Source organism: Schistocerca cancellata, chromosome 3 (assembly GCF_023864275.1).
Source record: "Schistocerca cancellata isolate TAMUIC-IGC-003103 chromosome 3, iqSchCanc2.1, whole genome shotgun sequence".
Lineage (NCBI taxonomy): Eukaryota > Metazoa > Arthropoda > Insecta > Orthoptera > Acrididae > Schistocerca > Schistocerca cancellata.
The window spans coordinates 799737791-799881969 of NC_064628.1; the positions used below are offsets into that span (position 1 = coordinate 799737791).

At 44.8% G+C, this 144179-nt stretch overlaps 1 pseudogene; it reads left to right on the top strand.

The window, feature by feature from the left end:
- The first annotated feature begins 83106 nt into the window (after positions 1-83106).
- On the top strand, positions 83107-83224 carry LOC126177787 (5S ribosomal RNA; annotated as a pseudogene).
- The last annotated feature ends 60955 nt before the right edge of the window (positions 83225-144179 follow it).

Consider the following 144179-nt stretch of genomic DNA (forward strand, 5'->3'; position numbering starts at 1 on the left):
TGGCTTCCGTTTTTCTGCCGAGAAGACGGTCTGTATTAACTTCTGGCGCTACAAAGAGTTTCTTCCACCGTCCTTACGACTCGGTCCCGTTGCTCTCCCATTCGTGGAGACAACAAAATTTTTAGGTCTTACATTTGACAGGAAACTTAGCTGGTCTCCACATGTGTCATATTAGGCTGCCCGTTGTACCCGTTCTCTAAATGTCCTCCGTGTTCTCAGTGGTATGTCGTGGGGAGCGGATCGAACCGTCCTACTTCGCCTATATCGGTCGATCGCCCGCTCCAAGCTGGATTATGGGAGCTTCGTACACTCCTCTGCACGCCCGTCCATCATACGCCGCCTCAACTCCATACAACATCGGGGTTTACGTCTTGCGATCGAACCGTTTTATACTAGTCCCGTCGAGAGTCTTCATGCTGAAGCCGGTGAATTGCCACTCACCTACCGGCGCGATATACTGCTTTGTCGGTATTCCTGTCGGCTACTGTCAATGCTCGACCACCCGCCTTATCGTTCCTTTTTTGACGACTCTCTCGACCGTCAATACGGGTTGTATGTCCCTGCCCTGCTACCCCCTGGAGTTCGCTTTCGTCGCCTCCTTCAACACTTTGATTTTTCACTCCCTGCAACCTTTAGAGTGGACGAGAGCCACACGCCACCTTGGCTCCAGGCTCAGGTTCGCGTTCACCTTGACCTCAGCTCGCTCCCAAAGGAGGTTACCCCCGGTTCGGTATACCACTCCCGTTTTGTCGAACTTTGTTCGAAGTTCATTAATATGACCTTCATTTATACAGATGGCTCTAAGACCAATGACGGGGTCGGGTGTTCTTTTATTGTCGGAGCACAAAGTTTCAAGTACCGGCTCCATGGCCATTGTTCGGTCTTCACAGCAGAGGTCTTTGCCCTCTACCAGGCCGTTCTTTACATCTGCCACCACCGACATTCTGCTTATGTCATCTGCTCCGATTCCCTGAGCGCCATCCAGAGCCTCAGTGATCCGTATCCGGTAATCCCTTTCGTGCACCGGATCCAACGCTCTCTTCAGCAGCTGGTGGACGACGGTTCTCCGGTTAGCTTTATGTGGGTTCCTGGCCATGTCGGTATCCCTGGGAACGAAGCTGCAGATGCCGCGGCCAAGGCTGCGGTTCTACAGCCTCGGACAGTTTCTTGTTGTGTCCCTTCATCATATTGTAGCAGGGTCATTTGTCGGCGCATTTTATCGCTGTGGCATGACGATTGGGCTGCACTTACGGACAACAAGCTTCCGGCCTTGAAACCTCTTCCCGCGGCTTGGACGTCCTCCTCACGCCCTTCTCGGCGGGAGGAGGTCGTTTTGGCCCGGTTACGAATTGGACACTGCCGGTTCCGCCATCGCCATCTGCTGACGGCTGCGCCGGCGCCGTTCTGCCCATGTGGGCAATTGCTGACGGTCCGCCACATTTTAACTTCCTGTCCGGATTTTACTACACTGCGTCTTGATCTTGGCCTGCCATGTACTCTGGATGCCATTTTAGCGGATGACCCAGGAGCAGCTGATCGCGTTCTTCGTTTTATCAACTTGACAAACCTGTCTAAGGACATTTGATTATGCTGTTTTTTTTAACCCTCTGCCTGTCTGTCTTTTATAGTATTATCCCTTTTAGTTGCTGTTTTAACCTTGTGCCTCGCGGTGCATTCCTAACTTAGTCTGGGCGTTAATGACCATTGTAGTTGTGCACCCTAAAACCACAAAAAAACAACACACACACACACACACACACACACACACACACACACACACACACACACACGCGCGCGCGCGCACACAGAACTCCGCCGCTGTCGGGATAGATACATTCCCATTATGCAGGAACAAGGGATGATAATTATAGTCGCAATCAACGTCCAATTTATAGTACATGTCGTATGTGTTGTAACATGTCGGTCATCTTCATTAATAATGTTAATATGAAATCTCCTTGTATTAAAGATAGTTAGGACGTGGTATTTACAGTGACACACGTGAGTATTAATAAAAGTAAATACGCAGGCATATAATTAATGGATGTCTCGTGAAACTTCGCAGATATCTAATGTTCTCTATCTCGCCCTCATCACCACCGTTTTAGCGAAGTCCATGAGTTAAAATGCCAAGAAATTTCGCACTTAGGCCATAAAAATGTTCATGAAATTTTCATTCAAAATATTTAATGACAAAGGAATAACAGTGCCACCAATTCTCTTACTTCGTTTACACCCTCATATGAAGAAAACTGCGCATGTGAAGAATATGGAACCACTCAATAAGGAGACGAAACGGTAACACAAATAAGCAAGTGATGTGGACCGGAATTAATAGCAGTGTAAGAAACACGTAATACTCTTACGAATCTTTTCTTAAATCGACCTGAATTCGCACGGTGGTCTGTACGTACAAGGCAATAATTGATTGGCAATCTGATTGCTTGATGTCAAGATTTTCGATTATACATATGCAGCTTAATCCATCGTACTGTTCCGGTAGGGTTTTAATAAGTATATGACGATGCAGTATGTACCAGCCGCCAAACGATATTTGGTTACTTGTGAAGTACTGATAGGGATGTAGATTAGAGAGCTTATCAATTTAGTCCTAACAGATGAGATGCTTAACTGAATTCTTTTCATTTATAGGGTTGTCATCTTTAAGGCGACGTTAGTACGTCAGCTGCTCCCTTAAGAGCTGCTTTTGAGTCAGCGTTTGTACACGGCTCCACTTAGCAATTTGGTCTTTTATACTGCCTGTAATTTCTTCTTTAGTGTCATTATTGCAAAATTATAACCATGAATAAAGTTTTTTTGAAAAGCACGTTTGACGCCAATCGAAAGCCATTCAGGGTTCGTAGATGTGTATGATGATAACTCTTCTTCAATTTTTACCGTGAAGAAATGTGGTACCGGTTATAACGATGCTCTGGAAGTGTCAAAGTTGATCCTCTTGGAGGACGTCCGAAAAGGGCAAGACCAAAAAAATGCGCGATATGAGCCTGGATGATTGACGTACGAAGGTGCGCGAAATTACCAATGTTGTAGCAATTTCAAAAGAACCTTCGTCTGTTTTGCATAAAGAACTGCACACGAGAAAGCCTTCTGAAAGTAAGATGCCGTGCCTGCTGACAGCAGAATAGAAACGAATTAGCATATCAGTTTCTGAACAGTGTGTGCCACGTGTTTGTAGATGGTGGTTTTATGCATCACTGTACGACGATAGAGGAAATATGGACTCAATTTTATGCTCAATGGACTGGCAATGGCAAGGAAAGCGTTTCTGAAGAAGAAAATTTTTTTAACATCGAGTATAGATTTAAGTGTCAGGAAGTAGTTTCTGAAAGTATTTGTATGGAGTGTAGCCATGTATGGAAGTGAAACGTGGACGATAAATAGTTTAGACAAGAAGAGAACAGAAGCTTTCGAAATGTGGTGCTGCAGAAGAATGCTGAAGATTAGATGGGTAGATCACATAACTAATGAGGAGGTATTGAACAGAATTGGTGAGAAGAGGAGCTTGTGGCACGACTAGAAGAAGGGATCGGTTGGCAGGACATGTTCTGAGACATCGAGGGATCACCAGTTTAGTATTGGAGGGCAGCGTGGAGGGTAAAAATAGTAGAGGGACACCAAAAGATGAATACACCAAGCAGATTCAGAAGGATGTAGGCTGCAGTAGGTACTGGGAGATGAAGAAGCTTGTACAGGATAGAGTAGCATGGAGAGCTGCGGGCCGGCCGCGGTGGTCTAGCGGTTCTGGCGCTGCAGTCCGGAACCGCGGGACTGCTACGGTCGCAGGTTCGAATCCTGCCTCGGGCGTGGGTGTGTGTGATGTCCTTAGGTTAGTTAGGTTTAAGTAGTTCTAAGTTCTAGGGGACTTATGACCTAAGATGTTGAGTCCCATAGTGCTCAGAGCCATTTGAACCATTTTTTTTTGGAGAGCTGCATCAAACCAGTCTCAGGACTGAAGACCACAACAACAACAACAACAACAACAACAACAACAATTTCGGCGGCTGATCTTAAAGTGCTGCGTGCTGTGTTGTTACAAGTACTCGCTTTCTGGAACCCAACGAGGTAGCGAGTACACGTACCAGCACAGTTCGCAGCACCCCAAGAAACAGCTGGGTCGGTCGTCGAAATATTGAGCACAAAATAAAATCAACAGGTCGACTGAACACTCGAAAACACACCATTACCAATCACGCCGAAGAAAATTGGGGATGAGGCAACAGTGGAAACAATATTATAGTTCCAAATAAAGCGAAGACGATGTCATCTGCTGGAAAAATCACACATCGATGTTCTGGGACACGAAAGGAGTTCTGTTAAGTGACTGTCTTCAAAAGTTATACATGTGGTGTCTGTTCTTTCGTCCGCCCCCCCCCCCCCCCCTCGGAGGTTCGAGTCCTCCCTCGGGCGTGTGTGTGTGTGTGTGTGTGTGTGTGTGTGTGTGTGTGTGTGTGTGTGTGTCGTGTTTAGCGTAAGTTAGTTTAAGTTAGAGTAAGTAGTGTGTAAGCTTAGGGGCAGATGACCTCAGCAGTTTGGTCCCATAAGACCTCACCACAAATTTCCATTTTTTTGTTCTGTCGGAAATTTCTGAAGGAACAGACACGACATATATAAATAATTGCGGCGATGGCGGCCAATGATTCCTTCAGTGCAGACGCACACCAAGCTTGAAGTCTTACGGGAATCGGCAAGACGCCGCGAGCAATGAGCCTAATGACCACGGACACTACTTCAGTAGTGTCTGATACAAGTTGAGAATTTGAGTCTGATGGGAAGCGTGCTAGGGTAGTCCCTGCGCTTCTTGTGACCGCTGTGTCCGGATGACGTAGTGATCAGCGCATCTGGCTAGTAAGGAGGAGACCCTGAAACAAATCCCAATCGGGCACAAATTTTCAACTTGCTGCATTGATATAAATCATTGCCCACTGGGAGCTAATGTCTTTAATTCCATTAACTTCAAAGTGGTTAAACAATGACGGAGGCATATTGTTCTAATGTTCTAATCAATCTGGATGCAAAAATTGAGGAAAAGAAACCTGATTCGAAGAAAAAAAAGTATCATCTTTGATCAAGACGTACTTATCAACGAAGGTGCCTTGGCAAGGGGAAAAATGAAGGATCTGCACTATGAAGTGTTGCAACATCCGCCTTTTTCCAAGATATCGCGCCCACAGACTTCCATCTCTTCCCAGAGCTCAGTTTTTCTTGCTAGCCCACATTTTCCGTCCAACGAAGGAAACATTACTGCTCATTTTCACTATCAGACTGCGAAATTTTCCGACGACTCTCATATCTACGGCGTTCTACCCGTCTTCCAAGTACGGGTGTACTCGAGTCTTATTTCGGGCGTCGCAATTTTGTACAAACTAGTATGCAAGTAATGAGCATCTCGTGCGCGTTTCGTAAGTGTGACGGCCGTTGTGGTGCCCTGGGTTGCTGTAGTTGGTGACGAGGGAGCGTTTTACAATTCCCTCTGGGCAAAACTTGGCTATGCTGGCAGCTGCTGCCTATGGGAGAGAAGCGACGTGGGGCAGGCGGCATAAGGCGTGCGTGCCTGCGGGCTGGCAGTGCCCCGTTAATGTTTAAACCGCTATCGATGTCCGATTCTGGCAGCGGTATCTACTGTTCCAGGCCGGCCGCAGGCTCTGCACGCGGCGGCGAAGTTGGCGCGTAGCTCACCTGCCCGCCGGTTAACGCCCACTGTGTATTTTGCGCCAGCCTACTAGCTGCATCTGCTGGCTGCCGTCCACACAGAAAACGACTAACTGTTGGGATTGTCCCATTGGATTTACCAAGATGCTTAGTCTTCGTCACGCTTAATAGTGAACCTCCAGTTGCTTGATATGCTGCAACACCAGAATTGCGGCTTATGGTCGCCTGTTAGAAAAAATTGTGATCGCAGGCTCTTGGGTGATTTACAAAGGATATACATGGTGTCCCTGTGGAAACTTGAAGATGATTAGCTCACTGGACGAAATACACTGACGGAAGAAAATCGCAACATACACTCCTGGAAATGGAAAAAAGAACACATTGACACCGGTGTGTCAGACCCACCATACTTGCTCCGGACACTGCGAGAGGGCTGTACAAGCAATGATCACACGCACGGCACAGCGGACACACCAGGAACCGCGGTGTTGGCCGTCGAATGGCGCTAGCTGCGCAGCATTTGTGCACCGCCGCCGTCAGTGTCAGCCAGTTTGCCGTGGCATACGGAGCTCCATCGCAGTCTTTAACACTGGTAGCATGCCGCGACAGCGTGGACGTGAACCGTATGTGCAGTTGACGGACTTTGAGCGAGGGCGTATAGTGGGCATGCGGGAGGCCGGGTGGACGTACCGCCGAATTGCTCAACACGTGGGGCGTGAGGTCTCCACAGTACATCGATGTTGTCGCCAGTGGTCGGCGGAAGGTGCACGTGCCCGTCGACCTGGGACCGGACCGCAGCGACGCACGGATGCACGCCAAGACCGTAGGATCCTACGCAGTGCCGTAGGGGACCGCACCGCCACTTCCCAGCAAATTAGGGACACTGTTGCTCCTGGGGTATCGGCGAGGACCATTCGCAACCGTCTCCATGAAGCTGGGCTACGGTCCCGCACACCGTTAGGCCGTCTTCCGCTCACGCCCCAACATCGTGCAGCCCGCCTCCAGTGGTGTCGCGACAGGCGTGAATGGAGGGACGAATGGAGACGTGTCGTCTTCAGCGATGAGAGTCGCTTCTGCCTTGGTGCCAATGATGGTCGTATGCGTGTTTGGCGCCGTGCAGGTGAGCGCCACAATCAGGACTGCATACGACCGAGGCACACAGGGCCAACACCCGGCATCATGGTTTGGGGAGCGATCTCCTACACTGGCCGTACACCACTGGTGATCGTCGAGGGGACACTGAATAGTGCACGGTACATCCAAACCGTCATCGAACCCATCGTTCTACCATTCCTAGACCGGCAAGGGAACTTGCTGTTCCAACAGGACAATGCACGTCCGCATGTATCCCGTGCCACCCAACGTGCTCTAGAAGGTGTAAGTCAACTACCCTGGCCAGCAAGATCTCCGGATCTGTCCCCCATTGAGTATGTTTGGGACTGGATGAAGCGTCGTCTCACGCGGTCTGCACGTCCAGCACGAACGCTAGTCCAACTGAGGCGCCAGGTGGAAATGGCATGGCAAGCCGTTCCACAGGACTACATCCAGCATCTCTACGATCGTCTCCATGGGAGAATAGCAGCCTGCATTGCTGCGAAAGGTGGATATACACTGTACTAGTGCCGACATTGTGCATGCTCTGTTGCCTGTGTCTATGTGCCTGTGGTTCTGTCAGTGTGATCATGTGATGTATCTGACCCCAGGAATGTGTCAATAAAGTTTCCCCTTCCTGGGACAATGAATTCACGGTGTTCTTATTTCAATTTCCAGGAGTGTAAAACAGGAGCTGTGCGACATAAACGAAAATTGGTAGGCGCGAGTCTTTATCTGAAAGATGTCTCTTCATTTTTCGCGCGAGTCGCATGAAAGTGGCGCTAGTAGCGCCGCTAAGAGGATGCAGATCAGGGTTGCTTTAAATAACACCTTAATGGTCGTGAGCGTTAGTTATCGTTGAGAATGGACATGGTGAGTTGATGTTAGTCATGAAAGCCTTTAAGGCAACAGAGACCATTATGAAGTAGTCACTGAGTTTGAGCGACGTCGTGTAATATGGCTGTGGAAAGGCTCTGAGGCTTCTGAGGTTATCAGTCCCCTAGAACTTAGAACTACTTAAACCTAACTAACCTAAGGACATCACACACATCCATGCCCGAGGCAGGATTCGAACCTGCGACCGTAGCGGTCGCCCGGTTCCAGACTGTAGCGCCTAGAACCGCTCGGCCACCCCGGCCGACAGCTATGGAAAGCTAGATGTTCCTTCTGCGTTACTGCAAAACGACGTTGCAGGAATGAAGTCACTGTACATGAATGCTGGTAGCTCTGGGCACGGATATGTACTGTCATAAGAAGACCGGGCTCAAGACGGCCACATGGCACTACCGAGAGGGAAGACTATTGTGTTCGGCGTATGATTCCGGCGCATCGTACAGCATTTGTAGCAGCGATCTGAACAGCAGTTAGCACCACAGTGATAAACGAACTGTTACAAATCGGTTACTTCAAGGACAGCTCCGAGCCAGACGCTCTGTAGAGTGCATTCCACCGACCCCATACCACCGCAATTGGCGACTTCAATGGTATCAAGCGAGAGTGTGTTGGAATGCAGGGTGAAGGTCTGTTGTAATTTCTGATGAAAGCTGGCTCTACCTCGGTGCCAGTGATGTCCGTGTGATAGCTAGGAAGAGGCCAGTTAGGGGCGTGCAACCAAATTGTCTGCTTGCTGCATACACTAGACCAACTCCTGGAGTTATGGCGTAGGATACGACTTGCTATGACAGAAAAGAGCTCTTTCGTGGTTATCCCATACACCATCGGTGCAAATTTCTACGTCAATCTTGTGATTCGACTTTTTGTGCCGCAATTCGCGAAAGCATTCCAGGGGGTGTTTTCCAACAGGATAACGCTCATCCACATAGTGCTGTTGTAACCCAAATGCTCTACAGAATGCTGACATGTTGTCTTGCACTACTCGATCACCAGACCTGTCTGCAATCGAGACAGCATGAGATATCATCGGATGACAACTCTAGCGTCAAACACAACCAGCATTACCCTTCACTGTATTCATCGACCAAGTGCAACAGAAATGGAACTCCATCCACAAACTGACATCTGCCACCTGTAGAAGACAATACATGCACAGTTGCATGCTTGCATTCGACTTTCTGGCGGTTACACCGATTATTATTACACCAGCATTTCACATTCGCAATGGTTTATCTCGTGCTAAGGTTTATCTCGTGCTAACATTAACCTGTGATCTGCAATGTAAATCACTTACATATGTTACCTAGACAAATGTATTCCTGAAATTTCATTACTCTAAATTAATTATTTTTTGGTGTCCGTCTATATACTAGTCAGTAAAATAGTCACCATTGCTTTGAAGCAATGTTGATAGTTTAGAACTGGTATAAGGCCGTCAAGTGATCCCACATTGCTGACGTCAGTAATGCCAATGAAGTGGTGAGTGTGTGTCAGCCGGATGAGTGGAATCAGCGCAGCATGGACTGATCGACGTGGAGGCGTGACAGAATGGCAGAAAGAAGGTATCGTGATTGAACGTGTCCACGAGCACATCGGGAATGAAGTATGTAACATTAACAGGGGTACACTACGAAACTAAATATGAATCGCAATGTGACGAAATTTTGGTCCCAATCAAAACTCTCTTACCACAACAGACAACATAGTTTCCACTAGAAGAGTACCATAGGATTGCTTTCTTTGGCGATATTTCTGTTGAATAGGCAAATGCCTGGTTTCAGGCAACATAACCCCGGCAACAATTGTGGTGAGTACTTTGAAGGTCAGTAAAACTTTGAAACACATATCTATTGTGTACGAGCTGTAAATAAATAGTTGCCACTATTAAACTTCCAACCTTCGTACATCGAAGCTTTTGGATATCACCACACAAAGAAATCCAACGGGTTCAAGTCCGAGGGGTATGCTACGTCTTCCCGAACAACCACGTGAAAGCGTACCAGTGCACCATCATGCATGTACCACATAGGCATCTGTCACCATAAGGAGCATCATCCAAAACGTAGTCTTAGACATTAAGTGTTTTGTAACATTGGCATTATTATACTTGTACATAGGTCGTATCGAGAGAACAATTAGTTTCAGGATCTATGTTTATAAGGATTACTGGCCTGTTTCATTGTCCTCTATTCCAAATTTTCCTCAGATACCCTGTATATGCTCTTCGTATGGTGTCCTCCAATGAGACCATGCAAGATATGGAGGCATCATTTGCTAATTCTGTTTGTGATACATTTGTAACATCACATCCAAGTTCTGATAGCGCCTCGTCTGTGATTAGTACTTGTAATGATTCATTGTCACCAACTTGACAACGGGACAAAATACAGTTAAACATATAAAACACGTGCGCATCTAAATATGGTCCATATTGTGTAATCGTTATTAATACTCATAAGCGGGACTGTTTCCTTCACAGCTGCCTGTCGAATTTGGGATATTCCACTGATGCATTGACTTAGATATTCGTGCTCTCTGGGCTTCGTTGGGCCATCTGACCATATTTTATGCCATTAATACAAAATCTCCCTCAAGTATCGAATATTTGTGCCTCTTTTGTTCCCGTTAAAGTCATATTAGTTCTTCCACATCTACATATAGACTTATTGAGCTACTGTATTCCATTCGAGTGTGGTGTAAAAAGTTGGGGCAGAGGGGAGGAGTCGTCTATACGTACATGCTCTCATCTCTTTGTTATTCTCTTAGTCCCTGTATCAGTCAGGGTTTACACTGTTTGAACTTTAATAACTGAGAAGATATTAATGATAACCTGATCCAGTTGTGATGATATGGTGTTCTCACGACTAGTGTGTGCAGCCATTCATTTGTTTTTGTTTTGTTACCAGTAACTACACGTAAATAACAACTGCATACTTGCCCTTGGAGGAGAGCAAGTGGATTTTAAAATGTAATTGTAAAAGTGAAAACGTGAAAGAGGTGCAGAGACGATGGCAGGCAGAGTTTGATACTTCACCACCGTCATGTGTAACAATAACGAAATTAAGCGACAGACTTGAGGGGGAATGAAGTGTGCGTGATCTGAAGAAGGTACGTTGTGGCAGAAATAAACCAGTAGCGGAGGAAACCAGGATGTACGCAGTGTTATAAGCTTTCATAAGATACCCAAAGATGTCCACAAGGCAAGCTATGCTTGAATCAAGTGTTCGCCGCATTTTGAAGCAAGTAAAGTGGAAACCATACATTCCCACGTTGCTTCACGCGATGTATATCGACGATCCGGATAGGCGCCTGGAATTTTGTGAATAGATTTACTATAATGAACAACTGACTGGTATCATTGTCCGGTGTGATCAATCGCCATAACTGCGTGTGCGCCTATGAATCCATTCCAATGACAACCATAATACGTGTTTGTCGATCTGTTCCAGAGAGTTGCAGACGCTGTATTGCCACTGATAGAGGACATACTGAACATCTTCAACAGTAAAACATCATCACTAATGTCTTGACCGTCTGTGTGACTTAAAAATTCATAGTTTTTGTTATCAGCAATGAACACGCGCTGACTTATCAAGAGGATCATTTTGTATTGCTTATGGTCATTAAACACTTCTGTTGCTCTTACTAACTCAAACGTAACGACACAAGCGAAGTACTCGGGACATAGCACACGGAAGCTGCGCGTGCGCAGAAATGTTGCAGCAACCGACTGGTGCACCGAAATTACGCTTTTCTTTGTGATGAGCAGTTTGCTTGTTAACTGACAAGCGCTTCTTTCGCATCAGTCTCACAAATATTTTTCGGATCAGTTTCATTTTTACTGCCCTGTATATCTACATATGAAGGGCTTATTTCAATAGTGGTACAAGTCCATTTTTGTTCATTCTGAGATACAAAGTTAACTTTATGACTCTGTATCTCAGAATGAACAAAAATGGGCTTGTACCACTATTGAAATAAGCCTTTCATACGTACTTGGAGTTATCGATTGCTCTTTCATCTACTGTGGATTTATAGTTCTATGATGTCTGTTATTGTCTTGCTACAAGAAAGGCAGTCATTCTCTGCGGATGTGCCTTGTCTAAGAGAACGGTGTCGTTACAAAATGAACGAGTGGTTCCTGCTTCACGCATTAATTGACCCAGTCAATGCCGCGGCAACATTTTTTCAGACTGTACCTTGGCTGTTGACACATTGTGTTCCCCCATCAGAGTGTATTTTTACTGCTACATCGCCCCGACAAGACAATTTCTATCCTTTAGACAGAGCAGGAAATTAGAAATGGGAGCCTTTGTCGACCTATCCACATACAAATGAGAGAGCACCGTGAAGATTGAGCAAATTTTTACTACAGCACCTCGGTCAACACTGGCGCAGCGTTGATCTGCTAGACTGGAAGCACTGTTGTATTCGCTGAAAATTTACGTTCGTGTCCGTGAGTTCCTGGCACGTTTTACCGATGCGCCACTGTACTATAGCGTGTCAATATACTCTCATCCACTGTTGCGGCCAGAATTCATGTCCCACAACAGCGACCTGCTGTCCCCACGAAGGTTATTAGCAGTCGTTCTATATTTCACTCACTGTGTGCTCTGACTATTGCACCACGCGAATAGTTCAGGAACTGCCCTGCTTCGGAAATACCACCAGCCTTGGTTCAAATACTGCTAATCGCTGCTTTTTTTTTAACGTTGGAAAATAGCGCGCTATATATGATGACAGCGACGGAGCTTACGTGAGCCGATAGGCTATCGTACATCTTGCATACGCAAAGCGCTGGCTCACGAACCGTGGGGTTACTTTACGCGCTACGCTTTGCCGGCGTCAATGTTGCGTTATCGACGTCAGTTTGGTGCGAAGCAAGCAGAATTACAGTAAATACAGATACAGAGCCGTTTTCAACTACGCAAGTTATTTTGAAAAACGGCCAGCATCTGAAATGAGAAAAGCTGTGGGCTGCGCTCTGTATCGTAAGCGTGTATGATTGACGTCATCAGGTGCTTATAGTTACAGGTCGGCGTTGTTCGCCTTAACGTAGAAGCAATCTCGAAATTTTTCTTCCTGTGATGCAGATATGTAAAGCTCAACGTCCCATCGACATCAGTGTCATCAAATACAGAGCGTAAGCCAATCTAGCCACCGATAGGGGAGGAAATTGAGCATGATTTGGTTCAAGGAACAATTTGAACATTTATCTGACGTATTTCGGGAAGACCACGAGAAGCTAAAACAAATCTCCAGCTACAAGCAGTGTATACACTCTCCGTCCAAAAAATTCCGAGATTGATTTTATTACAGACTTATACGTGTAAGCGACATCAGCGCAGTAACAACAATGGCGGCCTAAACTACAAATTGTAAACACAAATGTGAATTTGTCCTGTCAGCTGTGAGCAGGCAGTGTTAAATCGTGGATGTGTGGCTGTAGTGTGTCACATTTTTTTGTGTCAGAAACTGCAGTGAAGCACAAACTCTAAATAAAGTGTTCAAGAGATCCTTCGGAATGTTTTGAAGAAGAGAAAAATGTTTGTGAAGTTCGTTTTGCACACCTTTACTTCCGAACAAAAACAAAGACGCGTGGGCGCATGCCGCAACTTGATTGGAACGCAAAACGCGGGCAGTTCTTTTCTAGAAAAACATCATCGCGGATGACGAGATTTGGTATTATCAATACGAACCTGCCGCAAAACGATAAAGCGCAAACATTCACATGTAGTTTAAACGCTTTAATGCCTGGAGAAGTGGTCTGGAATTGGTAGCACTAACGTCTTGTATGTCATTTCCTTTACAGATACACTGTACCTCCATAGAAACTTTGCAGCAACTCTTCTATTCGCTTTCCCTATTAAAGTTTTTACCATGTTTTTATGAAGTCGCTTTCTTCTCTGTGTGTCTGTTCAGTACAAATTTTTCAATCGATTTTAAACTAGTTTCCCGATGAGCTAGAGATTTGAAATTTTAAACATAGTTCAGAACTGGATGACAGTACAATATTAGTTCTCTTTCTTGTGAGTCTGTTCAGTAGGGTCGGGGTGAAAAGGTGTGGTAACGCCTGGCATCTCGGCTGCTCTGCAGAACTGGCATGTTGTGCATGTAGTATCAGAATGTATTCCAGGCTATATGCGAGCAGACAGGCATGGCTGAATGGAAAGAGGGGGGGAGTGGAGATGTATATCTCGTTTTTGTCTGTCTGCTTGGTACAAATTTTGTAACTGATTTTAAATTGACTTCCCAACGAGATAGAGATTGCAAATTTTAAACATAGCTCAGAACTGGATGGCAGTACAATATTAACTCGCTTCCTTGTCTGGTGTGTGGGGAATGGTACGTTGTTTACCTCTGCCATTTCCCTCTCTCTCTATACCAGTCGCGAATGGTTCGAGGGAAGAACGATTGCCGGTAAGTCTCAAAGTGAGCTCCAATCTCTCTAATTTTGGCGTTCACAGTCTTTTACGAGATATACGTAGGAGGAAGCAATATATTATTTGAATCAGGCGGAGAGAAACTGAAATGAACCTGTCTCTGTTGTAACCTCATTATAATGTTTGAAATCGGTTGAAGAATTTCACACACAGAAGACTAAAAACCACAAATTAATTGCTTGAATAAAAATGAATTTTTAATATACTACCTTTTAAAATCGCAATAAAAAGAATAAAATAATTTCTAGTAACCCAATACAAATTCCTGACCTCAGACAGACTGTCCAGAAAATTTGTGATTGTGAATTTTTATTAGCTGGGAAGAGACTTGCAAAATATATAACGAAGAACGTATGGCATAACTGATGCATCAGTAGCTCAACTCCTAACTGTATTCTATTGCATGCGACCCACACGTTTTAAATCTTACAGGTATTTGTGTAACTATTAAAAATTCACAATTACAAATTTTCAGGGCTCTCTGTCTGGAGTTAGGAGTCAGAATGAGGCTAGGAGAAATTATTTTACACATTTTAGTCCGATTTAAAAAAGTATAATACTAAAAATTCATTTCATTTAAATAATTATTCTATGTGATCGTCTCATTTCGTATCGCTTCGTACAATCAAATATTTAAAATATGACTTGCTTCTAATGTTAATTTTGCAGTAGGATACTATTGATTCCTTAATTTTTGTTGAGGGCATTATCTTGCATTTGTTAACAAAGGAACCTGTCTATCAATACATCAAAACTAAAATTTTTTCAAAGTCTATTTACATTTTCTCACCACTGACCAACGACGTTACTTTTTCATAAATAACAGCTTCGACAGCGAGCAGTATGATAGCGCTGCTGACCCTATCTGATCAATTGATTGAGAAGTCAGATGTGGTCCTTTTACATTTCCTTAGGGGACACCCAATGTTGCTTTCATTTCTGTTGAAAGATTGCCGTCTGATATTACGTACTGGGCTGTATTAGTCAGGAAATACCTGCGTGTGGTCGTATCCCGGTCATTTGTCAACGACGTGGTACAGTGACGAATGCCTTTCGGAAATGCAGAGAGAGGGAGTCTACCTGTTTGCCAGCATCTGCTGTTTGGAAGATATCGGATGTAAGCATGTTGTGTTTTCGTGCCGAGCGGGATTAGCCAAGCGGTCGCCGGCACGGTAGCTCAGTGTGTTCGGTCAGAGAGCTGGTTGTCCTCTGTAATAAAAAAAAAAACTGAGTGAAAGGATCAACAAACGAATATGAACGGATGTCATGTTACGTCCGCAACGACAAAACACAACGATCAACAACGAACAAAATGCACAAAAAAAGCGGTCTAAGGCGCTGCAGTCATGGACTGTGCCGCTGGTCCCGGCGGAGGTTCGAGTCCTCCCTCGGTCATGGGTGTGTGTTTGTTCTTAGGATAATTTAGGTTAAGTAGTGTGTAAGCTTAGGGACTGATGACCTTAGCAGTTAAGTCCCATAAGATTTCACACACATTTGAACATTTTTGTGTTTTCGTTCGAATCTTTGTTCCAGCACCCGAGTGGATTCCTTGAGAGGACAGAGAGCGTCTGTGACGTTTGAAAATTATACCGAGATGTTGTCACATTAAAATTTTTAAGTGCTTTGCTTACAAAATGCAAGGTACCGTGGTAGAGTTATTCAGTTTTGATCCTCCACTTTCATCCGTAGCATTTCGAACCTGCTAGATGTGAATGGCGCAGGCTTACATCGATTTGGTGCGCAAGGGCTGTGGATGCGGTCCAACGAGAACTGTTCACCTTAAACGAAAATTATGGAGTATAAACACGTATTTAAGTGTTGTATCTCCTTCGCGATCCCTCTCTATTACGAAAGACCATTTCCACTGAACCGGTTATTGTAGCGCGTTAATCACGTTGACGACTGTGATATTCCGCGATATTTCTACGAGATTTGTGCCGCGAGAACGGCGCAGAATGGACTGTAAATACCTTGGCAGAACGCCCATTTGACGACGTAATAAACATGCCGTTTACGGCGCGGCAAGCGGAATATGTCAACCACTCGGCCGTAGAATATCGGGTGTGAACGAAGTTCAGCTTCTTTTCGGATGGAAGTGCCTGTGTAGATCACAGCTTCACCAGTTAACGATCCCTCTCTTTGTACTCTCGACGAAAGTGTCGTTCCCTTTACACCGCTATAAATGACGGAATGGTCTCGCCCCGTTAGTCAAAAATTGCGGTATCTCAGTGCCATCTTGGTTACCTCGGCTGTTGAAGTCGTAATCCCTATGCGGCTCTAGTCATCGCGTGTGTAGCAATTCTACTTTGTCCGCACAGCCGATAACGTGTTTACAGAGCATCTGTTCAACAGATAACGGCTCTTCAAAGAAACAGCCTCCGACTCTAATTAATATTACTCTTTTCATATCGTCACAGTTTAAATAAGAAACTGATCCCTCCACTTCACGAGAATGAACTGTAAATTGTGTTTGCGACGTCAAGTCTAAAACGAACTACTTCAGCCTAACGTACAATTCTACACAAATCGTCACGCCTGAGCACTAATACATGGCATTTCTAAATATCCGTCTCGTACTTAGATTTATTCTAATTGGGACCCACTAAGTGTCAGGTTGAATGGGAAGTCTTGTCTGAAAAAAATCACACCACCTCAGCATGATGCGGAGAATGGAAGTACTTGCCACACGCAAACGTAAGTAAAAACGAATACAGGCGCGAAAACATCGCGACAAACTAAATCACATTCTAGAAGATAGGTTAACTTCCAGCAAAAAACTTTCTCATCAACATCGTTTGGTTGCAGATGACAAGCTACCTGTAGTAAGTAACACACAAGTGAACCAGAAAATTCATGCACACCAAATGTAAAGGTATTTACAAAAAGAAACAATCTATTGTTCGAACTAAAGATGCACATAATTTTATAATCATTCAACAAAAATGTTCACATTACAGAATAAATAAAAACGAAAACCCACTGACGATGGCACGGTAGTGCCGAAACATGTTTGGGCACTGAGAAAAAACGATGCTTTACATAACTGACGGAAATCACATCCAACAATTTTAACTGCAAACACGCCAACACAAGGAGCTGCAAATCAAAGTGATGAAAACATAAGCTATTATTTCCGGAAATTTATCTGGTCCACTTTTGAACAATTAACTGTGTAATCGATTCGGACCTGAAGCTCGTGCATTCATCATAGTTTCGTTCTCTCCATAAGATGGATCTGAGATAAACAATTCATCGACATTTTCTTACAAAGCATTCACTAAACAGATTTCCATAATACTTCCTCCTTTCTTCCAGTGGAATTAAGGTGATTGGAATCCTTTCTATCATGTTACATCGCAAAGATTTCAGAGGTCTACATGCTTCACTGCTTCGACCACATCCAGTATATTGATCAGTGTGTCTACATGTATTATCCGATACTTCATTCTTAGCATTCCTGACTGCTTCCTTCATTTATGTTCTATATTTTACTTAGTAATTTCTATTTTTTCTCTCTTTGACTTTAACCATCTGTTGTACGTTCTTTTCTGTTTCTCTCGTTCCACCATCCATTTCTGTATTGAATTCCCAGGTTGCCTTGCTATACTCTTAAATCTTCCTCAGCTGCAACCATCACACATTTGACGGTAGGCCTATCTCTGTATGTGTTATTCCCAAAAGAATATGTTGTATTAATCAGTTTCAAATACAATATAAGCCTATACACCCACAGGAATACTGTTGATTTATTCGCCAAACTTTTAAGGTCATACTTCACTTCTAATGTCTCTTTATCATCGCATTCTGCATGCTCCATAAAAGATTTTGCTATTGGGAAAAAAAGGAATTCTGTCTACTTACAGTGTAGTGAATTATGGATTTTCCTTGGACCGTAGCCTGTGTCCATGTACATTTATGTGTTCTTTATGCTTACAATAATCATTTTGAATCCTTAGAGAACACTGCAGACGTGTGTCTATAAGTCGTTCATCCATTCGCATCCTTTTATCCGTATGGTCCCACAACTGCATCCATTAATCTGGATAAAAAACGATCTTTAAAATCGCCTAAAATAATTACCTCTTTCCTGCTGTTGATACTGTCCAACGTTGGGCTTAATTCCTCATCATGCTCATCCTTGTCGTTAAACGTATTACCAGTTGATGGTGTATACACTGCAATTACAACCACTACATTTCCTTTTACTTTAATCTTTGCTTTTATTAGACGCTCACCTATTGCATCCCAGTCCTTAATGTTTTGAACAAAATGTTTCTTGATAAGTATTTAAACCGTAGCCTATGCTCGCTCATCTTTACGACTCCACTGTTTAAGTTGATATAACCGTTCAGTATGACGTGATGGACTTTATTATTCAAATAGTCCTCGAGCTGATCTCATTTTTGCTAAAATTCTGCGTAATCGTGTCTCCAGTAGCAGCCAGTGTGATGCAGTGTTGCCAATAAGGAACCTATCCTTGAATACCAGCAAAGAATTGTAACTGCAAATTGGAAACGCAGAAAGTGCGAAATGTCAGAATGTGAGAAACCATCATAAAAGCGTGACAGATTCACATTACAAATAATTTTATTCGAAGGAATGCTAAGTGTGACAGTTATACGTCATTTGTAACGCCTGACCGAAAAATTGTTGCAAAAGTGTAATAAGTTTAGAATAAAAGAACATCAAAATGAATGTTTAGGTAAGAATCTAAGTGTCATGCTTCACTTCCAAGGAATCACTGAATGTGCACATCACCACCTCACACATTTCTAAGCAGTAACAAAGACTACAGCACTGACATCGCTGCCACAAGGAAGAATAAAATTTCTCTACTTAACTCGGAAAACTCGACCATGGCTAACAGGTCCTTTTCTTCAGTGCTTAATTTGTTGATCAATGGGAGGCGAGGAATATTTCTCCGGCTGGGAAGATCATGCAGTTTGAACCACAGTATTACACGATATTTTGTTTTATTTCATTATGCTGTATAATACGCAGTTAAGTTCTAAAGATTTCAGCTTACATCACTTTCTAGTACACCGAAATGCCAGAAAAACAGCTATAGGCATGCGTATTCAAATACGGAGATATGTAAACAGGCAGAATATGGTACGGGGGTCGGCAACGTTTATATAAAACAAGTGTCTGGCGCAGTTGTTACATCGGTTACAACTGCTACAGTGGAAGAGACTCATGATTTAAGTAAGTTTGAACGTGGTGTTATACTCGGCGCTCGAACGATGGGACGCAGAACCTCCGAGGTAGCGATGAAGTGGGGATTTTCCTTTCCGAGCATTTCTCGAGTGTACCGTGAATATCAGGAATCCGGTCAAACATCAAATCTCCGACATCGATGCATCCGGAAAGAGATCGTGGAAGAATGGCACCAACGAAAACTGAAGAGAATCATTCAACGTGACAATATGTGCAATCCCTCCGCAGATTGCTGCAGATTTCAATGCAGGGCCATCAACAAGTATCAGCGTGTGAACGACTCAACGAAACATCATCGATATGGGCTCTCTGAGCGGAAGGCCCACTCGTGTACCCTTGATGATTGTACGACACAAAGCTTTACGCCTCGCCTGGGCCCGTCAACACCGACATTAGTCTGTTGATGACTGGAAACGTGTTGCCTGGTCGACGAGTCTCGTTTCAGATTGTATAGAGCGGGTATGGAGGCAACTTCGTGAGTCTATAGACCCTGCATGTCAGAAGGGGACTGTTGAAGCTCGTGGACGCTCGGTAGTGGTGTGGGGCGTGTGCAGTTGGACTGATATGGGACCCCTGATACGTCTAGATACGACTCTGACAGGTGACACGTACGTAAGAATCCTGTCTGATCAGTTGCATACATTCATGCGAATTGTGCATTCCAACGGACTTGGGCAATTCCAGCTGGACAGTGCGACTCCCCACATGTCCAGAATTGCTAGAGAGTGGCTCCAGGAATACTCTTCTGAGTTCAAACACTTTGCTGGCCACCAAACTCCCCAGACTTGAACATAATTGAGCATATCTGGGATGCCTTGAAATGTGCTGTTCAGAAGACAACTCCACCCCCTCGTACTCTTACGGATTTATGAAGAGCCCTGCAGGATTTACGGTATCAGTTCCCTCCGGCACGACTTCAGACGTTAGTCGAGTACATGCCGCGTCGTGTTGCGGTACTTCCGCGTGTTCGCGTGGGCCCTACATGATAATAGGCAGGTTACCAGTTTCTTTTGCTCTTCAGTGTAGGCCGTGAGGTTCTAGACGCTACAGTCTGGAGCCGAGCGACCGCCACGGTAGCAGGTTCGAATCCTGCCTCGGGCATGGATGTGTGTGTCGTCCTTAGGTTAGTTAGGTTTAATTAGTTCTAAGTTCTAGGCGACTGATGACCTCAGAAGTTAAGTCGCATAGTGCTCAGAGCCATTTGAACCATTTTTCTTCAGTGTAGTTCTCTCTGAGCAAACAGTTATTCCTTTGTTTGTTACATGCGAGTTTCCTTGAATTCTTCTACATCTACCTACATTTATGCTCCGCAAGCCACCCAGCAGCGTGTGGCGGAGGGCACTTTACGCGCCACTGTCATTACCTCCCTTTCCTGTTCCAGTCGCGTATGGTCCGCAGGAAGAACGACTGCCGGAAAGCCTCCGTGCGCGCTCGAATCTCTCTAATTTTACATTCGTGATCTCCTTGGGAGGTATAAGTAGGGGGAAGCAATATATTCGATACTTGAAGTCAGCATTCCTCTTTATGTTTTTTAATTTGCCATTCCTGTCCATCATACAGCACTGTACATGAAAGATTTACTTAGAAGATTACTGAAATGATGTAAAATGTACTATTCCTTTTTATTTGTTGGAAAGCGAGCATGAAACAGGTGTCAACATGTTTACTACCGTGGTCAAATACGCTCGTCACATTCAGCATTCCTCACGTCACGAACAAAGGAACTTGCACACACTGCTAAATCTAGTGGAGGTATTTTGAACTACAAGGACACTCCTTCGTATTTCAAACCTTTCTCAAGTTATTAGTCACGGCACCTTCCGCAGTTATTAGGAAAAAGAAACGAAAATATTCAATTTTGGCACTTCAGCGTTTTCAAGTCTTCAATTCTTGCTGTAACTGTGTGTAGTAAGGCAGTGCTAATGAGTAGTTTTCTGGAGTGTGAGAACTGTGTTGGCGCGGTACCGAGGAGCTAGCCTCCGCCCACGCCTAGACGCCCTGGAGCTGGAAGCGCTCCAGGCCGCAGTGGCGCGGCTGGCCGGACCCGGAAGGCCCGAGAAGCCCTCTGCTGGAAACCTGAGCCACCGTGCAGCCCGGCGCGGCTTCCGCGTGCGGCGGCACCAGCTGCCCTCAGCGCCCGCATCGCACAGTGTAAAGGCCCTCTACTCCTTTCCTTTGTACCCGCTATTGCCCTCTTGGCTCACAAATCTGTGCCGATTAACTTCCCTGCACTCTTTCAGCTGTGCTACTTACCCACGCCTGCACCTACAACTGCACTACGCAGCCCACCGAGCGGTTCTCGTACTCATGTTCTTCGTTAGGATTTTTTGTCGTTGGTATTTCCACCGAGCAAGATGTTAGTACATGGCGCTGTTTATCCAAACGGCACATGTAGCACATGTTACAGATCACGGGGCTATCAATGTCTTCGCACCGCACGTCCAGTTTGTAACCTCCCCACAGAAAAAATAATTATATATCATTCACATTCGGCGTAACCTCCCAATAAAAAATTCCGTAACCTACCAATAGTACTATTGGACTAATCTCTCAATAAAATTGTGGCTCACTTATAACCTTTCAGTAACTGACTGTGAATTTAAACTGGTAAATTTTGGACGTCAGCAGTGCTGCGTCATGGCCCTGAAAGATCATACTAAATAAATTGAAAATTGTTACCTCAATAAAGTCGCCGGATAACGCGTATATATCTGCTCCTATAAGGAATTGTTCTGGCACAGCCAGTGCAATGCTGGCCGATAGATTTGTCATGTATAAAAGAAACAACTGTTTTTTCTTTGCAATAATCGGGATGACCATGGATTGGAGAAACTAGTAAATTCTTTAAATTGAGACGAATGATTGTCAAAAGTTAATTTTTATAAGAAAGATTATTATTAAGAGATTTTTTAAAACATTTACATGGGACTTGATATAACAATAATACATATGCGTGAGGCTGCTTTTACCTTATACTACAGCGCTCAGGCACCGCCATCGCTCCCCACGACCCGCCCAGCCAACTCGATACACACGACCGTTAGCTACTACTACTACTACTACTACTACTACTACTACTACTACACAGTTCCTATTGCTGACAACACTGATTTCTGGTCTGAGATTGTCGTATAGCTTACATATCGCAGGCAGTGCGTGAACAATCCATAGAGTAAATATCTCTGGAGTGAGCATTCACATGCGCAGAACAGATTTTGTGTTGTCAACATACATTGCCGACCTGGTCACGTGTTCTCGGGACGTCGTGTGTTTGTCCGTATAGCGCCCTGTATATTTAGAGTATCACTACATCCCTAGTACCGGGAATAAACCAGCTACGTAACTTTTAAGGGCAAGTGATATTGCATTCTGCTTCTTTGCAATAGGTGTCACAGTTCAGATGGACTCGATTTTTTGTAGTTTCCGCTTTGGTACGGCACTTTATAGTATTACAGAGCCTGACGTACATTTTTGCACTCATAGTCTTGCAAAACGGCTTGACAGTACGCTAGTACTTCTGCAAGTGTCAGAAAAACACCGAATTTGCCACACATTAGCGATTATATCCCTGCTAATTCGTCCTTTTCTTCCTGCTATTTCTACGTGTTTATTTTCTCGTTTTTGCGACCTAAAGCACAATTTTTCTTACTGGTGACACTTTGAAGTATTTATTTAACGCATTTTACGTACTTGCTCCCAGTTTATTAAATAAATAGGAGACTGAGTAATCTATATACATAATCGACAAGTCACTGATAAATGCATGGAGGATAGTACTTGCTGAAACAACTAACCATTTCCTTTCCTGTTCCACTAGCAAATTTACGAGAGGAAGCGAATGTTTGTAAGCTTTTGTACGAGCCGTAATATCTATTATGTAGTCATAAAATCGTAGAAAAATATGTCTACAGAATCAAGCCTTAATTACAATGCGTCTCGAAATTTTTAACATATACAGTGTCTCTTACTAATATGATAACTACACTCCTGGAAATTGAAATAAGAACACCGTGAATTCATTGTCCCAGGAAGGGGAAACTTTATTGACACATTCCTGGGGTCAGATACATCACATGATCACACTAACAGAACCACAGGCACATAGACACAGGCAACAGAGCATGCACAATGTCGGCACTAGTACAGCGTATATCCACCTTTCGCAGCAATGCAGGCTGCTATTCTCCCATGGAGACGATCGTAGAGATGCTGGATGTAGTCCTGTGGAACGGCTTGCCATGCCATTTCCACCTGGCGCCTCAGTTGGACCAGCGTTCGCGCTGGACGTGCAGACCGCGTGAGACGACGCTTCATCCAGTCCCAAACATGCTCAATGGGGGACAGATCCGGAGATCTTGCTGGCCAGGGTAGTTGACTTACATCTTCTAGAGCACGTTGGGTGGCACGGGATACATGCGGACGTGCATTGTCCTGTTGGAACAGCAAGTTCCCTTGCCGGTCTAGGAATGGTAGAACGATGGGTTCGATGACGGTTTGGATGTACCGTGCACTATTCAGTGTCCCCTCGACGATCACCAGTGGTGTACGGCCAGTGTAGGAGATCGCTCCCCACACCATGATGCCGGGTGTTGGCCCTGTGTGCCTCGGTCGTATGCAGTCCTGATTGTGGCGCTCACCTGCACGGCGCCAAACACGCATACGACCATCATTGGCACCAAGGCAGAAGCGACTCTCATCGCTGAAGACGACACGTCTCCATTCGTCCCTCCATTCACGCCTGTCGCGACACCACTGGAGGCAGGCTGCACAATGTTGGGGCGTGAGCGGAAGACGGCCTAACGGTGTGCGGGACCGTAGCCCAGCTTCATGGAGACGGTTGCGAATGGTCCTCGCCGATACCCCAGGAGCAACAGTGTCCCTAATTTGCTGGGAAGTGGCGGTGCGGTCCCCTACGGCACTGCGTAGGATCCTACGGTCTTGGCGTGCATCCGTGCGTCGCTGCGGTCCGGTCCCAGGTCGACGGGCACGTGCACCTTCCGCCGACCACTGGCGACAACATCGATGTACCGTGGAGACCTCACGCCCCACGTGTTGAGCAATTCGGCGGTACGTCCACCCGGCCTCCCGCATGCCCACTATACGCCCTCGCTCAAAGTCCGTCAACTGCACATACGGTTCACGTCCACGCTGTCGCGGCATGCTACCAGTGTTAAAGACTGCGATGGAGCTCCGTATGCCACGGCAAACTGGCTGACACTGACGGCGGCGGTGCACAAATGCTGCGCAGCTAGCGCCATTCGACGGCCAACACCGCGGTTCCTGGTGTGTCCGCTGTGCCGTGCGTGTGATCATTGCTTGTACAGCCCTCTCGCAGTGTCCGGAGCAAGTATGGTGGGTCTGACACACCGGTGTCAATGTGTTCTTTTTCCAATTTCCAGGAGTGTATAATTAGAGCTAAATGGTATGTACCCATGAAAAGTTACTATCCCTCCTTTCACATATTTTTCTTTTCATCCGTGGCAACAACAGTAATTCACCATCGCTATTGCACTATCAACAAACCATGAAACACAACAAAAACTTTTTATATTATAAACTTCAAACGCTGCGGAAAGCACACACGCACAGCGAAGTCCCAAGAACACGTGACAATCCTGGTTTAATGTTGACAACATGCGCAGAACGCAACGCTCACTCCAGAGATATTTACTCTATGGAACAGTCCATCGAAATTACATCTGCTCGAGTGTGCTAGCAACAAATTCCTTAATCATGGACCTCTTACAAGTTTATCTAGGGAAAAGAAAACTGGTAGAGTTTTGAATTGAAAATATACTGAAGTGCTAAAGAAATTGATGTAGACATGCATGTTAAAATACAAAGACATGTAAACAGGCGGAATACGGCGCTGCGGTCGGCAACGCCTATATAGGACAACAAGTGTCTGACTCAGTTGTTAGATCGATTACAGCTGCTACAATGGCAGGTATCACGATTTAAGCGATTTTGAACGTGGTTTTATAGTCGGCGCACGAGCGATGAGACAGCATATTCGAGGTGGCGATGAAGTGGGGATTATCTCGTATGAGCGTGAATATCAGGAAGCCGGTAAAACATCGAATCTCTGACATCGCTGCGGCCGGGAAAAGACCCTGCAAGAACGAGACCAACGCCGACTGAAGAGAATCGTTCAACGTGACAGAAATGCAACTCTTCCGCAAATAGCTGCAGATTTCAATGCTGGGCCATCGACAAGCGTCACCGTGCGAACCATTCATCGAAACATCATCGATATGGGCTTTCGGAGCAGAAATCCCACTTGTGTACCCTAGGTGACTCCATGACACAAACCTTTACGCCTCACCTGGGCCCGTCAACACCGACATTAGACTGTTGATGACTGGAAACATGTTGCCTGGTCGGACGAGTCTCGTTTCAGATTGTATAGAGTGGATGGACGTGTACGGGTTTGGAGACAACCTCATGAATTCATGGACCCTGCATGTCAACAGGGGCTGTTCAAGCTGGTGGAGGCTCTGTAACGGTGTGGGGCGTGTGCGATTGGACTGATATGGGACCCCTGACATGTCTAGATACGACTCTGACAGGTGACACGTACGTAAGCATCCTGTCATTCATGTTCATTGGGCATTCCTACGGACTTGGGCAATTCCAGCAGGATAATGCGGCATCTCACACGTCCAGAATTGCTACAGAATGACTCCAGGAACTCTCTTCTGACTTTAAACACTACGGCTCGCCACCATATTCCCCAGACATGAACGTTATTGAGCATATCAGGGATGCCTATGAACGTGCTGTTCAGAAGAGATCTCCTCCCCCTCGTGCTCTTACGGATTCATGGGGTCAGTTCCCTCCAGCACTGCTTTCGACATTACTCGTGGCCATGACACATCGTGTTGTGGCTCTTCTGCATGCTCGCGGGGGCCCTACACGATATTAGACAGGTATATCAGTTTGGCTCTTCAGTGTAGTAATACTGTGTAGGATTACGAGGACTTCATTCTACAGTTTTTTAAAGCACTGGAAACAGCATACCAATATAGAAAAAAACTATTGTGTTACATGCGATGTGTCGTCGTTCACTGGTAATATTAAGTTCTAATGTTAGGTTTGCAGGGTCAGTTTTCTACTATGCGACAAGGAAAAGGCAACAGGATACGAAAGCACGGATGACGAATATATCTGTCGTCAATTGCAGGTATTAAATTGCCTCTGAGCGGCACAGAAGTTCTGTATACGATTTGAAGATAAGGAATCGAATAATTCTCTCTTGCCGTTGTCTTCGAATTTCTGAATCGTACCCTAATATTTTGTCGTACGACCGAAAACCACAGCTCCAGATTCCAGCGAGCAGTAAAACGTATAATTTGTTCTTTCGATAACATTAATTGCCTCCTCCTCCACCAAATTCTGTACATGCAAATCCAGAGCAACTACGTCTGTGGCTTTCAGCCTCAATAACCATTCATTAGGGTATATTTGAATTGATAAGCCAGTCTGGTAAAACTAGAATCTACTCGAAACCAATTTCATTAACATGAACTTCTAAAACTTGAGATAAAACTCTTACTGAAAAAAACAGGGCAATATGTGATCGTTGCTCTCAGGGACGATGGTCTTCACAAGCTGCGACATAGTCTCGAATACAAACAGTGATCCAGCTACTGTAAAATGTTTTTTATTCCAGTCTTTGATCAGGACTTTATATTGTGATCAAAGACTGAAATAAAAAACATTCGACGATGGTCTTCGGCGCGTTGCGACTTGTGATCAGGTATTCGACAGCGCGATCCGCCTTCAGAGGCATAATACATTCTCCTCGCGATCATTGCTAGCACGAAAAGAGAAAATTGCAATTTCTGAGGTCACGCAAGATAAATAAAAGTAATTTAAAACATTATAAAACTTGAATAAAATTGTCGAAAATATATTAGATCGCCGATTGCGATGAACAAGTATCACAAAAAAATTGTGACACTACATTTTGAACATTTGGAGAATATATTCGACGTATACCTGATTTACTAAAGCACATTTTACGCATTTAAAATTTGTCAAGGGCTTTATTTACATGTTCTGTTTCACTGCAGTCTTCCCTCACAATAGCTACTGAGTGTACTTAATTCAGCGCTGGGACGAGATCTTTTAACTGTTTTATCCTGTTACTCAAGCAAAGATCTCTAACGGGATAATCAGCCGGGATAGCGGGACAAAAAGAATTTCAAATACTAACGAATGTGTAAGTTACTAAATGAGGATTAGAATTTTGTGGCTGACGGATCAGGTTATATGAGTGCCACGGAGAAGTCCCGGTTCGATACTCGGCGCTGACAGTGATATTTCCGTGACTGGAGGACTGAAGTGGGCCTCGTGAAGAAAAACTTAAGTCAAGTGAAGGACAAGTGGCGTTTCCAGTTATAAATCCGACGTTACCAACAAGCCATCCCAACGCAGGCTTCCACGGATGACTTACGCAGATCCCGAATACGTACATGGGTTTAAAAAAAGTGTCATATGTTCCTACAGAAGGTAGTATCGGTTAAAACTAGAAGAAAAGTTTCTATAACGATATGTCCGACAACCAGTTCTTATTGAGATATGGGTGGTATTCGCTGGTGCAAGCTGTCTTACAATTGCGATAGGCTGCGCGATGAATTACCATAGCTGTAGTAAAACGTTATCCTTGCGGAAAGACAGTGACTGTTATTTATGCACGGCAGGGTACCACTCCATTTTCTACTGATCGTGCGACAGTACTTCACTGCAACGTTTCAATGGCGTTAGATTGGCCGTGGAGGTCCTGTAGCACGACCTCTTCACTTAACGGACCTACGGACATGAATCCGTTGGATTTCTGATTCTGAGGACATTTAAAAGCATTAGTGCATGCCCAACACACCGACAATGTTTAGACGTTACAGAAGCGTCCCACCAGTGTGTGTGACACAGTCCGATTTGGGCCACGTGTAGTTGAAAGAGCGTGTGGTTCACTAAGAAGAAAGGGTGAAGGATGTGTCAGGATGGATGGTGTCAACAGCTATGTAACTAAACGCTTGGGAAGGAAAGGGCAGGTCTGCCCAAATCTCAGCAGTTATCAAGTGGCTCTGAGCACTATGGGACTTAACATCTGAGGTCATCAGTCCCCTAGAACTTACAAGCACTTAAAGCTAACTAACCTAAGGATATCACGCACATCCATGCCCGAGGCAGGATTCGAACCTGCAACCGTAGCGGTCGCGCGGCTCCAGACTGAAGCGCCTAGAACCGCTCGGCCACACCGGCCGGCTCGGCAGTTATCAGCTTACAGACATATCACTGGAACTTTTCTACTAGTTTGGACCGATACTTCCTCCTGTAGGAATATATGAAACTTCTTTTTATACGCCCTATACATACAAGATAATACGGTCGCATGCTGTAGCTATAGAACAATGAAGAGGTTGAAGATTGTGGAGAGTGGAGTGGAGTTCAAATGGTTCAAATGGCTCTGAGCACTATGGGACTTAACTTCGGAGGTCATCAGTCCCCTAGAACTTAGAACAACTTAAACCTAACTAACCTAAGGACATCACACACATCCATGCCCGAGGCAGGATTCGAACCTGCGACCGTAGTGGTCGCGCGGCTCCAGACTGTAGCGCCTAGAACCGCTCGGCCACCGCGGCCGGCAGTGGAGTGAACGACGGCATCTAACTAGCGTAATACTTGACTATATTAAAGGAACACCCATTGAGTCTTCCGAAGGCCTAACATGTGAGAGATGTGACATGATTTTTGTAACCTTGAGTCGACGATGTTGGTCTTCTATTCACTTATTATAGCAACATTAGTTGAGGAATGGTTCCAAAGACAAGAGTAGGCATCCAGAAGGCAGCCTCAAACATTATTCTGAAGTACATCTTCCGCGGAAACAAGAAAGAAATAAACGAACAAATGCATCTGACGAAAACTGAAGGTGGAAGGGGGAGGGATGATGGGGATGGGGGGGGGGGGAGAATGGTAAGGAAAGGGAAGGAACTATTGGTATCAGCTGCGTCGGGACTTTATGCAGAATCAGCAGCGACGATTGAGAATGTGTGCCGGACCGGGAATAGAATCCAGAATGCGCTAATCACTGCGCCATCTGGGCACAGTGTTTACTGCAATAGCGCGGACTATCACGGCACGCCGCACGCCTCCCGGCCGACCTACATTCCCACTTAGCGCCTCCTATCCACAGTACCCATCCATGTTCCTCATGTCCGCTACTTTTAGATTCCCACAGGAGGTCTAACATCAGTGCTTAATGAAACTGCCTAGTAAGCGAGAGACCGGCCGGAGTGGCCGAGCGGTTCTAGGCGCTACAGTCTGGAACCGCGCGACCGCTACGGTCGCAGGTTCGAATCCTGCATCGGGCATGGATGTGTGCGATGTACTTAGGTTTAAGTAGTTCTAAGTTATAGGGGACTGATGACCTCAGAAGTTAAGTCCCATAGTGCTCGGAGCCATTTGAATCATTTAGTAAGCGAGATATCCTGAGTTCGGATCCCAGTCTGGCACAGATTTTCACCTACATAAAATTCCGATGCGGCTGACATCAGTAGTTCCTTCACTCCCTTTGCTTCCCCCCCCCCCAATCAATTTGCATAAATGTGTCACAGCTGTAGATTACACGTGCTGTCTGTTCTTTCGGACACGTCCAAAAGGACTACTAGCAGATATTATACCACAAAGTCAGCAGCAAAGATTTTTTTTAGACACTGATATTACATTGAGTTCAACTTGTCACAGAGGGAAATAAAACGCGGAAAGTCATCAGATGAAGGAGAAAAACAGTTGAAAGTCAGTTTTGTACAAGAGATACAGCATCTTTTATAATTTAAACGAATTCTGGTAGAGGCGTGTTTCTATGAGACGCTCTTGTCTGGAGCGTGAAACAAGTATTGACGATCTATGGTGATAAACAGTCCACAGCACATTGGAAGGAAATTGCTATATCGAGCTAAGTGCATTTATGTCCGGTTGTTCAGCTCTCAAGTGAGGGCGTAATACGCTTGGTGCTAAATTGTCATCAAGAATCGCCCTTACAAGGGAGGAAAAAATAGGAACAAAGAGAGAGAAAGACAAACGAGAGAAAATTTACATTTTCGCGCGCTTTTGTTAGAGCCCCGTTAGAGCGACTGGGCTCTAATTATGCATTGCGTACGCAGATACAATAACTTTCTTTGTTCCACTCTTATCTTGGAAGAAAAAGGCAATGTTCGTAATTTTCGAGGAAAAAGGGGGCGAATTAATGAAGCGCTCCTCGGATACTGCCATAACGCAACTTAGGTCTGCAGACTAGTGCGGCATCGCTGTTTTTCCTGGAGGCTGCTGTCCTCGGCCACACCCAAGCCTATCGCCAATTAATTACCAGTTCACAAATAAACAAAGGATAGGCTGAGGCAAAGGGGGCAGCCGTATTGATTACGCCTTTCATGGGCACCTTTGTCTCGTGAGCTCTTTGTATGCACTACTCTCAACCTGTAACGAACGTTACTGTGCGAGTGGTGTGTGCGCACGTCTCTGCGACATTAACCTCTTTGGCATGAATCGAGAGCGTTGTTCGTGTTCGCATTAAAGACGACGATACCGTATCAGAGCCGTTTGTGCTGAAAATACGCGACTTAGACTAGCCATAAGACGTGGTATTGTTGTTTGGTTTTCTGTCGTCTGAGAGACCTGTTTCTCATATTATATTAATAACAAAAAGATAATCTACAACTACATGGATACTCTGCAAATCACATTTAAGTGCCTGGCTCATCGAACCACCTTCACAATTTTCTATTATTCCAATCTCGTATAGCGCACGGAAAGAACGAACACCTATATCTTTCCGTACGATCTCTAATTTCCCTTATTTTATCTTGGTGATCGTTCCTCCCTATGTAGGTCGGTGTTAACAAAATATTTTCGCATTCGGAGGAGAAAGTTGGTGATTGGAATTTCGTGAGAAGATTCCGTCGCAACAAAAAGCAACTTTCTTTTAATAATTTCCAGCCCAAATCCTGTATCATTTCTGTGGCACTCTCTTCCATATTTCTCGATAATACGAAACGTGCTGCCTTTCTTTGAACTTTTTCAATGTACTCCGTCAGTCCTATCTGATAAGGATAGCACACCGCGCAGCGGTATTCTAAAAGAGGACGGACAAGCGTAGTGTAGGCAGTCTCCGTAGTACACCTGTTAAATTTTCTAAGTGTACTGCCAATAAAACGCTGTCTTTGGTTAGCCTTATTTGTGTTCCTTCCAATTTACACTGTTCGTAATTGTAATACCTAGGTATTTAGTTGAACTTACGGCTTTTAGATTAGATTGATTTATCGTGTAACCGAAGTTCAGCGCGTTCCTTTTAGCATTCATGTGGATGACCTCACACTTTTCGTTATTTAAGGTCAGATGCCACTTTTCGCACCATTCCGATATTTCTTCTAAATCGTTTTGCAGTTTGTTTTGATCTTCTGATGACTTCATTAGTCAATAAACGACGGCGTCAGCAGCAAACAACCGAATACGGCTGCTCAGATTGTCTCCCAAATCGTTTGTATAGATAAGGAACAGCAAAGGGCCTATAACACTACCTTGGGGAACGCCAGAAATCACTTCTGTTTTACTCGATGACTTTCCGTCAATTACAACGAACTGTGACCTCTCTGACAGGAAATCGCAGAGCGTGTCACATAGCTGAGACGATATTCCATAAGCACGCAATTTCACTACGAGCCGCTTGTGTGGCACAGTGTCAAAAGCCTTCCGGAAATCCAGAAATCTTAAAGAGAATGACTATCCAGATGAAAAAAAAAGGAGATGATAACATTCAATCTGTTGATAGCGTTCTGTCTATAACATTTTAGTGCTGTTATTCCTTACAGCGAGATCTATCATATAATCCAAATTCCAGGGTGATTGTAGAAGTGCTAGAAACGTAAATGAAACTTGGACTTTGTTATTCAGGATTCACCAATAATGGAATTTAACAAAAAGGTTATCTGCATCATTTAGTTGTTAATGTGCTGTTTCAGAGTTGCAGTTGATACAATTTGCAAAAAAAAAATGGCTCTGAGCACTATGGAACTTAACATCTGAGGTCATCAGTCCCCTAGAACTTAGAACTACTTAAACCTAACTAACCTAAGGACATCACACACACCCATGCCCGAGGCAGGATTCGAACCTGCGACCGTAGCAGTCCCGCGGTTCCGGACTGCAGCGCCAGAACCGCTAGACCACCGCGGCCGGCTCAAATTAATTTGTAAGTACAGTATAGTCACATGTTGAACAAATATAACGATATTTTTATTATTAAATATAGAAACGTGACACACAAAAATCAGGATAGCACAGGCAGAGAGGTTATTCCTGGCCAAAGGAAGACCACTAGTACCAAATTTCGGCCTTAGTTTGAAGATAACATTTCTGAGAATGTAAATTTTTATATGGAGTGAATCGTGCACTGTGTGAAAACCGGTAAAAAAGAAAATGGAGGCGTTTCATTTGTGGTTCAATACAAGGATGTAGATAATTCGGTGGATCGATAAGGAATGAGAAGATTCTCTGCAGAATCAACGAGCAAAGGAACATCAGGAAATCATTAACAAGGAGAAGGGACGGGATAATAAGACGTGGATTGACATCAGGGAATAACTTCCATGGTACTAGACGTAGCTGTAGAGAGTAAAAACTGCAGAGGAAAGCAGGAGTTGGAATATATCCAACAAATTATTGAGAACATTGGGTGTGAGTTCTGCTTTCAGATGAAGAGGTTGGCACAGGAGAGAAAGTCGTGACAGGCCGCATCTGAGCAGTCGGAAGTCTGATTAAACACACACACACACACACACACACACACACACACACACACACACACACACACACACACACACACACACAAGCGCGCTCAGGTGCACATACACACAGCCACCTTGGTTGTTGGAGTAATGGGCTCTCTGGAGCGGAGATGCTGTCACACACACACACACACACACACACACACACACACACACACACACACACACTGTTGACATGGCGTGACTACTTCTAATTCAATGACGGAAGTCAAATAACTACAGTGGCGTGTAGACTGGAAACGCAGTGGACCTCGCACAACAAACAAAATTACGGCGCACGACGAAGGATCTCACAGGAGAGCGTGCCACTTGAAATTGAAGGCTGTATAATTCTCTCTGAAGGTGAGCTGTAACAAAGGCTGAAACGAGTAATCCAAATAAGCTTAGAAAGTAATCCAGAGGAAGCCTGTCTTTCTTCATTATAATATACCATTCCTGTCTACGCCCATCTGCTTTTCCACGGCTATTGTTGATGTCCGAGCCAGTTTAGGGTTCTCGTCGAACAGGGGTTTTGTCCAGCCTGGAGATGAAGGATTGGTCTATCCGTAATTCTTTAAATTTGTTCTGACTGGGCCCTAGTATGCAGGTTTAAGGACCAGAGACATTCTTACTGGGAGGGAGCAGAACTTTGCACAAAAAGGTGCTATTAGTTGGAGCAGGAAACAACCAATAGCCGCTCCTGAGATTGACCGGCTGAATGGCTTAAAGGCCTGAACAGTTTCTGGGATCAGATTGGGCTCCCGTCGGGGAAGCCAATCGTCAGGCATCTTGGTTGTTGGAGTAATGGGCCCTCTGGAACGGAGATGCTGATCTTTGTGTTCGAACATTTAGTAATCCAGCTAAGCATCTCTTCTACTGACCACTGACAAAAAAAAGCTTAGTTAGTGTCAGGCTATGACACAAAAGGTACGGTACCTTACAAAAGTCAGATGTAGATGCTGATAATGGAGTACTTAGATAAGTACATTACTGGCCATTAAAATTACTACACCAGGAAGAAATGCAGATGATAAACGGGTATTCATTGGACAAATATATTATACTAGAACTGACATGTGATTACATTTTCACGCTATTTGGGGGCACAGATCGTGAGAAATCAGTACCCAGAACAACCGCCTCTGGCCGTAATAACGGCCTCGATACGCCTGGGCGTTGAGTCAAACAGAGCTTGGATGGCGTGTACAGGTACAGCTGCCAATGCAGCTTCAACACGATGCCACAGTTCATAAAGAGTTGTGACTGGCGTATTGTGACGAGCCAGTTGCTCGGCCATCATTGACCAGACGTTTTCAATTGGCGAGAGATCTGGAGAATGTGCTGGCCAGGGCAGCAGTCGAACATTTTCTGTATCCAGAAAGGCCCGTACAGGACCTGCAACATGCGGTCCTGCATTATGCTGCTGAAATGTAGGGTTTCGCAGGGATCGAATGAAGGGTGGAGCCACGGGTCGTAACACATGTGAAATGTAACGTCTACTGTTCAAAGTGCCGTCAATACGAACAAGAGGTGACCGAGACGTGTAACCAATGGCACCACATACCATCAAGGCGGGTGATACGCCAGTATGGCGATGACGAATACACGCTTCCAGTGTGCGTTGACCGCGATGTCCCGAAACACGGATGCGACCATCATGATGCTGTAAACAGTACCTGGACTCATCCGAAAAAATGACGTTTTGCCATTCGTGCACCCAGGTTCGTCGTTGAGTACACCGTCGCAGGCGCTCCTGTCTGTGATGCAGCGTCAAGGGTAACCGCAGCCATGGTCTCCGAGCTGATAGTCCATGCTGCTGCAAACGTCGTCGAACTGCTCGTGCAGATGGTTGTTTTGCAAACGTCCCCATCTGTTGACTCAGGGATCGAGACGTGGCTGCACGATGCGTTACAGCCATGCGGATAAGATGCCTGTCATCTCGACTGTTAGTGATACGAGGCCGTTGGGATCCAGCACGGCGTTCCGTATTACCCTCCTGAACCCACCGATTCCATATTCTGCCAACAGTCATTGGATCTCGACCAACGCGAGCGGCAATGTCGTGACACGATAAACCGCAATCGTGATAGGCTACAATCCGACCTTTATCAAAGTCGGAAACGTGATGGTACGCTATTCTCCTCCTTACACGAGGCATCACAACAACGTTTCACCAGGCAACGCTGGTCAATTGCTGTTTGTGTATGAGAAATCGGTTGGAAACTTTCCTCATGTCAGCACGTTGTAGGTGTCGCCACCGGCGCCAGCCTTGTGTGAATGCTCTGAAAAGCTAATCATTTGCATATCACAGCATCTGCTTCCTGTCGGTTAAATTTCGCGTCTGTAGCACGTCATCTTCGTGGTGTAGCAATTTTCATGCTCAGTAGTGTATCTGTCGGCGTACGTACACACTCGCACAACATACCACACCGCGTCTGACACTGCTAGCAGCGCGCTGGATCTTAATCATTTCATGTAACAACGCTTACTTGTGAACAACAGCGTGGGGAGTGGCGTTCTGCGAATTGATTTTCCGTGTTACGTGCGAATACTGACGAAGGTAGGCAGGGAGAGCGGTGTGCGGTCGCGGCGCGTGTTCTATCATGCATCGGCTGGCGCCGCACCTGGTGACACGACACATTAATCTCCGGAAATTGAGTCGCGCTCTGGCCTGTCACCGCAGTGACTCCCCCACATCTCGCCCAACGGCGACGTCTGCCTAGCCTCTCCCGCCGCCTGCGCGAGTTTGGACCTCTGTATTCAGCGCGCTGACTCGCTCCGCAAGCAGCCGTTCTACTGGTGCTTTTTTTTTTTTTTTTTTTTTTTTTTTTAATCCGGTGTTTGTCTCCTACAGACTACATCAATAATGCAACTTTACACTGGTCGCTCCGAAGCGCTGTGGTTGTCGTACAACTGGTACAAATCGGTCATGTGACCTTCCACTGCTGACGTAAGCCACGACAGTTAAATGGTGTTTATGTCAATCGGTTGTACAGGGTTATTACAAATGATTGAAGCGATTTCACAGCTCTACAATAACTTTATTATTTGAGATATTTTCACAATGCTTTGCACAAACATACAAAACCTCAAAAAGTTTTTTTAGGCATTCACAAATGTTCGATATGTGCCCCTTTAGTGATTCGGCAGACATCAAACCGATAATCAAGTTCCTCCCACACTCGGCGCAGCATGTCCCCATCAGTGAGTTCGAAAGCATCGTTGATGCGAGCTCGCAGTTCTGGCACGTTTCTTGGTAGAGGAGGTTTAAATACTGAATCTTTCACATAACCCCACAGAAAGAAATCGCATGGGGATAAGTCTGGAGAGCGTGGAGGCCATGACATGAATTGTTGATCATGATCTCCACCACGACCGATCCATCGGTTTTCCAATCTCCTGTTTAAGAAATGCTTCTGCTTTAGCCTTTTCCGTAAGATTTTCCAAACCGTCGGCTGTGGTACGTTTAGCTCCCTGCTTGCTTTATTCGTCGACTTCCGCGGGCTACGCGTGAAACTTGCCCGCACGCATTCAACCGTTTCTTCGCTCACTGCAGGCCGACCCGTTGACTTCCCCTTACAGAGGCATCCAGAAGCTTTAAACTGCGCATACCATCGCCGAATGGAGTTAGCAATTGGTGGATCTTTGTTGAACTTCGTCCTGAAGTGTCGTTGCACTGTTATGACTGACTGATGTGTGGATTTCAAGCACGACATACGCTTTCTCGGCTCCTGTCGCCATTTTGTCTCACTGCGCTCTCGAGCGCTCTGGGTGCAGAAACCTGAAGTGCGGCTTCAGCCGAACAAAACTTTATGAGTTTTTCTACGTATCTGTAGTGTGTCGTGACCATATGTCAATGAATGGAGCTACAGTGAATTTATGAAATCGCTTCAATCATTTGTAATAGCCCTGTATATAGCCTCCGCAGTAAGACATGGTGACGTGATCATCGAGTTTGAACATACCCATGACCACACGGTGAATCAAGTTTCCCGATTCGTTGTTTTATCAACGTGTAGTGTTTAACGTCACAGTGAATAGTATGCCTTTCACTACCATATAACACGCGTTAAGAGACATTATAGAGAACTTAACGTACTGGAACCGGATACGTGTGGTGTCTTGTCAATGACATTCGATCTCGAACCTGACAGAAATTCTTCTAATTTTGCGTAGATCTGTGGTTAAGCTCGCTAGGTCGGACATAGTCATACAGAAGATTAAGATGAATGACATTATTCATCACAAAGTACGCATGACGCGTTTCGCGATTGTTTCCATCTTCAGAAATCTAAAACAGAAATATAAATTTATTAGATTTACAACTAAACAATATTGAAAACACAATCCATTCCTACCTATCTACGTACAAAGCTAGCACAAGGACAAGAGCGTTACCATTTGTGTACGTAACATGAGATGACAGACGACTAAGCGAGTTTCAAATGGTTCAAATGGCTCTGAGCACTATGGGACTTAACATCTGAGGTCATCAGTCCCCTAGAACTTAAACCTAACTAACCCAAGGACATCACCACATCCATGCCCGAGGCAGGAATCGAAACTGCGACCGTAGCGGTCGCGCGGTTCCAGTCTGAAGCGCCTAGAACCGCTCGGCCGCACCGGCCGGCTAAGCGAGTTCCCATGAAACCGGCATAGGAAGACAAAATTGCCATTCTGTGGTGGCAGGATAAACATAGTGGCGCCATCGTACATGCTAATCAGCCAAAACAATATGACCACTCCCCAACGCGACGTTGGATGCCGCCTGGTGGCTTTTCGGACACGTGACGCGGTAATGAAAGTATATAGGCGGAGCAGACACGGACGGGCCAACGGCCTTTCCGCTGTGGTAACACGGGTTCCCGTCAGATCACCGACGTTAAGCGATGTCGGGATGGGCTAGCACTTGGATGGGTGACCATCCGGTCTGCTTAGCGCTGTTGGCAAGCAGGGCGCACTCAGCCCTTGTGAGGCAAACTGAGGAGTTACTTGATTGAGAAGTAGCGGCTCCGGTCTCGGCAACTGACATACGGCGGCCGGGAGAGCGGTTTGCTGACCACATAACCCTCCATATCCGCATCCGGTGACGCCTGTGGGCTGAGAATGACACGGCGGTCGGTCGGTGCCGTTGGGCCTTCATGGCCTGTTCGGGTGGAGGAGAGACACAGACGGGGGTCACCCTGGCGAAGGTTCAACTGCACATGGAGAAATCCATTGAGAAAAGCGACTTTGACAAAGGAGAGATTACGCAGAGCCTGTTAACGAGTACCTCAAAAACGGCGAATCTCGTCGAATGTTCACCTGATGCTGTCGTGAGCAATTACGGAAGGAGCTACAGAGACAGTGAAACTACCACTAGGGCCTAAATGGTTAGATTTCCACGACTCTTCACAGAACGTGGGGTTTGGAGGCTTGGGTGCTCTGTAAAATGGGGTCAATGGTGTTCTATGGCATCTCTGCCGAACGAGCACAATGCTGATGCACGCACGAGTGTTTCGGAGCACACCGTTCATCGTACATTGTTGAACATGGAGTTCCGCAGCAGCGCTACGTGTTCACATGTTGACACAACGATATAAATTACGGTTTCAGTGACCACCGGACCATCGGGACTCGACCGTTGATCAATAGAAAAGTGTCGGCTCTTCGAGTGGACCACATTTTTGCTACACTAGGTCGATGATCGTCTCGACAAACGCAATCATCGTGGGAACAGCGGCTCGAAACGTGGATCCCGCCAAGGACGCAGGCTGGCGGGAGCAGTATAATGCTACGTATGAGAGACACTCACCTGCGCTTGCGTGTGATCTGTGGTAGTAATCGAAGACACGCTAATAGCTGCCAACCACCTGCATCCCTTCATGCTAGATGGTTCAAATGCCTCTGATCACTACGGGACTTAACATCTCAGGTCATCAGTCCCCTAGAACTTAGATCTACTTAAACCTAACTAACCTAAGGACATCACACACATCCATAGCCGAGGCAGGATTCGAACCTGCGACCGTAGCGGTCGCGCGGTTCCAGTCTGAAGTGCCTATAACCGCTCGGCCATTCATGTTAGATGTTTACCCGACTGCAATGTCATCTTTCAGCAGTACAGTTTTCCGTGTCTCGCAGCCAGAACCGTGCTACAATGGTCTGAGGAGCATTATAGCGAAAAAAAAATTGATGTCTCGGTGACCAAATTCGCCTCATGTAAATCCTATGGAACCCTGTGTTGCTATAGAGCACCATCACCGCGATCGCGAATCAGCAGCCCGTTATTTAAGCGAATTAATGACCTGTGCGTAGATATCTTAAGCCACATACCTCCACAAACCTAGGGACGAACTGTCGGATCCTTAATACGCAGTATCAGTGATGTATTTCGTTCCAAAGACGGACAAAACGAACTATTAAGCAAGCGTTCATAATATTTTGGCTCATCAGTGTATACTATGGTAATAAATTACATAAAATGGCACTATTAAAAGTGGAGCGTTGCTGCATCAGTAGGCATGGAAATAATACAATGTAATGAGCTGTTTTCGTAACGTAATACAGGAATCATTTGCCCACGTTCTTGATCTTGTTCCAAGACTTAATGCTCTCATTTTTACTGTTAAAACAATATATGAAGTAAGTGATAGTACTACACAAAATTTAGTGTATTTTGGTTATTTTCATTTGTTTATGACGTATGGTAATATATTTTGGGGCTACTCTTCCCATTCTCAAAGGATATTTTTGGCGCAGAAACGGGTGGTTCATGCAGTAAGTGGTGTAAGTTCGCGAACCTCTTGTTGCCCCTTGTTCGTTAGTCTGGATATTCTGACATTGGCCTCTATATATATAGTTTGTGCTGTCGTTTCTTGTTAACAATATCAGCTTATTCCCAAGAATTTACAGCTTTCACTCAGTTAATACTAGGCAGAAATCCAGTTTGCGTTTGGATCGGTCTTCCTTGACTCTTGCGCAGAAAGGTGTGCAGTATACTGCTACATCCATTTTCACTAAGCTACCATAGGAATTCAAAAATCTTAGCAGTAACCCTCACGCTTTGAAATCGAAACTGCGAAGTCTCCTCATAGGTCAATTCCTGTGTTATATTGTTAACTGCGTTTACATAAACTTATGGCTTGTCGTTTCTTTGGTTCCATAAACATTTTATTTTATCTGTTATTAGTTTCCTATTGTAATTTCATGTACTGACATTTTCCATGACCTTGGAGATATGCTGCTCAGTTTGGTCCTGTGGAACTACACGTGTCAAAAAAATAATAATTAAGCAATGTTATATGTAGATCAGATGATCCAAGTACGTATCTCTATGCGTTCAAAGACATAGATAGGTCATTGACCACTAATCATAAAAAGGGTATAATTTACTGTCAAACCATGTCAAAATAACATTAACAATTTCCTGTGTAATAACGGAATATAAAGGGGAACAAAACCATTACAATGAAACTGACATTTGCAATAGAACAATTGTACGGATGCGATAATAGCAGGACATTAAAATAACAAATGTTAATAGTGAAGGTTTAAAATATTATGCTATAGGTTTAATTCTACTGTCAGTGAACGCCGGTCCGTATCAACCACTTTACGAGCAAACGATGCTAAGGGAGGTAGAGGCAATAAACATTTTGAGTCCTCTGCCTCACAACAGGCCATTCCTCACAGCAGCACAAAACTCTGCACGTCTTAAATGAGCCAAACAACACAGAAACAGGACAGTAAGTATTGGAGGTTTTTGAACGAAGTAATTCCGCTTTAAGCTGTTAAAATATTATTTAATGCGATTGAGATTTTGATGCATGGTCACTGTCAAACATTGTGGGATATCAATAATATAAAGCTGTGACACACTGGAACATAGTTCCCAGCAGTGTAAAAGCAAATGCATGTGGTGGTGTAAATTTATTCACTGTTCCGTGCACTATGCGAGGACATGTTAGAAATTGGCGAAATAAAGGCAGATATGATAAAGAGGTAAGTCAAAATCTTGTGGAGCAGTTGTGGCAGATGGTTCACAGTAGCGGCAAAGATGAAAACATTTCTAACTTCCAGTTTTTCCCAAATTGTTGCGTTCAATCAGAGTTTTTGCGTTTCCTGTCTTCTTCTTTTGGCTTTTTGGTTTCCTCGGAGACTGAAAATCTTAAGCCTATGTTCGAAACGTATCTCTGTTTGCAGTTTCATTATTCAGTATTCGTTCTTCAACTCGTTCTGATTAGTTATGGTTTCATCCGTAACTTTTGTAAAATGTTTCAAAATGATGAATATCACACAGGTTGTCAATATATTTATTATTTACGATCGCAGTTTAGACGAAGTGTCATTTTCAAGCATATATGTACCTATACATCAAATTTCTGTGACGCTCTATAGAAATATTAAAAGCGGACTATGTTAGTTGGATATCATTTCATGGCGGTAGAAAACTATTAACGACGAATGGAAAATCTATGACTATGAGCGACAGTTTTTCGCACGCCGGGACTAGAAACTGCATTTCGTGCTTCTCGCTATCACGCTTCCAGGCGTGGCTAAGATTGTCGTCACTGAAATTTCAGTGACAATGACGGAGTCTGGCCTGTAATCGTGCTCACATACCCTAATGATTTAGGCGATAATCAGGAAATACCGATCTGACACAAATTGTTGTTAGTCACTATCGATTTATTACGAAGCAGATTTGGCTCATCAGAACGGTTTTGCATTAACATAATTTTATTTCACTGCATTATCACTGATTTCATCCACATCGATTCATTCATTTCATTTCTGCGCACCTAATTAATCTCGTTTTTTTTTACTCCTCATTGTTTTAATGTTTCTTTGGTTTACTCTGACTTCATATTCTGTACTCATTAGACTTTTCATTCCATTCAACAGTCCCTGTAATTCTTCGTCTGTTTCAATGAGGACAGCGAATCTCGTCATTGCTGTCCATTCACTCTGAATTTTAATCCCACTCCTGAACACTTTGAACAGCAAGGGAAAAAGACTGCACCGAGCGCTTCTTTTATGGTTTCCCATTCTAATTGTCCTCTCTTGGCTCTTACACGCACGTATATTCTCCGTCTGTTACTATAGGTTAGACCAATTTTTATGATAATTTAAGATACTGTATAGTATAATTCATCGAACGGACCATGATTGGATTAGAGTCACAGCAGTCATCAAATCACACAACGGTAAGGTCGTATGGGACTGGCGGGGATTCACATAGTAGCAAGTGTATCTCGAACAGCTTATTCTTGTAAGAACGTACTGGAGTGTGTATAACGACACACAGTTGACTGAACTAAAGCCGCGACTCAGACTGCGCAGGGATTTCAGAAAGTACACTCCTGGAAATTGAAATAAGAACACCGTGAATTCATTGTCCCAGGAAGGGGAAACTTTATTGACACATTCCTGGGGTCAGATACATCACATGATCACACTGACAGAACCACAGGCACATAGACACAGGCAACAGAGCATGCACAATGTCGGCACTAGTACAGTGTATATCCACCTTTCGCAGCAATGCAGGCTGCTATTCTCCCATGGAGACGATCGTAGAGATGCTGGATGTAGTCCTGTGGAACGGCTTGCCATGCCATTTCCACCTGGCGCCTCAGTTGGACCAGCGTTCGTGCTGGACGTGCAGACCGCGTGAGACGACGCTTCATCCAGTCCCAAACATGCTCAATGGGGGACAGATCCGGAGATCTTGCTGGCCAGGGTAGTTGACTTACACCTTCTAGAGCACGTTGGGTGGCACGGGATACATGTGGACGTGCATTGTCCTGTTGGAACAGCAAGTTCCCATGCCGGTCTAGGAATGGTAGAACGATGGGTTCGATGACGGTTTGGATGTACCGTGCACTATTCAGTGTCCCCTCGACGATCACCAGTGGTGTACGGCCAGTGTAGGAGATCGCTCCCCACACCATGATGCCGGGTGTTGGCCCTGTGTGCCTCGGTCGTATGCAGTCCTGATTGTGGCGCTCACCTGCACGGCGCCAAACACGCATACGACCATCATTGGCACGAAGGCAGAAGCGACTCTCATCGCTGAAGACGACACGTCTCCATTCGTCCCTCCATTCACGCCTGTCGCGACACCACTGGAGGCGGGCTGCACGATGTTGGGGCGTGAGCGGAAGACGGCCTAACGGTGTGCGGGAGCGTAGCCCAGCTTCATGGAGACGGTTGCGAATGGTCCTCGCCGATACCCCAGGAGCAACAGTGTCCCTAATTTGCTGGGAAGTGGCGGTGCGGTCCCCTACGGCACTGCGTAGGATCCTACGGTCTTGGCGTGCATCCGTGCGTCGCTGCGGTCCGGTCCCAGGTCGACGGGCACGTGCACCTTCCGCCGACCACTGGCGACAACATCGATGTACTGTGGAGACCTCACGCCCCACGTGTTGAGCAATTCGGCGGTACGTCCACCCGGCCTCCCGCATGCCCACTATACGCCCTCGCTCAAAGTCCGTCAACTACACATACGGTTCACGTCCACGCTGTCGCGGCATGCTACCAGTGTTAAAGACTGCGATGGAGCTCCGTATGCCACGGCAAACTGGCTGACACTGACGGCGGCGGTGCACAAATGCTGCGCAGCTAGCGCCATTCGACGGCCAACACCGCGGTTCCTGGTGTGTCCGCTGTGCCGTGCGTGTGATCATTGCTTGTACAGCCCTCTCGCAGTGTCCGGAGCAAGTATGGTGGGTCTGACACACCGGTGTCAATGTGTTCCTTTTTCCATTTCCAGGGGTGTATGTTGTACATGTTACCCGACGCTAAGACCACTGGGTGACAAGAGCGATAACAGTACACGTTCTCGGTTTTCTGTAGAGACGGTTATACTGCGGTACGGGTAACAGGTGCATCCCAGTGCTCCAGTGAAACGACGCCGCAACTGGTATCACACTCAGAAGTTGAAGAACGCGGGACGTAACGATTCCTGTAAGCAGACAGTCGAAACTGCACACAGACTCATCACGAAATTCTGGCAGCATTTGGGCCAAATGCAGTTTAGCATCCTGCTTTAGTGGAACGGTGCCAACAATTCGATCAATGCCGCACAGACGATTGCAACGCTGATCGGGAAGGAAGGCAACCGACATCGGCCACAGGCGACAACGTCCAGGCAGTCTTTTCGGCATTCTGAACGAAAGAGATTTTCCAGGAGTGAGGACGTTCACACGGCGGTTTTCGAATGGCTCCTTGACCAAGGAGCGAATTTCTGTTGTCGAGGAACTGAATGTTCTGTGGAATGCTCTGATCGCCATTTACAGAGACTTGATGACTATGTTGAAAAATGGCATCCTGTATATGTGTCACTTTTATGTGTAGTGCAGCGTTCAATAAAAGTACTTGGCCTACCATAGTAATGTAACTTACTTTTTTTAAATCCCCCCAACTAACAAGGGAAGCGTACATCAAACGGGTCACTCATTTGGGTAATCTTTTGCATGATTATAGTTGACAGATTTAAAAAATACTGGGTTAGTGCGATGGACTTCTCAAGCGTGTTTGAGGAATTGAGGTTCAAAGTTTCACGAGGCTGTTAGAAACCATACGAGAGCGTTACCCGTGGACTAGCGGTGTCACCGAAACCGGCAAAGGCGCCAGTTTACGAGTATGGTCGTACTGCGTTCGCGTCGGCGTATGTTTCCTTCAGTCTTTCATTAAACGCTCATATGATAATTCTTCAATCGCCGCTGAAGGTCTTGATAGCGACTTCACCTAATGAAAGAAAAAAGTGAGCGTAGCTCTGCAGTGTACACAACGCACGAGCTCTCTGACAGTAATGACCTGCTGACTAACAGCTCGATCATTTCTGATATTGCAATAAAGCTGTTTGCAACATGAAAGCAGGCAACCCAGGCATGTTCCACGAATAGGGAAAATAGCTGCTTTCTACTGATGCTCCGAAAGCAATACCAATATACTGTACATTCTATGAGTTCACTGCGATATGTGCATGAGTGTATTGATAAATAAAAGTTCATTTGATTCTGATTGCTTATTATACTTCGTTGTACCTATTTATAAATGTAATGCTTTATTTGCGATTATTGTTCTTTTAGAAAAACAAACATTATTCTTCTAGCGAAACAAATTTTTGCCGGATGATTAGCATACAGATATACTTTCAGACTGGAACGCAGTACAGGCAGAATTCTAGTCTTTCGCCTTAGCCGAATGCGCTGACACTACTGGTCGATGCGCGCGTGAAACTTTGCATGTAGATTCATCGACAACATATGAGAAGCGCATGTCACAAGAGCAGAGTTAGCTACATTTGATTATGTACTAAGCAAAATTCGTGACCCTTTGAATGTATCATTCCTTAGTTGATTCTGAACTAAAACTCAAGGGTTCAAGTGCGGACGCTGAGGTCCATGCCTTGCCATACAGGCTCCGGTACGTTCGCAACACTCCTACGTGGTTCGGCACATCGCTGCTGTTCGACATACACTACGTATCACGTGAATACCGGCCAGTTGTCACTGATTTTACCATTGTGTAATTTCGTGGCTGCTGAGACTTCAGCCCAAGTACTATATGATAGGTTATACTATTCAAAGTTTTTGCAATAGTTATACAACAGGTAAAAACTGTAGTTCCTATCCTTAGCGGTTTGGCTGGGAGATGATGAGTATGTCAGTTAGTCGGGACGTTTTCGTTTACATATAGAGATGACCCATCGATGTCGCACTTAGGGGGTTCTCCTTATCCCGGGAGAAACTCGGTCGCCAGAGCCTCGTTAGCGTAGCAGGGGATACCACGTGCCGGAGAGGTTGACATTTGTGTGGGAGAGGCTATTGGTGACGCATCCCACACCTTACCCCCCACAAATTAGAATAGGGACAGTTTAATGGCCGAGCGGTTCCAGGCGTTACAGTCCGGAACCGCGCTGCTGTTACGGTCGCAGGTTCGAATCCTGCCTCGGGCATGGATGTGTGTGATGTCCTTAGGTTAGTTAGGTTTAAGTAGTTCTAAGTCTAGGGGACTGATGAGCTGAAATGTTAAGTCCCATAGTGCTCAGAGCCATTTGAATCATTTTGATAGTTTAGTGAGGTGACTAACTGTTCTGCCAATTTGCAATAAATATTACATTTAAATGGCCAATTAATGATTGGCACTCCAAGGATAAGCCATTTTTAATTAATTATTAGACTTGAACAGATTTTTTATAGGGCACCCAGTCATTCCTCGAGTTACCAAGATGTTACTAGTTTGTATATGAACGTTATGTATGTTTAAAGAGAGGGTTGCAGGTGCAGTATCTCTTGCCCGTTTTGGAAACGAAGTGCAACAAATGAACAGTGTAATGAGACCAGAATATGAACTGAAAGCAAATCAAAGAAAAAAGTTTGACACTACTTAATGCAATTAAATGCAATGACTGGATCGATGGAGATGAAATCATTCAAGATGAACGGAACATGATATGACATCAGTGCAATGCTGAAATTGCATCGTAGTAAAACTATAGTGAGAATCAAACACTTTTGGCAGAATAGGACCCGAAACTGGACTCCCTCGTTATCGCAAGCTGTCGTCTTGATTCTTGTTTTGTTTTGTAAATGTTCAACAACAATTTATTTATCTTGTAAGGTAACGAGTTCGCGGAACGTGCTTTGGGCATATATAACAAGCTGTGCCACCAATCTGACGAGAACAATTTCCAGACATCAGACCAGCACATTGCAAACGAGTTTCTATTGAAAAAGCCGTTAATGGACTGGCGGGCACTTTCTCCTACCAGCTACTCCTCGAAAGGAGGAATCGAAATCTAGAGTCTTAAAACTACAAGTAATTAGCACAGTGAGTGATCTAGTTTAATAAGTAAACCCGAGATACTGGATCTGTCACGGGAAACGCACATTTTTCAAATCAGATGTACTCAGTTTTCTTTAAAAATATTTTTATGCATAGTGTTTACGTTGGGAATTTCATTGTTTCATTTATATTTTGAAGATCACGTTGCTCAGATGTTGGCTATTTACGTTTATGCGTGATTCTGGTAGGTCCTGAAAACTCAGAGCAGCACCAACTGACATCTAGCGCAGAATACGAACGATTTCCTCCGCAACTGTCATTTTCAGATCATCAAGGCAGTATGGCTACTTAACATATACTCGGGACTTGAGACATCCCCAAGGAAAGCAGAAAAATAACTTAAATCAGGGAAGCTAGAGGGTCAGTGAAGATTGTCATATCTGGAGATACTGTGGTCTGGAAACTGATTCCGTAAGATGTCCAATTTATTGAATTATGAACTGTACATGCATTGCACCATATTGTTGAAACCGCGGTCTCCTCGTTGTCTGGCCGCGTCGTCGAAGTTCTGGAAAGGTGGTGGTTTCGAGCATTGTAATACAGCGCTCACGGCACGTGAGTGAATCGACCATTTAGGGCACTTCATCGCAGACACACGTAACCCGCACGCTGCAATCGAGCTTACGCGCTGTGTTGACGGCCAGGCAGCTTCTTTTCCATTTCGAAGCTTGTTGTGTTGAAGTTTCCAATCAATCTCAAAATGGTGTTGCGGTCTTGAACAGATTGGCGGACGGGAATATTTAAATGGCTGCAAAATCAGGTTCTGTCTGTGTCACAGACTCTTTGTTTAGGAACAGTCACCGGAGGGCGAACGTACGTTGCTTCACCTTCGACGATCTCGCGAAAGCTAAACTTCTAACTCTAATGGACAAATCGATGCTAGTCCCCGCGCTCTAAATCTACTCGCTCGGCTGTACTGTCCAACAACAAAGCATTCGGTTTCCGTGCCGGACTCCGATGTTAGCTTTGGTTATGTCAGGTTACGTAAAAACTCCCACTAAATGCAGATGTATGTCTCGAGTTAAAAATAATAAAATATTTTTTTCGACAAGGGGTAGAGGCATTGCAAGTGTTGAGGATTTGGTCATGGCCTGTTGCCTAAGTTCGAAATCGAGCAGTTGAGTGCATACGGACGACAGCCTCTGCTAAAAACGGTGGGACAGGACCATTCTAGGTTAAATCTTCATAGAGAATGTACCTGCTCCAGGAGCTGCTCAAAATTGACTGATTAATATGTTCCATGGAAATGTGGTAGCACACATGGATGAATAATTAGGTTTATATATCAACGCACGTTAGTAGATGTGCGAATTCAGTGTTCGGATTTTAACATGAAGATCAGCTGAGGTTTCTTTGATTCTTTTCTAGATGATGAACTCTACTGGCGGCCGCCTTATTCAATAGTTAATTTGTTTATACACTGCAGGAAAAAATTAGCTCACCTGGAAACATGACCTCTATTTTGATCCGATGACGGCATGTGATAAATGGGGGACTGCAGATGTACTGATAATATCTATGAGTCGTCCGCCAACAGATAGGGTACTGGCATGGCTCCCTGAGCGCCATTTATGTCTACCCTTTAATAATAAATGCTCACAACCAGAAGATTATGTGTGGGGCAAACGTGTGAAGCAAGCAGGCAACAATACCACAGAGACCCACTCATACTTCCTACAGCCAAATGGGCGGAATGGTCCTTTCGGAGAATCGCCACAGTAATTAGACGTTCTGCGTCAGTTGTGCAAGTACGCTTGTATCAGTCGTCACGTGAACATTCCCACACCCCTGGACGTTCATGCTGCACGGACGCCAGCCAGGATTGCCGTATTGTAAGAGCAGCACTGGCTGATCGTACAGCTACCACAGCACAGATAAGAGGGCTTGTGAGCCCAGACGTGTTAACACGAACTGTTGCTAAATGCTTATTAACAATAGGCACGCACATCTCTAGCCCGTCTTCTAGTCATGCCACAGCACCGACTTGCACAGGTCGTCTTGTGCCGCCTGAGGATCGCTTGGAAGATGCACTGGCGCACCATGGTCTTCATCGATGAAAGCCGAGTCTACGTGCACGTAAGTGATGGTTGTTTGCGCGTACGATGTAGAACTTGTGAGCGCTGTCCCGGAGAGAGCATTCGACCAATTCATGCTGGCCCCAACCCAAGCGTTACAGTCTGGGGTGTACTCTCGTTCAACTTAGGTATTTCTGAAGTGGGTGGTAGCCCATGCTCCGTGCTTGCAAAATGTTGGTAGACTCATACTTCTGCCTTTCTTAGAGCAGAAAGATGTGTTGTTCCAACAGGATAATGCTTGTGTTTTTCCAACAGGATAACGCTCGCCTACACACTTCGCGTGAAACTCAATGTGCTCTGCCAGACGTGCGGAAATTTCCTAGGCCAGTATGGTCTTTGGACTTTCCTCCAACCGAGCAAGTGGGATCTGATGGGATAAGAAGTGACTTGTGTAACTTGCCAACCAACAACTCTTACAGAACTACGCCAACAGGTCTAGCAGAGAGTGGCGTAACAGTATTTGCTAGCTGTACGATCGACTGGATGCCAGAGTCAGCAACTCTGTTGCCGCCCGTGGATTCTACACCACGGACTAATATGGGTGTTCCAGTACCTAGTACTTCAGAACGGCTTGTGCTATTTATCTGTAAATGTAACCATTTCATGTACTCCATATGCATTGTTACAGCAGTGAATCTCGAGGGAACTGGAAACCTTTAAAGGGTGTACTAATTTTTTTCTCGCAGTCTATTTATTTTCCGGAGTCACCAGTTGCCTTGTAGTGGGGCCATAATTAATTGGCGCCCTGGATAACGGTGGAGCAGCGTGCTAGAGAAACAAAAGAGCTCACACGTGAATTCCTGTCACAACCACTCAGAAAGTTCGAATAATCTCACATTTGGCATCGCTTGTCAGGATATCCGTGTTGTTGTTGTTGTTGTTGTTGTTGTGGTCTCCATGCTACTCTATCCTGTGCAAGCTTCATCTCCCAGTACCTACTGCAACCTACATCCGTCTGAATCTGCTTAGTGTATTCATATCTTGCTCTCCATCTACGATTTTTACCCTCCATGTTGCCCTCAAATACTAAATTGGTGATACCTTGATGCCTCAGAACATGTCCTACCAACCGATCCCTTCTTCTAGTCAAGTTGTGCCACAAACTCCTCTTCTCCCCAATTCTATTCAATACCTCCTCATTAGTTATATTATCTACGCATCTAATCTTCAGCATTCTTCTGTAGCACCACATTTCGAAAGCTTTTATTCTCTTCTTGTCCAAACTAGTTATCGTCCACGTTTCACTTCCATACATGACTACACTCCATACTAATACTTTCAGAAACGACTTCCTGACATTTAAATCTATACTCGATGTTAACAAATTTTTCTTCTTCAGAAACGCTTTCCTTGCCATTGCCAGTCTACATTTTATATCCTCTCTACTTCGACCATCATCAGTTATTTTGCTCCCCAAATAGCAAAACTCCTTTACTACTTTAAGAGTCTCATTTCCTAATCTAATTTCCTCGGCATCACCCGACTTAATTCGACTACATTCCATTATCCTCATTTTGCTTTTGTTGATGTTCATCTTATATCCTCCTTTCAAGACACTGTCCATTCCGTTCAACTGCTCTTCCAAGTCCTTTGCTGTCTCTGTCAGAATTACAATGTCGTCGGTGAACCTCGAAGTTTTTGTTTCTTTTCCATGGATTTTAATACCTACTCCGAATTTTTCTTTTGTTTCCTTTACTGCTTGCTCAATATACAGATTGAATAACATCCCTTCCCAATCGCTACTTCCCTTTCATGCCCCTCGACTCTTATAACTGCCATCTGGTTTCTGTACAAATTGTAAATAGCCTTTCGCTCCCTGTATTTTACCCCTGCCACCTTAAGAATTAGAAAGTATTCCAGTCAACATTGTCAAAAGCTTTCTCTAAGTCTGCAAATGCTAGAAACGTAGGTTTCCCTTTCCTTAGTCCTTCTTCTGAGATAAGTCGTAGGGTCAGTATTGCTTCACGTATTCCAACATTTCTACGGAATCCAAACTGATCTTCCCCGAGGTCGGCTTCTACCAGTTTTTCCATTCGTCTGTAAAGAATTCGCGTTAGTATTTTGCAGCCGTGGCTTATTAAACTGATAGTTCCGCAATTTTCACATCTGTCAACACCTGCTTTCTTTGGGATTGCAATTATTATATTCTTCTTGAAGTCTGAGGGTATTTCGCCTGTCTCATACATCTTGCTCACCAGATGGTAGAGTTTTGTGAGGACTGGCTCTCCCAAGGCTGTCAGTAGTTCTAATGGAATGTTGTCTACTTCCGGGGCCTTGTTTCGACTCAGGTGTTTCAGTTTTCTGTCAAACTCTTCACGCAGTATCATATTTCCCATTTCATCTTCATCTACATCCTCTTCCATTTCCATATTATTGTTCTCAAGTAAATCGCCCTTGTAAATCTCACGATATGTATACCAGTTACTGTAGGACCCCTGGCGTAAATGCTTCCCCGGTAAGAAGTCCCTCGGCAGCGCATGTATTTAACGAATTCTCGCCGGCTCCGAGAAGACTCGTCATTGGTCTTAGCCGGACGCTGAGCTGCGAACAGCGGCTGCTGGCGACAGTCCAACTCGGGGCGCCCCCTGCAGAGGCGAGAAATAAGCGGGGGCAGCAGCGGCGCCCCTCATCACGGCACACTTTGCGTCAGTTATCGGCTTTAACTGCGACGCGGCGGCCGAGTTACGCGCGTCGCCCAACTTCCGAATGAAGTTAGAGTTGCCTCGAATTAATTACCTGCCCCGTCCGGCGCTGTCGCAGCGGCCAGTAGCGGGTGCGGACCACGACTTCTGGTCTCCCTTCCAGTGGCTGCCCTTCCTAGTGCCGCGGTGCGGGTTTCGAATTCGTGAATAGCATCTTTGAGGTAAAGCAGTGATCAGCCTGAAGGCTGCTCTGAACGCCGCAGTGCTTCACTAGGCTTCGTCCTGCTGGAGGCGATAAGCTCTAGCTTTCCTCCGACCTTTGAAGTGACCTACACAGCCAGTTACAGGGGAGTGGGGTGTACAGTCGACGTGAATTCTGAACCTCGGTGAAACTCTGCATTTTTCACGTAGACAAACATAACCAGATGTGGAAGAAGTGATAAGAGACAGATTAAATTCCTAAGGTTGACTGGTACTCGAACTGCAGTTCTGGATCCTCAATCTGGCACTTAAACACTTTTCTCTCTAAGGCCTTCAACGTTTTGTTAAAACGTAAGATATAATACTCCTCTTCAATGTACCATAACAAATTCGACACCTCTTGGAAATATCGAAAATTGACAAGGTGCGTGCAGGACTCGTGCTCTGAGGATTCCGTACTAACTTAATTATGTATGTTGGAAGTTAGTCCATCCCGGGAATTGTGATTTTTGCCTGTTATGGACATTGATAATGGCCAGGTATCGGTCCTAGGAATTCCAAGGCTTTCGAGGACGTTTTTATGTTAAGTGTGAAGTCGGATAACAAATGATAATTTTTTTTCGTGCGATAAATAAAAATTTAAATGTCGTGTGACTTGGGCCTCCCGTCGGGTAGACCGTTCGCCGGATGCAAGTCTTTCAATTTGACGCCACTTAGGCGATGAGGATGAAATGATGATGATTAGTACAACACAACACCCAGTCCCTGATCGGAGAAAACCTTTGACCCAGCCGGGAATCGAACCCGCGCCCGTAGGATTGACATTCTGTCGCGCTGACCACTCAGCTACCGGGGGCGGACTTTTCGTGCAACATAATTACTGATTAACGATTTTCGGATGTTTTTCTTTAGTTGCACTGTGAAACAATGCTTCTTGCCAAATTTTATGGTCCTAGATCAACGGGAAGTACGCTATAGATTTTAAGCGGGGTAGGACGTCAAACGGGCCGACTTGGAGCAGGAGAGGCACCACAGGACATTTTAATTTCCACTGTCTATACTTTTACAAATAAATTCATAAAACTTTGTCAGCATGACCAGGAAGTATTCAGGATTCACACTCATAGAAGTGGAAGTTCAAAAACATAACAAAATTATTTTTTTTACATGTGAAATTTCATCATTTTTTCCGCTTACTTTTGGCTGCATTTGTTTCTATAGGTACACTTTTCTTCATAAGTAAGAGAGACTGTTCGATGAATTTTGCACAGCATACAAACCATACTTACAGGTGTATGAAAGTCTAGAATCTATTTAATTTATGAAAAAATGAATGAGCTGTTACGTTTTAAACTTTATGTTTAGAAAAAAATCAAATTTTGTAGTTAATTATCTCAATTTTTACCACAGCTTTTAATAGATTTGGAAAATTCTAGACTTTCATACACCTGCAAGTATGGTTTGTATGCTGTGCAAAATTCATCAAAGAATCTCTTTTACTTGTGAAGAAAAATGTACCTATAGCAACAAATACAGCCAATAGTAAGCGGAAAAAACGATAAAATTTCACATGTAAAAAAAATTATTTTGTTATATTTTTGAACTTCCACTGCTATGAGCGTGAATCCTGAATCCTTCCTGGTCATGCTGACAAACGTTTATGAATTTATTTTTAAAAGTATAGACAGTGGAAATTAAAGTGTCTTGTTGTGCCTCTCCTGCTCCAAGTCGACCCGTTTGACATCCTACCCCCATTAATGAGCGAGTTTCCGAGTATCAAAATATGTGACATAAATGGCCGTACCTCTTGACTGCACTGGCTTGGAAGCTTAACGTTTTTGCACCACCAAAGAACCATACAGGGTGCGGCGCTTAAGTCCGGACAAATGAAACTTTTTTTTAAAGGCAAAGTTATTTACGCCAAACACAAACGAAAATGAAAATCCTTTTACAAATAAGTTGTGGTATCTTTCAAGCGTAACATTATGCGATGTAACCCCCTTCAGCCGCAATGACCGCCTCCAGTCTTAACCTGAAGCGATCGTACGCACTCTGAAACAACGCTGTTCATATTTGCGAATGCTGCTTCGATAGCGGTGCGTAGAAATGAGACATTAGGGCGCTTTGTCTTATTGGTAACTTTTTCGACTGCGCTCCAAACATATACCGTAGTCGATCGGGTTCAAATCCGGGCAATTCGTGTGCCAAAACTCCTTTGACCAGAACATGTCAACATTATCTGAGAGTCAGTTTTGGACTGAAAGGCTCGCATGAGCCGGTGCACCGTCCTGTTGAAAGACATATTGTCTCCCTGAGGTCACAGTTGCCATCCGCGGTTTCACGACATTCGTCAAAACTGCATATAAACTTTCTTTTTTTGACAGTTCGTCCCTTTTCAAAGAAATGTGGCTGCATGATATCACCCTCACTGGAAACAACACCTAGGACGTGAAGCCCAGACTTCTCCGAAGCATTATACTTGGTCACAATATCGTAAACAGTTGGTCTCTGGTACCCGAAGAGTCAAGCCATTTCAGTGGGCGAACTCCCAGCACGAAGACTTCCGATAATCGCGGCTCTTTGGTTGTACTCCGCACTTGTCCGCAACATCTCGACCATTTTGAGGTTCTGATTGTTTACTAGATGCCTATGGCTTGCAAGAACGCCATCGCGACCTCCGGCGGACCTATGATATGGCGGGAAACTCAAATTGAAATTTGTCCAGATTTAAGCGCCGCGCCCTGTAAACCTTAGTATGTGACACAAACTTGATGCGTCGATCCGTTCCCGGGAAAAAGGCGTCTCAACTAACGAACAGACGGACAGACAGACAAAGGAACGGCGGAGTGTTCCTGTACGGATTCCGGTATTATCGATTGAGGTATGGAGCCTTAAAAAACACTCATATTCAAAACTTAGACGTGATACGTTTCCTAAACACAAACAGGACTCGCATTCCAAAGCGAATAAAACTTCTCTTCTAGAGCCAACGTCTGTTCTGTATTGTAACACGTAAGATTCCTCTTCTGAAATGAACATAGCTCGTCTTCGAAAATAAACATCGCTCCTTCTCAAAAACAAACAAGGCTCCTCTTCTAGACAAACACTCTTCTTCGTCTAAAACAGAGAAGTCCCCCCTTTAAGGTAAAGCTTCTCTTCTGAAACCAAATCTCCTTAACTTCAACAATCCAAACTTTCCTTTTGTGATAACGAGCTCCTCTTCTAGAACTCCCAAAACTTCCCTTTTATGAAAACGAGGATATTCATTCATAACAAACAATTCTCATCTTCGAGATCTAACGCACTAACAAACTCTTCTTCTAAAATGAACATTATTCCTTCTTCTAAAGCAAATTATTCTTACCTTCTAAAGAAAACAGGTTTCCCCTTTTTCAACGGACCAAGCTTTTCTTCTAAAATAAACGAGGCTTCTCTTCTAAGCATCAAAGGCTCCTTCTCGAAAGCAAACATACCTCCACTTCAATAACAAACAAACCACTGCGCCACCACGTTCCTACTGAGAACAGTGGAATAAAATAATCTGAGAGCCGATATTTAGGCCAACACACAACGGTCTCCTTCGCGGCGTAGAAATTTAAGTTTTGAGTTCCGGAAGAAGATCGTTGGTAATACGTTGAAACTGCAACCAATAATGTTTCTAAAGATCTCATCCTCACTTACGACTCTTACAACTGTTTATTAATAAAATCGTCAATTGCAGTTTCGGCGGTGTAGCCATTTCCAAACAGATTAGAACAAAATTTCGTGATACAGAGTATGTAAATTTTTTTAAAAAAATTGTTTGACAATAGGCTAAGTATTTAACTGAAAAGAATGCGTTCTGAACTAGCGAGAGCGAGACCATGTACATAATTTTTAAAAAAATGTTGTGGAACAATTTCATATTAACATTGAGAAACAAGGTGCATTTTGTTCCACTAGTATTTATTTACCACAAACCAGTTATCGGCTTACTAACCCAACATAAGGTAAAACTAGACACCACAAAACCGCTATTGCAAGCCGTGCTAGGAACGTTATAAATGCACAGAGTTTTTGGTGATAACTCGTGAAGGAAATATCATATCATTAACTTTTAATTGGTGAAAGAGTTACTATTAGACCACTGACTATGAAAAAAAGCCTGGACAATACAGTATAAAAAAACAAGTGGCAAAAAACTTAGCGTTAAAGAGCATTAAATTACAGACGAGGTACGAAAAATAAACTGTAGTATAAGGAAAGCCAGAATATTACAGTAGAGGGAAAATCTACAAGAGGCACAACAAATTTAAAAACAAAGCATTAATTGCAAAAAATCAACAAAACTGAAGATACATCTTATTGCGGCACATCTGAATCTCTCGCATTTCTTTTTTACCTTTGCTTTTTTCCCAAAACATTGATGACCTTCCCGATCAGATTTAGAAATATGTAATTTAACGGTTTCCCGCAATGAGGTTTATAACTGAATGCTTCATGAATGTTGACTAACTTTTAAACTGCACTGCTCTGAAAATTATGAGTTTTGAAGTTCTACACAAGTGCAATTCGTTTTTTGAACAGCAACTCCGCAAGTTAGTTCTTCGTTACTTTAGCATAATATCGACGTTCGATTTAATAAACTTGAAAGGCAATCTCAAATAGAGTAGACAATTTCGAAAATATAGTTTAACGCAAGGAAAATGCAAATTGTTCGAGAGATTTTCGAAGCACTTGGTCGTATCTGCTGGAATGAGCGGGAATGCTCTTCATAAGCTATCGATTTCCGATGAGAAGTCTCTAAGCAGTTGCAGCGAAGTTCCTGCGGTCTTCTAAGTTTTATTAAAGACTGGGAGAAGAGTCCGAAATGGCGACTGTGCGGGAAGTGGTTCTTTTTCAACGGACTCCTTAAGTAGATGCATGCCGACCGAAGCGTTCATTGCTATTCAGTTACATCAGAGAATGCTGCAGTGTAGTTGATCTGTCTGTTTTACGGCAGACGTCTAGTTTGTTGCACACTTAAAGAACCACGCGTGTAACCGCCTATTTAGGAGGGGACCTTAACGTTCCACCAACAGGTAACCAGTTAGAGTCCTGGTGCAGGAAAAAAAATTTTTATCACCAGTATTCTGCCACCAAGTGGAGAAAAGGTGGTTGCGTAAACGCTCTGTCCCTTCAGCGTTATCGTAGTCGTCACCACCACTACCTCGTAGGCATTGTATTCCACATTCTGTGATCACTATCTCGAACTGTAAACAGTTACATGTAAGATATTAGACCATCATTACCATTATCATTATCATCATCATCATCAGCAGCAGCAGCAGCAGCAGCAGCAGCACACCACCACCACCACCACGACAGGCTTTTTAAACATTGCACATGCTGTGCTGATTAATCGTTACACTAAAAGATTACATAGTGTAAGACATTAGACACTGAAGCAACCGAATTTGCATACTACAAAGGCTGTCATGAGGCAGTGATCCACACCAAAGAAGAAAAACTAGGCGTGTAGTTAGCTCTACAACACGTTTTGTACACGCTACTGTCACAAAGCCGCCGCCTACATGTGTGCAGACAGACCAGTAAAAAGCAATTTAAATACAGTGGGACCGTCACTTACCTCGGACACCCGAGGGAAAAGAAAATTACAGAGGCGAATTACAGAAATGCAAATTAAAAGCATCTGCATCAGTGAACCTCGCTAGAGAATAGAGAAGGCAACGGACGCTCTTGGGCGATGTGTAAGATCTGCGGGACTACACACTAATAAAGAGGTCTTTGAAGTACAGCATAATTTATTATTAAACAGTTAATAGGTTTTATTAGGTTTGGTAATACTGCTTCATCGACGTATTATGCAACGCGAACTGTCTTCGTAAAAGGAAGTGTTTTTCCAGATGCTCGTCACTCCACGTGAATTGTGAGAGCCCTTTCAGACGGATCTAGTGATACAATTTATTTTGGCCGATATGGCACTGTTCAACATACACATTATTATAATTTAACATTTAGTCAGTCCATCGCAGAATCTACATTTAATGCTACTGCAGATATCAGCTGCATAACTATCTTGAAAGGGATATATTCTTGGGATACCCGTTGCTGAAGATGTTTATGTAACCGAAACTGGCAACAGTATAAAGTATATATTGTGGGATGCACAGAGCCGGCCGCTGTGGGCGAGCGGTTATAGGCGCTTCAGTCCGGAACCGTGCTGCTGCTGCGGTCGCAGGTTCGAATCCTGCCTCGGGCATGGATGTGTGTGATGTCCTTAGGTTAGTTAGGTTTAAGTACTTCTAAGTTCTAGGGGACTGATGACTTCAGAAGTTAAGTCCCATAATGCTCAGAGCCATTTCAGCCATTCAACCTTGACGTTGGGCTCACGTATTTACTTCAAACTTTGTGCGCTTTTAGTAGTCCATTAGGACACCATAATGTGCAAATAGTAAGGCGTACTATTTAGGCGATTTTGAGAAATTCACAAGAATGTTTTTACACGTTAGTGATGTACCAGTGCATTGCGACTCTGTGTACGAGTCGGTGGTGGTCAGGTGGTTAGCCTTCAAGTTACGTAATCGCTGGATCGTGTCTCGCACACATATTTTGTTAATTTGTTTCATAAATATTACATCTGAAAGGACGTGGTCGAAGTAACAGACACCATATATATAGATATGGCGATGACGGCCAATGCTCCCTTCAGTGCAGATGCATACCACGCTCGAACCCTTGCCGGAATTGGCGAAACGCCGCGAGTAATGAGGATAATAGGCAAGGGGCACTAGGTCAGTAGTATGTGGATAAGTTGAGACTTGGGTCTGACGGGAGGCGTGCTGTGTTAGTCCGTGCTGTTGCGATACCCACTGTGTACGGATGGCGTAATGGTGCCGGCATGGTAGCTCAGAGTGTTCAGTAGATTATATGAATATGGTATCTGTTCTTTCAGACATGTCCGAAAGAACAGATACCATCTTCATATAGTTAAGGCTAACCAGCCATTGACCTCCTTCTGTGCGTATGCACACGCGTTACCCGAACTCTTACGGGACTCGGTAAAATTGTATGCCGCGACTAATTAGTGTAATGGGCAGGGGCACTACGAATGTAGTGTGTGGCCCTTAAGTTTACAATGTGGGTCTTACAGGGAGCGTGCAAGAGAGAAATCCCTGCAGTCGCACTATCCTCTGTTCCCTCGGTGGCTCAGATGGTTCGACCGCTTCAGCGGTACAAGAATCACTTTCCACGGACAAAAACCTGGATGATCCGCCGACCTGGCCAGTGGTGGAAAATAGTACTACGACTCTGGAGCTACCGAACGCGACAGACATTGACGCCGGCAAGATGGCAATTGATTCCCTTATTGTACCGACCGAAGCGTTTGTTCCGGCGGAGCGTGAGTCAGTGCCGTCTTCTGACAATGAAGGTCATGTACGGAAACAGCGATCACCGAAACGCCGAAAGCGCCGTCGTCGGACCGTGTCAGAACACAGCGGTTCGCATTCGGCCGGGGAAGAACAACTGACCACTCAAGAAGCCAGCCGCGAAGCTGAGGCTGTTTCCACTGACTCCAACCTTGCAGAACAGACAGAAAAATATGCAGCTTTCGAACATCAGCCCATTGACAGAAACAGTGATCAGCGGGAAGGTACCAGTGCAGGCAGCGAAGTCGCCCGGTCCCTTACTACCAAACATTCCGAGGCTATGGAACATGAACAGACATCCGCGCCCGCTTCGTGGGCCGAGGACGTCGAGACACAAGATCCCGACCCGCGGCCAGCTGAAGCGCCGCCGGATCGTGCAGCATAAGCAGCACAAGGAGGACCGCGTTTGGCGGGGGGTGACATAACTTCCGGTGTTCGCTTCTCTCCAACTTCAACATGGATAACCTCGCCCAAACAACGCGTTACCAGGCTTACCGCCTGGCGACAATGAATATCAACATGATCAGTTCTCCTGTCAAGATCCAACTTTTGAAAGAAACCATACGAGCCATGGGAGTTGACTTTGCTTTCCTACAAGAAGTGAAAACGACTGCACTCCCGCACTTTTACGGTTACGCCACACATGTGACGCCCGGTAGTCCTGCCGACACCGGAGTGGCAATATTAGTGCGTCAAGGTATTCAAGTTACCGACGTCACGTTTCTTCCCTCCGCGCGAGGAATAGCATTTGCGGCACTCAACACCCGATTCATTAATGTTTACGCGCCGTCGGGTACCACAAGACGTCACGTTCGCGCCAGATTCTACTCCACAGATGTCGCTCCCCTTTTCCTTGGACGATACGACCACAGCGTCTTCGCCGGCGATTTTAATTGCGTACTTCACCCCAAGGACCAAATCCCACATTACATGCCTTGTCCGGAACTGGGTGCGATGATCCAAGAACTTCAGTTGTGCGACACGTGGGAAAAAGTCCACGGTAACCGCTCTGGCCACACTCATCTTACCAGTCATTCGGCCAGCCGACTTGACCGCATATATGTGTCACAAGATCTCACACAAGGTGTGGTGGACGCCGAATTATGGCCTCAAACCTATTCCGATCACAGTGCCTATATCTGCACTATACACCTACGCCCCCAACAAGTCTGGCGCAGCAATGGCTTTTGGAAGCTCAACATAACTCATCTCCAGGACCTGGATTGCCATCGGCAAGTTGCAGCAACGTGGACTGAGTGTGAACGCCACCACCCACGATACACCTCGACCCTGGAGTGGTGGCTCCTCTGTGCCAAACCAGCAATCCGTAGGACACTTATGCGATATGGCAAGGACGTAACTGCGTGGCATCGACAGACCCTCGATTTTTACTACGCGGCGCTCAGGGACCTCGACGCCTTACCCCCTTCCCCGGAGAGACAACATGACCAAAGCAGAATCAAGGCTCACATACTATCATTGACGACGCGTCGACTAGAAGGTGCAGTAGTCCGCTCGCGACGGCACGACCGAACGGTTGCAGAGGAACCCACTATGCACCACGTTGTGGCGGATAAGCGCCGACAACGCCAACATTTAATCACACAACTCAGGACACACGACGGTCGCTTATGTATGACCCAAGCAACCATAGTAAAGGCGGTGGAGGATTATTTTCGTCATCTTTACAAGGAAAGAACCGTCAATGACGAGGCCACTACTGAAGTGTTACAGCAGGTAACAGGTACTATCGACGAGGCTACCGTGAATGCACTAACAGAGGAAATCTCACTCGAAGAAGTCGAAGACGCCGTGGACAAAGGTGCGGCCAATAAATCTCCTGGACCTGATGGATTGCCCATCGAATTCTACCGGACTTTCCGTGACATCATGATGCCTCGCTGGGTTATAATGTTCCGCGAACTTATGTCTCCAGACTGTGTTGTGCCGCCAGCGTTTGTAGAAGGTCTCCTCATACCAGTACACAAGCCAGGTAGAGGGCTATCGATTAACGACTATCGGCCGCTTACAATGCTGAACGCCGATTACAAGATTTTCACCAGGATTATGGCGAGCCGTATTAAGACGACTTTGCCGATGATCCTCGCTCCAGAACAGACGTCGCAGGGGGGAGAAGCCAACATACACATGGCCACCGGTGACTGCAGGGACTTAATAGCGATCGCTTCTGCGTGCCGTCTGAGAGCGGCGATCGTCTCCGTCGATTTCAACCGCGCCTTTGATAGAGTGCACCACAACTTCCTCCTACGAGTGATGGACTGTATGGGATTCCCCCCGGGCCTCATCGACACCCTACGACGTCTTTGGACCGCAGCCAGCTCACACGTCCAGGTCAATGGAAGGACGGTAGGACCAGTACCCATTAAGAGGTCTCTACGACAGGGTTGTCCCATTTCTACCTACCTTTATGCAATCGCACTCGAGCCACTCCTAGGGGGCCTTAACCACCGCCTATCTGGCATCACGCTGCGGGACGTCACCTTTCGCTATAGGACATACGCTGACGACCTGCTACTGCTGGTTCGTTCCAATGACGAAGTTCAAAGCGTACTAACCTGGATTGAGCGATACGGACAGGCCGCAGGCAGTCTTCTGAACATCAACAAGTCGGCGGCGTTGGACATTGGGCGTGGTCTCGGACCGGAAGCCCTCGCTCCCCTCCCATCAGTTTCTGATCTGCGATATTTGGGAATCACGTTCAAGAAAGATTTACGTAAAACAGCTGCAGCAAACTACCGACGGTTATTACAAATCATACGCGCAATGGTGCGACAGAACCTGCTCCGGGACTTGAATCAGCTACAACGTGTTGAATACCTGAACCTCTACGTAGCATCAAAACTCAACCACGTGGCACAGGTCCTCCCACTACCGCTGCAGATAGGTAGGTCGCCGGCTTCAGGCGGCCTTCAGTTACTACGTTTCCGCAGGTCATATCTTTAAAGTACGATACGACACTCTTACCCTCCCAGTGCACAAAGGAGGGCTGGGATTGGTCAACGTCAGGGCGAGAGCAGCTGCCCTGTACATGAGCAACATGAGGAAACGATGGAAAAGTCAATATACCTCTCTCACGGGTCGTTTACTACAGGTTCTGATGCCAGCCTCTAACGTCCCGCCGGTGTCGATTGCGCACGTCGCACCACAGCTCTCCCATGTGTCGACCTTCATTCTTGATTACAGCTATGTCAGCTCGAACCTCTCCGCCACACGTCCACCAAAGGCGAAAGATTTTTATACCAACCTTCTGCGGGCTGTTCACCATAACGTGGTGGAAAACAAGTACCCTACGGTTCACTGGCCAAGAGTGTGGAAAACGATACACCACCACTTTCTGTCATCCTGTCATCCACGGTGCGTTCCAAGTGGTATCAGATCGCCAACAAAAAATATGCCACACGCCAGCGACTTCACACTATTGGACTGGCAGACTCCTCTTATTGCCCAGATTGTCACCTTTTGGATACCGATGAACATCGTTTTACTTGCGCATCATCGTCCGGAGTTTGGCGACTAACACAGAAGATATTGGCTTGTTACCTCCGGGTCACACCTGATATGATTGACCCGCAGACCCTACTCTGTCCTGATGAAACTTACTTTCCGGCTGCAAAATATCATGCGCTTACATGGTTCAAAGGACTTACCGTCGCCTACATCTTTAGCGACGGAGAGAAAGAGCAGCTTGATTACTGGTGGTTCCTACAAAATGCTCACAATGCCCTCGAACGCACACCGAAATACCGTACGCTCTTCGCAAATTATTTACGCAGCGTTTTCGTTAACCCCCCACTCAGCTGGGGAGTGCCAGGCTGTGGTTAATGTGCTGTGCCGCATCGCACTAACGGCTCAACGTTCTGCCTTGTCAGCCATGACCGAAGGAAGAGACAAGCTGCTGCAAGGATACTGTTTTCCTTGAGGCACTAGCGAAGCAGAATGCCTCCGTTGCAGATGCCCTTCAAAGGCGCTATTGGAGATTTCAGATAACGATGGCGAGGCTCCAAGTGGAACCAGTTACATTATTGAAGAACCTTTTAGTTAGAATTACATCAGTGGTTTATATTTTTATTTTTTGATTACTCTTTTATGCCACCTTTGTTGTTGTAACACTTACTTGTAACACTTAGTTACTAGAATTCTCATTTGTACACGCTCCCTAAATGTAATCATATAAAAACAAAAAGTGGCAACGGATAGCCCTAACCTTGATTTCCCATACTTCCCCTGGTCTATAGGCAGCTCTCTGGGGTGGGTTTACTCAGGAGCGAACGCCTGAAGTAGATCAGATTTTTTTGTTATAAGATGACAAGTGGCGGTGGCACTTAGGTTTTTTTATTTTATTTATTTATTTATTTATTTTTTTAGTTCCATTTTCCTAAGGGGCTTTTTAAGGGAACAAAGTGGTCCAAAAAGGGGGTTGCATCTAAAAAAAAATAACAAAAAATATAAAAAAGCGGAAAAAAAGATGGATAGGAAAAAATAAATAAAAAAAGAAAAAAAAACAAAAAAAAGATGGATAGAGCGTCTGCCATGTAAGCAAGAGATCCCGGGTTCGAGTCAATTAAAAAAAAAAAGATGGATAGAGAGTCACCCATGTAAGCAGGAGATCCCGGGTTCGAGTCCCGGTTGGGGCACACATTTTCAACTGTCCCCGTTCATGTATATCAACTCCTGTCGGCAGCTTAAGGTCTTGATTTAATTAGCATTTCATTTGCCCTGTAGAGGGCTGTCTGCCCTCTGTACTACTACTACTACTACTACTACTAATAATAATAATAATAATAATAATAATAATAATAATATACCCAGTGACGAACAATGATGATCAAAATTAAGGAAAAAATAAAAAATCGGACTTTCTTTTTCTCGATTAATAATTATGCTTGTATCATCAGCATACAGTGTCAGTTCAGCATATCATTTCACATAAGAAGGGACGTCATTCACATATATCAAGAACAGGAGGGGACCCATGATCGAACCTTGTGGAACACCTAATGTAATTTCACCCCAGTTAGATGAAGTGAATCACTTGAAGCATATAACGAGACTTTTTGCTTCCTGTTCTGTAGATATGACTTCAACCACTGATATGTTGTTCCATTTATACCACAGAATTGTATTTCTCTAACATTATGTCATGGTTCACACAATCAAATGCTTTGGAATGGTCATAGAATATTCCTACTGGTGACATTTTACTATTTAAAGACACTATTATGTGGACAGTGAAATTGTATATTACTGTCTCAGTGGAAACAGCATTTCTGAAATCCGAACTGTGATTTACTAAGTATTTCATTACTGCTGACATGGCTAACCACTCTCGAGTACATTACCTTCTCAAAGATTTTTGAAAATGCTGTAAGCAAGGATACTGGCCGGCAATTACTGACATCTGTGGTTTCCCCCTTTTTTGAAGAGAGGCCTGACAATGGCATATTTTAACTTGACTGGAAAAATACGCTGAGTCAGTAATGCATTACGTATGTGACTCAAAACATCAGGTGTAATTGCTCCACATTGTTTTAATAACTTGTTAGAGATGCCATCTACTCCAACAGAACATTTATTTTTCAAAGATTCAATGATTTTCCTTATTTCACAAGAGGTTGTTAGATGAAACTTAATCTGATTAAAATTTTTCAAAACTGACTCTTCCATGTACTGCCTGGCTTTTTCTTTTGAACTATTCTCACCAAATTCTTCTCCTACACTTAAGAAGTGATTGTTAAATACACTACTGGCCATTAAAATTGCAACATCAAGAAGAAATGCAGATGATAAACGGGTATTCATTGGACAAATATATTATACTAGGACTGACACGTGATTACATTTTCACGCAGTTTGGCTGCATAGTTCCTGAGAAATCAGTACCCAGAACAACCACCTCTGGCCGTAATAATGGCTTTGATACACCTGCGCATTGAGTCAAACAGAGCTAGGATGGCGTGTACAGGTACAGCTGCCCATGCAGCTTCAACACGATACCACAGTTCACCAAGAGTAGTGACTGGCGTATTGTGACGATCCAGTTGCTCAGCCCTCCACTGACCAGACGTTTTCAGATGGTGAGAGATCTGGAGAATGTGCTGGCCAAGGCAGCAGTCGAACATTTTCTGTATCCAGAAAGGTCCGTAAAGGACCTGCAACATGCTGCCGTGCATTATCCTGCTGAAATGTAGGGTTTCGCAGGGATCGAATGACGGGTAGAGCCACGGGCTGTAACACATCTGAAATGTAACGTCCACTGTTCGAGGTGTCGTCAATGCGAACAAGAGGTGACCGAGGCGTGTAACCAATGGCACCCCATACCATCACGCCGGGTGATACGTCAGTATGGCGATGACGAATACACAGTTCCGATGTCGCCAGACACGGATACTACCATCATGATGCTGTAAACAGAACCTGGATTCATCCGAAGAAATGACGTTTTGCCATTCGTGCACCCAGGTTCGTCGTTGAGTACACCATCGCAGGCGCTCCTGTCTGTGATGCAGCGTCAAGGTTAACCGCAGCCATGGTCTCCGAGCTGATAGCCCATGCTGCTGCAAACGTCGTCGAACTGTTCGTGCAGATGGTTGTTGTCTTGCAAACGTCCCCATCTGTTGACTCGGGGATCGAGACGTGGCTGCACGATCCGTTACAGCCTACAGCCATGCGGATAAGATGCCTGTCATCTCGACTGCTAGTGATACGAGGCCGTTGGGATCCAGCGCGGCGTTCCGTATTACCCTCCTGAACCCACCGATTCCATATTCTACTAACAGTCATTGGATCTCTACCAACGCGAGCAGCAATGTCGCGATACGATAAACCGCAATCGCGATAGGCTACAGTCCGACCTTTATCAAAGTTGGAAACGTGATGGTACGCATTTCTCCTCCTTACTCGAGGCATCAAAACAACGTTTCACCAGGCAACGCCGGTCAACTGCTGTTTGTGTATGAGAAATCGGTTGGAATCTTTCCTCATTTCAGCACGTTGTAGGTGTCGCCACCGGCGCCAACCTTGTGTGAATGCTCTGAAAAGCTAATCATTTGCATATCACAGTATCTTCTTCCTGTCGGTTAAATTTCGTGTCTGTAGTACGTCATCTTCGTGGTGCAGCAATTTTAATGGCCAGTAGTGTACATTGATTACCTGTATTCAAGGACGTACACATACCAAGTAACACAAAAACAACAATTCTTTCTTTTTAATATTGCAGATGCAGAAGTAAAAAAAGCCTGTCATGAACTTTTCTGCCAAAGGAAGTATGTATCTACTACTTTCATAGTAAATTCCGGACAGCATGCTGCAGACATTATACCTGCCTTTATACTGATTTCCACTGCTGTGTTGGTTCCCGCGCAACGCCGGAGACAGCCCTTGCGTCGTACCAACACCGACTCTATAGGAGGCCCTGGCGCTACGTCATCAGTCGTTAGTGACGTCACAACGCCTAGGCATGCCACATGGCGTATGATCGTAGTGTTGGTTGTGCAGTGCCGTTCGTTTGTTGTACTTATTATGTTTTTTCGACTACAGCAGTTATAGTGAGAGTTTTCACCATGGTGTACAAGTGTTGTGTTCCTCGCTGTAACCGGAATTGTCCAAATTGTCCAAATGGACCTAAGGTCCAAGTGGTTTCTTTTCCTAACGACGAAGAACTTCGTCGCAATTGGATTGCTGCCATTCACAGGGATGCATTTTCACCAACCAGATATTCCAAAGCAAGTAAATCCGAAAGTGTAGTTCTTTATTCTTTATTTATACCTTTTGAAGACCTGTACGATATTGTACCCAGGCACCACTACTGTTTTTGTGTCGTCCGTCTTACGTAGTAAACGAATTTTGACCGGTCAGTTCAGCAACTAGTATTCACACTTGAATAGACGAAATCGCGTTTTCTACATTATTTTGTATTTACTCGAAGAAGCGATTTATTTGACCTGCATGTAGGCAAAGACTGCTTTTCAGATTAAAGATCATATAGTTAGCTGTGTTGTGACAAGTCAGGTTTTAGCAAAGATTTCCACTGAAAATAATAGTACGATGTGTAAATTCGAAGTTATGAGCTCTAATACAGTCGAATTACTGTTCAACTTCAGTCATTATTTTCGAAATTATTTTCAGGTATGTGAAGTACTTTTTCCAAAATAGAATCTTCATTTGTAGCTTTATGGTAGTAAGAAAGTCTTTCATCTAAATAAAACTGCAGAATCCAAAACAATACCAAACATTTTGTCCAATAATAGAGATTTACAGGGTGTTACAAAAAGGTACGGCCAAACTTAGAGGAAACATTCCTCACACACAAAGAAAGAAAATATGTTATGTGGACATGTGTCCGGAAACGCTTACTTTCCATGTTAGAGCTCATTTTATTACTTCTCTTCAAATCACATTAATCATGGAATGGAAAAACACAGCAACAGAACGTACCAGCGTGACTTCAAACACTTTGTTACAGGAAATGTTCAAAATGTCCTCCGTTAGCAAGGATACATGCATCCACCCTCCGTCGAATGGAATCCCTGATGCGCTGATGCAGCCCTGGAGAATGGCGTATTGTATCACAGCCGTCCACAATACAAGCACGAAGAGTCTCTACATTTGGTACCGGGGTTGCGTAGACAAGAGCTTTCAAATGCCCCCATAAATGAAAGTTAAGGGGGTTGAGGTCAGGAGAGCGTGGAGGCCATGGAATTGGTCCGCCTCTACCAATCCATCGGTCACCGAATCTGTTGTTGAGAAGCGTACGAACACTTTGAATGAAATGTGCAGGAGCTCCATCGCGCATGAACCACATGTTGTATCGTACTCGTAAAGGCACATGTTCTAGCAGCACAGGTAGAATATCCCGCATGAAATCATGATAACGTGCTCCATTGAGCGTAGGTGGAAGAACATGGGGCCCAATCAAGACACCACCAACAATACCTGCCCAAACTTTCACAGAAAATCTTTGTTGATGACGTGATTGCACAATTGCGTGCGAATTCTCGTCAGCCTACACATGTTGATTGTGAAAATTTACAATTTGATCACGTTGGAATGAAGCCTTATCCGTAAAGAGAACATTTGCACTGAAATGAGGATTGACACATTGTTGGATGAAAAATTCGCAGAAGTGTACCCGTGGAGGCCAATCAGCTGCTGATAGTGCCTGCACACGCTGTACATGGTACGGAAACAACTGGTTCTCCCGTAGCACTCTCCATACAGTGACGTGGTCAACGTTACCTTGTACAGCAGCAACTTCTCTGACGCTGACATTAGGGTTATCGTCAACTGCACGAAGAATTGCCTCGTCCATTGCAGGTGTCCTCATCTTTCTAGGTCTTCCCCAGTCGCGAGTCACAGGCTGGAATGTTCCGTGCTCCCTAAGACGCCGATCAATTGCTTCCTGTCGGGACACCTTCGTTCTGGAAATCTGTCTCGATACAAACGTACCGCGCCACGGCTATTGCCCCGTGCTAATCCATACATCAAATGGGCATCTGCCAACTCCGCATTTGTAAACATTGCACTGACTGCAAAACCACATTCGTGATGAACACTATCCTGTTCATGGTACGTACTGATGTGCTTGATGCTAGTACTGTAGAGCAATGAGTCGCATGTCAACACAAGCACTGAAGTCAACATTACCTTCCTTCAATTGGGCCAACTGGCGGTGTATCGAGGAAGTACAGTACATACTGACGAAACTAAAATGAGCTCTAACATGGAAATTAAGCGTTTCCGGACACATGTCCACATAACATCTTTTCTTCATTTGTGTGTGAGGAATGTTTCCTGAAAGTTTGGCTGTACCTTTTTGTAACACCCTGTGTAATGATAAACACCCCCAGGCGTTTCTGCCTGCAACAGACCTGGCGTTCGCCGTGCCTAGCTGACGTGACGTCACGAACAAGCGCCGAGGCCTTCCTTTGTGTCAGTGTTGGTCGTACCCACCTGTATTGGTGACGGTTAGTCGACGGTGATTGGTTATTATTTAGCAGTTGCTCGCAGCTCGTGGTCTTGCGGTTGCGTTCTCGCTTCCTGCGCACGGGGTCCCGTTTTCGATTCCCGGCGGGGTCAGGTATTTTTTCTGCCTCGTGAGGAGTGGGTGTTGCGTGCCCTCCATCAACATTTCATCATCATTGGCTCGCAAGTCGCCGAAGTGGCGTCAGCTAAAAAGGACTTGCAATACGGCGGCCGAACTTCCCCGTAAGGGGCCTCCCGGCCAACAATGCCATACGATCATTTCATTTCATTTCTTTTTCTTTTTAAAAATCTTTATTCAATAACATCTATAATATTTATACAAATTAACCCACCACCTTAGTGATTAGTGGGTCGTAATGTTAATACAATATTATATGTTATCAGCAGCTATTATTATTATTATTATTATTATTATTACAGTGTTACAATGTTTATTTGTGAGCTACAGACAGTGTGACACCGTACATGTTAATAGGCAGACTACAATTATTAATCTATACGCTACTACTTAGTTGTTAATTTTCCTACCTACTTTTTAATTCCTAACTGCCTGCAGAGTTACAGGTGCGTCAGCCTAGACATAAAACTGCTTCAAGGCCCTGCTCATCGAGCTAATCCCGATGAGCGTGCCCCTGACACTGGGCAGGCCAAAATTGCTTGTCTCTGCAGGTTCCTAATTTAGTATCTACTTCTAATGCTGCTAACTACTGTACTAACCTACGTCAATTCCGGTGCTATCTTAGTCAAGAATAGGTGTACCCCGGTCCCCCTAGTCCTGCACGTGGCGGATTTCAACGAAAAGTCGACCTGTCCACGCACAGGCGGTACAGGATTAGGGTACTAGGACGCGTTCAGTGATTGTCTCTAGTCGCGAAAGTCCCTCAGGTGTGCAGTCAGAACATTTCGTGATACCTGATTTGCCAAGTTGTTCAGAGTTTCAAAAGTCTCTTCGTGTCTTAATAGGTCATATGTGTTGTTGTTTGGAAGTTGTTGCCTTCATGTCGCTGCTACATCATCGAAAAGGGGGCACTCGGAAACCACATGGTCGGGAGTGCCCTCCAAAGCGCCACAGTCACACTCAGGGGTAGCCTTTTTCCTAAACCAACTTAGATATGTCGGGTAGGGCCCATGACCAGTGAGAAAATGTATTAGACCCCGCGTTGGTTCGAAATACCTCATGCGTAACCTTTCTTTGGCAGGAATCCGAAGGTTCTTCTACCAGATTCATCCATTTCCCAAGATTCCTGCCATGTCCTCAACCCTTCTTTGTATTTCTCCCTCGTCCCTAACCTGAGCTCCCAGGATATTCTCTATTTTCATGTTGTTCCCTTTCTTGACCCAATACCATGCTGCTTGTTCTCGTATTTTGATATCTAGAGGATAGAGCCCCATTATTACTAATAGGGCACTTCCTGGGGATGTTCTGTACGCCCCTACCGATCTCAACAGCATGTTTCTTTGTACTCTTCTCACTGTCATGGCAGGCACCACCCTTGTGAGCCTGTGTGCCGAGACTCCCGATCCGTAACCCACTATTGAAGTTAGTATACTATTGTGATACAGCTTGATTAGGTGTGGTGGAAGGTGAAATCTTTTGTGCCCTATGGAGATAAGGTTATTGAGTACTTGTAGTGCTTTTTGGGTTACGGACTCAATGTGCCTTCCGAAGTTCCACCTTGCATCGATGATGACACCCAAGTAGCGAGTCTTGTCGTCTGAGAACTGGTGAGCCCCCAATTCTAACTGTAGGGTTTCTTACTAGCTGTCCTTTCAGCAATAAGTATGTTGATTTAGTTGGTGAAATTGACATCTTAGTATTAGTGCACCATAGCTACAATTTTGACATAGCTCTTTCTATTTTTGGTTCGACGTCTTCGCGGCTCCGGCCGCCGACCAGCAGGAGGAGGTCATCTGCGTAGCATTTCATTTCATTTAGCAGCATTCAGCGTGCGTCCGCGAGCGATGGGAGGGTCTCGAAGGTCAGAGACCCTCTACTCCCGCGTCGCCGAGGTGGCGTGATGCCGATGCGGCGGCCGGGCAGCGGCGCTGCTCGCCGTTGCGCGAGTTAGTGGCAATTACTGACGCCGTAATTGGCGCTGGACGGCGCACGGTTGGCTGCACTTCTGCCGGCCGCACTGCGCCGGCTCGCTCTGGTCCGCTGCGCGTTTTAATAATCGACTGCCACAGCAATTAGCGAAAATTCGGCTTTAATAATTGCGCACTAATATGTCAGCGCTCTAAATTTTTGGCGAGCGCGCCAAACACCGAGATGCTCCGTGGCGCTAGCGTCGTTCAGTTTCCCATGTCCATCGCCAAAAATATCCCCTTATCTCCCCCCCCCCCCCCCTTGGCTGATCCTATCCGCGAGATTCTATTAGAGCGTGAAACACAATTTCTTCGTTTCGGTGTTGGCCTTTAAACTGATTTACAAACTGCAGTGACGCACCGAAGCACGCGCTGTGTCCTGGGGAGGGCTGCTAACATGTCCCGGAGCGCACGTAAAATAAAAAAAAAAAAAAAAAAAAAAAAAAATAAAAATAAAAAAAAAATTGCAGCAGGCAGAGGAGGTGGGTGGGTCGTGACGGCGTATCTGTCATTATCGCGTTCGTGCGCGCTTTTTATTACTATTAACTAATTGTGACAGAATAGGTAGTTGAATTTTGTATTGTCCACTGAACGATAAAGGGCCGAGCGTCGATGCTTGTATTGTGCACCCGAATACACACAATTTCTGCAGCGGCAGGGTGTATAAAACATCTCAGAAATTTTAGGGATTTATTTTTGATGTAAAAATATTAGGAGCGATTTGGGAATTACACTGTTAAATGCAGTGGAGAGAGTAGACAGATGACAAGATCGAAGGCCTCAATGAGGCGGATGACTTGCCCGATCTTGTGATAAAAGAGGAAACAGGAGTTAACAGGGAAGAGATAGCGGATCCAGAATTAAAATCAGAATTTAGAAGGGTATTGCACGGTTTAAGACCGAACAAGGCAGAACGGATAGATAACATCCCATCGGAATTTCAAAAATAAATGGGGGAAGTGGCAACAAAACGACAATTCAACTTGGTGTGTAGAATGTATGAGACTGGCGATATTCCATAGGACTTTCGGGAAAACGTAATCCGCACAATTCCGAAGAGCGCGAGAGTCGACAAGTGCCAGAATTATCGCACATCAGCTTAACAGCTCCTGCATTCAAGTTACTGAGAAAAGTAATACACAGAAGAATGGAAAAGAAAACTGAGGATCTGTTGGATGACGATCAGGTTGGATTTAGAAAAGGTAACGCCACCAGAGGCAGTTCTGATGTTGCGGCCCATAATGGAAGTAAGACTGAAGGAAAATCAAGAGACGTTCATAGGATTCGTCGACCGGAAAAAGCGTTCGACAGTGCCAAATGGTGCAAGATGTTCGAAATTCTGAAAAAATTGGTGTAAACTGTAGGGAAAGAAGAGTAATATACAATACGTACAGGAACCAGGAGGGAACAGTAAGAGGGGAAGACCAAGAAGGAAGTGCTCAGATTAAAAAGGGTATAAGACTGGGATGTAGCCTTCTGTCTCCACTGTTCAATCTATATATTGAAGAAGCAATGACGGAAATAAAACGAAGGTTCAAGAGTAGGTGTAAAATTCAGGGCGAACGTATATCAGTGATAAGATTCGCTGATGACATTGCCATGCTCAGCGAAAGTCAAGAAGAAGTACAGGATCTGTTGAATGGAATGAACAGTTTAATGAGTGCAGAATATGGACTGAGAGTAAATCGAAGGCAGACGAAAGTAATGAGAAGTAGCAGGAATGAGAACAGCGAGAAACTTAACATCTAAATTGGGGATCACGAAGTAGACGAAGCTGAGGATTTCTGCCACCTAGGCAGCAAAAGGACCCATGGTCAGTGGAGCAAGGAGGACATACAAGGCAGACTAGCTCTAGCAAAAAGGGCTTTTCTGGCCAAGAGAAGTCTACCGGTGTCAGACATAGGACGTTATTTGAGGAAGAAATTTTTGAGAATGTACATATGGAGCACAGAATTGTGTGGTAGTCAAACATGGACTGTGGGAAAACGGTAACAGAAGAAAATCGTAGCATTTGAGATGTAACACAGCAATGTTGAAAATTAAGTCGACTGATAAGGTAAGGAATGAGGAAGTTCTGCGCAGAACCGGCGAGGAAAGAAATGAAAACGCTGACAAGGAGGAGGGACAGGTTTATAGGACATCTGTTAAGACGTCAGGGAATAACAGGGAACTGTATAGGTAAAAACTGTGGAGGAAGACGAAGACTGGAATATATCCAACAAATAATTGGGACGCAGATTGCAAGTCCACTCTGAAATGAAAAGGTTGCCATAGGAGAGGAATTCGTGGCGGGCAGCGAGAGAGAGAGAGAGAGAGAGAGAGAGAGAGAGAGAGCGAAATTTTAGAAGTTCGTACGGATATGGGTTCCAAAATCATTCGTTAGGGTAGTATGAAAGGATTTATTATACATGGCACAAAAAGATATATTTACCAAACATATTTGCATTTACAATGATCGCTCGAAGTGGCCACCTCTTGCTTCCATGCATCCTCTCAGTCTGACTTTCTTACTTTGCGGTACATGCGGAACACTCTAGGTGTGTTCCATCGTATTAGGTCGACTTCATCTTGGATATGCTCCTTCAGAGCCACGCTCAACTGTAAACAAGGAAGTGAGTAAAAACGCATATTTAAGGTAAATTACACAATCAGGGGTCAGTGCAAAGAATTCCATTAATACCCCCATGAGGAACGATTTTCAGACACATATTTGTATGAATTTTTTGTAATGTTAATGTCAATAATGAATCGCTAAAGTTTCTGACACACTTTTTTGTACACCCTGTATTGCACAGTGATGTTAATTTCTGTCGAATGTATTAACTGTAGGGGAGAATGTTGTACCTAGACGATAGTTTTCCTACAAACGCAATATGTTTATTGGACCGTTTTTCACTCTAGTGACTGATTTTAGGATCACATGAAGAAATGCGCACTAGAGACAGCCATAAGCAGTTTACAACCATTTTATACAGTTTTTGTTGTTGTTAGACATTAGGTTACGATTTCTGCAGCATTTGTAAACGCTTGACGTACTACACATTTAAGTGCAGTATAAAATTTCAAAGCTATTTGGACTATGTTGTCAGTTCTTCATGTACAGAATTTTATGGTGAATAAAACGTGTATGTTTTTAAAACTGCCTATACAGGTTATAACGGGTATAAATAGCGATATTTTTTTGTGGTACCTTGACCTGTACACAAATCAGTGTGTTGATTGTTTTTTCTCAGTATCGAACAGTCTATTGCACGAACACGTTACAAACTTTAATACCGAATGTTTTCTACACGGTTATAACTGTACTTCTAATTGAACTACGCCTGTCAATATGGAATAACCGTTTTGCGCGCACACGTCCACACTTCAACACCTGACCTGCTGCCCAGGGGAAATCAAGCTTTAATGGCTTGCTCTCAAATGGCTCCGAGCACTATGGGACTTAACATCTATGGTCATCAGTCCCCTAGAACTTAGAACTACTTAAACCTAACTAACCTAAGGACATCACACAACACCCAGTCATCACGAGGCAGAGAAAATCCTAATGGCTTGCCACATGTACTTGGAGGTACTAACCATCCTAAAACATATGATTTGTAATAGTTATAGTTATTAGTCTGCAAATAACATAAATAGTTATGTAATGTTGTTCAGTACACTGTCCTCAGTCACTAACAGAAATATCTGTACTCATACCTGTTGCAGCCGGTGTAACATGTTGACATCTAAGCCGTACTTCGTCCATCGTACACCGTCTTTTACCTTGGAACAGAAGATCGTCTTTTAACAAGAAACATACACTATGTGACCAAAAGTGTCCGGACACCTGGCTGAAAATGAGATACAAGTTCGTGGCGCCCACCACCGGTAATTCTGGAATTCAATATGGTGTTGGCCCACCCTTAGCCTTGATGACGGCTTCCACTCTCTCGTTCAATCAGGTACTGGAAGGTTTCTTTGGGAATGGCAGCCCATTCTGCACGGGGTGCTGCACTGAGAAGAGGTATCGATGTCGGTCGTTGAGGCGTGGAACGAAGTCGGCGTTCCAAAACATCCCAAAGGTGTTCTGCAGCATCCAGGTCAGGACTCGGTGCAGGCCAGTCCATTACAGGGATGTTATTGTCGTGTAACCACTCGGCCACAGGCCGTGCATTATGAACAGATGCTCGATTGTACTGAAAGATGCAACGCCATCCCCGAATTGCTCTTCAACAGTGGGAAGCAAGAAGTTGCTTAAAACATCAATATAGGCCTGTGGTGTGATAGTGCCACGCAAAACTACAAGGACTGCAAGCCCTCCCCATGAAAAACACCATCACACTATAACACCACCGCCTCCGAATATTACTGTTGGCTCTACACACGCTGGCAGATGACGTTCACCGGGCATTCGCCATACCCACTCCCTGCCACCTGATCGGCACATAGTGTACCGTGATTCGTCATTCGACGCAACGTTTCTCCACTGTTCAGTCGGCGAATGTTTGCGCTCCTTACACCAAGCGAGGCGTCGTTTGGCGTTTACCGTTGTGATGTGTGGCTTATGAGCAGCCGCTGAACCATGTAATGCAAGTTTTCTCACCTCCCGCCTAACTGTCATAGTACTTGCAGTGGATCCGGATGCAGTTTGGAATTCCTTTGTGATGGTCTGGACAGATGTCTGCGTATTACACATTACGACCCTCTTCAACTGTCGGCGGTCACTGTCGGTCAACAGACGAGGTCGGCCTCTACACTTTTGTGCTGTACGTATCCCTTCACGTTTCCACTTCACTATCACGGCGGAAACAGTGGACCTAGGGATGTTTAGGAGTGTGGAAATCTCGAGTACAGATGTATGACACAAGTGATACCCAATCACCCGACCACGTTCGAAGTCCGTGAGTTCCGCGGAGCGCCCCATCCTGCTCTCTCATGATGTCTAATGTCCAGAGGGTTGGCAGCCCTGCAGCCAGGCGACTAGCGCGAGTTTTGGTGTTCTCGTGAAGTTAAGTTATTTTAGATTATAAAACATATAGATTAGTACTGATTACGTGGTAAATAAGTGTATTAGTGTGCCGTTTAAGTGTACCATTAAGGGTTTCATTTTTCTTTACGTAATATAGCAGAAAACGCGAAAAGACCGTACAGTCGTATTTTCTGTTTACGTTCTGCTGCAGCAAATGTACAGAATTTCGTTTAGTTGTTCCTTGCTCTCTCTAGCAATTCAACTTAGCGTACCTCTTCATTATTTAACTAGCATTTCCGGAAAGTAGCGTAAAGTGTAACTTGTTGTTTCAGAAACTTTGCACTTTTGTTTTTGTTTACACACAGTTGCGTATAGGCCAAATTTGTGTAACCATATTTTCGTGTTTATCTGTAATTTAACTGACTTATTCTTAATAAACTATTACGTTTATCATGAGTGAAAAGTGCTTGACTTGCCGTAGAATTGTTAGGTCGGGGCTTTGGTGTGATGGGTGCTGTAGTTTTTTCCATGTGGGTGACTGTAGTGGCGTGGGAATAGGGGAAGTAAATGAGACTCATCAGTGGTTTTGTAGGATTTTTAGTAGAGATAGGAAGATACTGGAACAGGAGGGGAAAATTGCCGCCCTTCAGGCTGAGTTAGACAAGGCCAGGGGAGATCTTGACAGGTTAAGGAGGGAGAAGGGTAAAGAGAGGTGGGAAGTGGCAACAGGCAACAGGAGGAACAGGCCTAGAACTTTGTCTGACAGCTTTATGGTGAATGTGGAAAATAGATTTGACCTGTTGCTTCAGTTAGAAGCTGGTGAGCCTCAAGTAGTTGCAGGTGTAGACAGGGCACAACAAACTTTCAGCAGCAAATTGAAAAGTAAGAATGTAGGGAAATCAGTAAAGAGAAAGAAAGTGTTGTTGTTAGGTAGTTCCCATGGAAGAGGTGTTGGCCAACTTTTGCAGGATGAACTAGGATCAGAATACCAGGTCACCAATTTTTTTAAACCTAGTGCTGGTCTGGAGCAGGTGACAGAGGATTTAGGATCACTTTGCAAAGATTTCACTGAGGAAGACACCGTGGTTATAGTGGGTGGGGCAGGTAACAGTATTGACAGAGATCCTGGGTACAGTATAGAGTGTGACCTGGCGAAGATTGCATCAGCATCGAAGCATACTAGTGTTGAGTTTGTATCTGTTCTTGGGCGCCATGACCGACCTCATTTGAACTCTTCTGTCAAGAGAGTTAATTTGGAGCTGGAACGGCTGCTGATGTCGGGTGCAGGGTCACACATTGGTGTGGTTCATGTTGATTCTCTCAGTAGGTGGGATTATACTAGGCATGGCCTTCACCTCAACAGGAAGGGGAAGGGTAAATTGGCTGGGGAAATAGCAGGAAAGTTAAAGGGGGGAGGCACTGTCATGAGTGGTAAAATACCAGTGGTTATAGGATTCAGAAAAGACCCTTTTTTAGGGTAGGGAGGACAGAAAGAAAGCAAATTTTAAGAGAGGTTAGAACTGAGACAAACCTTCAGTTTGAGAAAGAAATCAAAAAACATAATTCCAGCTTATTACATCAGCATAAACAGCCATTGGCTAAGAATTTTCAACTGTCAGCAGATATTTTAACTCCACCCAATTTTAACTCAGTCAATGTGAAATGTCAGCTATCTTTATTGCATCAAAATATTAGAGGACTGAGAAATAAAATTAATGAATTAACTGTCTGCATAGATGAATTAGAGTCTTCAAACCCAGCTGACATAATCTGCCTCTCTGAACATCATGTGACCACTGGTATAGAACTTTTAAGTGTTACAGGGTTTAGTTTAGCATCTCACTTTTGTAGATCAGAAATGGAGAAAGGAGGAGTTGCCACATTCATCAGGAACTGTCATAAATTTAAGAACATAGACATTCATAAATTTTGCCTAGAACAGCATATGGAAGCATGTGCAACAGAATTAGAATTTCACAAAAAATCCTTCATAATATTAAGTGTATATCGAGCACCTGCTGGTAACTTTAATCTGTTTGTAAACCACCTTGAAGCTGTACTGGCCCATTTAACAACCAAAAACAAAGAAATAGTGGTTGCTGGTGATTTCAATGTAGATTTCCTTAAAGACTCTCCCAATAAGAACTTATTTGAGTTAGTAACACTATCATTCAACTTAATTCCCACAGTAAAGTTCCCCACTAGGATAGCCACTTGCTCACAAACAGCCATTGATAATATCTTTATAGAAAAGTCCAATGAACAAAATTACATTACAAAACCAATAGTCAATGGCCTCTCAGACCATGACATGCAGTTCCTTCTGTTAAATGTTAACACTGAACAGGATATAAAATCTGTTAAATCTGAGCTCAAGAGGGTAATCAGTAAGCCAAAAATTGATTATTTTAGGACACTCCTCAGAGACATTCACTGGACTGATGTTTACAGTGCTCATGGCATGAATGAAAAATATAACATTTTTGCTAATAAAGTGCTTACCTTATTCGAACACTGCTTTCCCCCAAAACTTACCAAGGTTAGAGCAAAGTCTACAAAGAAGCCATGGATTACTCGAGGAATAGGGGTATCTTGTAAAACAAAAAGAAAACTGTATCTGTCAATCCGAAACACTTCCAATGTTGATGCTATAGCACATTATAAGAAATACTGCAAAATATTAAAGACTGTAATACCGATGTCAAAGCAAATATATTACAAGGAAAAGATAGTCATATCAGATAACAAAATAAAGACAATATGGGATATAGTGAAGGAGGAGACCGGTAGAACCAGACATGAAGAGGAACAAATAGCATTAAGAGTAAATGATACATTGGTGACAGATGTGTATAGTGTTGCAGAACTTTTTAACAAACATTTTATAACTGTTACTGAAAAGATGGGGTTGTCAGGTTCGGTAGATGCTGCTATGGATTACCTTAGACCAGACATTTCAAGTAACTTCCATAATAAATAAATAAATATGAATTTGACCCTCACTACCCCAACAGAAATAATGTCCATCATAAAATCTTTAAAATCAAAAACATCTAGTGGGTATGATGAATATCAACAAAGTTAATTAAAGAATGTGATTCTGAGCTAAGTAACATATTAAGCTATCTGTGTAACCAGTCGTTTATCAGTGGAATATTTCCTGAATGGCTGAAATATGCTGAAGTTAAGCCACTGTTTAAGAAGGGAGATAAAGAAATAGCATCAAATTTCCGTCCAATTTCACTGTTGCCAGCATTCTCAAAAATTTTCGAAAAAGTAATGTACAGTCGTCTTTATAACCATCTTATCTCAAATAACATACTGTCAAAGTCACAGTTTGGATTTCTAAAAGGTTCTGATATTGAGAAGGCTATCTACACTTACAGTGAAAATGTGCTTAATTCATTAGACAAAAAATTGCAGGCAACTGGTATATTTTGTGATCTGTCAAAGGCATTTGACTGTGTAAATCACAATATCCTTTTAAGTAAACTAGAATATTATAGCGTAACAGGAAATGCTGCAAAATGGTTCAAATCTTATATCTCTGGCAGGAAACAAAGGGTGTTATTAGGAAAGAGACATGTATCAAGCTATCAGGCATCATCCAAGTGGGAACTAATTACATGTGGGGTCCCACAAGGTTCCATTTTGGGGCCCTTACTTTTTCTTGTGTATATCAATGACCTTTAATCAGTAACATTACCAGATGCCAAGTTTATTTTGTTTGCCGATGATACAAACATTGCAATAAATAGCAAATCAAGTGTAGTCTTAGAAAGATCAGCCAATAAAATATTTGTGGACATTAATCACTGGTTCCTAGCCAATTCTTTGTCACTAAACTTTGAAAAAACACACTACATGCAGTTCAGAACTTGTAAGGGGTGTCCCAAGAGTATATGTCTAACATACGATGACAAGAAGATAGAAGAAGTGGACAGTGTTAAATTCTTGGGATTACAGCTTGATAATAAATTCAACTGGGAGGAGCACACCACAGAACTGCTGAAGCGTCTTAACAAATCTCTGTTTGCAATGCGAATTTTGTCAGACATAGGGGATATAAAAATGAAAAAGCTGGCACACTATGCTTACTTTCATTCCATAATGTCATATGGGATTATTTTTTGGGGTAATTCATCAAGCCAAGCTAAAGTTCTCCGGGCACAAAAACGTGCAGTAAGAATTATATGTGGTGTGAACTCAAGAACATCCTGCAGAAGCCTGTTTAGGGAACTAGGGATACTAACTACAGCTTCCCAATATATTTATTCCTTAATGAAATTTGTCATTAAAAATATATCACTTTTTCAAACCAACAGCTCAATTCATGGAATCAATACTAGAAATAAGAATAATCTTCACAAGGATTTAAAGTCACTTAGTCTTGTACAAAAAGGTGTGCATTATTCAGGAACACACATTTTCAATAACTTGCCAGCAGCCATAAAAAGCTTAACAACCAATGAAATTCAGTTTAAGAGAAGCCTAAAGGATTTATTGGTGGCCAACTCCTTCTACTCCATTGATGAATTTCTTAGTAAAACCAACTGATTTGTATATAAGTACAACATTACTTCTGCACAATTTCAGTGCAGTAATGTGTTCACTGAAAATTTGTGTGTGTGTGTGTGTGTGTGTGTGTGTGTGTGTGTGTGTGTGTGTGTGTGTGTAAGAATAATCTAACTTCTGCACCATTTCAGTGCAGTAATGTGTTCATTGTAAATAAGTATTACAGTAGTTGTATTACATGTTTATTACCTTATAAATAAATAAACTTTTTTATTTTACTTTCAGTGCATTAGTATTTGTAAAATGACTCTTAGTGTTCATTAAAAAATGACGATCATTCCGCTTGGGACCTGTGAAATGGTACATTAGCTTATTTGTTTTAGTTGTAAATAGTTATCATGTATTGTTGTTTTTCTGACATGTTCCACATCCTGGAGGACCTCCTCACTACGGATCAATTGGAATGAAAGTAAATCATAGAGGTCGCTGATATGGAGTACCTGGCAGTAGGTGGCAGCACAATGCACCTAATACGAAAAACTTATGTTTTTGGGGGTGTCCGGATACTTTTTATCACATGGTGTATGAACTGAGTTTGTTTAATGTCGTAATGATTTTACATGTCTTAAAAATAGAAAGTGGTTTTAGCTTCCAGTAGCTTCTATTTCAAAATGTATTCAACTTGTAACTGGTTTTTGATACTACATCTGCTTAATTTGATTCAAAATACTGGTTACTGGTATGTAGTGGAGTAATAATGTAACAATCAAACGATTAAATGAAATACTGACAAGATTTTATCGAATGCAGTGCTTTTAAGTTCCAATAAAATATTTGTTCCTTAAGTGCATGACTATGTTGTACCTTAGAACATGTCTTCACATTTCGAAAAACCTTACTTTTCAAATTATTTTTGTGTAATTTCAGAAAAAGATTGTAGAACATTAAACGTGAAGGCCGTCATTTAAAAATGGAATAAGAAAATATGTTAAACTTCCATTACAGGTCTGTCTATAGGCGAAAATTTGAAAGTGTACCGAGGAACAACACTCTGCCCCACTGTAAGCGAACCCTTTACATCGTTACTGGTGGAGTTGGTACCCTAAAACTACTACGGTCAAGGAGCAAATGTACAGACGTGCAGCGTTCATATGTTTCTATGAGTAGTTTTTCGTAGCGATAAAAATGCATTCCACAAATTAGCAAGGGGTTTGCACTGGCATCTCTTGCATCACGGCTCGACGCAACTTCCCAGAGTTGATCATATACTGCCACACAATGCGCCTAAACTAAACTTATCCTTATTTACAGTAGGTGTTTTAACTTACGCACGACGTATTCCGAATATCATATCAAACACGAGCCGAAATCACAAACGGAATTCTAACTCTTAGAAAGTGCGGCGACTGTTGGCGTATTCCCTAACTTTTAATACAGTTCCGAAGAATCACGGAAAACCTAGATCTGGATGGCCAAACGGGGATTTACATCGCCCTCCTCTGGAATGTGAGCGAAGTGTGTCTTAACCTCTGCTGCACATCAGTTGGTTCGGAAAACAATTCACCTAAGAAGAATATTTAGCAATATTGAAAACACAAATCGACAGCAACAGATCTTCAGCTCTCCGGAATATGTGTGTAGGTGATTGCTATTCTCGTGTCACATAAACGAGAAAGAAAAGACGTATAAAGCCAACGAGAAAACTAGATGTAACGTCTTTCGAGAAGCACCTGCGAGTACGATCTAACTTTTACGATCAAATTTTGCTCGCAGATTAAACGAGATTCTTACAGGCGCCGTAAGACGCGCGAAGTGTCCGTATTTTCGCCGATGCTGTTCCGACGGCAGTCTGGGAGACCGTAACGTAACGCCAGGTTTAGGGGCGGGTCTGGGTTTCATGGCACCAGAGCTGTATTTGTGGGCGCGATGCTCACTAATCAATTAGCGCGACGTGACTCGATTCCAAGACGGGCTTAGCTAACAGGGTGGCGTTCACCTGCCTTCCTTTATGCGTGTATTTAAACAGCCACTCCGCACCGCCGAATACAGTAGATTCCCTCTTAGCAATGTCATATCACCAAAATTACATTCAATAAAATGACACAAATTTATTTTCAGTATGCACTTTGATAAAAATATCAATCGTGGACAAGGTGGCTGTCTCATGAAGCCGTAACGTGATTTGTGTTCCAGAATTAATACAAATAAATATGAGATATTCAGTTCACTCTTATGTCAGGAAGGCAACGGCCTTGCCGCAGTGGTTACACCGGTTCCCGTGAGATCACCGAAGTTAAGCACTGTCGGGTGTGGTCGAGACGTGGATGGGTGACCATCCAGGCCACCATGCGCTGTTGCCGTTTTTCGGGGTGCACTCAGCCTCGTGATGCCAATTGAGGAGCTACTCGACCGAACAGTAGCGGCTTCGGTCAAGAATACCATCTTACGACCGGGAGAGCGGTGTGCTGACCCCACGCCCCTTTCTATCCGCATCCTCCGCGGAGGATCACACGGCGGTCGGATGGTCCCGGTAGGCCACTCGTGGCCTGAAGACGGAGTGCTTATGTCAGGAAACGATCATGTGTTTCTCAACAAATCATAAGTCTGTTCTTTGAGTTCCACTAATGGTATCCAGTCTCTACTCGATAACCGCCCATGTCCCGTCCACCAAAGAATAGTGGTTGTGCTAATGATGTTGGCAGTTTGTACTATGACCACTTACGCACCTCGCAACTATGTGAGGAAAACCCAATCATTGACATAGTCATTGAAGAGGATACCGACAGATGTGATGGTTCCGGCAAACCTCCTTCGGCACCTGGCGCAGTACGGCTGAAACAAAAATGAAAGGTTCGGCAAAAGCGTATTTAGCATGCCTTGTAGATGCTGTCACTGTAGTGTTTGAAGAGACGGTTGATGTTCAGGCTACACTTACGGACGCATCAATACTTAACCGCGCAACATTACTGTACATGTTTCCGAGCAATATGTGTAAATTTATTCGGCGTAACGCATATTAGAAGTTGTTGTGTGGTGCAACACACCAAATGCGAAGTTGTATCGGCGTGGTTCGCCTGTAGGCAGCAGCTTATGAAAGTGTGTACTACGTATGCTTACAGCCTCAGCTGCTTTTAGGGAACATCATGCACAGCTGTTCTAGGCATATATAGTTCCCTTGGAGCCTTTCGGCTGACTTCCTTCTGTTGTGTACGAAATCGAGGTGATCATTCTACACCTGTTCATCAGAAACAAGCTATCCTACACATGTATAATGTGCACCGTTGTAAATGTCCTGGAAATGTATTGAGTGTGTTTTATCATTCTTCATACTTCAGAACTGCCGTTACACTGTGATTATCAATGAATATTTGTCACACTACAGCATCACTTTTACATTCTTCTGGCCATGATATTTTAGTAAGCCAGACGACCTAGTTAACTAAGCATTTAAATGTGCATATAGATCCTACATCCGTATTTTGGAAGCCACATTTCGGTATGTTACGGAGGGTACTTATTGCAACAATACCATTTGTCTTCTTACCTGTTCCACTCGCGAATGATGCGCGGGAAAAACGACTGCCGTTTAGACTTCGTGTGTTGTTGTTGTAGTCTTCAGTCCGAAGACTAGTTTGATGCAACACTCCATGCTACTCTATTCTGTGCAAGCCGGTCGAGCAAGGTCGAGGCAAGTAGCATAAGATGAGCAACAAAATTGCGTATTTCCGGCATCGGGAATCGAACCATGGCCCCTGGGTGAGAGACAGATATCCTAGCCACTTTTTTTTGTATTATTGTTCGTTGTTGATCGTTTGGTTTGGTCGTTGCGGACGTCACATGACATCGGTTAAAGTTCGTTTGTTGATCCTTCCACTTAATTTTTTTTATTACAGAGGCCAAACAGCTCTCTAACCGAACACGCTGAGCTACCGTGCCGGCTAGCCACTAGACCACACCGGATAACGACACGAGTGCTTCTCCAGCGAATCCAGCAAGCAGCCTCTTCATCTCCGAATAACAGCTGCTGCTTACATCCTCCTAAATCTGCTTCCTGTATTCATCTCTTGGCCTCCCTCTGGAAGTTTTACCCCTCACGCTTCCCTCCAGTACTAAACTGGTGATCCCTTGATGTATCAGACTTTGTCCTATCAACCGATCCCCTCTTCTACTACTCATGTTGTGCCATTAATTTCTTTTTCTTCCCAGTTATATTCATTGCGTCCTCATCAATCACTAGATCTAAGCGTCTAATCTTCAGCATTCTTCCGTAGCACCACATTTGAAAAGCTTCTATTCTCTTCTTGTCTAAACTTTTTATCATCCACGTTTCACTTCCATGCATGGTTACGCTCCACATAAATACTTTCAGAAAAGACTTCCTAACGCTAAGTCAACATCCGGTATTAACATATTTCTCTTCTTCAGAAACGCTTTTCTTGCCTTTGCCGGTCTTGGTTTTATATCCTCTCCACTTTGGCCATCATCAGTTATTTTGCTGCCCAAATAGCAAAACTCATCTATTACTGTAAGTGTCTTGTTTCCTAATCTACAGCAATTACCTCAGCATCACTTGATTTATTTCGACTACATTCTGTTATCCTTGTTTTGCGTTTGTTAATGTTCATCTTATATCCTCCTTTCAGACTTGGTATGAGCTCCAGTCTGTGAATTTCTTCCGACACACACACACACACACACACACACACACACACACACACACATATATATATATATATATATATATATATATATATATATATATATATATATATATATATATAGGGTGGTCCATTGATAGTGACCGGGCCAAATATCTCACGGAATAAACATCAAACGAAAAAACTACAAAGAACGAAACTCGCTTAGCTTGAAGGGGGAAACCAGATAGCGCTTTGGCTGGCCCGCTAGATGGCGCTGCCATAGGCCAAACGGATATCAATTGCGTTTTTTTTAAAATAGGAACCCCCATTTTTATTACATATTTGTGTAGTACGTAAAGAAATATGAATGTTTTAGTTGGACCATATTTTTCGTTTCGTGATACATGACGCTGGGGCATAAGAGAAATTACGGGACGAGGACAGATTTTTTCAGGCCTTCTATTTAGCGACGAAGCGTCATTCACCAACAGCGGTAACGTAAACCGGCATAATATGCACTATTGGGCAACGGAAAAATCGGCGATGGCTGCGACAAGTGGAACATCAGCGACCTTGGCGGGTTAATGTACGGTGCGGCATTATGGGAGGAAGGATAATTGGCCCGCATTTTATCGATGGCAATCTAAATGGTGCAATACACGCTGATTTCGTACGTAATGTTCTACCGATGTTACTACAAGATGTTTCACTGCATGACAGAATGGCGATGTACTTCCAACATGATGGATGTCCGGCACATAGCTCACGTGCGGTTGAAGCGGTATTGAATAGCATATTTCATGACAGGTGGACTGCTCGTAGAAGAACCATACCATGGCCCGCACGTTCACCAGATCTGGCGTCCCCTGATTTCTTTCTGTGGGGAAAATTGAAGAATATTTGCTATCGTGGTCCACCGACAACACCTGACAACATTACGGAAGGCGAACTACTCGCTGTTGACAGGAATGTCGTTACACGTATTGCCAAATGCATTGAGGTTGACGGACATCATTTTGCGCGTTTATTGCATTAATGTGGTATTTACAGGTAATCACGCTGTAACAGTATGCGTTCTCAGAAATCGTAAGTTCACAAAGGTACATGTATCACATTGTAACAACCAAAATAAAATGTTCAAACGTACCTACGTTCTGTTTTTACTTTAAAAAACCTACCTGTTACCAACTGTTCGTCTAAAATTGTGAGCCATATGTTTGTGACTATTACAGCGCCATCTATCACAAAGCGAAAACAGTGGTCCAACTAAAACATTCATATTTCTTTACGTACTACACGAATATGTATAAAAAATGCGGGTTCCTATTTAAAAGCGACCTCAGATGTTAAGTCCCATAGTGCTCAGAGACATTTGAACCATTAGCTTAATATATTCGAAATTATTCAGATCTACCGACAACGAAGAAAAAATTGATAGCCGCGCCCTCGTTTTTTTGTACAGATAGTATAAATATTGCCGTGTGGACTGTCTGGTCCTTAATAGATACATCAGTTATATGTTACTTTATACAAGCATACACAAAATTTTATACACAAAGAAATTTGTAGTAAGGAGATCTTACATGTGCAATCCACAGGACGGGTCTCGACGCTGTAATTTCTCCACGAGATCGCAATGATAATCAGTTTAGTATGATTTATTTAGTTCATCAGAGAGTTAATCCTCAATTAATTTTCATTTTTGTTTCGACTGTATGTTACTTTCTTGTTTTAAAGCTGATTAAAATCTGGAAACTCTTTTACCCATAATTGTAATGTGTAGGGACTGAAATGCTAATTTTTTACTCACTTGGTAAATTTTTCTAGTTTCTAATGCGCAAATAAGATACTGTACTGGGTTCAGCATCAACTGATGTTTTTTGAAGGACAATATTTTCGGCTTTGTTAGTTTTACTTCAAAATTACCATAAACATTTATTCATTTTGGTGTTAAAGTTCACATTTTGTACGTGTTTACATTCAGATAAATGTATTTTGGAAAAAGGATTCAGCCCTGATCAAACAAAATTTTCTGCTTTTTCAGCCATACATGTTTCGGTGAAATTTCAGCATCATCAGCGGGTTCATTTTATTTTTTTAATAGCACATACTAATTGTTCATCTAGCTGTCTTTCATCAGCACTATAGTTGATATTTATGTACATTTTGTTATCAAAAATGTTTGTGGTTTCTCATTGCAATGTTTCAACGAAAAAAAAGGGCTCTGAGCACTATGGGACTTAACATCTGAGGTCATCAGTCCCCTAGAACTTAGAATTATTTAAACCTAACTAACTTAAGGACATCACACACATCCATGCCCGTGGCAGGATTCGAACCTGCGACCGCAGCATTTTCTACGAAACTGTATTCGCAAATGCACTGCGTTATTGTTAACGAAAGCCGCGCGGGATTAGCCTAGCGGTCTCAGGCGCTGCAGTCATGGATTGTGTGGCTAATCCCGCTGGAGGTTCGAGTCCCCACTCGGGCATGGGTGTGTGTGTTTGTCCTTAGGATAATTTAGGTTGAGTAGTGTGTAAGCTTAGGGACTGATGCCCTTAGCAGTTAAGTCCCATAAGATTTCACACACATTTGAAAATTTTTTGTGAACGAAATGTTCAACTGTCAGTTGTTCTGGCTAACTCATAGTTCCTCACGTATCTGCATCGCTCGCGCTACGCAAGGTGAATGTTTCCATCTGCATCTACGTACGTGCACTGTTAGCCATTGTACGGCGAATTTCGGAGGATCTCTTGCACTCCAGCTAGTCATCCCCCTTCCTGTTCCATTCGCAAGAGGAGCGAGAGAGAAACTACTGCTTGCATGCCTCCGTATGAGCCCTAATTTCTCCAATATTTCATGGTCTTTACGCGAAATATACTTTAGCGGCAGTAGAATCGTTCTGCAGTCAGCAGCAAATGCCGGTCCATCTTTTCCCAATAGTGTTTCGTGAAAACCACGTCGTCTTCCCCCCATGAGGTACGATTTGAATTTACGAAGTATCTGTGTAATGTTAGCGTGTTCATCGTAAGATGAAATTGCTTTGATGCCCTTCTTTAATACAAGGGTGTCAACCTTTTACCTGGGCCACATCGGAAGAATACGAATGTTTTTTGGGCCGCACATGATATACTTAACACGAACAATAACAGCTGAGCAAATAAAAGAGAAAAAAGAAAGATATATATATATATATATATATATATATATATATATATATATATATATAGAGAGAGAGAGAGAGAGAGAGAGAGAGAGAGAGCAACGAATGGACGAGTGAGAGTTGGGCCTCATGTGGCTCGCGGGTTCGACACCCTTGATTTTTTGACCTGATGGGGTCCCAAACACTCGAGCAATGCTCAAGAAAGATCGCACTAGTGTTCTATACGCGGTCTGCTTTATAGGTGAGCTACACTTTCCTAGAATTCTCACAGTAAATCTTCGTTACTACCGATCTTATGTGCTCGTTACATTCCACGGCAAGTCATGTGATTATCGTTTTCCCTGCCCTACAAAATAACGTGCAGTTGTACTTTCTCGCCGGGCGGAGTGGCCGAGCGGTTAAAGGCGCTACAGTCTGGAACCGCACGACCGCTACGGTCGCAGGTTCGAATCCTACCTCGGGCATGGATGTGTGTGATGTCCTTAGGTTAGTTAGGTTTAAGTGATTCTAAGTTCTAGGGGACTTATGACCACAGCAGTTGAGTCTCATAGTGCTCAGAACCATTTGAACCATTTTTTTTATTTTTTTTTTTGTACTTTCTCGCTCCGAGAGACCTGCTGCCCTAGTGTCGGCTGCTGAAGACGTGGTGTACAGAGCGCGATGGCCGCCCTCCGAACGAGTGTGTCTGCGGCGCGGCGCGCAGGCTGTGCGCGCGGCGGCGGTAATTATCGGGCCGCCAAACCGTTTGAAATCGCAGCGGTGGCGGTGCCCGGGCCGTGTTATCGACTGCGCCAGCGCCCGGGACGCCTCTCACGCAGCTTTCGGCTCCGCGGCTCGCGAGCGCCCGGCCGGCGCGTCCCGCTGCCGCTCTCACCGCTGCCTCTCGCTCCCTCCGCGGTGCGCGTCGCTAGCCCCCCGCCCTTCCCCCACCATCACACCATCTCACTCGCTCCGCCCGCGGTCCGCTACCGCCTTCTCGCTCCCGCCGCCGCGGTACCGGTGCGCCGCTAACGCACTCAGGCCGGCCTCTGATCCCACGCCAGCCGTGAATAATGAATGCGCGCCCAGGAAAGGGAAAAAGGCTTCTGCTCGCGGCGCGTTGCAGAAATGGCGTTGCCGGCGGTTAACTTGGAAATTCAGGAATTTCGCGCACCGCGCCGGAGCTGCCGCCAGACTGCGTGCGCGACCGCCCTTACGGAAGGGTACGGATGCGATTCGCGCATTTGCTCAATTTCGATATATACGTTCTGAACCATTTCTCCTTTTTACGGTTCGTGCCTCAGTCTGTAAAAACGGATCTCTTATAGGATCGCTTTGTTGTCCGTCTCCCCGACTGCCTATCTGAGTGTTAAGAACCCTTTTTTCTCAGGGATGGGTAATCAAGGTAAAAGTTATGTCACATATTAAGTTCTATAGTCCCTCGACAGTATAATATTTTAAACCTCTAAGTCAATGTCGCCCGCATCTCGTGGTCGTGCGGTAGCGTTCTCGCTTCCCACGCCCGGGTTCCCGGGTTCGATTCCCGGCGGGGTCAGGGATTTTCTCTGCCTCGTGATGGCTGGGTGTTGTGTGATGTCCTTAGGTTAGTTAGGTTTAAGTAGTTCTAAGTTCTAGGGGACTGATGACCATAGATGTTAAGTCCCATAGTGCTCAGAGCCATTTGAACCATTTGAAGTCAATGTAACCAAAATGTGTCACATATGTTGATACTCCAGAACTCACTCATCAAAAACTGTAGGGTATTTCATTGTATTGTATTGTATTGTATTTTAACCGGGGACTTAGAAACGACGGAGAAGCTCCGTCCCCGCCGCAGCCGCAGTGGTCCACAACCCCACGACGACTACCGCAGTACACTTCACCCCTCCGCCGCCCCACACCTAACCCAGGGTTATTGTGCGGTTCGGCCCCCGGTGGACTCCCCCCAGTGAACGTCTCACACCAGACGAGTGTAACCTCTATGTTTGCGTGGTAGAGTAATGGTGGTGTACGCGCACGTGGAGAACTTGTTTGCGCAGCAATCGCCGACATAGAGTAGCTGAGGCGGAATAAGGGGAACCAGCCCGCATTCGCCGAGGCAGATGGAAAACCGCCTAAAACCATCCACAGACTGGCCGGCTCACCGGACCTCGACCCAAGTCCGCCGAGCGGATTCGTGCCGGGGACCAGGTGCTCCTTCCCACTCCGGAGAGCCGTGCGTTAGACCGGACGGGCCAATTCTAGGGTACTTGCCGTTGACCTAGAACCATGAAATTTGGCAATAACCGTGGCTTAACAGTAAAAGTAACGGAAAAAATCCGAAAATTGTCAACTTGTAATTTCATCAATCTGTGTGCCCTCTGTTAAGACCCCTTTTTCTCTGGAACAGGTTGGCATTCAAGTTCCAATTTATGTCACATATTAACTCCTATGGCCCCTTGGCAGCGTAAAATGTCTAAGCTCCTAAGTCAAGGCAATCAAAATATACGCCATTTATGTCCCATATTTTGATACTCGAAAACTCACTCGTCAAAACCTATAGGGTACTTCCGTTGACGTAGAATCATGAAACTTGGGTAGAAGCAAGGTATCACAGTACCACTAGAGTAAAAACTCCGGAAATTGGTACATTGTAATTATATCAGATAAAAAATATCTGTTTTCCATTACAACATACAGTACCGTACATTGCATTCACAACCGTCACAAGCATGATAGACGAACGCTACTAAGTTGTAGTCTAGTAAATAAAAGATACTCGTATTTTATTAAATATGCTGTAACTACATATGTAAACTGAAGTCGCCTGCTCGATTCTTTTTGTACGTTCGGGATAGTCTGAGGAACTACTGTAGAGATTGTGATCGGTCTTGGAATTTCCGTCCCGGTCTCGGTGGCCGAGCGGTTCTAGGCGCTTCAGTCCGGAACCCCGCGACTGCTACGATCGCAGGTTCGAATCCTACCTCGGGCATGTATGTGTATGTAGTGTTTAGGTTAGTTAGGATTAAGTAGTTCCAAGTTCTAGGGGACTGATGACCTCCGATGTTATGTCCCATAGTGCTCAGAGCCATTTGAACCATTTTTTTGGAATTTCCGTGATCGATCTGTTTCCAGTATCTATACTGAAAACTGGCAAAAATTATTCAAATTCTGGATTCCCAAGATGGATGAATTGTGTAGTTAAGTTTCCACTTAACCCTCAGTCCACGTGTCCTGCTCGCAGCATTTGGCCAATGTTTTGTTTCATTGGGACAACGATATCGATATCTAACTCAATATGTGTCCTCGCTTTGTTTCCACTATGTAGGGGAGGGTTAATTACGATCAGGTTAACACATTTATGGTAGAATTTCTGCAGCGTGTTCCCTATATGATTACAGCCGATTTATTACTGTATTAATTTCATTTGCAATTAATTTCAGACATTGCAACATTTCAGTGATTTGTCGGCCCGTATCTCTGCTGCCGGTGTTATTTTATGTGTTGCGGCTTATATAATCTAATGTTAACAACAGGGTAGTTGTTTTAAATTCCCTTTTTATAAGTAACTGCATGAACATTTCGAAATTTGGAAGTTGATCACTTAGCGGAGAGGAGCATTACTGGAGGAGTATTCCGTCTAGCACCGCTCCCTCATACTGATCTGAAACGTACGATAAAGAAACCTGCTTATCATCATTGAACAACTCAACAATATAAGTGCATGCACGTAGCGGCCATACAAATGGATATCCCTCCTCGACCTTGGTTCGACTGTGTGAGGCTTAGTAGATGTCATGTGATACCTATCATTCGAATGAGCACATTTACACCGATTAAAAGTTCTAGATCCTGGACACTGCTATGAGGATTAGTCTGACGTGGCAGACTTGATTCATATAAGAATACAAAGAATACAAAGATGCGTAAGAAGTACTGCACAGGAAACTGGTTGCAGGGACTTTCTCCTTTCAAGTTTAACCCTACTCCCCCGATCCGATGCAAATATGTACAGTTTGATAGTGAAATATTTAAAAGAAGCCGATGTATAACGATGTGTCGACTACTATCTCCCATTGGAAAAATCATTTACACGTTTGTGACCTTCAGTTATACCTAAGTACAAGCCCAACAAATCTGCACACAGCCATCCAGAACGGAAATGTTGTCTTCCTCGCCTTTTCAGAATGGACGCAGAGCATCTAAAACGCAAGCAGTCTTAGTCGTTCACAAAATACTCATTACTCCTCAGTTCAGAGAATCTCTTCCACCCATAATTCTGTGAGCACCGTCGTCGCTGGCGGCGCAGTGTACCTGTGTATCGCAGTTTGAAGGCGATTGATGTTGACTTGGCTGGGCAGTTTAATAAACAGCAATTGATTGGAGGTCCAAATGTTTTTCGTGGACTCCATCTGAACTTTACCTGTGATGTACAAACAGTGTTTGGAGGTAGTACCTGGTTGACACTTGCTGTTGTATGGGGCAATCATGCAGATTATGGTGGCCTTGAAGCATTTCCAGATGCTAACATTTTGGCTTGGAAGACATGGAGTATAGCTGAGACTACAGGACTCTTGGCGAAACAGCCTTATGGTACTCTTGTTCCAAGCATGCCATTTGTTTTGACTACGAGAAGGAAGAAGAAGTTAAATGCTGATGAGTACCTCTTTTTATGGGCGAAAGTCGGCAATGGCAATTGTAAAATAAAGATCAACGGTGATTGTATGATTTATTATAGACAATAAAGTGTGTTCTGTCCTTTCCTTATCTCTTTTCCTTATCTCCTTCCCTTTTTTCATTAAAAAAATCTATTCACTTTTTGTTTTGGTGGCCGTGCCGCTCTTGGTTGCACGCTAGGTGGGTGACCTTGAACGGGACTTAGCCGCTGGACGAGGCTGCCGAGCGAAGAATTTGTGGAATATTCTGGATAATCACCTCGACTAGAGTAAACAAACAACTGCAGTCAGTAAGGTGTCGGCATCACTTCATTCGTTACAGAAACATGAAAAAGTATTTCCTCTCGAGCTTAAAGAGAAACTCTTAGTCACTAATATTCCCCATCCTTGATTATGGTGATCCTATTCTACAAGGACTTTCGTATGAGAGCTCACGTCGGCTGGAATCGGCGATGAATGCTTGTGTGCGACACATTCGTGAGTACGTTATTTCCACCATATCATCCCTGCCTATGAACAATTATTGTGGCTACGTGCAGATAAGCATAGAGATTATCATACCCTGTGTTTGCTGTAACGCCTTCTCCATCATTGCACTCCTTCCCTTTCATCTTCCACCTTTACACAACTATCTAAACAACACAGCAGAAATACTCGTTCTCGACAAAGTGAAACCCTCTTTACACCACTACACAACACTGCCATGTACTGTGAATCATTTTCTGTATCAGGAACCCGACTCTGGAACAATCTTCGTCAAAATATTACAGAATTTAAAATCCTTTCAAACTTCAAAAGACAGCTGTGTCCACCTTCTATCATAATAGCTATCTCCTTTGCAGCTCACTCTCACCCCTCCCTCCCCCACAACTTTTTCATCCCTCCCTCCCCCACAACTTTTTCCTCGTCTTGTCTACAGAGTTCTCCATTCAAATTCTCTTCTTTCCTAGCAGCATCCGCACTGAAGTACGCCCGCCCTCCTGCGTGAATCTCAGAGTAGCAAGCATGGAGGAGATGGACGGGGGCTGCAGACAGCTGGCGATCCGCGGAAGTGGGGGCCGGCCTTGAGGAGTGCCGGGATAGTCCGTGCAGTTGCGATAACACCGTGTTCATGTGGCGCAGGTGTTAACGCACCTGCCTAGTAAGCAGGAGATCCCGGGTTCGAAGCCCGGTCCGGTACACATTCTCACTCGTCGCAGCTGAATCCGCGTAATGTCGCGATGCAGCTGACGTCAGTAATCCATTCCTTTTTATTTCTTTTCTTCCCCCGCCCCCTCCACCTTCAATTTACGTATAATGTATCACAGCTGGGGATTCTGCGTGGTTAAAATGGCTCTGAGCGCTATGGGACTTAACATCTGAGGTCATCAATTCCCCTAGAACTTAGAACTACTTAAACCTAAGTAACCTAAGGACATTACACACATACATACCCGAGGCAGGATTCGAACCTGCGACCGTAGCGGTCGCACTGTTCCAGACTGAAGCGCCTACAACTGCTCGGTCACAGCGGCCGGCTATTCCACGTGGTCTCTGCTCTTAGGACATATCCGAAAGAACAACCACGACGCATTCGTTTAAGTATCGTGTAATTCAGTTTTTCGTCCATGTTTACGAATAAGGGGTTTGTTTTACTAGTGAACTTTGTGTCTTCATCAAAATGCTGAAGCGCTCAGTGGCGTGAGAGTGGAAGTATACGACTGGATAAAAACTGATCCTCAAGATAAATTCATTGTGATATACCGTTCCTGCAAGGATGATTCATATTCCGAAACTGCATTAATTAAAGAAATTCAAAGAAAATTAACAAGTGATGACATACATTTCTCGGAAAAAGGAAATAACAAACTTCTGACAAGTGACAGTACATGTTTAAAAGCAAGAGAGTGTTGTGTCTTGTATGCTTTCTGTTCACGTCGCCTCAGAATTTACCGAAACAGAATCATAGGTGATTGGTGCAAACTAGCGGAAGAGGGAGACAAGCATTCAGTGAATTAAAAGAGTAATTGGTCATTTATTTCTCTGCAAATTTCAGATGCCCGGACCAGTTATTAATTTTTTGAAACAAATAAAAAATCCAGAAGTACGAAAATTTTGTATTTAAGTAAATAAATACAAAATTTTGAAAATAGTTCATTTTTAGAAATACACTTTTTATTCATTTATCTCTGAAATAAAATACGTTATTTGTCTGTAAATGCTGGTAAACCTAGTTATGGTTCATGGCTAATCGAAAAAGTGGAAAAAGTGAGAAAATAAAATTGCTCAAATACGGAGACTTAATAAAAATATACATATATCTGCTGTCAGATTTATATATCACTATCAGAGACATGTCACTTGGTTGTCTCACATTCAGTGGAACCACCCAAACCCGGAATATGAGTGAAAACATTTATATAGCTGACATGGCCGAACAGACTAGTTTTATTCGGTTGTTTCATCTTACTGGAAAAAAAACGACTGAACGAAAAAATAATGAACTAGCGAATAGGTTGTTAAAACCTGTCTGTTGTCCCATCACTATTTACTGGAGGGCTACGAGCCGTGACACAGGTAAGAGAGCGCAGAAATGCTGGTCTCACAAAGTTTGTATCTTGTTCTTCACTTAAAAATAGTGTGGCTTGTCGGTTTTTCTTCGGTGATATTTCCAACAATAGCCGCAGTGTTCTCAGGTCATCACGAGTAAAATAAAGAAAAGTGATTATTAGTGTGGTGTCACCGCCAGACACCACACTTGCTAGGTGGTAGCAAATGACGTAGCTGAAGGCTATGCTAACTATCATCTCTGCAAATGAGAGCGTAATTTGTCAGTGAACCATCGCTAGCAAAGTCGGCTGTACAACTGGGGCGAGTGCTAGCAAGTGTCTCTAGACCTGCCGTGTGGCGGCGCTCGGTCTGCAATCACTGATAGTGGCGACACGCGGGTCCGACGTATAGTAACGGACCGCGGCCGACTTAAAGGCTACCACCTACCAAGTGTGGTGTCTGGCGGTGACACCACAATTAGGGTCTAGATCAAATCGCACACCATGTTAAAGACTTTTAATCTCGTACAGTGCCCAGCCAGAACGTGACTTCTAACATATTTGTGGCCTGGCATCATAAATATTTTCTCCACATAGGACAATTTTTTGAGGGATCCAACTGACAAGATACTACGCAAATAACACCGATATTTGTTTTACTCATCCATTTGTCACATCCTGTACGCAATTCGATGATTATACCATCATCAGTGTCCTGTGGTGCAGGCCGGTGTGGCCGAGCGGTTCTAGGCGCTTCGGTCTGGAACGGCGTGACCGCTACGGTCGCAGGTTCGAGTCCTGCCTCGGGCATGGATGTGTGTTATGTCCTTAGGTTGGTTAGGTTTAATTAGTTCTAAGTTCTAGGGGACTGATGACCTCAGATGTTAAGTTCCATAGAGCTCAGAGCCATTTGAACCAATGTGTCCTGTGGTTATCATCCTGTTTACCTCTTGATTGCGGCATGCACCTGTTACGTAATTTGTCCGATAAAAATGAGAGGAGAAGTTTAGGTGTCAGCCTGCACTAATTACGAAAATGTGTCGTTAATTTTAATGTCTATTTTGTTACTGTTGGAACGGTGCTTCCATTCCCTTCATTTAAACAAAAACATTAGTTAAAAGTTCGGTTCATGTTCAGAGTAGGGCGCGCAACTCGAAATTTTCTGGCTGGCGACGGTAACGCAAGGAACGAACACCGTGAAATACAGCATATCCGTAAATAAAGTCAGTCCATCGTACCGGTACCAAAAAATCCAGCTAAACACCAAAAATAGTCCAAGCTCAAAGCGTAAGTGGCTACCAAGAGGGTAGCCGCCGCGTGTGTAGTAAGCATGTAGACTGAATACGACACTGGCTTGTCGCTGTGTGGGCAGCTTTATCCCACTCCGGAGAGCACGGGATTACGCCACGCGACAAGACGTGGCGGTGGAGGACGTGTTCGCGGGCTGCTGCTGTGTGCTCGCTGCCTGGGACGCCGCCGCTTGCGAGAGAAACTAAACAGTCTAGCTCTGTGTGCCGCTATGTTCAGCGGTTACAACCTGAGCTTCTGTTAAGAAAATGCTTTAAATTTCATCACACGTTGCGTTGATCAACGTGAGTAGGTATCAAGTGCTACTGAAACTGTACTAATCTAACCCAAATCATCCCACGAAGTATCATAGACATGTCCGAAAGAACAGACACCATATCCATATAAGTGTATAGTTCTGGCAATACCAGCCATGACCTTCTTCTTCAGTGCGGATGCAGACATATTACCCGAACTCTTACGTGATTTCGTAAGAATGTCTTCCACGAGTAATGAGTGTGTTGGGGTGGGGCACTGCAAATGTAGTGAGAATGTGGGTCTCGCGGTAGGCGTGCGCGAGATAGTTAGTCCCTGCAGTCGCGCTATCATCTGTACCCTCGGTGGGTCAGATGGATAGAGCGTCTGCCATGTAAGCAGGCGATCTCGGGTTCGAGTCCCGGTCGGGGCACACATTTTCACCTGTCCTCGTAGATATATATCAACGCCCGTCAACAGCTGAAGGTATTAATATAGAATTCTAATTTCGCTCGGATATAGGTGACACGCACACTCGGCAGGTCACTTCACAAATGCTGTTAATGTGTAATTCGGAGCAATGTTGGAAGTGGCCGTGGCGAGATATGTCGGAAATGCAAGATACTCTGTCGACGGCTGTTTTCAAGTGACCCATGACTGAACCGCAGCAGACGACGCGTTTTGTAGCCCCGAATTTAAAACTAACCGCTACCTTGCGATGTGCAATTTTTTCCGAGAAAACGGCGGGAACAATTTGCGGTAGAACTAAAATCACGATCGCTTTGCTCACGGCAATTAAAGCTAAAGCAAAATCGGAAAAAATCAGTTTAAACGCTAAAAGCAGACTTGTAATTACTCGCTACCACTGGTTGCCTGAAACAGTACTCACTGTAGCTACGCGAGCTGCCGCGTTACCAAACGATCAGCAGTCCTCGTTGGTCACTTGGTTGCAGATTATAACCATTAGTTACCCAGGCAGATTCCAAACGAAAAAAGAACGACAGAAAGAAAAATAAGTGCGAATAAGTCAATATCATCATGAAAGAGTGAAAAATAAAAATGGTTCAAAATGATGCAAATGGCTCTGAGTACTATGGGACTTAACATCTGAGGTCATCAGTCCCCTAGACTTAGAACTACTTAAACCTAACTAACCGAAGGACATGACATGACACACAACCACGCCCGAGGCAGGTTTCGAACCTGCGACCGTAGCAGCAGCGCGGTTCTGGACTGAAGCGCCTAGAACCGCTCGGCTCAACGGCCGGCTACCTTGTAAGAACTGTCAATATAGTTTGCGCCCAAAAGATAAGAGAACACCAGTGCTGCCGAACAAACGAAATTGTCTGTCTGTATCACAATCGTGGCTATTAAAATTACAGCCCCAAGAAGGATATTAAACAACGAAATTTTACTTGCAGTGAATATTCAGTATAGTAGCCAGAATACATGGTTAAACTCGTAAGTGATTTTTGGGTACACAGTGTGCGAAATTTAGTCACGGGACTGCCACCTGTGGCAGCAACAATGCCTGTAACACGGCTGGTGTTGAGTCTAACTGAGCTTAAATGACAGATGCAGCTACAACTTTATGCCAGAGTTCAACTATCGTTGTAGGTGGGGAGTGGTTTTGTGCCAGTATCTCGGCAACCCATGACTAGATGTTCTCAATGGCTGTGAGTTCTGGATAACCCGCGGTCTGATGTGTATTGTCACGGTCCGCGCGGTTCCCCCCGTCGGAGGTTCGAGTCCTCCCTCGGGCATGTGTGTGTGTGTGTGTGTGTGTGTGTGTGTTGTCATTAACGTAAGTTAGGTTAAGGAGTGCGTAAGCGTAGGGACCGATGACCTCAGCAGGCTGGTCCCATAATACCTTACCACAAATTTCCAAAGATTTTTTTCCACCCTACAGCTCAGATCTCGCGCCTTCCGACTTCCATCCGTTTGGCCAAATGAAGGGTGCATTCGCGGGAAGCAGTACGTGGATGATGCGGAGGTTATTGATACAGCAAGACGTTGCCTCGGATATCGACCGGCGGAGTGGCACCATACGGGCACACTGGCCATCAGAGTAAGATGGCGTAAGGCCGTCTCATTGAAGGAGACTATGATGAAAAACACGGTTTTGTAGCCAAAAAATTGAGGAATTTTATGGTGTATTAGAATTCTAAATAAAATCAACCTGCTTTCAGAAAAAAAATCCGGCATTACTTATTGAACGCCTCTCGTAAATTGCATATCCAAGCCTTTAGTATACTTAGTGATGTTTATCGCTTACATCGTGCCGGACTTACAGTGTTGCAAGTTTAACGGCCAGCAGTGTAGATCGGATGCGGTGCGACTGTAACAGGAAGAGGAGCCCTGGTAGCCTCCTGTGTGGGCTTCGGCGAAATGTAGCACCAGCAATATCGATCCAGCTTTGTGCAATGGACCCAGAAGTTCGCTCTCCTTAAACTTCGGCAGTTACGGCAGAAGAGCAAAGAAAAAGATATACGTGTTCCTAATCGTCAGGTCCACACCGAAGGCAGTAGGCCGGCCAGGGCAGGAGTAAGTTGTGACTTATGGGGGCGCTCCCGGGCACGAGAATAGCTGTCGGCTGCTGCGGGAAGAGAACAGCAGTATCGCGCATTAAGCCCTGTTTTTTATGGCGGTCGCCAGTGGACGTGCTCCAGTATTTATGTCCCTGGACAAAGGAGGTAAGCCGCTTTTAAAGGAGATACTGCGATGCGGTCGCCAGCGAAACATGCTGAATCTCTAGCGTTAACACTTTTCGCACCTCCGCATATGGTCATGGGGCCGCGTGCGCGCGCGCGCGTGTGGGTGTGTGTGTGTGTGGGGGGGGGGGGGGAGAGGGGTTGGGAGATTTTCTTTCTTTATCATTCTTTATTTTATTTCTCACTACATATTCCTCAAAAAAAAAAAAAAAGTGGTCACGCGGCCAGGAGAGGCGCTGCAGCCGATGTCGTGCTGTTAGCAAAGGCACTCGCGTCGGTCGTCTACTGCCGTAGCCCATTAACACCAAATTTTGCCGCACTGTCCTCACGGATAAGTTCGTCGTACGTCCCGCATTGATTTGTGTAGTCTTTTTTTTCGTAGTGTTGCTTGTCTATTAACACTCATAATTCTACGCAAATGCCGCTGCTCTTGGTCGTTAAGTGAAGGCCATAGGCCACTGCGTTGTCCGTGGTGAGAGGTAAAGCTGGAAATTTGGTATTCTTGGCAAACTCTTGATGCTGAGCATCTCGGAATATTGGATTCCCTAACTATTTTCTAAATGGACTGTCCCATACGTATAGTTTTTTATCCCGACTGGGAGGCGGCGCGTGGGTAAGGCACAGGAACAGGTAAAACACGTCGGTACTGCTGTATGAATTTAAATCCCCTTTACTCAAGCAATAAGAATACATAACTTGCAAGGTGGTGCGAAGTTGAAGCGAAGTGTCCTGGCTGTCTGCACCCGAACATATGGGGTGAATCTGTAGCGGAGCTCGTAGAGCTGCACAGCACCAGCTAGAGGGCGCTGCCGTCGGCGTCTCGTGGTAGTGCCAACCTTTGAAACTATGTGGCATCGTTACTATCGATACAACATATAGCTCCAACTGCCATTCCGCTTTCAAAGTCGTAATTTCCGTCGTTCGGCCATAATCGCGTCGGAAACCATTTCACATGAATCACTTGAGTACAAATGACAACTTCACCAATGCACTGCCCTTTTATACCTTTAACAATCCCATGGCTTCCGTCACCCCAGTATATATGGTAAACGTATTTTCTCGCAGATCGTGTGTTGTGCAACCGACCCGAGTGCCGTAAATTGAACATGATCACATCCTCTGCAAAGTCTAAAGAGGAACTCCACTAATATATATATATATATATATATATATATATATATATATATATATATATATATACACTCCTGGAAATTGAAATAAGAACACCGTGAATTCATTGTCCCAGGAAGGGGAAACTTTATTGACACATTCCTGGGGTCAGATACATCACATGATCACACTGACAGAACCACAGGCACATAGACACAGGCAACAGAGCATGCACAATGTCGGCACTAGTACAGTGTATATTCACCTTTCGCAGCAATGCAGGCTGCTATTCTCCCATGGAGACGATCGTAGAGATGCTGGATGTAGTCCTGTGGAACGGCTTGCCATGCCATTTCCACCTGGCGCCTCAGTTGGACCAGCGTTCATGCTGGACGTGCAGACCGCGTGAGACGACGCTTCATCCAGTCCCAAACATGCTCAATGGGGGACAGATCCGGAGATCTTGCTGGCCAGGGTAGTTGACTTACACCTTCTAGAGCACGTTGGGTGGCACGGGATACATGCGGACGTGCATTGTCCTGTTGGAACAGCAAGTTCCCTTGCCGGTCTAGGAATGGTAGAACGATGGGTTCGATGACGGTTTGGATGTACCGTGCACTATTCAGTGTCCCCTCGACGATCACCAGTGGTGTACGGCCAGTGTAGGAGATCGCTCCCCACACCATGATGCCGGGTGTTGGCCCTGTGTGCCTTGGTCGTATGCAGTCCTGATTGTGGCGCTCACCTGCACGGCGCCAAACATGCATACGACCATCATTGGCACCAAGGCAGAAGCGACTCTCATCGCTGAAGACGACACGTCTCCATTCGTCCCTCCATTCACACCTGTCGCGACACCACTGGAGGCGGGCTGCACGATGTTGGGGCGTGAGCGGAAGACGGCCTAACGGTGTGCGGGACCGTAGCCCAGCTTCATGGAGACGGTTGCGAATGGTCCTCGCCGATACCCCAGGAGCAACAGTGTCCCTAATTTGCTGGGAAGTGGCGGTGCGGTCCCCTACGGTACTGCGTAGGATCCTACGGTCTTGGCGTGCATCCGTGCATCGCTGCGGTCCGGTCCCAGGTCGACGGGCACGTGCACCTTCCGCCGACCACTGGCGACAACATCGATGTACTGTGGAGACCTCACGCCCAACGTGTTGAGCAATTTGGCGGTACGTCCACCCGGCCTCCCGCATGCCCACTATACGCCCTCGCTCAAAGTCCGTCAACTGCACATACGGTTCACGTCCACGCTGTCGCGGCATGCTACCAGTGTTAAAGACTGCGATGGAGCTCCGTATGCCACGGCAAACTGGCTGACACTGACGGCGGCGGTGCACAAATGCTGCGCAGCTAGCGCCATTCGACGGCCAACACCGCGGTTCCTGGTGTGTCCGCTGTGCCGTGCGTGTGATCATTGCTTGTACAGCCCTCTCGCAGTGTCCGGAGCAAGTATGGTGGGTCTGACACACCGGTGTCAATGTGTTCTTTTTTCCATTTCCAGGAGTGTATATATATATATATATATATATATATATATATATATTCATTTAGTCGATTCCGCCTCTCCGTGACCCCATAACCTATAGCACGCTAATTTCTTCTAAATGGCTCTGAGCACTATGGGACTCAACTGCTGTGGTCATAAGTCCCCTAGAACTTAGAACTACTTAAACCTAACTAACCTAAGGACATCCATGCCCGAGGCAGGATTCGAACCTGCGACCGTAGCGGTCGTGCGGTTCCAGACTGTAGCGCCTTTAACCGCTCGGCCACTCCGGCCGGCTAATTTCTTCTGTCCTGCAGTATCTCTCGAAGACTTTCCAGGTTGGAGTCTATTACTTCTCTGACGCCATCAATCCGTCTCACCTTCTTCTGCCCTCCTTTCCTTTTGATCTTCCCCAGCATTAAGTTCTTTTCCAGAAAATGTCTTTTCATGGTGTGCACAAAGTAGGTCAGTTTTTTAAGTATCAGCCTTCCAAGGAGCAATGTGGTTTCATTTTGTTGTAATAAGAACCTATTCATTCTCTCTGCACTCCATCGAACTCTTATCAGTTTGCACCACAATTTAGTGTAGTATATTCTATGACGTTCAGGTCTTACATCCGTACAACACAACTGGAAAGACTACAACCGTTGCTACACGAATGTTTGTTGTTGAAATTACGTCTCTACTCCTTAAAATATTGGCAAGATAGGACCTTGCCTTTCTACCAAATAACTAGCGTCTCTTGATTTCGTGGCTGCAGTCACAATCACCAGAAATCTGGCAGCCGAGATAGTTTCTCCTCCTACATGCCATGAAGTTAGAGATGTAATGTTATACTAGAAGGAGAGATTGTATATACTGTTAACCATTCAGCCAAAGGAAGGCATGAATTAGACACATCTTTGTTGCTAGGGTAACATTCGGACGTTTTCATCGGTGCTCCTGCTAACGCTCTTTCAGACTGACCAATGTTCAGTGGAGTCAGGAGCACGTCTTACGATGTCCAACGCATCTCTGGACGAAAGTCAGGAACAATAAAGTTTCATGGTCCACCACCATGCGTCGCGGAAGTTTCACCATGAAGTAAGACAACAAACCTTGAAGGCCTTCATTGAGCTCCTACCCAGTGATGCGAAGAATTCCGTGGATAACAGAATAAACTTAGAACACGGAGTGAAATTATATCTGTTTTACAATGCGTATTCTGCGGAAAACATTCTCAGTATGTAATAATATGGCGCAGTTGTTGTTTCTCCTCAAGAAAGAGACCGATTTACGCTGACGGAAAAAAAATGGTTCAAATGGCTCTGAGCACTATGGGACTTAACTTCTGAGGTCATCAGTCCCCTAGAACTTAGAACTACTTAAACCTAACTAACCTAAGGACATCCATGCCCGAGGCATGATTCGAACCTGCGACCGTAGCGGTCGCACGGTTCCAGACTGTAGCGCCTGGAACCGCTCGGCTGACGGAAAAAAATCGCATCACCATGAAGGAGTTGTGCGACGTAACCGAAACTTGGTAGGCGTGTTTGTACATTTGAAAGATGTCGCCTGCTCAAAATTCGCGCTAGTCGCACAAGAATGGTGCTAGTAGAGCCACTATGAGGATTAAAATCAGGTATTCTTTAAATACACGCTGTAACGGCCGTGAGAGTTAGTTATCTTTCAGATTGGACGTGGTGTTAATGTTTGTCAGAATACCGTCAAGTGGACAAAGACACCATTATCAACACTTCAGTGAGGTTGAACGCCGTCCTGTAATAGGGCTATGATAAGCTGGATGTCAAAAAAATGGTTCAAATGGCTCTGAGCACTATGGGACTTAACAGCTGAGGTCATCAGTCCCCTAGAACTCAGAACTACTTAAACCTAACTAACCTAAGGACATCACACACATCCATGCCCGAGGCGGAATTCGAACCTGCGACCGTAGCGGCCTCGCGGTTGCAGACTGATGCGCCTAGAACCGCATGGCCACAACAGCCGGCGAGCTGGATGTCGCTTTTGATGTTTTGCAGGAACGTAGCGACTGTACATGGTTGCTGGCAGCGGTGGTCACGAAAATGTACGGCAACATGGCTCTACAAATCGGTTACCCCTAGGACATCTCCGAGCCAGACATCCTGTAGCGTGCAACCACGGCCACTTGCTATCTCAGTGATGTCAAGCGAGAGCTCGTTGGAGTACAGAATGGAAGTCTTTGTATTTTTGATGAAAGGTGGTTCTGCATCGGTGCCAGTGATGGGCGTTTGTTCGCTAGGAGGAGGACAGTTGAAGACCTGCAACCAACCTCTCTGCGTGGCTAGCCACACTGGACTTGAACCTGGAGTTATGGTCTAGAGTTTTATGTCTAAGACAGCAGGAGCACTCTCGTGGCTATGCCACTCACCCTGACTACAAATTTGTACGTCAGTGTGGTAATTTGATGTGTTGTGCTGCCATTCACGAACAGTGTTCCAGGGAGGAGAGGGGGTTCCAACAGGGTAAGGTTCGCCCACATACCGCTATTGTAATCTGCTCGATCACCATATCTGTCTCCAGGTCTCCAGTCGAGCGCATACGGTACATCATCGGACGACAACTGCAGCGTTGTCCACTTACAGCATTAATCATCCCCGTTCTGACAGGGCATGAAACTCCATCCCACAAATTGACATCCAGCACCTGTACAACATAATACATGCACGTCTGCGTGCCTTCATTCAACATTCTGGCGGTTACATCAGTTATTAACGTACCAGCGTTTCACGTTGGCAATGGCTTATGTTGCGCTTACGTTAACCTATGACCTTGCAATGTTGATCACTCAAATGTGATACCTAGATACAGTTATTCAAATAATTTCAGTACTGTACATTAATTTGTTTTTTGGTATTGAGATGTCTTTCGTCAGCTCCGTGAGGCTATTTGCAGATGACACGGTTGTCTACAAGAAAGTAGCAACATCAGAAGACTCGTACGTACTCCAGGAAGACCTGCAGAGGATTAATGCATGGTGCGACAGCTGGCAGCTTTCCCTAAACGTAGATAAATGTAATATAATGCGCATACATAGGGGCAGAAATCCATTCCAGTACGATTATGCCATAGGTGGTAAATCATTGGAAGCGGTAACGACCGTAAAATACTTAGGAGTTACTATCCGGAGCGATCTGAAGTGGAATGATCACATAAAACAAATAGTGGGAAAAGCAGGCGCCAGGTTGAGATTCATAGGAAGAATTCTAAGAAAATGTGACTCATCGACGAAAGAAGTAGCTTACAAAACGCTTGTTCGTCCGATTCTTGAGTATTGCTCATCAGTATGGGACCCTTACCAGGTTGGATTAATAGAAGAGATAGACATGATCCAGCGAAAAGCAGCGCGATTCGTCATGGGGACATTTAGTCAGCGCGAGAGCGTTACGGAGATGCTGAACAAGCTCCAGTGGCGGACACTTCAAGAAAGGCGTTACGCAATACGGAGAGGTTTATTATCGAAATTACGAGAGAGCACATTCCGGGAAGAGATGGGCAACATATTACTACCGCCCACATATATCTCGCGTAATGATCACAACGAAAAGATCCGAGAAATTAGAGCAAATACGGAGACTTACAAGCAGTCGTTCTTCCCACGCACAATTCGTGAATGGAACAGGGAAGGGGGGATCAGATAGTGGTACAATAAGTACCCTCCGCCACACACCGTAAGGTGGCTCGCGGAGTATAGATGTAGATGTAGATGTAGATGTAGAGTATAAATCACAGAAGACAGGTAAATGACCAGCATGTAGGCCTATACTTCATTCAGAAAGTGTACTGCAATTGTAGAAGTGACTCGTTCAATATCATTGCGAGAGCTCGCAGTCGTAACCAGTGGTAACCGGCGTACTGAGTACTTGGGAAGGTGCAGTTTAATCAGGTGAGCGTTCACCTAATCGTTCCGGGAAAATGGCGTAAAAAGCGCTGCCGCGTCACTTGCGTGCCAGGCTGACGGCCATTAATTCGGCGGGCGGGTTCGATCGGCGCCCGACTCGCCCGCGTGCTCTCCATCGCGGTGGCTCAGGGCGCATCGCCAGCCGATTACTGTGCCCGCTGCCCCACTCACCTTAATTAGCCACATGCTGACGCAGGCGGGTTTAAGATGGCTATTTAACATGTGACGGGAAAGGCTTTACTTCTCAAAGCACAAATGTTTGTAATGATGCCTTATAAGTATTTTATTTTCAGGTAACTTTGATATTTTACAAACGATGTTGACTGGAATGTCAACAGCTAACATTATTTTCAGACAATTGATTCAAAGATCCTTATGAAACGGATGCCTTATCGTAAAACAATTCGTCTGCTTGACGTCTTAGAAAACCATAGTCGCCCGCATCTCGTGGTCGTGCGGTAGCGTTCTCGCTTCCCACGCCCGGGTTCCCGGGTTCGATTCCCGGCGGGGTCAGGGATTTTCTCTGCCTCGTGATGGCTGGGTGTTGTGTGATGTCCTTAGGTTAGTTAGGTTTAAGTAGTTCTAAGTTCTAGGGGACTGATGACCAGAGATGTTAAGTCCCATAGTGCTCAGAGCCATTTTAACCATTTTTGAACCAAAACCATAGTCTGAGGAAGACAAAGATACACAGAAGAGCCAAAGAAACTGGCACACCTGCCTAATGTCTTGCAGGACCCGCGTGAGCACGTCAGAAGCGCCGCAACACGACGTGGAATGGACTCGACTGTCTGAAGTAGTGCTAAAGGGAACTGACACCGTGAATCCTTCAGGGCTGTCCATAAATCCGTAAACGTACGAGGAGGTGGATATTTCTTCTCAACAGCACTTTGCAAGGTATCCCAGATACGCTTTTATGGCCGCGCGGGTTTAGCCGAGCGGTCTAAGGCGCTACAGTCATGGACTGCGTGGCTGATCCCGGCGGAGGTTCGAGTCCTCCCTCGGGCATGGGTGTGTGTGTGTTTGTCCTTAGGATAATTTAGGTTAAGTAGTGCGTAAGCTTAGGGACTGATGACCTTACTTGTTAAGTCCCATAAGATTTCACACACATTTGAACATTTTGAACGCTTTTATGCCTGGGGAGTTTTATGGCCAGCGGAAGTGTTTAAGCTCAGAGGAGTGTTCCTGGAGCCACTCTCTAGCAATTCTGGATATTGTGGGGTGTCGCATTGTCCTGCTGGGACTGCCCATGTCCGTCGCAATGCACAATGGACATGAATGAATGCAGGTGATCAGACAGGATGCTTACGTACGAGACTGGAATAGAAGGGAGAACCGATAGAGGTACTGAAGGTACCCTCCGCCACACACCGTCAGGTGGCTTGCGGAGTATGGACGTAGATGTAGATGTAGATGTCACAGTCGTATCTGTAGACGTACCAGGTGTCGCATATCGCCCCAACTGCACACGCTCCACACCATTACATACCCTCCAGATTGAACTATCCGCTGCTGACACTCAGGTCCATGGATTCATGAGGTTGTCTCCATACCCGTACACGTCCATCCGCTCGATACAATTTGAAACGAGAGTCGTCCGACATGACAACATGTTTCCAGTCATCAACGGTTCAAAATGGTTCAAATGGCTCTGAGCACTATGGGACTCAACTGCTGTGGTCTTAAGTCCCCTAGAACTTAGAACAACTTAAACCTAACTAACCTAAGGACATCACACACATCCATGCCCGAGGCAGGATTCGAACCTGCGACCGTAGCGGTCGCGCGGTTCCACACTGAAGCGCCTAGAACCGCTCGGCCACACTGGCCGGCCATCAACGGTCCAGTGTCGGTGTTGACGAGCCCAGGACAGGTGCAGTCATCAAGGATACACGAGTGGGCCTTCGGCTCCGAAAGCCCATAACGATGATGTTTCGTTGAATGATTCGCACGCTGTCAATTGTTTATGGCCCAGCATTGAAATCTGCAGCAATTTGCAGAAGGGTTGCACTTCTGTCACGTTGAACGATTCTCTTCAGTTGTTGGTCCCATTCTTGCAGGATCTTTTCCGGCCGCAGCGATTTCAGAGATTTGACGTTCTACCGGATTCCTCATATTCATGGTAGACTCGTGAAATGCTCATACGAGAAAATCCCCACTTCATCGCTGTCTCGGAGATGCTGTGTCCCATCGCTCGTCCACCGACTATAACATCACGTCCGAACTCACTTAAATCTCGATAACCTGTAATTGTAGCAGCAGAAACCGATCTAACAACTGCTCCAGGCACTTGGTGTCTTATATAGCCGCTGCCGACCAGAGCGATGTACTCTTCCTGTTTCCATATATATCTGTATTTGAAGACGTATGCCTATACGAGATTCTTTGGCACTTCAGTGTAAATGCTAGTGTCAGAACGTAATTTCTTGACTGTGCAGGATGTTCCACCTACTTTACCACATCATACATTTCCGAAACGAAACAGTGTCATTGGCCAGGTATGCACCAATGTCAGGAGCATATACAGAGGACAGGAATGCACAATCCTTACAAGTAAACAAAAATCACTATCAGCGCAAAATTACTTTATTTTCAATGGCACATGTATGTTTTTTATACTGAAATGAAATTAGAGGTACAATTAGTGACGGCGGACTTGGTTTCACTGCTCTGTACCTTATACCTTCTAGAATACTTAGACTTTAAATAATAGAAGTGGTGCCACAGTTTCTGTCACAATGCTGTAGTGCTGTAAAGCGGGTTGCTACGCTGTTGGTTGGTTTGTTGGGGGAGGGGACGAAACAGTGAGGTCATCTGTGCTATCGGTTTAGGGAGGGAAGTTGGCCTTGCCCTTGTAAAGGAACCGTCCCGGAATTTGCCTGAAGCGATTTAGAGAAATCACGTAAAACCTAAATCAGGATGGCCAGACAAGGGTTTGAACCGTCGTCCTCTCCGAACGGGAGTCTATTGTGCTAACCACTGCGCCACCTCGCTGCCTTCAGTGTCCTGAAGCCTACTGTAGACAACTCATGCTCTGTGCATTACGACAGAAACTGTGGCTCCTTTGCCATTTTTTAAAACCTTCGTATTTCAGAAGGTATGAGAGATTCAGAACATTGAAAACAAGTCTGCCTGCAGTTTTCACTTTTGTGAAAAGATGTATGTGCCATTAAAAAACCGTAACTTTGTATTTAAATTAATGTTTGTTTACATTTCGAGAGCGTGCATTCCTGCTCATTGTGTGAGCCCCTGACAAAGGTGCATCCCTGGCCAATTGCATTTTTCACATTTTGTTTCGTTTCGGAAATATGAGATGGAAGGGTTAGGTGGGACAGACACCCTGTGTATATAATTCTTGAGTCCTGACTGCTGTGTGAACGAAGAAATTAGGGAAGGGGGTTATACTTTCTCATCGTCAGTGACCTCATTAGCAAACTGAGGAGGATGTTGTCCTTATCAAGAAACTAACCGGACATTTGGAATGATATTGAGAAACCAGAGTATAATTACATCTTGATCGACGTGTGGGCATTTGAAACTCACTCATTTAAAAAATGAGCTGCTTCCTGTCACTCAGTGCCTTCTCGTTTGATCAAACACGTAGGCAGTTATATTTTATGACGGTGGTGCCTAACAGCTTGTAAACAGTTTTCTGCAAAAAGTCATAGTTCATAGCCGTAAGTTGATAATAAGTGCTTCTTTATTACAACATGTTTTGTTTCTCTGATCATAATCAGATATCTTAAGAAAATTAAAGCGACTTCCATGGCTAAATAAAACCTTTGGGTCGAACAGCATAAAATCCATCGTGATTCACTATTTTCGTATAGTAATTCTTTAAAGGATGGAAATTACGTGGATAAAACAGCTGTAAATATCTGATTACTTTCAAAATTTGATGTGTTGAACATTTAACGTTAAACATATAAGATAGAAAAAAATTAGAAAATAATTGTTTGAAGTTTATTGGAAGTCACTAAGCTCTCTTTATCAAACGCTGTGTGAGTATAGTCTGCGTGATTTGTGCTTCTTTTCCAGTAAAAGATAGTTTTCCACGCATCTCAATGTTTATGACGTCATATCTCATGAACTTCGTGTCGTCCAATGATATAATTTTGCAATCAGTGGTGTATGTGGATACTGCCCGCAAAATGTGTTACGAATACAGTTACTACTAAACAAGTTGGTTGGTTGGTTTGTGGGATTGAAGGGACCAGATTGCTACGGTCATCGGTCCCCTAAACAAGTAACAAATTAAAATGCCATTATATGTAAGTGGTCCATGGACAGATGAATGAATAGAAACTTTCAGTATGTAGTGCTATGGAAGAAAGCTAGAGATTATCTGAGTAGCAATGATGATTAATGAAGAAGTACTCCATCGAACAGTGGACTTCTTATTCTCTTTTACTTACAAGCCAGGTAAGGTCGAAATCACGAAGCTAGGTTTACATTTTGTCCACTCTTCTGTTTTCTACTGCCCGTTTACTTCGTTGTCTTTTTGGAACTTACGTATACTGTTTTGGAAACTACTTGATTTTGTTTCTATCGTTTGTTCTATTTCTTATTTATTCCATTTTACTCTACATCTTTGTGCACCTACTGAGCCTGTTGGCTTTGCCTTTTAATTTTTCGAAATTTGGTACAATTTTCTTTTCTTCGTTTCTTAATTTCTCTTCTAAATTTTCTGCGTAATTGCACACTTTTTAATTTAAATGTGCCTGGTGCTGTTCTATTTGCTAGTATCTTCTTCACAAATTTTCTCTCCTGTTTCGTAATTTATTTATTTACTGTTACTGATCCTAAATAAGCATTTTTGACGTATCTGTTTGCCGGCCGCGGTGGTCTAGCGGTTCTGGCGCTGCAGTCCGGAACCGCGGGACTGCTACGGTCGCAGGTTCGAATCCTGCCTCGGGCATGGGTGTGTGTGATGTCCTTAGGTTAGTTAGGTTTAAGTAGTTCTAGGGGACTTATGACCTAAGATTTTGAGTCCCATAGTGCTCAGAGCCATTTGAACCATTTGACGTATCTGTTTATTTTGGGCAAAGTACTGTCTTGTATAGATGAGTTTTTGCATTTCTGGGAAATGATGTCTAAATTATTTCGTCTTTTGTTTAGTGAAGTGCTGCGTCCACTTTCATGATAGTGTACTGACAGCTCCGTTTTCTACTGCATTAGGCTGGATGACTTCTCTAGATACTTATAATTGTCTGTTCTTCTGATATTTGCAAGCTACGTGCTCAGTTTTGATGGCATCAGAACGAGTAATCAGTTTGAAACGCATGTAGGCTGCCGTAGTTACGCAGAAATGTAGAGATTTGCACAGAGTAGAATAGAGTGGAGATTTGAATCAAGCCAGTCTTTGGCCTGAGGACCACAATAACAATATGGAGTTAGGTTACTTGTCACAAGTCTATCTCGTCCATCATTCGAGACAAGTAATTTGTTTGGAGGCTGTCTCTCTGCGGAGACCTTTTGTTTATGACGATCAGCATGCCAGTCTTACATCACTGAGGCGGAAACGGAATTCGCCTGAGACGTGAGACGTTCATTAGCCGGGATTCTCGCAGAAGGGGGCAAAACTCGTGGAAATGAGATCCGACTTAATTGCGAGCAGATTGTTGCACAAATAGACGCGAGGGAGTGGTGAATGCATTTATAGCGGCTAATTATAAATCACGGGTCGTTGTTATACACGCGGCAGCGTGCAGCGCCGCGACTTCCGTAATTAGCTTCTCGAACAGAAAGGAGAGGGCGGTCTTTAGGCGCTGCGCGGCGCGGGTCTGGAGGAAACCGCCGGAGCGGCCGCAGACGGCGCCGCATTGTGACGGACAAATAAATGCGCCCGGGGGAGCGAGAAATTAAGCAACAAATTAGCCCGCCTTTCACTTTGCGCTCTGCTCCCTGAATGGCTGCCGCCCGCTGCGTCCGACGCAGCTCGCGGTGCGTTTTCTTTCCCTCGCGCACCGACGACTGCAAGTTTACTGACGCAAATTTCGTACCTGTGTCTGCGCTCCGTAGGCTGGTGAACAGTGCACGGGGAAGGATACTGTTTAGCAATATTGACCACTTCAAGTAAGTACACTGGACAAAACATTAGTAGTCTTGAACCGCTACTGTGTGCTACCTTCTTCCTGAGTCAGTGTAGTGAGTACTTCTCTCCTCTGCCTCGTTCCGCTACAAAACAATGGTTGCACTCCGGACAGCTCCCATATGATGGTCCGAGAGTTCAGTTTCCTTGAAAATGTGATACGGTAGTGGCTGTGTTGAAGCAGAGTGCATCATTAGTTTGTATAGCTCGATTTATAATTTTGCACACTCTTGACATGCTTTACTTTAGCCGGACGGTGTGGCCGAGCGGTTCGAGGCGCTTAAGTCTGGAACCGCGCGACAGCTACGGTCGCAGGTTCGAATCCTGCCTCGGGCATGGATGTCTGTGATAGGTTAGTTTGGTTTAAGTAATTCTAAGTCTAGGTGTCTGAGGACCTCAGATGTTAAGTCCCATAGCGCACAGAGCCATTTGAACCATTTGAACTTTACATGTGACAAGGGCTTTATACAGTTACAGAAAAAATCGCAACACTAGATAGTAATTAATGTAGAGTAATGAAATTTCGGGAGTACATTTCTTTGAGTGATCGGTTTAAGTGATTAACTTTCTAACATGAGAATTTAATGGAAGCGCAAGATAAGCCATTACAAATGTGAAATTCTGGTACATTAACAACCGGGGTAACGCCAGAATGTTGAGTGCAAGCATGCAAACATGGATGGACTGTGTGGTCCAGGTACCAGAAGCCAGTTTGTGAGATTGAGTTCCAACCCTGTGTAAGTAGGCTGTTTAGGTTTTTATGATGGTAACGTCACGTAGCGCTCTGTATGAAAATCACTGACTGTGCTGTGTGCAGTCTGTGGCTAGTTTGCATTGTTGGAATATTCGCTATTGTAGTGTTGGGCAGTTAAATGTGAACAGCGCGTAGCGTTGTGCAGTTGGAGGTGAGCCGCCAGCAGTGGTGGATGTGGGGAGAGAGATCGCAGAATTTTGAGAGCCGACGATCTGGACGTGTGTCCTTCAGAAAGAGTAAATTTGTAATACTGGATATCATGAACTGATATATATATATATATATATATATATATATATATATATGATGACTTTTGAATATTATTAAGGTAAATACATTGTTTTTCTCTATCAAAATCTTTCATTTGCTAACTATGCCTATCAGTAGTTAGTGACTTCATTTATTTAGCAGGCAGTATTGGCGCTCGCTGTATTGCAGTAGTTCGAGTAACGAAGATTTTTGTGAGGTAAGTGATTCATGAAAGGTATAGCTTATTGTTAGTCAGGGCCATTCTTTTGTAGGGATTATTGAAAGTCAGATTGCGTTGCGCTTAAAAATATTGTGTGTCAGTTTAGTGTTGATGAGAATAAGTAAAGAGTGAAATGTCTGAGTACATAAGGGGTTTATCAGTACAGTGATTCATAAATTTTTCTAAGGGGAGGTTTCACCTGCTGCACTTGTCCATACAGGGATAGTTAATGATTTGTGTATGACGCTGGAGTTGTCGTCCGATGCTGTGCAATATGTGCTCCATTGGACATAGATCTGGTGATCGAGCAGGCTAAGGGAACATGTCGATACTCCGTAGAACACGTTGGATTACAAGAGCGGTATATCGGCGAGGATTATCCTGTTGGAAATACCCCTTGGAATTCTGTTCTTGAATGACAGCACAACAGGTCGAATCACCAGACTGACCTACAAATTTGCAATCAGGGTGCGTGGGCTAACCACGAGAGTTCCCCAGCGGTCATAAACGAAATCGCACCCCAGACTATAACTCCAATCGTGGGTCTAGTGCGTCGAGGGTGCAGATTGGTTCCTTGCAGGCTCTCAGCTGGACTCCTTCTGACCAACATACGGCAATCACTCGCACCGAGGCAGAACCAGCTTTCATCAGAAAACACAGCAGACGTCCATCCTGCCGTCCAGTGAGCTCTCGCTTGACACCACTGAAGTCGAAAGTGGCGGTGGTTTGGGGTCAGTGGAGTGCACGCTACAGGGCGTCTGGCTCCGAGTTGTCCATGAAGTAACCGATTTCTAACAGTTCGATGTGTCACTGTGGTAGCAACTACTGTACGCCGAACACGATGACATTCCTCTCGGCAGTGCTACGTGGCCGTCCGGGGGTTCTTGCGACTCTACATTTTCGTGACCATCGCCGGCCGGAGTGGCCGTGCAGTTCTAGGCACTTCAGCCCGGAACCGCGTGACTGCTACGGTCGCGGGTTCGAATCCTGCCTCGGGCATGGATGTGTGTGATGTCCTTAGGTTAGTTAGGTTTAAGTAGTTCTGAGTTCTACGGGACTGGTGACCTCCGATGTTGACTTCCATAGTGCTCAGAGCCATTTGAATTTCGTGACCATCGCTGTCAGCAGTCATGTACAGTGGCCACGTTCCTGCCAAGTCTTCCTGCAATATCACGGAAGAAACATTCAGCTTTTCGTAGGCCTATTATACGACCTCGTTCAAACTCAGTGAGGTGTTCATAGTGGCGTCCTTTTCGTCTTAAAGGCATTATTAACTAAAGTCTACTCACCACGTCCAGTCTCGAAATGGATAACGCTCATGTCTGTTAGAGCGTGTATTTACAGCAAATCTGATTTGTGTCCTCATAATGTCGCTACTAGTGCCACTTTTATGCGACTGGCGCGAAATTAAAATAGGCATCATATTTCAGAACTTTTGTTTATATAACACAACTATTTCTTGGTGCTACGATTTTTTTGTCAGTGTAGACCATGCGATTGCTCAACGAGTTCCTCCATTTCTGTCTTTCGAGTCCACTGTTTATCGCCGCGCGGGGTAGCCGCGCGGTCCCTGGCGCCTTGCCACTGTTCGTACGGCTCCCCCCGTCGGAGGTTCGAGTCCTCCCTCGGGCATGGGTGTGTGTGTTGTCCTTAGCGTAAGTTAGTTGAAGCTAGATTACGTAGTTTGTAAGCCTAGGGACCGATGACCTCAGCGGTTTGGGCCCATAGGAACGTACACAAATTTCCAATTTTTCCACTGTTCATCCACTCGGTGTTGATGTTCATCCTAGCTCTGTTTCCCCAGGCATTATCTCGCCACCTAATTCTGTGTCTTCCGCTTCCTCTCGTTTCATCTATCATCCTGCCGAGTGCTATTTTCCATAGTCTATTTTCCATAGTCTATTTTCCATCTAATTTTGGAATATGGCCTGTCCAGTTCAACATTTCCTCTTTAACACTTCCACGGTGTTACGCCGTTTGTACAGCTCTCTTAATTTTCATTATTTCATATGCTTCATTGCTTGTTGTTCATCGTAGACCGGTCCAAAATATTTTCTTAGTATTTTTCTATTGAATTTTAAGAATTTTTCTTGACCTTTCTTGCGAAATATTGATGCTTCAAGTCCGTGTAATGTTACCGTTTCAATAGTCGATTGATACAATCGGAATTGAAGCTAGTTCTTAGTGATCATTTCTTAAGATTTTGATAAAACTAAAAAGTGTTTTATTTATTGACGCTAGAAAGACATCTTTTTCTGTATCCGTTCTATTGTTGTAACACCCAAACGTGCATCACTTTGTATTTTCTTACATTTGACTAGATATTCTGTCTTTCCTTCATTAACTCGTCATACTGTTCCGTCAGAGGTTTTGGAATAATTTTACAAATGGCTCTGAGCACTATAGGACTTAACATCTGAAGTCATTAGTCCCCTAGAACTTAGAACTACTTAAACCTAACTAACCTGAGGACATCACACACATCCATACCCGAGGCAGGATTCGAACCTGCGACCGTAGCGGTCTCGCGGTTCCAGACTGTAGCGCCTAGAACCGCACGGCCACTCCGGCCGGCGAATAATTTTACATCGTTAAGATTAACTCTGTTTTGGAACTATTCGTTAATGCTACCTAATCTGCGTAGCAAAGTCTAGTAATTTGCACCCCATGCATTTGGATTCCTTATGAATTAATTTTACTAAATTCTCCGCCGATCTTCTGTAAGTCGAGGCGAAATGAAATAGCTGAAATGGCATCCCCTTGTCTCAGTCCAGTGAGACACCTTTACGAATTCTCTTTCAGCAAACGGCTCTAACGATTGGCAGTTTTTCTACACACTATAAAGCTAACTTTAACAGAGTTGTCGCACTGTGAACTTGGTTTGGGAAACATATTCTGTTGTGTGGCCAAACTTTAAATGGATATTTTAATTTTGTCTTTCCGTAATTGCCCTGTAAGCCGTTGCTGAGTAACCTGCTTTGTAGAAAAGCGCTTTTTCGTATTGTGCTGCTTCACAACAGATTATCACTCACTACACAAGACGAAAACATGTTTATCTTTCTACTTGGTAAAGAAAGAATCCTCTGTCCACTTCTCCTGAAACTGGCGACATTTCGCATCTACTTTTCTCAGTGCCTGACATTTTGCAAATGAAGTCGGTAATGACGCACCGAAACGCTTGGAGAAAATTAACGAACAACTAGGACAGAACTTTTATTTTCCCAAGTACGTCTTGATCACATAGATTTCTTTACACCTGATGACCAGTTTCAGCTTATCGCCATTTTCAGATCGTTAAAATATTCTGATACAAATCATCGTCAAGTTAAACATGAAACAGGCCGTGCGGTTCTAGGCGCTGCAGTCCGGAACCGCGGGACTGCTACGGTCGCAGGTTCGAATCCTGCCTCGGGCATGGATGTGTGTGATGTCCTTAGGTTAGTTAGGTTTAAGTAGTTCTAAGTTCTAGGGAACTGATGACCTAAGATGTTAAGTCCCATAGTGCTCAGAGCCATTTGAACCATTTAAACATGAAACAGGTCACAAACTGTAAAGAAATCTATGTGATGAAGACGGACTTGTGAAAATAAAAGTGCTGAAAACAAAATGATCACGGATTCTTACACAGACTTTATGCCTTCAGTTAATAGGACAGAACTATGCGCATGAACCGACAGTAGATAAATAGTTTGTTCGCCAAGTTACGGCCTCTGCTGCCGCAGTTAAAATCGCCACATTTCGCGACTAGTCGGTAATTTTCGTGCCATTGTCACGTAGTACCAACGCATGCGATTTATCAGTGTGTAGCACAGATGATGATGATGATGATGATGATGATGTTGCTTTGTGGGGCGCTCAACATCATGGTCATCAGCGCCTGTTCAAGTTCCAATCTTTCCATTTCCAGTGATGAGGTGATGAGGACAACACAAGCACTCAGTCCCCAGGTGCAGAAAATTCCCGATCCGGCCGGGAATCGAACCCGGGACCCCGTGATCCAGTGGCAGCAACGCTAGCCACTAGAGCACGAGTTGCGCACGTGTAGCACAGACGTAGACAGTAAGCAGTAAACAAGGTGCGTGTGTTTCTTTTTTTGTTAGCATTGATACCGAGACGAAAATACTTGTCCCGGCGCACCTTCGAGGAAGTGAGCTGTTTCCCTCACTCTCCACACGCACAGGACCACTTAGGCTATAACTTCACGCTTAGACTGGAAATGTGTTTCTGTTTGTCGTTCAAATCCAGCGGCGGCGAAATGATTTGCGCATGCGCGGAGTAAGCAGTGGTCTGCATCATGAGCTACAAATACGAGGGGAGCGGAGCGTCGGCGGAAACATCAGAAAGTGTATCCCGGACATCTCTCTCCCCCTCCCCCTCCCTCTGCCCCTCCCCCTCCCTCTGTCCCTCCCCCTCCCTATCCCCCTCCCCCCTCTCTCTCTCAATAATTTCTTCCGTTCCGCGTGCCGGATTGAAACTTACCGCGGGCCGGATTCGGCCCAAGGGCCGCTGGTTGCGTACTCCTGCGGTACGTGGTACCGTGGACGGCCCGCGTGAGGCAGCCAGAGAGTGTGCCCGCCCGCTCGTGCTGGCGGAGTAGGCAGAGTAGCGTGAACGGATGCGGGCACGGCGGCGCGGTCGGGCGCGGGTCAAGTTGCGGGCGGTGCGGCGCGGCGCGGCGCGCATCGAGTATTCACGGTGCGGCGGCGTTATTTGCGTGCCGTGGCGGCGGTGCCCGCGGCCGCCGCGCCGTCGTGCGCTTCGGCGTATTGACCGCCGCGGCCGCGTGCGTGCTCCCAGACTGCCCGCCGCCCGCGCATTCCTGGAGACCGATACCACATGCCCGGCCTGCCCCAGCCGGCTCGCTAAATTTGGCGAAAGACCGTCTCGATTCCCCCGCGCTCCGTTCTCACGTGCGCGTGCTCGGAATAAGGCACGGAGGACTACCCGCTTCGCGTGCCCTCTTACGATCAATCATTTGTTTTCTACTACTACTACTACTACTACTAGTACTACTTCTAGTTTTCTCGCCCCCTTTCTGTAATCGTGAAGCACGTTTTTAGATTGATAATATAGGGTGCTTCAAAAAGAGAGAACAAATTTCAGTTATGTATTATAAACTATGAAAGATACACAAGTCACAACATTATGACCTCCGCCTACCGCGACGTTGGATGCCGCCTGGTGGCGTTGCGGGCCCGTGTCGCTGTAACTGAAGTATGTAAAATGTTCAAATGTGTGTGAAATGCCGCGCGGGATTAGCCGAGCGGTCTGTGGCGTTGCAGTCATGGACTGTGCGGCTGGTCCCGACGGAGGTTCGAGTCCTCCCTCGGGCATGGCTGTGTCTGTTTGTCCTTAGGATAATTTAGGTTGTGTGTAAGCATAGGGACTTACGATCTTAGCAGTTAAGTCCATAAGATTTCACACATATTTGAACATTTTATTGGTGCGAAATCTTATGGGACTTAACTGCTAAGTTCATCAGTCCCTAAGCTTACACACTACTTAACCTAAATTATCCTAAGGACAAACACACACACCCATGCCCGAGGGAGGACTCGAACCTCCGCCGGGATTAGCCGCACAGTCCATGACTGCACCGCCACAGACCGCTCGGCTAATCCCGCGCGGCTGAAGTATGTAAGCAGAGCAGACACGGACGGGGGATCACCCAAGTGAAGATATAGGCTGCAAATGGGCAAATCCATTGAGATAAGCGACTTTGTCAAAGGCCAGATCATTATTACCCGGAGCCTGTAAACGAGTGTCTCGAAAACGGCGAAGCTGATCGTGTGTTCGCGTGCTACTGTCGTGAGCATCTGCGGAAATAGGTAGAACGACAGTGAAACTACGGGGTTGGGTTGTTCGGGGGAAGAGACCAAAGAGCGAGGTCATCGGTCTCATCGGATTAGGGAAGGACGGGGAAGGAAGTCGGCCGTGCCCTTTCAAAGGAACCATCCCGGCATTTGCCTGGAGCGATTTAGGGAAATCACGGAAAACCTAAATCAGGATGGCCGGACGCGGGATTGAACCGTCGTCCTCCCGAATGCGAGTCCAGTGAAACTACCAGTAGGCGATAAGTGGTTGGACGTCCACGACTCTTCCGACTCTTCACAGTAGGTGGGGTTCGGAGTCTTGTCTGTTCTGTAAAGTTTGATCTCTGCCGAAAGAGCACAATGCTGGTGCACGCACAAGTCTTTCGGAGCACGCTGTTCATCGTGCATTGTTTAATATCGAGCTCCGCAACAGATCACCCCTACGTGTTCACATATTGACTCAATGACATCGTCATTTACGATTGCGGTGGGCGCCGGACCATCTGGATACGGCAGTGGATCAGTGGGAACGTGTTGGCTCTTCGAGTGAACCACATTTTTGCTACGCTAGGGCCGCGCGGGATTAGCCGAACGTTCTCAGGCGCTGCAGTCATGGACTGTGCGGCTGGTCCCGGCGGAGGTTCGAGTCCTCCCTCGGGCATGGGTGTGTGTGTTTGTCCTTAGGATAGTTTAGGTTAAGTAGTGTGTAAGTTTACGTACTGATGACCTTAGAAGTTTAGTCCCATAAGATTTTACACACATTTGAACTTTTTTTTTCTACGCTAGGTCGATGGTCGTCTCCACAAACGCCGTCATCGAGGTGAACCGCGTCTCGATCGAAAGTGCAGTATCGGGGACGTAGGCTGGTGGGAACAGTATTATGCTACGGGGGACGCTCTCCTGCGCTTGAGGGGGCGTGTGGCAGTAATCGAAGGCACGCTGACGGCTGCGAACCACCTGCATCTTTCCATGCTTGATGTTTTCCCCGACGGCGATGTTGTCTATCAACAGTATAATTGTCCGTGTCGCGGGGTGAGAACAGTGCTACTGTGTTTTAAGGAGCATTGCAGTGAACTCATGTTGACGACTAGGCGACTAAATTCTCTGACGTAAATCCTATGGAACGCATCCGAGTCGCTATCAGGTGCCATCATTACGTGCGAAAATCAGCGGCCCATTATTTACGTGAACTGCACAACCTTCGCATAGATCTGTAATGCCATTACCTCCACAAAACTACCAATAAACTGTCGGCCGGCCGGAGAGGCCGAGCGGTTCTAGGCGCTACAGTCTGGAACAGCGCGACCGATACGGTCGCAGGTTCGAATCCTGCCTCGGGCATGGATGTGTGTGATGTCCTTAGGTTAGTTAGGTTTAAGTAGTTCTAAGTCTAGGGGACTGATGACCTCAGAAGTTAAATCCCACAGTAAATTTAAAAAAAATCTCTCGGATGCAGAATCTGTAATGTATCTCGTTCCGAAGACGCATAAAAAAGCTATGAAGCAGGTGGTCCTAATGTTTTGGGTCACTAGTGTAGAAACACAATGTGCGTCACTGGATAGAGGAAATTTAAAGTTTTATGATCGTGTAGACACTATCCCATACACTCAACATGAGCACCTTGACTTGCTTGATAAACATCGAAATGATAGTACTTTTTATTCCAAACACGAATCACGAATTATTGAACTGGCAACTTGAACAATTTGATTCTCAGCTCTTGAAGAATGGCTACTGAAGATGCTACAAAGACTCTGTCTTTTATGCATCCCAAAGAAAAAAAAACGAAAGGTGTGAGGTCTGGCGACCTGGGAGGCCAAAGACGCAATGAACACGACTCTGTTGTCCAGTTCTTCCAATCTAACGTTGTGGGATCGCGTTATCAAGGTGAAAAGAGGCGGGGCGCCGTCATGCATAAAAGTAAAATCATTGGAATTTTCGTGAAGTTGAGGAAACAAACAATTTTTAATTTGAAGTGGAATGACCATATAAAATTAATTGTTGGTAAGGCGGGTGCCACGTTGAGATTCATTGGGAGAGTCCTTAGAAAATGTAGTCCATCTACAAAGGAGGTGGCTTACAAAACACTCTTTCGACCTATACTTGCGTATTGCTCATCAGTGTGGGATCCTTACCAGGTCGGGTTGACAGAGGAGATAGAGAAGATCGAAAGAAGAGCGGCGCGTTTCGTCACAGGGTTATTTGGTAAGCATGATAGCGCTACGGAGATGTTTAGCAAACTCAAGTGGCAGACTCTGCAAGAGAGGCGCACTGCATCGCGGTGTAGCTTGCTGTCCAGGTTTCGAGAGGGTGCGTTTCTGGATGAGGTATCGAATATATTGCTTCCCCCTACTTATACCTCCCGAGGAGATCACGAATGTAAAATTAGAGAGATTCGAACGCACACGGAGGCTTTCCGGCAGTCGTTCTTCCCGCGAACCATACGCGATTGGAACAGGAAAGGGAGGTAATGACAGTGGCACGTAAAGTGCCCTCCGCCACACACCGTTGTGTGCATTGCGGAGTATAAATGTAGATGTAGACGTAGAGCATTTCCAATTATTAAATTCTTGTCCCAGTTTCCTCCGCAAAAAGAAAGGTCAGTAAACTTTCCGAACAGAAACGGCGGAAAATACCTTCTTTTCGGTAAGTCTGCTCCACGTTCGACGACTACGCCAGGATTTTGTGATCCCCGAATTCTTACATTACCCGGTACAGGTACATTACCCGATAGATGAAACGCCGATTCGTCCGAAAAGATGAGTCGTTCGGAAAAGTGCCCCTGCCTTATTCTGGGGAACCGAACTAAAATTCGTACTTTCTGGTATGGTCTCCGGGACGCTTCTGCTGCAGTAACTCAAATTTGTAAGGAGTCGTTTCAGAAAACGCCACACACTTGTCTGAGAAAGTTCAAGTTCCTGGCCTGCCCGTCTTTTGGACTTCCGAGGACTCCGTGTGAACGCATCAGGGATGCGCTCGACATTTTCATCAGACGTGCGTGGCCGACCAGTGTCCTTCCCTTTGCACATGCAACCAACTTACAAGAGGTTTTATGCTAGTCACAAATCTGCTTGTGCAGAGGCGGTTTCTCTCTCAGTAGATGGCGGAAAGCACGTTGCACTTGAATACTAGGTTCACTTCGCGCAAATCCTAAAACATAAAGTGATTTCTCTGGTGGTGTAGTCGCCATGTTGCTACAAACTAACAGCAGAGCAGCTGTGACAAAACTTCGAAATTTCTTGTATCCATTGACGTACGCAATATGTTTGTCTTTTACACACTACTGGCCATTAAAATTGCTACACCACGAAGATGATGTGCTACAGACGCGAAAGTTAACCGACAGGAAGAAGATGCTGTGATATGCAAATGATTAGCTTTTCAGAGCATTCACACAAGGTTGGCACCGGTGGCGACACCTACAACGTGCTGACATGAGGAAAGTTTACAACCAATTTCTCACACAAAAACAGCAGTTGACTGGCGTTGTCTGGTGAAACGTTGTTGTGATGCCCCGTGTAGGGAGGAGAAATGCGTACCATCACGTTTCCGACTCTGATAAAGGTCGGATTGTAGCCTATCGCGATTGCGGTTTATCGTATCGCAACATTGCTTTGGCTTGGCTCTGAGCACTACGGGACTTAACATCTATGGTCATCAGTCCCCTAGAACATAGAACTACTTAAACCTAACTAACCTAAGGACATCACACAACACCCAATCATCACGAGGCAGAGAAAACCTCTGACCCCGCCGGGAATCGAACCCGGGAACACGGGCGCGGGAAGCGAGAACGCTACCGCACGACCACGAGCTGCGGACGCTGCATTGCTGCTCGCGTTGGTCGAGATCTAATGAATGTTAGCAGAATATGGAATGGGTGGGTTCAGGAGGGTAATAGGGAACGCCGTGTTGGATCCCGACGCCCTCTTATCACTAGCAGTCGAGATGACAGGCATCTTATCCGCACGGCTGTAACGGATCGTGCAGCCACGTCTCGATCCCTGAGTCAACAGATGGGGACGTTTGCAAGACAACAACCATCTGCACCAACAGTTCGACGACGTTTGCAGCAGCATTGAATATCAGCTCGGAGACCATGGCTGAGGTTACCCTTGACGCTGCATCACAGACAGGAGCGCCTGCGATGGTGTACTCAACGACGAACCTAGGTGGACGAATGGCAAAACGTCATTTTTTCGGATGAATCCAGCTTCTGTTTACAGCATCAATATGGTCGTATCCGTGTTTGGCGACATCGCGGTGAACGCACACTGGAAGCGCGTATTCGTCATCGCCATACTGGCGTATCACCCGGCGTGATGGTATGGTGTGCCATTGTTTACACGTTTCGGTCACCCCTTGTTCGCATTGACGGCACTCTGAACAGTGGACTTTACATTTCAGATGTGTTCCGACCCGTGGTTCTACCCTTCATTCGATCCCTGCGAAATCCTACATTTGAGCAGGATAATGCACGACCGCATGTTGCAGGTCTTCTACAGGCCTTTCTGGATACAGAAAATGTTCGACTGCTGCCCTGGCCAGCACATTCTCCAGATCTCTCACCAATTGAAAACGGCTGGTCAATGGTGGTAGAGCAATTGGCTCGTCACAGTATGCCAGTCACTACTCTTGATGAACTGTGGTATCGTGTTGAAGCTGCATGGGCAGCTGTACCTGCAGACGCCATCCAAGCTCTGTTTGACTCAATGTCCAGGCGTATCGCGGCCGTTATTACGGGCAGAGGTGGCTGTTCTCGGTAGTGATTTCTCAGGATGTATGGACGCAAATTGCGTGAAAATGTAATCACATGTCAGTTCTAGTATAATATATTTGTCCAATGAATACGCGTTTATCATCTGAATTTCTTCTTGGTGTAGCAATTTTAATGGCCAGTAGTGTAGTTTGTAATAAACTACTGAAATCTGTTCTTTCTTTTTTGAGTTAACCGGCGCACTGTTGTCAGGAGTAGGTGGGACATGGCGTTACCTCATTCGTTTCGGGCCTTTAAATAGAACAGAATATGTAAACCTTCAGTGCTCCATAAACATAAGCTTTTTCTTCAAGAATCAATTGAATCAGTTTCTTGCATATCACGCTGTATAATAGAAGACAGTTTAACACATTCACTGCCATGAGGCCGCCAGCGGACACAGTAGAGCCTTATGCGTGACGCCGTCTGTCTAGTATGATATATAGTGCAATACAACCTCTTAATTTTTGTTGCTCAACTCATGAACATGCAGATGAAAAAATATTTACTAGAAATGAATGTAAGTAATCGCAAATAAAGTCACGAAATATCTTAGCATAAAAAAAATACGTTGAGATATAAAGTGGTACGTTAACTTGCCAACAAAGTTCACATTAACATAATTTAGCTGCAGATGACAAGCTGCCAGTACAGAATTATAAACGGAAGCTCCTGCGTAACTCGATAACGTAAAAAAATTAGGTAATGACAACAAGAAACAAAAACCGTTTTAGGTTCAATTTTCGTAGATCATCACTTATAACATCTCAGATTTCCTCAGTTTAGGGCCTGCAGTGTAATATAGGCGACTGTATGGCATTTTAATATATAGTTAATTCCTGTTAACTGCTTAAAGTTTATTATTCTTTCGTACTATAAGCTTCTTTCGGCGTTATTGCCATTTTCTAGTACAACATGCAATAATTATACATAGTATAGATGTCGTCAATTAGACGGTTTCTTACATAAAATATGTATAGAGGGATACTTACGTTAAGCTTTTTCATAATGTATGTACAGTACATACTGCATCTGTGTCTGGTCGTTACTTTCTTGCTCCCTTGTATTATGAAAAAGTGTGTATTTTTCATAAGGTTTCAACTTGGTTCTATTTTGCCCGCTCCTCAATTTGATCCAGGTTTCCTTAGGTTAACTTGTTATAACGTATTTATATACAGGGTTTGTTTATGGTCGTAATTTTATTCCTGTCTTATGTTGTCAATAACCACGTATTTTTGTAAGGTTAGACAGTTCATTGACAGCTTTAGAGTTTGGTTCAGAGATGCTGTATGTTTACATTTGTTTATCTACTTCATAGATACTGTGGTTTGAGTTGTTGTTTGTATAATCTTTGGTGTATGCTGTAATCGTTTCAAAATACTAATAAAGTTTTCTAAGAAGTGTTTGTGGTTTAGGTCTGTTTGTTCGTTTACAATATCTTCTGGGCTGTTTGGTACGTGCAGATAAATTTCTATTTCGTCCAGAAAATGGCAATAACACCGAAATAAGCCTTCAGAACGAAAGAACAATAAATTTTAAGCAGCTGCCAGAAATTAGCTATTTATTAAAATGTCCAAATTTTAGAAATTAAATAAAGGAAAACCTACTGAGGATGGCACAAAGGTGCTGAAGCATGTTTGAGTCTATAAGAAAAAACAGTTTTTTTGCCTAGAGGTCTAGATCTAATAATTTAAATGAATACCTCTAAACGAATTCTACGAAACTTATTTCTCTGCTTCCCCATCAAACGAGCGCTTTAAAGTGTAATTTTAATGACACTTTGTTTGTAGTGAGAAACGAAAGGACATTTCCCGCCGCACTGGATGAACAATGCACTATCTATCACATTTTATATGGATGATACGCCGACACTCTACGAAAACAATATTGAAAATGACTCCGGAAAAACACTAGGGAAAATACGGCCGACGATTTTAGGAAAGGCGCACCGCATAAGCGACTTCATCGAACGCAAAGCACGTAGGCGTCAACATTTTATTTACGAAACATGAAATGAGGTATTGGATAGTCTTATGGTAAGGCGAGTGCTCCCAAAAATCAGGAAATCCATTTCCGAGTCCTGGGTCTTGAACAGATATTGAAGTGTCACTTCATACTGCTTCTGGTTGCCTAACGGCTTGATTAAGAACTGACACGCAGTGCTATGTTACGTTCGCATATGGAGATGGGGAGCTGTAATGGCATACGCGGTTGAAGGAATAGAATTGTCGCATGGCTATACTCAAATACTTACCGCTCCCTCCAACATCATGTTTTCCTCCACGCCTGCTCTTCAACACTACGACCCTTTCAGGTCTCGCACATCGAGCACCTTCGAATTTCGTTCAGCTCTCACAAACTTGACGCTACCGCCTCATCGTTTCTCTCCTGATTATGAACTCTCGTACCGTGCAGTGCGTGTACCATCACATCCCTGCGAACGACACACCTACACGATCTCCCCATACCAACAGCTTGTCCCACCTGACGACGAGATCCGTCCAGAGATCTACACATCCTTCCAACTTTAACTGAATACTTCTAAACCCTGCCAGGGATCCTCCCTATCCCTTCTCCAACTTTCCTTCCTCCCTTTCCAAAGCTCGATTCGGGGTCCTGCTCCAACTCTTCCGCCATACATCCTTTTCGAAACAAACAATCCTCACTTACTGCTCACTTCCGATCTAATAACGTGAAATACTTAATTTTTTTTCTATAAAGACTGCTATTAATTGAATATTTTAGAGAGCACAACAGTATTTTACCGTATGAATGCACTGCTGTTTCCTAGAGTACTGTACGGGTTCACAGAGTTAATATTGCCTTCTTTTCGCCTTTCCTGCTACAGATTTCACTTACCCTTACGTTTTATCGTAATTTTCTTTAATGAAGAAATGAGCAGATTGAGTGTAGTTAAAAACGAACTATGTAATGTGTTTTTCGCTTGAATGCGTGACTGGATCTACAGTGGACGAATAAGTGTTAGGTTACCTGCGAGACTGTTCCCCGACGCTCGTGGAAAGGTGGCCGCGCAAGCCGATCACTGGCGATCCAGTTGGGTGTAATGAGATTGTAAATATTCTAAGAGGTTCGCCGCAGCATTAGGGGCAGCCAGGGGCGGTTGTAAATTGCGGCGTGTCCGCCCCCGCATTTTACATGTAGATTACCGACACCATGCGCGCGCCGATATCCGATTTGCTGCTCACGGGGCTTTCTTAATTGCTACATCGCTTTTATGGCGGCTCCCAATCGCTTTATGTTCAGGCGCCGCTGCGCTCGTATTATCGGTGCAGAATCTTTAAGCGGCAGCGGGGTGCAAAGACATGTTCGGTCTTGGCTGATTAGTTCTCAGCCAGTGTTGCATAATGCACGTGTTCCCAAGTCTATGTTTACGGCTATATTTCGGTAACCTCGCGGCAAAGAGGACGTATAACCTTGCTGATGTTCAGAGTTCAATACCGACCCGTCAGAAAGAAAGAAACTTCGAGCGCTTAGTCATACGAAGAAGATCAGTAATACATCTACATCATGTTCAAATAATTTACGGGTTTGCTGCCGGGTGACGTTGTCGACCACCGCCGATATTTCGGCAGGAGCACACCCTGCCATTCTCAAGGCAAACTGCAAGGAGGAAGCAATGTGCAAGGGAATTTAATACCTCGGTTCACAGAGGAGAAACGAGGAAGATACCACACACAGAACAAGTAACCGCAAAGTCAACACACAACCAAAGAGAACCAACATCAGAAATATCGATAGTGTCTATTAATAAACAGGTGAGGTAGCACTAATTCTGTCCCGTTGTCACCTATTGTGGCCAATTTGTTGATGGAGGAATTTGAGGAACGTGCATTGGAGCCAGCGACCTTGAAACCTGCGCATTTGTTCATATATGTAGACGATACTTTTGTTGTTTGGCCTCATGGTTGTGAGAATTTAAGACGGTTTTCGGAACATCTGAATTCTATCCACCCGAATATTCAGTTCACTACGGAGGTGAAAAAGAATGGATGCCTTCCCTTCATTGATGTGTTGGTCAGAAGGACGACTGATGGTACGTTTGGACATTTTGTTTATAGGAAGCCTACTCACACTGACTCGTATCTGCGAGCTGATAGTTGTCACCATCCAGCTCAGCGTGAAGGAGTACTTCGTACCTTGGTTCGCAGGGCCCACGTTATCTCAGACCCTGAAAGTTTGGCAGCTGAGCTATCACATCTCGAAGTCACCTTTCTCTGAATGGTTATAGTGAGAGGCAGATCAAACGTGCGTTGTGCTGTCAGCCTTCTGTGCAACGGGTGAGTGACGTTAGCAATGAAGTGGCACCTAATTCTACGGACTTCTTGCCTTACGCAGGAAGCATTTTCAACAGAATTGGCAGTATTTTGTGGAAATATGATGTGAAATGTGTTTTTGACCACCTAAGATTGAGGCCGTATTGGCGTCCGTAAAAGATGATCTTGGTTTGCGTAAGGCTGGCGTCTATCGTATTCCTAGCAGTTGTGGCATGTCATATATTGGTCAAAAATGGCTCAAATGGCTCTGAGCACTATGGGACTTAACATCTACGGTCATCAGTCCCCTAGAACTTAGAACTACTTAAACCTAACTAACCTAAGGACAGCACACAACACCCAGTCATCACGAGGCAGAGAAAATCCCTGACCCCGCCGGGAATCGAACCCGGGAACCCGGGCATGGGAAGCGAGAACGCTACCGCACGACCACGAGCTGCAGACGATGCTTATATATTGGTCAGACAATCAGGACTGTGGAAGACCGGTGTATTGAACATAAGCGTCACAGTCGCTTACACCAACCGAGCAAATCCGCTATTGCAGAACATTGCCTTGACACCGGTCATCCCTTCATCCAGGAGTGCTCGTTCCGCAAGGTACGTAGAACTTCCGCGAAGGTAGAACCGAGGTAATTGTAGAAATGAAGCTTTGGGGACAGGTAGTGGGTCATTCCTGCATAGCACAGTCGCGAAGAGCAGCCCAGTTATATATATATATATATATATATATATGTGTGTGTGTGTGTATGTGTTTGAACATTTTAGCCTTTGATGACTGTTTCACCAAGAGTAATTACTTACACTTTGAGGAACTCTGACTACTAATGTGCTTAGGACGTATGTTTGCTGCTATTACGTAAGTCCAAAGTGGTCACTCAGTCCTATTTGTTACACAATCGGTGCTTGTAACCTATACATGCGTCGTACATACTTCTTGCCGAATAACACTGGCCTTCACAACAGATCGTTAAATGCGGCGCAGGGGATTTTATTGACAAGGCTCGTGAACCCGAAGAAATGGCTCTCAGAGGTCGAGGAGTAAAAGTCACTTATATGTGGGGAACGGAACTTGGTGCCCAACTGTCTGGACAAAAGCAACAACCATATAACGTGCAGAATCGCTGTGGTCGGCCATGCTGTGTGATTTACTGCCTGCGCCTGAATACAAACTCCAGCTCTTTACGCTTCTTCTTTTTTTTATGGGGAAATATCTAAAACTTGGATGCACCTTCGGCTTCTGTGAGCGAGGACAGAAACGAAGCTGGTGGAAGTACATGGCCTTAAAAGATTAACGACGTAGAGAGATATGAAATGTGGAAGTTCTTGCTCTTTCATTGCTGGAAACCTCTGCTGGGACGTTCTCCATCACTTGAAGGGACTGGACCTATAATCGGGGTTTATGGAATACTTCCAGCGTAGCTACAAAAATGTACATACTCTAAGCCTCAAGCATAATTGAAAATTGTAATTTTCCCATTTGAAAATTAGTTCAGATTTACTTTTATAAGAAATGTGGCCAGAATGTCGTTGCTACGAAAATCGTGAAATTAATTAATCAGAAAGTATTAGTATTGATTACTAATGGTGTCATAGCGAAGTCTCTGCGTCGACGCAGATGAAGTGTGGTACAGACGGGTGGGATGTACTTCCTCACGCTGATTTTCTTTATAAACCCACGTGGTACAAATAAACTAAATGGCAGTATCACCATCAGTTTACTACCTCGATTTCTAGCTACATTTACTGCTTTTCGCGTCCAACATAAGCAAACTAAAAGACGTTCGCAGCTCGTGGTCTAGTGGCTAGTGTTGCTGCCTCTGGATCACAGGGTCCCGGGTTCGATTCCCTTCCGGGTTGGGGATTTTCTCTGCCCGTGGACTGGGTGTTTGTGTTGTCCTCATCATTTCATCATCATACGTGAACGTGGCGAGATTGGACTGTGTGAAGATTGGGACGTTGTACGGGCGCTGATAACTGCGCAGTTGAGCGCCCCACAAACCAAACGTCGTCAAACTCAAAGACGACGTAGCCAACAGACTAGAGGATATGATAACTCTTCACGAAGGGTCTTTATTCCATAGGGAATTGAAAGATCTGACAGTATCAGTTGCAAAGCGATTTAGAAAAGATTGCTGTATGGTGTGGCAGGTGGCAGTAGACGCTAAATAACGAAAAGTGTGAGGTGATCCACATGAGTTCCAAAAGAAATCCGTTGGAATTCGATTACTCGATAAATAGTACAATTATCAAGGCTGTTAATTCAACTAAGTACCTGGGTGTTAAAATTACGAACAACTTCAGTTGGAAAGACCACATAGATAATATTGTGGGGAAGGCGAGCCAAAGGTTGCGTTTCCTTGGCAGGACACTTAGAAGATGCGACAAGTCCACTAAAGAGACAGCTTACACTACACTCACTCGTCCTCTGTTAGAATATTGCTGCGCGTTGTGGGATCCTTACCAGGTGGCATTGACGGAGGACATCGAAAGGGTGCAAAAAAGGGCAGCTCGTTTTGTATTATCACGTAATAGGGGAGAGAGTGTGGCAGATATGATACGCGAGTTAGGATGGAAGTCACTAAAGCAAAGACTTTTTTCGTCGCGGCGAGATCTATTTACGAAATTTCAGTCACCAACTTTTTCTTCCGAATGCGAAAATATTTTGTTGAGCCCAACCTACATAGGTAGGAATGATCATCAAAATAAAATAAGAGAAATCAGAGCTCGAACAGAAAGGTTTAGGTCAGGGCCGGCCAGAAATTCTGCACGCGTGTGGTGCTTGTGCACTTGTGCAACTTCCGGGTCACAGCGTGCACGCCGCAGCCGTCAGCGTTCATGTAGTGCATGTTTCTATGTACAGATGTCGCTTTATCCACTTGCTGGGATACTCTGTACCGGCGCATTCTAGTGCTCTTTCCACAGCTTGCAAGCCAACCAAGGGAAGATATTTCGCGTATTAAACATTTAAAATACTGTCACAGTCCTCATTGAGACATCTACTTTTATGTGAACAGTTTAATCCAGTAAGACATGTAATACAGTTAACAACCGTGGGTTTTTATTAAGGCAGCTTGACTGACGGCACGTAAATACGCGTAATGTTTTTGACTAGTATTTAAGAAAGAGAGCACTTAGCAACTTCCAACGAACCTTAGTCATGATTTCAAATAACATTAAACTAATGGAAGGTTTCTTATAACTAATTCTCGGTGCCCTCTGTTACACACACATAATTTCTGTCTCACTCACCTCTGAACAGAATGATAACCGCAGATCTCTCGATGATCACCTGTTATTTCAATACCATTATTGCTATCTCTTTCATCAGTTACGTCTGAAATCTGCATAACAACCAACAGTTAGATGAACGTTATGTTTTATCGACTTCAGCTGAGCGTAGCCCTTCACACATTTAAAAAAAGCCCTAAATATAAGTATACATTGAAACAATCGGTTTAATGACCAAATTTCCTCTTGCTTGTACCACATAAACAGGGAAGTGGAGCCGCCGTCGTTCATTTAGGACACATGTCTAATAACAGATGTCTCTGTCGTTCACTGTCGCGCACGTGCGCACATGTGCAACACTTCCGCACGTCTGCACACTGTGCAGCGTTTGGCCGGCCCTGGTTTAGGTGTTCGTTTTTCCCGCGCGCTGTTCGGGAGTGGAATGGTAGAGAGATAGTATGATTGTGGTTCGATGAACCCTCTGCCAAGCACGTAAATGTGAATTGCAGAGTAATCATGTAGATGTAGACGCAGAAATTTGTTCGTGGACATAAGTATCTACGGGTTCATTCACAGGCGGTAAATACGACTAATGGCTCTTCAATTCGTCTGCTGCTCCAAATATTACTTACTCTTTTGGTTTACATTACACTTACCTGCTGCTCTAGATGCCCACGCAAATACCGCAGTCACTTTAGATCCGTCGAATTGTAACTCAAAGCGATTTTTTTTTCATGCCATAGGCTTTTCAGCCTTATTGTTTTATTGTTGGAAAGACATCGTCAGTGGCCTGATATACACCTTAAGAACAAAAAAAAAAAAAAAAAAACTACCCACCACGAAGGAATTCTCCGGATGAGAAGCAAATCAGTAGATGATTAAAATTTCATTAAAATTGGATGATTTATTCAAGAGAAAGAACTTCACAAGTCAATAATGCATTTATCCACCTCTGGCCCTTATTAGATGTCATCCTGAGGACGTGCTAAATTATGTCCAACTGGTGCGTTAGATCGTCAAAATCGCGAGCTGGTTGGAGGACCCTGCCCATAATGGTCCAAACGTTCTCAGTTAAGGAGAGATTCTACGACCTTGATGGCCAAGGTGAGGTTTGGCAAGTACGAAGACAAGCAGTGGAAACTCTTGCTGTGTGCGGGCGGGCATTGTCTTGCTGAAATGTAAGCCCAGGCTGGCTTTTCACGAAGGGCAACAAAACGTGTCGTAGAATATCGTCGACGTACCGCTGTGGTGTAAGCGTGCCGCGGATCTGAATGTTTATGTACTCCTGTAAGGGGGCAGTTAAATTTTATTTATTTAGTCGTATGGCTAGCGCCCCCCGTCGGGAAGGCCGTTCGCCTGGTGCCGGTCTTTCAATTTGACGCCACTTCGACGACCTGCAGTCGATGATGATGATGATGATACAATGATGATGAAGACAGCACAACACCCAGTCCCTGGGCGGAGAAAATTCCCCGACCGAGCCGGAAATCGAACCCGGGCCCAGAGGATTGACAATCCGTTACGCTGACCATTCAGCTACCGGGGGCGGACGGCAGTCAAATGAAAAGAAGACAAGTGGAAAACAATAAGTAAATTGTTTTTTATTTCAAAAGTAATCGCCACTAATGTTAATACGTTTATCCCGTGACAATACGGTCAATGCCTTCATGGAAAAATGTTTGTACTTCTTCGTCCGAAACAAATCGATGGCCACGAAGGTGTTTCCTCAGGGCTCCAAAAGTATAGAAATCTCTTGAAGAGAGATCCGGACTGAATGGAGGATGTGTCAGAGATTACCAAAGAAACTTCTGCAGCGCAGGCGAAACAACCTTGGGAAAATGTGGACCCGTCCACTTCAGGTGAAAAGTTGCACACCTGGTCAGAATCACGGTTCCGTAGGCAATTGCAAACATTGAGCGTTTTCTCTCACAGAGGAGTAAATATATTAATGATTGTGGTGATTACTTTTGAAATAATGAGAAGATTACTAACTTTTTTCCATCCGTCTCGTTTTGATTTGACTCCCCCCTTATATTCCGAGAACATTTGTGGTCCTTTTACGTTTCTTTCGAGGCACAATTTTACTTTCATTACTGTGGAGTAGTCGCCGTCCAATATAACATACTGGGTTCGCTGCGCGAGCGAGTCTCGAGAAATGTGAACTATCAGAGGAGCTAATTCCCAACGTAATTAAATCGATGTCTCTCATTTGATAGCAGTCAAACATTTGTACGACAGTAATCTCATGAAAAAACACATTTTTAAGCGCTTGTTATATTTTGTCTTCAGTTTGAGCACCGGTCGGATTCAATAGACGTATATTGACTCTGCGTGTGATAAGAGCGTCCTACAAATTTTTGACACATATTGCTCCAAATTTACTGCAAATAATTGTAGGCTTTACACATGGCCCTTCTTACGGGCGCGCGAGTTGCGCCACCTCAACCGATCCGGCAGAAGGAATGACGACATGGCCATTTTACTGGATGCTCAGACTATGTGCGAACAAATGAAATAAAATGACCAACATGAAAAATGTGTAGTTGGTGATATCTACAACAAAAACCTTGTTACGGTTTCGGATGCTACCTCTCATCCGTGCATTAATGGGGAAGCCTTGCAAATGACTTCCCCTACCACCAAGGGTGGCCGCACCCAGCGAAATACGATATCTTAAGTGCGCAGCGGAGGAGGGTAGGAAATGACGCCGCACGTATATTCTCTGCGTGATATTAAAACGCGCGGGGGCGACGCGCCTCAAGTTTCCTGATACACGAACCGGAGCGCACTGCTTCCTGTTTCGCTATGAAAACAGAATTTTCGCTCGTATGAGCGCTGCCGAGGATGCTTTAATTTCCGGTTGACTGCAATCTAGTCAGTTCTTAGACTGCTCTTGGTTCTTCAAAAATTCGTGACGCTGTATCGTTACAGACATGCGTTTCGATTCGCAGCTTCTTCTTCACCTGATGTTATGATGAGGAGGAATTCGATGTTGTTTCTTCTTGATGTATTTGGATGTAATAACGCAGGATGACTTTTCATCTGAGAAACAAGATGATCTTTTCTTTGACGTTTCGCTTGAGGTCTCCTACATGCAATTAGGATCGTTCAATAAGTAATGCCCCACATTTTTTTTTCTCAGAACATATTTATTATTAAGAGCAGAATTTCGTGACAATATACATTCTATGGCCGTACACTAACGCTGTGGAAGAGCATGCATTCCCTGCTGGTAAAAGCTCTTGTCTTGTAGGCGTAGCCATGTTTTCACTGCATGACTGACACTCTACATCTACATCTACATCCATACTCCGCAAGCCACCTGACGGTGTGTGGCGGAGGGTACCTTGAGTACCTCTATCGGTTCTCAAATGGTTCAAATGGCTCTGAGCACTATGGGACTCAACTGCTGTGGTCATTAGTCCCCTAGAACTTAGAACTACTTAAACCTAACTAACCTAAGGACATCACACACACCCATGCCCGAGGCAGGATTCTAACCTGCGACCGTAGCAGCAGCGCGGCTCCGGACTGGAGCGCCTAGAACCGCACGGCCACCGCGGTCGGCCTATCGGTTCTCCCTTCTATTCCAGTCTCGTATTCATGTTCAGAGTGTGTTCCCCGTAGAGAATCTTTAAGCAGCCCAAAGAGATGGAAGTCCGAGGGTGCCAGGTCTGGACTGTAGGGTGGATCAAGCGTGGAACCCATCGTGAGCACCTCTTTCAATATCCGAGAGTCTCAATCATTGCAGACGCACTTCCGCTGACCTACAACTGTAGAGCTAATTGTCGAGTTGTGGTGCGGCGGTCGGCACGAATAATGGCATCCGCGTGGTTCAGCATGTCTGGAACAGTGGCTGTGACAGGAAGACCCGCGTGTGGCTGATCATAGAGCTCTGTTTCTGCATTTGCTTAGGCTGTAACTTTACCCACCGCCCAACCATACTCCTATCAACTGCAGCATCGCCATACACTGCACACAAACGTTTATGGATTTTCACCACGGTTTCTTTCCCTGCATTCTTTTTCTGAATTCTATAACAGCACGCTGCTTATAACGTGAGTCGTATATAGACGCCATTTTGTCGCTGTTCTACGACTCTGCCCGTTGCCAGGGCGGATCGGAACTTCACCGTACTTTTGTCCAACCCTTGTACAAACAATGCACAACTTACTAATATCACCTTGAAAATTAACAAGAGCTACAATTTTATATTCTAATTTTAATTCCGCGTCTAGTTCCAGGCAGTGGCCATCAACTGTCAAACAGTAAACTAAAATAATGATTAACGCTACCGAAACCAATCGCTGAAATACAGTTATTGTTTAAATGAGCTCACGGACAAAATATTAGTCCTCTCTTTAACAGAGCACACGCATCGGACTGAAGGACTGTAGATGGGGTCGAACTGATATCTGTCGGTCAGGTGACCCTCAACTGGTTACGTAAGACATGGCAGTGAAACAGAGTAAATGTGCCAATCAGTTGTACGGATTCAGCGAAGTAAGACGGGTAGGCAGAAAGAGGTTACCGTGCATGGACATTTCCAGAACAACAGCGTGAATGAACTTTTCCAGTTTATTGGTGTATCAACGTGGACTCTCCAACTCATTTACAGGAACTGGTGTACCAATTACAGCAGTTGCAGCTACCCCAATATTGCTCGTCAATCTGGGATCCGAACCAGATGGGATTGATACGGGAAGCAGAAAAGATCCAAACGAGAGTGGCATGTTTCGTTACAGGTATATTTAGTAAGACTAGAAGCGTCATGGAGATTTTCAGTCAACTCCAGTGTCACTCGCTGCAAGAAAGGCGTTCTGCACCACTGTTTGGTTTGTTATTGAAGTTCCGAGAGCTTACGTTCCTAGAACAGTCAGTTAATATACTGCTTCCTCTTATATATATATGTCATGAAAAGACCATGAAGATAGAAAGTCGGGTGATCTGGACGACCAGGCTGCAAGGAAGTGATGGCTGATAATTTCAGCATTTTCGAACTGGCTGTGCCACCGGCGGAGGAACGCCGTCTTGCATAAGAATGATCCTACCCACATATCCATGCTGCTGAAAGATTGGAATGATGCTCGTGCGTAGAAGATTCTCATAGCGTTTACCAGTGACGGTACAGCTAATAGGATCCTCAGGACTCATACGCTCAAAAAAAAAAAAAAAAAGTTACGGCCCTACGATAAACAATGCCGTCAACCCATACCACACAGTCACCTTTGCAGAATCAAGTGGTACCGGCTGATCTGCGTACGGATTTCTCGTTGGGCATATTCTGTAATTCTGCGTCCTTGCAGATGGAAATGGGCTTTGTCTGTCCACAGAATGTTCCATAGCCATTCATTGGCCACTTCCAAGGAAGCAAGAAATTCCATAGCGAGCGTTTGTCTTGGTGGCAGGTCAGCAGAAAGAAACTCCTGAAAATGGGTGATTTTGTATGGACAACAGTACAGAAAGTTTCGTAGAATTTTATGCACCGTGCTCACAGGCGTGTCCAGTGTTCTGGCAATTCACCGCGCACTGCATGTTTGCATACCACCGCTCGACCCCTCCTGCAATGCTGTGGCCACATCTTCGAGAGATGTCTGATCAACTGCATTCCTCCGTCAAGCTTATTGCACTTCAGAAACATCCTGTCTTGTCGGATTTTGCGATCAACTTTCCAGACTCTTAGCAGAAATCGGACCAATGATTTTTTTTTATAGCATTGCGTGTACGGAACTTATGCAGGGCTACTGGCGTATAGTCACCGCAGCGCGCGGTACTTCAAGGAGACAGTCCCATCGGGCGTCCCGGACACATACTGCATAACAGCCGTGCACCGGGCCTCTGTTGGTGTACATACTCTTTCGCTTACAGCGACATCTGTTGGTGAAATTTTTGTTAATTTTTTTTTTTTTTTTCCTTGACGTTTCCTCTTGCGTCAATAATACGCTAGTCAAATTTGACGTCATTCTCGGCAGTGGTTCTTTTTCTACAGCGTTTTGAAACTGGAACTTCAATTATGAACTCCCCGTACATCTTCAGACCAAAATGTTAAAGTGAAGTGGCAGCGTTGCAGGCATTGGTAGTTTTGGTGAAATAAGTCAAGCTGTCCATCGTGGTGCCTCACCATGAACATTGTGGCCTGAATATGGATATCAAACGCAACTGTAAATAAAAAAGCAGTCTGGACTGTTTCGTGATCAGCTTTTGATAATCAGTCGCTGTGTTTCCATAAACGTTACCTTCAAAATTAATGATATAAATTTTTAATTTATCTTACTTCTTTGTCACGTATTCACCAGAATTCCAATCTCTGCGCATTCTCAGTGTTTCATTGGCCAACTGTCGCTTCACAAATTACCGTAATTGGGCTTTCTTGGCTCTGCAGCAATTGTTTCGGCCACGTATCATAAAGTGATAGGTTGCTTTTCCTACAAAGTTTCACAATTTTTACTTACCATAAAACACAAAAAGTTTTGGATGATGCCTTAAACCAGTCAGCACTCATCCTTCATTTTCCTGTATGGTCTTTTCCCTGCGTTCACTGTTTCACGACACTGCGTTTGAAATTATTACGCGTTCCCTCGCGGAAAAAGAAAAAAAAAAAATCTTTTGTCAACGGGCGACCTTCGCGTGGCCGCCGAAAGCCGTAGACTGCACAATGCTCTGCTTTGTCTAGAATTTTCTGCTAGAAGGTTCTTTGAGTCTAGGATCTTTAAGATCTTTTGCCAGAAAATCTGAGAGAGAAAATTTCTCTTGTGCGTCGCCAACGTAACAAGCTCCCGGTGATGAGACTAAACCTTATACACCGATCTAGTGGGCGCTGTACTTACGACACTGGATACACAGTCTGGTTCCCCCCCCCCCCCCTTTGGATCACATGATTGCCCTAAATCGATTAAGGCGGTTCCCATGTCAGTCGAATTCAAGCATGTGCTCAGCTTCTTATGATCTCTAGTAGACTAAATCTTATGCAGTCATGGACTGCGCGGCCGGTCCCGGCGGAGGTTCGAGTCCTCTCTCGGCCACGGGTGCGTGTGTTTGTCCTTAGGATAATTTAGGTTAAGTAGTGTGTAAGCTTAGGGACTGATGACCTTAGCAGTTAAGTCCCATAAGATTTCACACACATTTGAACATTTTTTGAACTAAATCGTAATCTTCTTTATTTACTTCCTCGACCTTGTAAGCGATTGCCCTCGGCAGACCTGCTATTTGCGAGTTTGCCAAAGTCTTAGGGGTTCTACTGCAGTGAGCCCTGCGAACGCCTTCTGGGCTGTGAGGGTATCTTTGCAGCCTGCTTTTGAAACCGCATTCACGATCGTCATTCCGGCAACCGTGTACTGCCGATATATCACCTCCAGTCGTCGTAGAAGACAATGGAAGAATAAATGGTCGCGACCACAGCGCGCACCGACACTTTTGTTAGAGCTGAATGTATCCACTGAACCAAGAACTCTGGCGACCTGCCATAGGCAGTAGCAGCACGTGACGGAGAAAGAAGGGCCAACACTTAGGAGGTTATTAGCTGGCAGCTGGTTCCTTAGGGCTCGCCGCTGCCGCCAGAGACGGAGAAAATAGTTTCTGCTACAAAAGTCCTTTCTTTGACACAGTGCCACTCTGCTGTCTGAAAAAGGGGGCCCTGTTCGGCTTGAGACCGCGCAGGAGCGGATTAAATATGTTTTTTTTGTCACAGAAAGAACAATTCCTTGTCGTGGATGGGCTAGACATACCGGAGACACGTGATCGAGGTGCAACAGAAGGTGTGTATTTCTCCCTCAGAGAGCTCGATCAGTATCACAGGGGTATGTGGACTTCTTTACGGCAGACTTCATTTATCAACGTTATTCCGCTATACATGTCGGCAGTGATCATTGTAAGGAGTGTGTCTCGTCCCAGGGATAACCATATCGAATCCTGGTCGTGGAACAAATTTTCATAGGGAATATTTGACCAAGTGACCAGACCTGGAGGCGTCAGTTGCTCATCACCAGAGGATGCGCGAGTATTTCGAGTTAACGTCTGCAGCTCCCAGCAATGACAGTGTGGGAATATGACACTGTTGACAGTGATCCGTCCTATGGAGACGTTAGACTCGACTGTTACCCATAGCACTCTTCGAGAGGAGTAGATTATGTGCGCCTCTATCATCGGTCATGGTGCGTCGCTGTACGCACGAGGGAGAGTTGGAAAATAAGTTTACCCTGTCGACTGGGGGCAGAGTTGTGTGATATGGGCGAAAGACGAGACGGCAGGTGAAGGCGCACGTGCAGTACATCGATACACCATTGGGTAGAGGTCGACCGGGAAGCAGAGGGCGCTGTAACAGTGCCTGCGCAAAGCGGAGGCCAGCCGCTCAGTGTTTTCCCGGAGCTATGGAGAGAAGATGCGTTTTGGAGTCGTGGTCAAAGGCGGAAGTGAGAGCTGTTATCCGCTATGAATGGGCACGTGGAGTATCAGGCACAGAAATTCACAACCGGCTTGTTGAGATGTATGGGTCAGGTGTGATGCCGAAGCAAATGGTGCGGAGATGGTGCCAGCAATTCAGTGATGGACGTAGCAAGTGCAGGACACACCGAGACCTGGACGGACGCGCACGGCCACTACAGATGTAAAATGTCAGGAAGGTGGATGACACGGTTAAACCAACCAACGTATCACCATCGATGGAGTAGCGCCAGAACTTGGAATCGAACATGAGCGAGCTCACAAGATCATCCACGATCTTGGTTGGGTGCGCCTACACCATCCGCCTTACAGTCCGGATCTCTCACCAAGTGACTTCCATCTGTTTCCTACTTTGAAGAAGACTCTCGGCGGAAGGCGCCTTGGCAGCAATGCTGACGTCAAACAAGTCGTTCAACGCTTCTTCCGTATGCAACGCCCTGATTTTTCCTGGAAGGCTTTTTGAAGCTTATAAAGCGGTATGACAAATGTCTCAATGTACTTGGAAATTATATATAAAAAATAAAGATATATCTTATCTTTAACGTCTCATTCTCTTTTTTCCTTTCACACACAACTCTGACCATAGTCGACAGGGGAAACTTATTTTCCAACTCCCTTCGTACATGACTACTCTGCAACTCACCGATAAGTGCTTACCAGAATACTCCTTGGAAAACGACAAGGTCGATTCTTTCACATCCTTATCGAATCGAAGAATGTGCTCAGAATGCAGTCAGCAGAAAGATAAACCCTCATTACGGATAGTAATGATCATGACGATCGATAGCTGAACGCCTCCGTATGGCTATGTACACTATCTAATCAAAATTAAATACAGTTTTTCGTAGGTGACTGTCTACAACTGTTAGATAATTTTAAAAGAGCATATTTGTACCATCAACTGTACAGCTGCATGTTTATCCTCTACCTTTCGATTATTACAGTCATCTTAGAGGAGAAAAACGGTTTACACTCAACGGATAGAACATTCATTTTCGTCAAATATTATTCATCCAAATGAAGAATATATATAATTGTCACAACAGTTTGTCTTAAGACAGTCTATATAAACGAGATGTGCCTTGGTACATTAGTATACTCTGGTTCATAACTCCACAGTTAATAACTAACACCCAGGAAGGCATGTGGTTTAAAACGACACCCAGCGATCTTAATTTGGTTTTTCCCTAGTTCCCTTAAAGCACTGAGGGAAAAAGCCAAGTGGTTCATTTGGAAAATACTCAGACGATTTCGTACCAAAATCCGAACTTCAGTTTCATCCTTGACTTGTTGTCCACTGGACTTTAAAATCAAATTTCCCTACCTTCCTTCTCGATAAAAATATGACACATACTCTGTTCCACACATCTTTACACTGAAGAATCAGAAGTACACCTGGCTAACATCGTGTAGCGCCCCTGCGAGCACGCAGAAGTGTCGCATCACGTCGTGGCATGGACTCGACTAATGTCTGAAGTAGTGCTGGAGGGAAGTGATACCGTGAATCCTGCAGGGCTCTTCTAAAATACATAAGAGTACGAAGGGGCGGAGATCTCTTCTGAATTGCACGCTGCAAGACATTCCAGATATGCTCAATAATGTCCATGTCTGGGGAGTTCGGTGGCCAGCGGAAGCGTTTAAACTCAGAAGACTGTTCCTGGAGCCACTCTGAAGCAATTCTGTACGTATGGGGTGTCGCATTATCCTGCTGGAATTTTCCGAGATCGTCGGAATTCACAATGGACGTGAACGGATGGAGGTGATGAGACAGGATGCTTACGTACGTGTCACCTGTCAGAGTCGTATCTACACGTGTAAGGTGTCCCGTATCGCTCCAGCTGCACACGCCCCACAACATTACAGAGCCTCCACCAGCTTAAGCAGTCCCCTGCTGACATGCAGGGTCCGAGGATTCATAAGGTTGTCTCCATATCTGCTCGATACAATTTTATACGAGACTCGTCCGGCTAGGCAACATGCTTCCAGTCATCAACAGACCAAAGTTGGTGCTGATGGGCACAGGTGACGTAAAAGCTTTGTGTCGTGCACTCATCAACGGTACACGGGTGGGCCTTCGGCTCCGAAAACCTATATTGATGATGTACCGTTGAATGGTTCTCACGCTGACACTTGTTTGGTGGCCCAGCATTGAAATCTATGGCAGTTTGCGGAAGGGTTGTGCTGTCACATTGAAAGATTCTCTTCAATTGTCTCTGGTCCCGTTCTTGCGGGATCATTTCCAGCCGCCGCGGTCTCGGAGATTTGATGTTTTACTGGATTACTGATATTCACGGTCGTACAGAAATGGGGACTACATCGCTACCTCGGAGATGCTGTGTTCCATTGCTCGTGCACCGACTATAACACCACGTTCAAACGTACTTAAATCTTGAAGAAAAAAAAATGTTCAAATGTGTGTGAATTCCTAAGGGACCAAACTGCTGTGGTGATCGGTCCCTATACTTAGAAACTACTTAAACTAACTTATGCTAAGAACAACACACACACCCATGCCCGAGGGAGGACTCGTACCTCCGACGGGAGGGGCCGCGCAATCCGTGACATAGCGCCTGAAACCACGCGTCCACTCCGCGGGGCTAAATCTTGATAATCTGACATTATAGCAGCAGTAAACTGCGACAGACACTAGTTGTCTTACATAGGCGTTGCGGCCGCAGCGCCGTTTTCTGACTTTTCACATGTCCCTGCATTTGAATACGCATGCCTACACTAGTTTCTTTGGCGCTTCGGTGTGTAAATTATGCTTAGTTGATTCAGTTCACAAAAATTACGGGGGCAAAAATAAAAAAAAATCACTCCGTAACCATCTATTTGCGATTAGGAGATAACACATAAAAACATGAGAAATCAGTACTGGTACTTATTAACCTTTGGTAATTTATCTTTTCTTGTGTAATATTTCTTGTTGATACCCAAATCTCTGAGACGGTTCGTGGACCCATTTATTGGCATAATTCTTTCCTCTTACATCTATAGCTTGTCTAATTTTCAATTTATTTCCAAGCAGTCCCTTGTCATCTTTATTATTGCATTTTTTAGGGTTCACTTCAATCGGTAAAAACGGAACTCTTATACTATGACTTTGTTGTCAGCCTGTTTTGTCTGTTTGGCGGCCTGTCCGACCGTTTAAAGCCCTTTTTCTCACTAAAGGGTAGACGTATCAAGTTGAAGTTCATGTTAGAAACTAAGGTGTATGGTTCCTTGGCGGTGAAATGAATGTAAACTAAGTCAGTGCAACCAAAAGATACGTCCATTTATGTCGCATATTTAGACAGTTGCAAACTGACTCATCGGAACCTATACGGGGCTTTCCGCTGGCCTAGAATCATGAAATTCGGCAAGAAGAAAGGCTACATAGTACAAGCGAAAAAACACCGAAATCGTTAATTTGTAATTACATCACATGAGAAAAAGCTTTTTGTCATTTGTTATCTGACTGTCAGTCCGTGTTAACATGTATTTTCCTCAGCAACGGAGAGAAGTATGAAGTTGAAATTTGTATCACGTACTAAGGACTGCCGCCCCTTCGAGGTGTAAAAACGTTAAGCTTCTAAGTCGTAGCAATCAAACGATACGGCGATTTATGTCATGTATTTGAAACTCGTAAGATTACTCATTAAAACCCATAGTTTACTTCTCGTTGATATTGAATCATAAAATATGGCAGGGAGCAAGGTTTCACAGTGCAAGTAAAGGAAGCAATCAGAA